A 141,476-nucleotide genomic window follows, 5' to 3' on the forward strand; every position below is an offset into this window, starting at 1 on the left:
GCCTCCTCTAACCGGCCCTCCATACAATTTCCGAAACCCGATGCGGCCCTCAGGCCAAAAAGTTTGCCCGCCCCTGAACTAGACAGTGTGTAACATACAAGCCAGGTAACACTGCTCTACAGCCAAAATGCTTCTGAAATAAATGTAGTCAAACTTTACTAATTCTGGGTCACTGAGAACGAAAATGATGCTTAAAATTGTTGATTGGCTCTAGTTTTCAAGATATGCTATTGGGTCAGTATATACGACCCTTGACTTGGGAATGGCGGAGGATAAGTGAGTTATAAAGGGAAGGGATCTCAATTTAAACCAGAAATGACTAAAATACATCTTTGACTGGATCTATGAATAAATCTATGACTGGGTTTGGACAGTACTTGCTTTTTAGGCAAAACAATGAATGATGCAATCTGAAGCTGGTATTGTGTCATACATGATATGAATTACATCATGTTATTCCTAGAAGTCATGGATGATTCAATCATAACGAAGCTTACATCACTCTGCTGAACAAATTGCCCTATATCAGCTCTAGAAATCATACAGTGTCGTGCTCTCTTATTTGTCAGTGTTCGATTTTGCAAAGGGACACATTTCTGTTTAGCCAAAGTGAGCAGAGATGCCTCGTACTTGTGTGAACAGTGCAGATAACTTCTGCTATGTTTGTGGTGAAGTGACTTTTGCATCACAAAAGCACAGTATAACCACTATGGTTAAGAAAGCCTATCACCTTTCTTTTGGCTGCAAAATTGGAGATCAGCACAAGAGGTGGGCCCCACACATATGCTGCAACACTTGTGCAACAAATCTTCGCCAGTGGTTGAACAGGAAAAGGAAATCTATGCCTTTTGCAGTGCCAATGATTTGGAGAGAGCCAACAGATCATACCAGCAATTGTTACTTCTGCATGGTGCCTCCAGTTGGGAAAGGTGTGTCAAAGAAGAAAAAGTGGACTGTGCATTATCCAAACATTCCATCAGCTATACGCCCAGTACCCCACGGAGAAGGACTGCCGGTTCCTGATGCACCAGAATCATTCTCACTTGAGTCAGACGAGGAAGAGGAAGAGGATGAAACTTCTGGTCCTGAACCATCAATGTCACAGGACCCACATTTTCTCCCATCCTCCTCCTCTGAACCACACCTCATAACACAAGGTGAACTGAATGACCTTGTCAGGGATTTGGAACTACCCAAGAGTAAGGCAGAGCTGTTGGGCTCCAGACTACAGCAGTGGAATCTCCTGGCAGGTGATGTTAGGGTTTCCATGTTCCGTGACCGTCAAAAGGATCTTGTCCCATTCTTCTTCATGGAAGGTGATCTTGTAGCCTGCAACAACATCGATGGTGTGATGGCAGCCCTCAACATCGTTCACGATCCAGATGAGTGGAGACTGTTCATTGATTCATCGAAGACGAGTCTTAAAGCTGTTTTACTGCATAATGGCAATGTTTTGCCATCAATTCCAGTTGGTCATGCAGTCCATATGAAGGAAACCTATGACAACATGAAACAACTTTTGAGGTGCATAAACTATGACCAACATCAGTGGCAGCTTTGTGGCGATTTGAAGGTTGTTGCTCTCTTGCTTGGTCTGCAGACTGGATACACAAAGTACTGCTGTTTTCTCTGCGAATGGGATAGTCGTGCAAGAGATTCCCACTACATCAAGAAAGATTGGCCACTCCGACAGTCATTGGAGCCTGGGAGGAAAAGTGTTCAGCATCCACCACTTGTTGAATCAAGGAAGATTTTGTTACCACCCTTACACATCAAGCTGGGTCTGATGAAGAACTTTGTCAAGGCCATTGACAAAACACAAGCAGCTTTCAAGAACCTCCGTGGAAAATTTCCAAGGTTAAGTGAAGCTAAGATAAAGGAAGGTGTCTTTGCTGGTCCTCAGATTCGTGAACTTCTTCGAGATGATGCATTTGACCATGCACTGTGTGGCAAGGAAAAGACGGCATGGAAAGCCTTCCAGTTAGTGGCAATAAATTTTCTCAGAAACAACAAGGCAGACAACTACAGGTTGTTGGTGGAAAACCTCCTCAAGGCATACAAAAGCCTTGGTTGCAACATGTCACTAAAGATACATTTTTTGCACTCTCATCTAGATTTTTTTCCACCGAACTGCGGAGCAGTGAGCGACGAGCACGGCGAGCGATTTCACCAGGACATTGCAAAAATGGAGAAACGCTATCAGGGCAAATGGAACCCATCAATGCTTGCAGACTATTGCTGGACAGTGACAAGAGATGCTCCATTTAATGAATACAAGAGACAAGCCAAGAAGCGCCGAGTAGACACTGAATAGGACTAAACTATGTACATAATAGTTTTTTGCCTTTTGTTTCATAATAAATTTTATTTATATAACCCTTTTGCTGATTTTTAAAGTGTTACATAAACAGGACAGGTGAAATCTTATCATGTAAAGCAACCATAAACACATGAAAAGACCTAGGTTTACAATTTATGATTAAAACTCTACTATCTACACAATATACATAGACATAAAATGTAAAAACTTAAATATCTTAGAAACAGTAGCCAATCAGTTGTTTTAATTGTCATATTTGAATTCAGCACATCAAAATACATAATAAATAGCACATTTTATCTCTGAAGCAGACGACTTCTCAAAAATTGTAGACCAGTTTAATCAGTGTGATGGTTTGCAAACATCATGTTTGTGTCATCATGCTGTTGTTGGTTGGCTTCATTCTTTTTCTACTTACTTGGATGGAGTTTTGTTGGGGGGAGAGGTGGGATTAGTAACCACACAGGCAAAGGGCAGGAGAGGGGATATTGAAGAAGGGCTAAAGAAATAGGGGAGCAGAAGAGGAACATGGAGGGCAGGGTTGACTGAATAGACTGGGAAGTGAATAGACTGGGAAGGCTAGGACAAGAGGGAGCTCAGGCAAATAGCCAATCAGCAGAAAGGAAAGAATGTCCAGAGTGAAATCTGTAATAAGCAGCTGGGCTTTGGTGACAACATCAGTGTCTGACCAGCCCTACTACAGCTGTTGTTTCTGCTCCTGCTGGCTGTTTCTCTCCCAATTAAACATATACGCAGGCTAGAAAATTGGTGGCAACAGTGTATCACTTTTGACCTTTCCCAGGCTCTTCTGGACCTGGTAAGAAAGTGATGACACCTCCTCATCAATTATTGGGAGTGGACCACATCCACCCTGATTGAATTGGCCTTGTCATCACTGATTCTCCACTTGTAAGGTAACTCCCTTCTCTTCATGTGCTAGTATATTTATGCTTGTATCTGTAATTTTCACTTCATGCATCTGAAGAAGTGGTTTTTACCCACGAAAGCTTATGCCCAAATAAATCTGTTAGTCTTTAAGGTGCCACCGTTTATGTCAGGAGAGTTGTTAAACAGGTCTATCAAAGGAATGTGTATTTGATTTTCTGACAAGCCGATATTCAGACAAAGACAATGAAAGTCCATGTTAACACATAAGCAGTAGACAGAATATCAAGACAGCAGGGGGAGGAGATGACATTTGCATTTCAGCAAACACAAATAGGGGAAAAAAGAGCCTGGAACTTCCTTCACCGTCAGACTCCATTTTGTCTTCCTCACTGGTTGAATAAACTTTACTTTGAGGGGTAACTCTCAGAAGAATCCATTTCAAAGGTTCACTGGTCTATAAAGATAGCGGATCTGAATCTCAAGTGATAAGCAACTGAATCAACTGACTGTATACAATGTTACTGTATTATAAGGGTGTATGGAGTGAGGTCTTTTCTGAAAGCTAATGACACATTGGTGATCAATATAATTGTGAAATGTATGTAATAACACTATGTGAGGAATTATGTATAGCAATGGATATTAGGCTGTACAATCTGCCTGGACAGGTGGGCATGTCAAAGCTATCTACCTGTCTCCTATGTAAATTAAGCATGGTGGAATGAGAAACAATGGAAGCCCCATTTACACAGAAATCATACAGCAGGATGGGAAGCTCACAGTAAGGGAAGAACAGCATGAGTTCATCCTGCCTCTTGAAAGAAAGTCACTGAACTATAAGCAAGGAGAGAAGCCATCTTGGGCATCCATCACTAGACAGACAGAAGAGGCCAGAGCTCTTACAAGCTGAGAAATATGGATCCTTCAAAGAAAGGGGGAGGGGAGAAGCTGAACTCTCTGGAACTGAATATAGGTGAGAAATTTGCTTAGGCAAAGATCTTTCAGCTGCAAAGACAAGGGAAACCAACCCCATTTGCTTTGTGGAAGGTCCTGACTGAGGGAAAGTCAGCCATTGCTGGGAAGAAGAATGACTGGTGAGAGAAACCATCTTGAACAAAGCCTTTATCTTGCTAGAGTAAGTTTTAGACTTTTAGATGTGTGTTTTCATTTTTATTTGCTTGTAACCCTTTCTAACTTTATTCCTTTTATGTAGCAACACTGTCTCCAGCTATGTCTTATTGTTAATAAGTTTGTTTTATTTTACTATAAACCAACTCAGTGCTGTGTTTAAAGGGAAGGGTGTATTTACCCCAGTTAAGTTAATAAGCTGTGATGTGGTTTTGTCTCTTTACAGGAGTAATGAATCTTATTATTTCTTTGAGCTGTTCAGGAGAGGGCTGGGCACTTCAGAACACATGGTTTTGGGGAAATTCATGACTGAGAGCGTGTTGGGGCCATCTTGCTAGTTTTTACCAACAAGACTGGTAGAAGCCAAAGTGAGGCTGTAGACAGGCTGCTGGGGTCAGAATTACTGGACCAGGGCTGTCTAGCACACAGAAACTCAGGGTGTGATCTGCATTCTTGTAGACTCATTGTGAGTGTCCCAGGCTGGGAGCTCCAGCAGCAAAGCACTGTAAAGGCACTCAGCGTTGCCGGACAAGTGGTGACACAACCCCTCACTGCTCTGGATTGCACCCCGGGACCCTGACTGGACAGTGAAAGGAGGTAATCAGGAATAGCTAATAGTTAATTTGCTTTAAATTCACATCCTGCTTTATTCCGGATTAATTTTCATGTATACACTAACCAATGTAATAGGAAGGCAAAGAGCACACTTCTGTAGTGTGAGTAGAATTGAAGGGTAATTTGAAGATGCTGCAGTGCGAGAGGATAATTTTCAGCCAGTGTAGAGTGGGAGAGAAGGGTAGTTTGTAGATGTTTGTAGACATCCCATGGGCGTAAACCCAAGAGGAGCAGACACATGTGCATGCTGAAATGCGAGGGGGAGAAGAGGAGGATACTGTTCAGAGGCTCTCTGGGTATTGTAATGTGAGTGGGGACAGAAGAGAATTGACAGGTGGTACCTGGGTACTGCAGTAAGACTGGGAGGGGTGGGTAAATTGCAGATAATTCCTGAGTGCTGTAGTGTGAGCATAGGGTAATGTGTAGACTCTCTCTAGGAGCTGAAGCAAGAGGGGGGACTTTATAGAGGCTCTCTGGATGCTGGAGTGAGAGTGGAGGGCACTTAGCAGATGCCCCTGAAGTTTAGTGATAAGTGCTGCAAAGAGATACTCCCCTTGTTGTGAGTAGAAGGGTGTTTTCAGGGAGTCCCTGAGTTCTGCAGTGTAAACTGAGATTAGTTTGTGGACACCCGCTGGGTGTTTCAATATGATGTTCCCAGTACTGCAGTGTATGTAGAAAGGACTTCGCAGATGATCCCTATTCATTCTGCAGTATAGGCTGAGGGGAGCTTGTGGCGTGTGTCTGTTCTGCAGTGTGGGCGGAGGGGAAGTTGTGGCGGGTCCCTATTCTGCAGTGTCGCCGGAGCGGAGTTTGCAGACGGTCCCTGCGCTCCGCCGCCTCCCCTCGGGCCCCGCCCGCCGGTGCCGTTCCGCGGGGGGAGCGCAGTCGGCTCCTCATTCATGCGGCGGGGCTGGGAGCTGGCGGCGGCGGATCGGCCGTAGAGCGCGGAGCCGCCCCCTCCCCGCCTGTGAGCGGCCCCGGGCTCGGGCAGGCGGATCGGACCGGGGGCCATGCGGTTGATCCGGGGGCCCCGCGGGGCCTGGCGGCTGCTGCCCCGACGCTCGCTGGTGGCCGTGCTCTTCCTCTTCTCGCTCTCCTCCTCCTTCCTCTACTTCGTCTATGTGGCGCCCGGCATCGGTGAGAGGCCGCGGGGGGCTCCGGGGGATGCGGCAGCTCCGCGCCGGATCCCTCAGCCGCGGGGCGGGCGGGGCCCGGGGCTGGGCGGAGGGGGCCCCTCGACGCGCTGGGCTGGAGGTTCGCCTATGGCCCTGCCCCTCCCCCGCGCCTCTTGCGGGCGGGATCGGGCCCCCCCGGAGCGGGCCGGGGCAGCGGCGGGCGGAACCGGTGCCAGCCCCGCGTGATCCGCGCCAGCCAGAAACTTCCAGAGAGCCCGGCCCGGAGATCTGAGCCCCTGAACCCTCCTTCTTTGGCCAGGTTCTGACACCGCCCGGGGCTGGGCTGGCTGGCACCTGGCATCTCCGGGGGCGTGTGGTGTGAGCCGAGAGCCGGCTGTGTAGGGAGTAGGGCTAAACAGGCAGCTTCAGGAGGGGGGGTTGCCCCCGTAGCTGCTAGACGTCTTAGGGAAAGCCCGCAGAAGGAGGTGGTTTCTGCTCGTACAGTTTTAGTCAGGGTTAGCTAATGGGGTAACAATGCAAGAAGGAGAGCGGGAAATGCTCCGTAATCCACCCTAGAACTTGGCGTGGTTTTTTTCAAAATAGAAAAATGACACAACCTCTATGTCCGGTGTATTCCCTCGTGCCAGGGGGCAGGGGAGAGCATTGGAAGAGGAAGCAAGTTTGTAAAGCCAATGAGCAATGACACCATTTTCCCTTTCAAACGGCAGTCAACCAAACAGCTATTCGCTTCAGAGGCACCTAGGCTGTGCAATTAGACCATTACTAATTCAGTCTGGTGACTAGGGGTCTTACTGCTAACTACTGAGTTATGAAAATGGTAACTGTTTGTTTTTAAAAAATCAAGAATGCTTTATTACCAAATGTTCTCAGGTTGATTAGTTTGACAAGTTTAGTTTCTAATCCAGTACATGGTATACGAGGTATATCTTGTGAAAGAGTTAACTTACTACTTCAGCCACTGCACCGCATCCTGATAAGCCCTTTTCATAGAAAAGGAATCAGGCAGTTTTCTTGTGGTTGTACATAAGCTGGTTCCACTGTCTAGCGCAAACTATTGATCTGAAACTGAAAATTCATGGTATGGTTTGCACCTTAGAAATGAAATGCAACTAGTGTGCTTACCTAGCAGTTCTGAGAGTGTCCTGGGTTGATGATTAAGCTTTCTATAGAGATCAGTTATATAAAGTTAGTATTTTCATCACCTTCAGCATACTTTAGAACACCCGCTGTTTCTAACATGCACAACTGATCCATTTAGGGGTTTAGGTCCTGTTGGTATAATATGAAAACCGGAAGGAGGGAGATATGTTCCCTCTGTGTATTAAATTTAGTAGCTGTAAATTAAGCCTTGGAGACTTCAGGTGCCTAATAGAGCATAGATTAACATGAACATAAATTTGTATTATTAATCCATTATTTTCTTCTTTTTGGTTAACATGCAGTTTGGTTTCAGTGATTTAAAAATATTTCTTCTATTGGCTTATAAGTAGATCATGAACTTTTTGATAACAGAATATGGAAATCAAAAGAAGCCCATGTATATAAAAACCTGTAATGCAAAGTATGTGTCATGCATTATTCCAGCCTTGCAAAATTCTACTTTTCCTCTGATCTAGGACAAATATTTTTTTTGATAATTCAGAATATATTATTCACTTATCAGTCCACCTTACTAAAGGATGGGCTGGTAATTACACAATTTTCCAAGGCTGCATTACTTCTGTTCCAGTTTCTGAACTCTAGTTGAGTTTAGGCTCTCATTTATGGCCTGCTATGGGTTAAATTCTGAGGCCACTGATGATTTCCTGATTATTGGAGAGTTCACTGTAAATGTGTTAAGCATTATCAAAAAAGTGTTAATGATTTAAACTCCTTCCAACAGAAACCTTTTCCTCAGTCTTAGAATGTCTCAGTGTGAAGCATATACTGTCTTTTAAGGAGCTAAAACTTCCCTCTTGCTAGTCAACCATAGTGCACCATACACATGCATGGTGAAATGGGCAACCACACACCAAAATGCTATGGCTAGTAAAGTACACCAAAATGTTGTCTGAGTTCCATCAGAATCCTTTAATCTCCTGTCTTTTTTTTTTAAAACCTTATTCTTACCTGGGGCTTGGGTAGCACTGATGGCCTGTCTCTGTATTGTATCCACTGTAGAAATCTGCACAGCTACCTGGGAGTTTGGTATGCACGTTTATCAGCATGACTTCCTTGACTTGGCAACTAGATCTAATGCTCTTAGGGAGGGGAGTTCTGCAATCCTTGATAAATTATAACATCCCAAAATGACAATGTGGAAGCAATACAGAAGTACTATCTAGCTCTTATTTGAGGAGAGTCTGAAGTGATGAGGAAGGGCTTGAGGAAGGTTAATATTGCTGTGTCTCTAGTTCTTAAGTAACTGTGCTGTAGTTCTTAATAGCTCTTCTGCATGGGGAGTGAAGTAGAACTGTTGTAAACATTTTTATTCTGTAACTCTAACAATATTTGAACTATCTGAGGCTTTCTTAAGCAAAGGAATGAGTCTCTGCCCTAGTTCTAGCCCCTGTTGGATGCCTCAGTCAGGAGAGGTTGAAAGAGATCTTGCAGTCAGTCAGCTAAAGAATATAAAAGGTGGGGCTGATCTGCTGAATGTTTAATTAAATACACCTTTGTATTGTTTTGTATTGTTGTAGTCTGTATTTGAATAAAAATATAGGAGTAGAGTAACCTGCAGTCTTGACCACAAATTCTAGATGGTTGGTGAATTCAGATTCTTTTAGGGAAGGGTTTGGGTTCTTTTCCTATTGTTCTCGCTGTCTTTTCTGAAACGAATAAACTTTTTGTGTAGATGTTTCCAGGTTGCTTATTATGAGTGTTTAGACTTGGATTCCCAGTTTTCAACTAGGGAAAAGGGGAGTTCAGTCCAAAGAGCAGGGTTGCTCTAGGTTCATTTTTATCTTTTCTTCAGAGGAAGTGGAGGAACTCCTGACTTCTAGGGGGTGATTTCTGGGTTCTGCTTAGTGTGTACATGCACTACAAATTAGACTGCATCTATAAACAGGATTTTAAGTGTACGGTGTTGCACATACAGTACTTGTGCTTTCTAAACGCCTTTGTTTGAAGTGCCAGCCATCTGTTTACATTAGACTATAGTTATTTCTCCTAATGAGACCTATTATTGCAACATAGACTAAAACCCCCAAACCTCCAGCCCACCCTGTCCTTAGAGTTGCTTTGATTTGTGGAGGAAAGCATGTTCAGTGGTTCCACTCTAAACACTGCAAGAAAAAATGTTCAGCTCTAACATCCTGTATAGCTGTCTCCCCACTGGCAATTTGTAATTCAACAACACTAACTATGCCAGTGACTGTAGACAGAACTTGAGCTTCTTTACCTGCTCAGAGTAGGTCTGGGTGACACAGTAGTTAAAAAATACCAGCATCCAGTCTACACTGGTGCTTTCACTGTTAAACACCAGAGGACATTTTTTGAAAATTCTGAGGTGTACAAGGCCTTACAGGATTGGGTCCAAACTGCTCACTTCTCTGGGGTGTTGAGAACCAATTCCTCTTGACCTCAAGGAGAGTCATGGGTTCTTAACTCCTCACAAACTAGTCTTCATGTCTGTTCAGGTTTAGTACTGATGTAACTAGTTCAGTTGGGCAGGGTGTGATTTGTTTTGTAACTGAAATTGATTAAATCTGTACAACTGTATGTGTGGATAACTGTACAGGTATAAATGTGTCTTATGCTACTTTAGCTTATTTCCCTAAATTTACAGGAATAAGCTACATCAGTGTAAGGGTACTTATACTGGTATAATTGCATCTCTCCTGGGAGGGGGAGGGGGGGCATGTGTTTACGCTGGTTTCAAGCCAATATAGGTAAACAGTACAAAAACTACAAGGAGTCCAGTGGCACCTTAAAGACTAACAAATTTATTTGGGCATAAGCTTTCGTGGGTAAAAACCTCACTTCTTCAGATGCATGGAGTGAAAGTTACAGATGCAGGCATTATATAATGACACATAATGCCTGCATCTGTAACTTTCACTCCATGCATCTGAAGAAGTGAGGTTTTTTACCCACGAAAGCTTATGCCCAAATAAATCTGTTAGTCTTTAAGGTGCCACTGGACTCCTTGTTGTTTTTGTGGCTACAGACTAACACGGCTAGCCCCCCGATACTTGACACCAGTACAAAAACTATGTAAACTCTGATCTGATCCTGCATCATCATTGTTGACTGGACCTGCTGGCCTCAACTGATCAAAACTGCAAACCTCTTACACTCCTTGAACCTGAGAGTTAAGTTTTAAAATCAAGAATTAACTGTATTAACAAGTATATCACTATCCCTTTGTTGTTTTTTTGGTCTTAATTGCTTTATTGTCTCAAAAATAAGGAGCAATGAAGTTGGTTAATTCTACTTGGTCCTATGCTTCTAGATTAGTGTTTCTCAACTGATGGATCATGACCGCCAAGGGGGTCACAAAAGGCAATTGGGGTCATGAGGCATTGAAAATTGTATTATTTAAAGCAAACAAAATTTTGTTTCCCCTCTCCCCTCATGCACTGACCCTTCAAGATCAAGTACTTTCTGTCAACCTTTCGAAACATGCACACAGATTAATTGTACAGGCTTATCATTATTTGTACATCTTTGACTTGTACAGTAAATGTGGGGGGTCCACAAAAATATTGGACTTTGAATAAAGGGCTGCCAATTCTAGAAAGGGTGAAAAACACTGTTCTAGATTAATTCCAAAATCTTGAGACAAAAAGAATAATTCATTGGCACTAATGAGGCTAATAAATGACTAGCATCCTCAGGTACTGGACCAGGTTTTGTAGAAAATAACAAAATTCTGCAAGTTGCCTACATTAAAGCAACACTTAATAGTTGATCACATTTTAAAACCACTGGTAAGGATACTCCTAATTCTAAAGGAGATGTAAGCCCATGTTTGGGGGGTGATGGGGGGGGTAGTATTGCCAATTCCAGGGTCAAAAACCAGAAAACAGTCTTGAAAGTCCTGTCTTTTGGGTAGGAGAGGTGGTTTTGCCCATCTTGGCAGCAGAGAAGCTGAGTGCCCACCCATATCTTAAGATGTTATTCTGTCATCCATCACCATAGTATCTGAGAACATTCAAGGTAACATCAACAGAAATAGTGAAGTTCCTGAGGTATCTTCTCTTCCCCCTTTCCCCCCTTTTGGAGTGACAATGGGGGAGTCCACCTACCTGTCGTCATCAACACCATATGTGTGCAGGAAAGAGTTTTGAGACTTTCTTCACCAGTTAGTCTGGGTGGGGAGTCCTGCCTGGCAGCAAGATAAAACTGTTAATGTAGTCTCTTGCTTTTTTGTGTAGTATGAGCTGAGGACCCTACTTCTGACAATGTGCGACCTCCTCCCCTCGAAACATCTTAGTGTTTATGGGATCACCCTCATGCGTCTGGGATACTAGGTGAATGGGTGCTTTAGAAATAAAGGTAAACCCACCCCCTTTCCCCTGCAACTAGCTAATCATTGTCTGAGATGCAAGAATTACTTGAGAGAATTTGGTAGGATTTGATCCCTTCTCACCCTCAGCGCAAGGAGACACTATCCAGGAGATGCATTTCTCTCCTTTCTCCAACCCTTCGTCTCTTCCACCCCCGACCATGTTCTTTTCTCACATGTTACCTGGCTTCCTATAACTCTCTCTCCTGGTTGTCCCCTGGGATCTCTCTGGATGCTGCTGCCCTCAGTGCCCATTCCTTAGGCCTCCCCTTTTCCAATTGCCAGAGAATCTTAAGATCTCAGTGTTCTAGCCCCCTTCCGTTAAACAGAATGTTGGGTGATGCCTGTTTATGCTATGGCTAGCAGGAGGGCAGGATTCAACTGTAAATCCTCTAGCTGGCACCAGTGCACATGCAAATTAGGTGCACAGCTGTGCATATGTTAATGCAATAAAGTTATTGAAAATTTCACCATTTAGCCTTGACTGCTCTAAAGAATTCTAATTAAAATTTTCCACCATTGTCACTGGTTCAGCTGCACTGGTGTGAGCCATACTGGGGGACTTTGTGTAGATGGGCTGCTAGTACAATGTCAGTTAGATTTGCTCCGATTACATTTAATTGGGACAATGGTGAAAAAACTAGGGCTGTCGAACTATTAAAAAAGATAATCACAATTAATCATGAGATTAAAGAAATAGTCGCGATTAATCAGTTTTAATCACACAGTTAATAATAGAATACCAATTTCAATTTACTATAAATCTTTTTGAATATTCTCTACATTTTCAAATATTGATTTCAATTACAACACAGAATACAAAGTGTACAGTGCTCACTTCATATTTTTGATTACATATATTTGCACTGTAAAAAAGAGTGCAATCTACAAGTCAAAGCATGAAGGGGCATATGAATTTTTAACATATCTGGCATGTAAATACCTTGCAACTGTGCCATGTGAACATCTGTTCCCCCTTTCAAGTGATATTGTAAATAAGATGGGGCAGGATTATCTCCTGTAAATGTAAACAAATTTGTTTATCTTAGCGATTAGCTGAACAAGAAGTAGGACTGAGTGGACTAAAGTTTTACATTGTTTTGTTTTGAGTGCAGTTATGTAACAAAAAATTCTACATTTGTAAGTTGCACTTTCACGATAGAGATTGCACTATAGTACTTGTATAAGGTGAATTTAAAAAGTCTATTTTTTTTACAGTGTAAATATTTATAATAAAAATATTAAGTGAGCACTATACACTTTGTATTCTGTGTTGTAATTGAAATCAAAATATTTGAAAATGTAGAAAAAAGTCCAAAAATGTTTATAATAAATTTAAATTGGTATTCTATTATTAACAGTGCAATTAAAACTGCAATTTTAAAAATCTAGTTAATTTGTTTTGCATTAATTGCTTGAGGTAACTGTGGCTAATTGCTTGTAAAATTTCCCTGGGCCTAGAGTAGACAAGGCTTCAGTTGGCATGTTCATTGACATTCTCCTGAATTAATAGGACAATTCACATTTCCTTGGTGCTATTTAAGCTTGTTGGTGTGTTTGCATGTTGACCGTTCCCATCACAACTAGAAGAGCTGTCTTTTTAGCATTGTCCTTTCCTTAAGCTATTTTGGAAATATCTCACTGGTACAGCTCAACCAATGAGAGTAATTGTGGGAGTGAACTTCAAGTGGCTGCCACCATTTTAGGCAGTGTCTAACCCTGCTCTGAACAGATCTACACAACCATGGTTGTCTATAGTGATAGACTCCAGGAACTCAATCTATTTAGCTTAATAAAGAGAAGGTTAAAGGGTGATTGATTACAGCCTGATGACATGGGGGAACAAATATTTGATACTGGGCTCTTCAGTCTAGCAGATAAATAACGTTAAATAATGATAAATTTGTTAGTCTCTAAGGTGCCACAAGTACTCCTGTTCTTTTTGCGGATACAGACTAACACGGCTGCTACTCTGAAACCTGTCATTATGCAAGGCACTGCATTTAGCCGTATGGAGTGGAAATCCATCAACTTCATGAAAAAACTCGTACAGATACAGACAGACATAATCTTCCTTTCCAAATGCAAGCAGATGGACATCATACCAAAAGTTTAAATTTGTTAGTCTCTAAGGTGCCACAAGTACTCCTGTTCTTTTTGCAGATAAATAATGTGATCCAGTGGCAAGAAGTTGAAGCCAGACAAATTCAGACTGGAAATAAGGTGTAAATTTGTAACAGCAAGGGTAATTAACCATTGTAACAATTGATGAAGGGTCATGGTGGATTTCTCGATCAGTGAATTTTAAATCAAGGTTGGATGTTTTTCTACAAGGGATGCTCCAGGAATTATTTTGGGGAAGTTCTATGGCCTGTGTTATACAGGAGGTCAGACTAGATTATCACAATGGTCCTTTCTCGCCTTGGAATCTATGAATATGGTTTAAATGCTGACATCTTGGCTAGCACTTACATTTTTGCTGTAATAGTGGGAAATCCTTAAAACAACTTCAAGCCTATATTGTAGGCAAAGCCTAGGGAAATGAAAGGTCAAATTCTGTAGGAAACAGACAAACTTGTCACGTATCTATGGGGAACCTGAAGTTCTTGGGATTTGGGTTTGACCCTGTTTTTTTCCTCTGAACCATGGGTAACCCCACCCTTTCCTGTTCTTGACAAAACATCCTTGCTCCTGAAACTGTCTACCCTCCTTAGCATCCTGCAAGCTACAGCCTGCACAGAATGAAAGAATGAATGTAAACACACCCAACCTCTAATTCTCCTTGGTACTTGAACAAAATACTCCTCTATGCGTGTGCACACGTGTTTAAATAAAATCTGCCTTCCCGGCCCACATAAGAACTATTTACTTCTGCTGATTGCATAAATGCAGTGGATTTTCCCCCCCACCCCAAGAAGCCTGTGAATTTTAATGTTGTTCAGCTCTTCGGTTTCACTGTCTTGTTTCTGGTTGGGAAAGGGTTATTAGAGAGAATACCACATAACCATTAATTGCCATTGTGCATTATGCCTCATGATAAACTGAGCGGCACTATTAACATGGATTGGTTGTTAAAGACAGAGTTTCAAAGGCCCAAAGAGCTGTCATTTCATATCTGGGCTCCTTACTGAAACAGCAGTCTGTTTTTATTGACTTATGCTAAAACTACTCAGGGCAACAAATAGGTTAAAGGGATGCTATTGAGAATCATAGGACACGTTTTTGTTTACTTTCTTAGAACATGTCGTCTTTCAGTGTCTGGCTGATAACTTCAATAAGGGCTATAAAGCAAATGTGGTTTAAATCACAAAATGCAACTGCACTGGCTTTAACTGTGCTATAAACAAAAGAACCACACATCCATATCCTTCAGTCTGTTCCCAAAGTTCTGAAAATAGGGTTTTCCAGCTTTGTTTCCAAGTCTATGCTTGCGTCCTCCAATTAAGAATAGTGCACAGTTTCACTAGGACACATGCCCAGAAGTAAATTTGTGTAAATTGCATACATACACAGAAGCCAACACTGAAGCAGGGAGTTGTAAATCTACACAGACACAACTCAAAAGCACAGATTTAGTTTGAGCTAAACAGTTTCATTTTAAGTTTTAATCTATATTGCACTGTGTGTTCCTTAACTTTCACATTTTTTTGGTTGCTTGTTGAGCCATTGCTGTAGAAATCTGTGTGGTTTTTATGCTATAGTCAAAGTGTGGCTAGTTTAGCTCTCCTAAAAATGTAGTCCTCTCTTGCAAATGTAGTTTTGAAACTTAACAGGAATTAGAAAGTTGGAATGTTATTCCCTATCTCAGTTCAAAGTAATAGCAGTGCTTTCACAAATCAATTGTGGAGTCAGTTACTGTTCATCTTGAGCATTTTCACCTTAAGTTAGGAATCTCTAGCAACTTGTTTTTGGTTCTCTTTCGGGATTGTTGCTACATTGCCCTGAATACTTCGGAAATGGAGGCCTTCACACTGTAATTGTGTACTGCCTTCTGTATTCCAGAAGTGTTTTCCTTCAGCTTTTACCTTTGACAAGAGGCTTTTTCTTTAAACCTGGGCTTGCATTGGGAGTCTCATTTGGCTGAACCTGGAAAATGCAGAGAAGCTAGATCATTGGGTTAAAAAAAGCCTTTTCTGTCTAGTAGAGTTGTAATTCACTTTGGTTTTACTTCTCCAAACTTAGTGGATAACAGATGCCTGCTCCAAACTCATCAGTGGGGGACGCTGGTTATGGTAAAATAACAAAGAACTTGGTTTTGGCATGGTAGCAAAATTCTTGAGTGCATCTTCTTTTTTCTCTCCAGTGCTTAGACATTTTCTCTCAATAAACAGTAGTGCAATAAAAGGGAATCTAAAATTACACAACTGCTACTAATGTGTCATTCTACATATTGCTCTTAACCTGTTGTCCTTCCCTGTAAAATGTCTCACTTAATTGTTGTCAAATGTGATTGATACAGTTTAATTGTATAATGTATCATTTTGACAGATCTCAAATGCTCAGCAGTTAGTGGTGGAAATGTTACAATAAGGTGGTGAGGGAAGCTGGGCATAGCTGACAAGACTTGGAGGGTTGTGATGGTAAGCATTGACATTGGAAACAGCTCAAGAGCTATTAGCAGTGGGCAATGTGGAAAAGGTGGATTGTAAATTGAGCTCTGTTTTACAATGGGAGACACTAAGGTGAGCAGAGTACTATAAAGAGGTGGTCAGGTTCAGCCCCTTCAGAGATAAGTGGAGATGTGAAAGAAGAATACCAGAATTACTGCAGCAGAGAAAGAGGGATGGGCGTCAGAGATGTCAGTGATTATTTCTTACTGGGGCGGGGAGGGGAGGGAAATCTCCAGGAAATGTACACAAGGCAAAATAAGTAATGAGGACACAAGCAACGCTTGAGCATCCTTTGCCCCATGGGTATCTGCCGCTCAGTCAGTAATTTTGTGTTAGTTTATTCTTCTGATTCACCATGGTCACAAATGTAGATCCAGATTAGTTGACCCCCAGGAGGTATAATTGATCACTACCTGCCCCTCTGAAAAGAGTTAAAATAAATAAGACCCCAAGCAAATCAAACAAAAAGCGCTGTACCCCAAACAGTTTTTATACCCTGATAAAGGAACAGAACTAGATTTCCATGAAATCCACTGGGGATCTTACTATTGCCAGATATCACTGTAATGGGCAACAGTACAAAACTCATAGACAGAATGCTTGAGTAGTTTTAAATGCTTCGTTTACCTAAGCATGCTGCTCAGTGGTAGAATTAAGAGTTAACAGATCTACTATGTTAAGCATGGCATGAGACTGACAATAAACATGATGAATAATCCCAGCTTTATGTCTTGGAGATTAATTTTAGGACTAAAGATTCTCTTCTCTTAAAGGAACATGCAACTAAGGAGACCTGCTTCAGCCATCTCTTACTATGGGGTACGAGAATTGTCTACACTACGGCCATGTTTACACACAGTTATTACAAGCATTGCTTCTGCAGCCAGTGTGTCTAATACCCAAGTGACAGAGGATGTCAGGGCTACAGCTCTCTCTCTCTCTTTCTTAACATGCGTTAGTTGGAAGCATTCTTTTTGGCAAGGCTAAAGACTTGCATGTTTGGATACCAGTCTCAATAAAAATGTAAGTTACTGTTTTTTTTTATATGCCTGTTAGGTATCAGTTATGTTGAACAGTGTTATCTGACTTGGTTTGCTGGTTTTAGTTATTTCTGTTGGGTGCTCAGTATTGTAGGGTTAAACATTTTAAAAATAGATATTCATTGTAGACAACTAAATATTGACAAATTTTATAAGTGCTTATGTACAAACGCTAGAAGTCTAAATACTAAGGTGGGTGAACTTGAGTGCCTGGTATTAAATGAAGATATTGATATAATAGGCATCACAGAAACTTGGTGGAACAATGATAATCAATGTGACACTGTGATACCAACATACAGAATATATGGGGATGACAGAGTAGGTCACGCTGGTGTGGGAGTGGCACAATATGTGAAGGAAAGAAGTCAAATATAATAAAAATCTAAATGAATCAAACTGTACCATAGAATCTCTATGGATAGAAATCATATTCTTGAATAAGTGTACAGCAGTAAGAATATACTACCAACCACCTGATCAGGATGGTGACTGACTGTGAAATGCTCAGGGAGATTAGAGGGGCTACAAAAACAGAAACCCTGTAATAATGGGGTCTAAACTAGCTGTCATCACTCAAAAAAGAGATCTTGGAGTCATTGTGGATAGTTCTCAGAAAACATTTGTTCAATGCGCAGTGGCAGCCAAAAAAGCTAACAATGTTAGGAACCATTAGGAAAGGGATAGATGATAAAGCAGAAAATATCATAATGCCACTATATATTTCCATGGTACACCCACATCTTGAATACTATGTGCGGTTCTGCTTACTTTTTTTTTTTTTTTTTTTGGAGATGGGGTATTAGAATTAGAAAAGGTACACAGAAGGGCAACAATAATGATTAGGGGTATGGAACTGCTTCCATATGAGGAGAGATTAGAAATGCAGGGACTGTTCAGTTTGGAAAAGGGATGACTAAAGGGCGAAAAGATAAAGGTCTATACAATCATGAATGATGGAGAGAAAATGAGTAAGGAAGTGTTATTTACCCCCTACAAAAAAACACAAGAGCCAGAGGTCCCCCGACGAAGACCGTAGGATTAAAACAAGCATAAGGAAGTACTTCTTCACACAATGCACAGTCACTCTGTGGAACTCATTGCCAGGGGTTGTTGTGAAGGCCAAAAGTATAACTGGGTTCAAAACAGAATTAGATAAGTTAATGGAGGATAGATCCATCATTGGCTATTAACCTAGATGGTCAGAGGTGCAACCATATACTCCGGGTGTTCCTAAACCTCTTGACTGGAAGAAGCTGGGATTGGAGGACAGAGGATGGATAATTTGATAAATTGCCCTGTTCTGTTCATTCCCTCTGAAGCATCTGGCACTGGCCACTATAGGAAGACAGAATACTGGGCTAGATGGACCATTGGTCTGACCCAGTATGACCATTCTTCTGTTCTTCTTTGCTGTATTCTCTCCATGAGGTGGAATTCATTCAGGCTAACAGAATAAGCCATAGTAGCTTCCTGTTTGGTGGGTTTTCTTGTAAAACAGTTATGTGGATCAAAGCCATATCACAACAATATGTAGTGGCAAAGCCTTATATGGCATTGTTACTGTCCAACCAGTTGTAGTGTTGTGCTTGGCTCTCTGCTATTTGCAAAATGAATGAATAACCTGTAGAAATGTCATGGATTCAAAACAGTGGTTGAATCCATCATAATTACCTCCAGAGATGCATGCCGAAATCAAACGTTGCTCACAATTAGCAACACGCCAAATCGCTCTCCGACCAAACTAAACAAACATGGATTACTTTTCTTCTTGAATGCTGCCAGATTTTGTCTTGAGTGGACTGAGGAATCAACTTTCTGTATCTTCCATGAACAGCCTGCCACAAGTAGTTCAACTCTGGAGATGGATCATAGGCACTGACTCCGTGGGTGCTATGGGGTTTGAGCACCCATGGGGGAAAAAAATAGTGAGTGCTCAGCACCCACCAGCCACACCTGATTGGAGGTGCCACTGAACAGCTGTTTGGCGACTGGGGGAGGGGCTTGGGGGAAGGCTGAGAGCCACGAGGGCCTCGGAGAACTGGGGTGGGAAGAGGTGGAGTGGAGCACTCTCGGGGGGAGAGGGAGGGGGGAAGAAAAACTCAGTGCCTATGAGATTGATGCCCATCTATCTCTACCTGCAAGAGTGCTTTTTCCTAGCTGGATTCACTCAGGGTTTTTCCTCAATAGATTGAGTGGTGTAGCTGTGTTTTTATGGCATCAGTGGATCCCTATGGGAGAACTCCAGCCTCCTGTTTCTGAGGGAAGGAGAGGAATCACAGCTGTGGCCATCAATGCCTGAATAATAAGCTGTCTTGGAGGTTGAAAAACTAGAGCTGACAGCACGGAAGGCTGCAGTGTCAACCAGGGTCCTGGACAACTCAGGTGGCTACAGTTGTGGAGACAAAGGGTCTGGCAGCTGCTGACTTGTTTTCTGAGCCCATTGTCTGTCTTTTCCAGGTGGACTAATTATATTAACTCAAACAGTGTCTGAAGCAAACCCTAGAGACTAGGTCGGAAGGGAAAGGGAGATGAAAATATAGGGATCTATATGTGTATGGCAACTTTTCCCGTATCAGTGCCGTAATGTAGGCAAAGTTTAACTTCCAAACAGAGCATGAATCTTTAAGAGCTAAGCAGTCTGAAATTTCTGAGGGTCTCAGCTGCTGAACGGAAGTGGGTGGGTGGTAACAGTGGGATTTTTGAGGTGGAAAGGCCACCCATGCCTACATATAAATGTGTTACTATTGACGTGCATTTTGATCTAGTTGATGTTTTATGGAATCTCTTATGGATTATTCCTCCAAGCACAGTGCTTACACAGGTATTCAGATAGAGAAAATGCAATAGGGTTGTCTAAGGGCAGGATAAAAATAATTGTCACTGAACAATTTTACTCATAAAAGGCTGCTGTGTGTATAACTAATTTACTGATTAGATGGAGCTCCTTAGAAAGAGAGATGTTTCCATACCAGGTTTTCCATCTGGCTAGCTATACTTTGAACAGTGAAGCATTTGTGTGGTGATAATACTTGAACATCTTCCATATAAAGAGCTCAAAGTATTTTATGAATGGTAAAGTAATTCCTTCCTTAGAGACATCTTGAAACTTATCTTTATTTGTACAGTAGGCTATTGAAACACAAAAAGATAAATTGTTCCCAAAGACACACATGGTGGAGTGGAGAATAAACTCCAGAAGTTCTGACTGGGGTCAAGATGGTGATGTTGTCTATATGGTTCTTTTTTTGGACCTGTTGAACTAGCACACTTTACATTATAGGATTCCTGGATCTTTCTGGAACTATTTTATTTTGTAGGCAAACACAGTCTGCCTCTGCTAGCTTTTGGGTCTGTCTTTTTGGTTTGTTTTCTAGTGCCTAGCACAATGGGCTTCTGGTTTTTTACCGGGACTCTTAGGCACTATGATAATGCAAATAATAATTGAAGTGTGATGTAACTTCCCAAGCAGGGTATCCCTGGAGATACACAAATGATTCATAATCTGTTACTGGAATAGTCCCAGAAGCAATGAAAGGATTGTACATGTAATCAGTCCCCATAAAAAATGCCTCTGGAGTGTGTAGTTACTGCATAACATTCAAAAGGCAGAGAGACTGTGGCCCAACTTCAGTTGTAATGAAGAATTTCCAGTTTTTTCTTTTTGTGGTCATTTACATTTAATCTGAAAACAAACATGTTATCCTCTGTTGGGATGTGTCTTAAAGGTCTAAGTCTCTGTCTAAAAACACCTACAGTCTGTGTGAAATAGAGTCAAATCTTGGCATGATTATCTTAGTTTTCATCTTTCTGAGGTAGATAAGCTGACTGGAACTGATATGACGTTTTTCCAATGGCACTTTAAGCTGAGGCTGTGTGGATGTTAAAGATCTGTCCTTAGCTACAGCCTGTCAGGATTGTTATTTCCTTGAGTTAATTTGGGTAGTGTTGGATCTCTCAGCATTGTGGAAGTGGTAATCAGGTTCATGAAGGTCATGCTGCACTTTAAAACCTTCCATTAGGCAGCCTACAGTTTGGGAAGTTTAACATGATCCTTTCAAAGCTGAGAGAACCACCGTTAGAATCACTCTGAAATGGTGTTCTCTAGATTTTTACCTCATGGCAGCAGCTTCAGTATGCATGGTGCACGTACTTTAGGTTTCTGGGATTGGGTGATGCTGCAGTACACATCATAAGCCTAAGGTGTTGCTATGGACTCCTCAAGCAGGCCTTCCAAAGGTGGTGTCAAATTCCACCTAATAAATCATCTTGCTAAGCTTTTGCTGCACCTGCATGCCCATCCACAAACACTGCTTCTAAAAAAATCCTTAACTTTTTCATCTGGAGAGGATTAAAGATCTGAGAACATCCATCCAGCTCTTGAGTCATTTGATACTATAGTAGTGCAGTAGGTCAAGCAATCTCCAAGAGAATCCCGTTTAAATAGCTAGCTGCTTGCATCTCCTTGGTAGGCCTACAACTCCAAGCTCATGTTAAAGCTCATTGAGTCAGAGGAATGTCAGCTTCCCCAGCTAGCCTTCTGGAAGGGAACAAGTTGGAGGCCAGCAGGGCATCTGTGTAACTTTCAAAACACTATTGCTTGGACTGACCAAATCTACATTTTGCCCATCGCAATCTGTGTTTGGGTTACAAGTTCCCCAGCATTCCCAGCTCTATGAAATCAGTGTGTTCCAATTGTGGTGATGGGGAGTTTGAGATATTTTGTATGTTGTGCTAAGCTGTTCTCACTTTTCACCCCCTTTTTTGATTGTTTATTGAAGTTTGTGGAGGTCACTTTTGTTTCCTACTTGCTTGTGCAGAGTGGTTTTCTCTGGATTTTTGTTAGCTACTAGCTGTGTAAATATGTTAATTTCTGAGCTGTAAACAGTGCTGGGGAATGATTAAATTGATCTCTTTTTTTATTTAAATTTTAAAAATTACAAATTATAGGAATTTGTAAACATCCTCTAAAAACAAAGGCCTAAATTACCAAACAATACAATGGAATGATAGTATGGGACAACTTTAGGATGGCTGAAAATTTAATACTGAATACCTCTCTGGAGATTGTGGTTCCAAACTATAGAATAAATGTCTCTTCTGGGAGGACTATTCTTTCTTCTTCTGGTACAGACTGTGTATGTACGAAGGCCTTGAAGTGTGGCTCTTCCTTGACGTGGGTGGGGAATTTCCTGGCAAGTAGTTGAGCAGTTCTGATTTGGATTACGGAGCCCCAGTATACAACGATAATTTATCATCATTTATCATGTGCTACCGAAACGGATACTGGTGTTGCATTACACCCCCATCTGTTTGCTGTTGCCAGTGTCATGGCTTTGTAGCTTAGGATATGTCTACACTACAAGTGGCTGGCCCATGCCAACTGACTCAGGTGTAGACTTTTGGATTTGGGGACCGTGCGAGGAAGGAGGGTTAAGCGAGCTCAGGCTGCATCCTGAGCCCAAACGTCAACACCGCGATTAAACCTCCCTTTACCCCAAATCCCATGAGCACGAGTCAGCTGGCACAGGCCACCCGCAAGTGTCTAATTATAGTGTAGGCATTCAACAGAAGGGCCAAGAACATACTGTAGATATGTTTTCAACTGCCTATTGACAGATTTATTTCTTTTCTTACAAGAAGAGATCTATAGGTCCCTATGAAAATTGGGAAGACTCAGTGGCTTACATAGACATTGCAATGACAACTTTGTATCAGCATGGAATTAGTTGTCTTCATTGCTTCTTGTGCTAACCTGCTGTAGTGTTGCTGTGTGTCAACATCTGTCATGCTAAATGTCTAGGTGTAGGACGAAGCAAGAAAAGTGTGTGTGTTAACATGCCCAAAGCACTTAAGAAAAAGGTACAAGACCTATAGAAGAACAATAAAAAGCCTAAATGTAGTCACTGGGTAGTCAGGTGGTGATTGTGTCCTGCTTATGCACCCTGTGTGTGAGGGGAGCACCTGTATGTATTTCAGCACCTGCTATTTCATTAGGGCCTTTTGACTGAGATTATCATCCTGTTGCATATGAATAATGTACAAATGATGTATTTTGCTCATCTCTTTGGTAATGTTGATAATCTGCCATCTATTGTGACAAATGCCTGTGGATTTTTAGGATCAGGAGAGAATTGAAAGCAAAATCAAGATTGGTATTCTTTTTGTTTTGTTTTTTTTCTTCCCCAGCTGAAGGTATTGAATTGGCCAATAACAAACCAACTTTCTTGTATTTTTGTCTAATATTTTATTGCCAGTGGTAAATTTGGGGCTGACCTGCATTATTTCTTCCACAAGTTCCTGTAGTCTTCAGTGGCAGTCTTGCATGTGTTGCAGAATCCAGGACTTGGCCTCTAGAGTTGTAGTTTGTCATTCCCAAAAGGGAGCCTATTGCTGATGCATTCAGTGTTTCATGTGTGACCTTGAAGAAGGAAATGTGATTTTCTTCTATAGACTGCTTCTCCCTACGTAAAACTAGTCTGTGTTCAAGACAGAGCTGTCCACAGTGTGGCTAATGCAGTGCCTCAAGCTCATGACATAATGGGCTTCTTGGGAATGACTGGGAGGGAGAGATGGGGATCATGAGCCTGGAAGGGGATTGATTTAGTAGTGGAATAGAAGGCAAATAAAGGAAAATAACTGTATGGTGCCTCATGCTGACATATAATGCAGTTAAAAATAGTCAAAACAGACATAAATCAAAATGGGAAAAGCCCAAATCAAAGCAGCATGACTTGACATGTAAGGAGTGGGCCACACCCAGGGCCAACTCCTCTGTTTTCAGTATTGAGGCGGATGCAGGGGAAATAAAGTCCTGCGGGCCCTCACAGCAAAGGTGCAGTCACCTGCCGATCAGAGGCACTGTGACAGGAACTCTAAAAGCTGGGTGATATCAGTATGTGTCCCATCGCCCCTGGGTGTGACTCCAGACTGAAGTATCTAATATAGCCAGATTCCGAATGGGAAATGTAAACAGGATAGTGTGAAATGCTTAAATGGATGTAGCTTTGTCTTGTTCTGCAGTCATATGTTTCTTCAGTGTTTTTCCAACTCACACCCTGCTGCCAGAGTCCATATTAATAATGCATGACTTTTTTGTGTGTGTGTGTGTGTGTGTGTGTGTGTGTGTGTGTGCTTCCTTCCCAGCATCCCTTTCAGCTGCTGAGTCAGAGAAGTCTGTTACAGCAGCAGTCTCCAAAGCAGTGAAATCCTTCTGCAGTGCTGAAGTGCTGTAATTTATCATGCAGGGTTAGTTTCCAGGAAGCCCTTCCCCTTAGATACTCCAGCTGGAGATACAAATGCCAAAGGAACATTGCTGTTACACCAGCGGATGGTTAGAGAACCCTGCATACTATGTAGGAGAGTTTCTCCAAGAAGAACTGCTTTGTGTATCTGATTAAAAGATACAAGTTATCTCCTTCTTTGTTTTAAAATTGTCCTCTGAAGTTTTTCTTTATGCCTGTCTGTAGGATTGTTCATCAGTTTGTGATGATCTCCCTCCCCCACCTGTGTTTATGGGCTCTTCAAGGTCATTGAGATTATAGAACCCACATAATATGCTAAATTTGTTGTTAAATAAATTTGAATCCTTTCAGTAGCTGTCAGAATGTGTCTGGCTGACAGCAGTAACCAGCATCAGTGCTGCAAATGCTGCATAGAAGCTTGGATTTATTTCCATTTCTGAGCTCACATGATTAGACTCAGGCTAACTGGGCGTGGTTACTGCAAAGTGGGAGCAATATTTATGTAGCTGCAATATTTACACTTCATTGAAAAAGTACCTAGCATGCAGTTACATTCCCGAGGGCAAGTCTACACTACAAAATTAAGTCTATCTAAGTTACTTTGACTTACAGCTACCACACAGTAATTAAACTTGCTTTGCATGTCCACACTACGCTCCTTGTGTCAACTGTTCACGTCCTCACCAGGAGTGCTTGCACCAATTTAACTATCAGTTTGGGAAATTGTGGGATGGCTTTTGAAAGGCAGCAACAGTCAATGTAAGCCAGGGGTAGGCAACCTATGGCATGTGTGCCGAAGGCGGCACGCAAGCTGATTTTCAGTGGCACTCACACTGCCCGGGTCCTGGCCACCGGTCCGGTGGGCTCTGCATTTTAATTTAATTTTAAATGAAGCTTCTTAAACATTTTTAAAACCTTATTTACTTTACATACAACACTAGTTTAGTTATGTATTATAGACGTATAGAAGGAGACCTTCTAAAAACGTTAAAATGTATTACTGGCACGTGAAACCTTAAATTAGAGTGAATAAATGAAGACTTGGCACACCACTTCCGAAAGGTTGCTGACCCCTGATGTAAGCAATGCAGTGTCTACACTGACACTGCATTGACCTTAACTATGTTTACTTAAGCACTACGCCTTTCATGAAAGTGGAGTTAAGTTGGTGTAGTGGGCAAGTTACATCAATGAGAGCTGCATTTTTAGTGTAGACACCTTAGAGTTAGGTTGACATAAGGTAGCTTACAAACTCTGTAGTGTAGACCAGGGCTGAGACCAGATGCCTTATATGCAACATTTTGGTGCAAAAGCAATTTCCTTTTAAATAAGCCTAATCTGAGAATAGATCCTTCTTTTGAATGGGAAATTTACACTTCATTTATCTGAGGCCTCAAAAAGTATACTGTGCTTATTCTGAAAGTATTTCATTCTCTATGTGCCTGTTCAGCTACTTTCAGACTTTAATTATGTACAAATTTGTACCTTTGTCAACAGATCTGTTAATGTATTGATGCATGCATCAATACAGATCTGCTGACTTAATGACTCACAACAATGTTGCACTATCTTTTTATTATTCCTGCTAGTTCTGCTGAGCCAACAGGACTGTGTGAGAACTGGATTCTGCCCCTTCTTATGCATGATCAGTAGAGTTCTTTGTTAATTTCCACTCAGTTACACCTGTGCAGCCCCAATGAAGATATTAACTTTACACCACAGCTAGAGAGGACATAATTTGGCCTGTGGAACCTTTGCTGGTGAAGAGTGAGAAAAGAACCTAGCTTGATTCTTGAAGGCAAACTGAGCTCATTGAGTTCATTGCTGCAGAAATCACTGGAACATGGAGCTTTCTTCAGAGTAGAATTGTACTGTAAGGATAGAGATGGAAAAAAATGTTAAAAGTGAACGCAAGGGTGGAAAAAGAGGGTTTGTGCCTCTTATTTCTTTAGAAGCTTAAAAAGAGAGAGAATTCCTGATTATTTTTACCGGTAGAAACTCATCTTGTCCAGTTTGGAAGACCCTAACTGGTGCACTGTTGAAAGGATAACCTCACAAGAGCCAAAGGAATGAAAGGTAAGCAACTGAGAGGGAAAGGGATTTTTAGTCAGTGCTTAAAATTGACTTTTGTGAGTTTGTTTTATCATCTATTTAATGTCAGTGGCTAACATTGGAATTCCCAGAGTGGACTGTCTCCCTGCTCCCCAGCTTGTATGCCCCTCACAACATGGAAGAGGAGCTAAGAGTCAGCTAGCTGTGCTTGCATAGCAGCATCCCTGGGGTTTCTGGGAGATGTGGTAGCAGAGAAAGACTTACGCGTTGTCCACACTAGAAAGTTGAACTGCTTTAACTGTATCAGGATAGCAGTACAGTTCTCCTACTGTGGACACAGTCCTTGGGATGAAGGTGTTTTACACATCATAGCTATTTATGTACAGGAAGGGGAATGTTGCACTGATATAAAGTACCTTTATACTGGTTCAACTGTGTCCATACTAGGGCTTTTAGTGATATGACAATTTTGATTTAAAAAAAAAAAATCACACCCCTAACCAACATAATTATACCAGCACAACTTTTAAGTGGAGACCAGGCCTTCCTGATGATGATCTTAAAAATGCATCATTTTTGCTTTCAGTTTTCCCCTCCATTAAATACCAGCTGCTTGCAGTATTGATTAGTTTCTCCTTGGGAAGAGAGCAGTACCAAGCTGCAAATGTGACATGCCCATAAAAATCCCATTCTTTATCAATAAAATTGTGGTCCCCCATCCCACCCACATTGTATTCAGTGAAGCTATTGAAAATCCTAACTGAGAGGTAAACAGTGGAATCCCTAATGCTGACCAAGCTAAGATACACCAAAGAGCCGTTGAGACCCCAGTCACTGAAGAAAGTAGTCTGTAGGCAATCTGTTATGTTGCCTGTGCTGAGATGAATCTGCATCTTTTCACTGATTGCTGTCTATTGCAGATATAGATCACATTTTGTAGGATTATAAAAGAAACCCACAATCTCCAGTGCCTTGAATCAATCTAAACCTCCCTGCAGCAGATGCACTGAATTGTGTTGTTTCAGCAAACGTTGAAACCTCTGCTCAGAATTGTTTGCTCAGCACTTCCTCCTTTGCTGTAATATGCAGGTGACTTTCTCAGGTGTAGTTTCAGTTAGTAAGACGGCTTCAGTGCTTTCCTGGCAGCAAAATAAAACACCACCTACGACTAGAAAGACGATTGACTTGCTTCTCAGCTAACAAGATTTAGGTGGATTATGTTATGTATTTAATCAAGGGATAAGCTCATTGCCTTATTTTAAATGGATCAAATCCTTGAAAATGCCAGCTCTGAGACTAGCTATCAAGCTAAAATATTTGACAGCATTTCAGCAAAGGGGGTAACTGGGGACAGCCTTCCTTTATTTTTAAGTATAGTAGTTTATCCAACAACGTAATACTTGAAATTCAGACAGGAATGTACAATGGCAGCAACACCCTTCTATATCTCTAAAATGTTTGAATACTAAAGGGAGGACAAAACAAAAAGATAATGGTGACCATGAGTTGAAAACTATTCCATCCTGTCTTCCATTCAAGGAGCTCACAGTGCATTAGTCTAATGGATTTAGCTTCCTAAACACTACTATAGTAGATAAGTAGTCTAGTCCTCATTTTACGGATGCTGGAGGAGAAGTGCCTTGTAGTTAAGACAATCAGTGTCAGAGATGGGAATGGAAACCCAAGAGACTGAGACTTGGAAGCAAAATATATAGTGTCATTTAAATAAAATCTATTAAATAGAAATTTGCTGCATATGGTGCACAATGCAGCACTCTTTAATTGCAGGGAGCATGGCTTTGGGGGTACTCTCCACCCTGGATGTGAGGCTTAGTCCATGAGGCAGTAAATGTTAGATAAATGTTTTAAGCCCTGACTACTGGAACTAAGGACTCACTATTCCATTTATTTCATCAGAAATTACTCTTTAGGAGACCAGACTTCACTACTGTGTGTGTAGGAGGCTGTTACTGTGAGGAGATCACACTTAGCCCATGTCTACACTACCACTTATGTCAGAAAAATTGACGACACTCAGGAGTGTGAAAAAACACCCCTCCCTGAGCAACATATGTTTTGCCGGTATAAGTGGTAGTGCGCACGGTGCTGTCAGCAGGAAAGCATCTCCCACCAACATCGCTACTGCTGCTTGTTGGGGATGGTTTAATTATGTCGATGGGAGAGCTCTCTCCTGTCGGCATAGAGCAGCTACACGAGAGATCTTACAGCGATGCCAGCTGCATCGGTACGGCAGTGCCGTTGTCAGGTCTCTAGTGTAGACATAGCCTTTGTGAGTGAAGGGTTTTTGTGTTTATCTTTAGAAACCAGAAGTCAAGAATTTTGGCATCACTCTGAATCCCACATCACCCTTTCAGTGGATCACTGAGTGACATGGTGTGAAGGACTCAATTTTGCAGCTGGTACCTTTATTTATTGTGTGACTCCACAGAAGCAGCACATACCCTTACATGCATTAGGTGTGATACACTGCAGTTTTCTCCTGGTACTTATAACTACTCTGACTGTACCTTGTAGGAGGAATAGGAGGTCACCTTTGGCATCCATCTAAGGCCCTCCCCACTTTCCAAAGGTTGTGCTTCATTGTCTGCCTCACTATTGTTACTAACAATAACAAAAAAAGAACAAGACTTTATGGTCTCCACTGGGTTTAGCCTTAGATACTTATGCCTAATTATAAAAAAACCCAAGTTACTTATCTGAGTTATTTTAACTAAAAAAAAAAAAAAAAAAAAACACCATAATGAAGTGAAGCTCTAAAGAATAGTAGTAATTAACATTTTTATTAACGTTGGGTTAGCATTTAAATTTGAAATTTATTTAAGACAAAACCGTTATTAAAAAAGAAAAGAAAATGAAATAAATGCATAGTAACTATAAAAGAAAAGTCATTTTTAAATGCATTTACACTAGGTGGGCAGAAAGCCAATTTTTCATGCAGCTTGATGGCTGTATATCTTTCTCTAGTTAGGGAGGAGGTTTAATGACTGAACTGTTATCTACCTCCCACCACTCCCTTCTGTGTGAATTTCTGTATGTTTGTAGTCAGTTTAGAAGGTAAACTCTTCAGGGCAGGGATTGTTTTTTACCTTGTTGAATGTGTTTTGTAAACCACCATGTACATTGATGACCTAGTGTACAAATAAAGATATACACATATAAATATAGTGTTTGTTCAATAAGGCCTGGTCTACACTGAGGGGGGCTCAATCTAAGATATGCAACTTCAGCTACAAGAATAGCGTAGCTGAAGTCGACGTATCGTAGATCGACTTAGAATCACTTACTTCGCGTCCTCGCGGCATGGGATCGACGGCCGCCGCTCCCGCCTCTCGCTGTGGTGGAGTTCCAGAGTCGACGGCTGAGCGATCGGGGATCGATTTATCGCGTCTACACTAGACACGATAAATCGATCCCCGATAGATCGATCACTACCCGCCGATCCAGCGAGTAGTGTAGATGTACCCTTTGATTCCAGTCAATCAGGATGAGGTTAGTTCACCCTTTTTTCCCAACAGGCGGTGTTAGCATTTAGTCAAGTGAGTGATTGAGACATTTAAGTAGGCTTGCTAACAGGTGGCACTATGATGCAATCAGAAAGGTAGGCCACAATCTACGTTGCTGGAATACTGGACAGTATTTGATCATGGTCGAATAATAGTCAGTTGACATTATTTGACCGATCAATAGGCTTGTCAAACCTAATTGCAGCTTACGCTCTATCGATTTTTGTCCTATTCTCATATCAGTCAATGAAAATTCTGAATCATTCATGAAATAGGAAGAGAAATCTTTTAAAATTTTGACTCCTCCACCCCTATCAGTGTCATGCAATAAGATCTTAAGTTTTAATAGCTCAGATGCAAAAATGTGGATTTAACAGAATTCCAGTAATATAGTAGATTTGAGGAGCCTGAAGTTTTGATAATTTGCAAAAGTGCTAATAATTCTTTGCACTTGTCTAGCACCTTTCATTTGAGATCTCAAAGTGCTCTAAGATCCATTAGCTAAGCAGCTTCATAATATAATGAAGAGGTAATTAAGAGGCTATTGTCCCGTGTCTCCCCCCTCCCCCCCCAAAAAAAGTGTAGGTGGCCTTTGGAGTGGAACATGGCAACAGTTTAATAATTCACATCAACACTATGAAATAGTTGAGAATAGAAAGGGTGGAATACCCTATCCTTGAAGCTGTAGGAGGAATTTAGGGAGGCAGAATGTATTGGAATTTGTCAAGAATGCCAAGGATAGTGCCTTGGCTCTTAAGTTTAGTTTCTAAAATTCCACAATATGGATAAAATGCACCACAAGATTGTTTGTTTATTTTTTTTGACCTCATAGCAGTGGTATAGCATTTTATTGGTTACTTTTTTCTGTTTAGACAAATGACAAAACATACAGTACCACTAGCAGATCCACTGGTTAGAGCTAATTTAGAGTAGTGGATTCTGGTAACTGAATTTTATAGCACACAAGTCTTTGTGCTGTAGAGAAAGCAGCAGGCTGTGGTGGGGACTGCTTAATTGCCCTCAGGGTGCATTCTGAAGTCTGATTATAAGACAGTGCTGATGAGGTACTTATTCCCCTTGATAAACTTAGTCTCCCAGGTTTCAGAGTGGTAGCCGTGTTAGTCTGTATCAGCAGAAACAACGAAGAGTCCTTGTGGCACCTTCGAGACTAACAAATTTATTTGGGCAAATAAATAAGTCTCTACGGTGCCCCAAGGACTCCTCATTGTTTCAGTCTCCCAGGGTAGCCTTGTTAACACTTAATATCAGACTGTAAATTTTATTTTTTTTTAATTCGATTGTAACAGGTTAGACAATGTTTTAAGTATGTTGGTGGTGGTAAAGTCTAGTAGTGCTTTTGCCTCACCTGCTATGCATTTTGTTCCTGCTGTGAAGGAGGGAGCATACCAGTCTTACAGGACCATGTCTGGTCAATTCAGGCAGTAGTTTTGGTAAACATAGCTTTCCATGGCCAAAAGGATGTGGGAACTATAGGGGGGAAATTATGGTGGCTTCTAGAAGCCACCTCCTGTAAACAAAGTAACTGAGCATATGCAGTGGCCACTTCAAAAATAGGGATTTATTAAATAAAGATATGTAAATACGTCTCTGCTTGCCTTCAGATACCAGTTGTCCATTTAGAATTCCAATTGCTTACATTGAATGTATGTTTGGCCTTTAAAAGACTGTCTGTCTGTCGTTGGGGGAGGAGAGAGAGAACCTCATCTCTTTTCCATTCCTCCTCTCCACCTTCCCCAAAGGGGTTGGAAACAAACAAACATTGTTTCAGCCATGAAAGTAAGGCTATCTGTCCAGTAAGCTTTGTAAATTACATTCATGTGGATCTTATTTTGACATTGAAAACCTGCTAATGGATATTGGAAACATTGAACCTAAAATGGAAAGATAACTTTCTCAATACTAAAAGTTGAACTGGAAGTTGATTAAATAAACATTGCCTTCCTGTATAACAATAACAGCTTGTGCTTATACTACCTTTTGCGCTTAAAAAATTCCTGAGAACATGTGCTTCGTACACAGACAACTTTGTATCCCCATAAAATATCCCTTTTTCTGAATGTTCTCACAAAATAGGCAGTTCAGAAATAAGGACCCAGCTATCATTAGTTCTGGTCTAGAGCACAGTCCTCATTCACCTGAAATTAAGCAGCCTAAACTTGGGTCTGGCTGGTCCTGATCTCTGCTTTCCTGCAAATGAACGTCTGGTGCATTTGTTAACCAGAAGGGATAAAGAAATTCGCCATGGGTAGAAGAATAACTTCTTCCTGACCAAATAGCAACTCTGTCCTTTAGCAGTGAGTTGGACCTTCTGAATAATGCCATCTCTATCAGCTGTTTGCCACCCAGTGGAAGAAATATTTTAAAGTTATCCAAAGTCTACATAAATAATTCCTGATAAAGCCTGATATAAACACCTATCACATAACCACATGATTTTTATATGAATCATGTGAAATGGCAGCCTTGATACCAGAGCATCAAGTTTGCATCTTTCTCCTGTTATAGCAGTTGCAGCAGTTTTGTTACAGTGTTGCAGTTTTTAATGTCAGACAATAAGAATCACTGCATAAGATTTCAGAGGATCTGGGTACTTTGTATGATTTTTGTAGCTGCATTGGGACACAATCGTTTGATTTTAAATCTAGAAGTAACTTAGTCTGTTGACCTCAATACATTGTTAAATGCGTTCTTTTGTTTTGAAGCCAAACTTTTTTTTTAAACTTTCCATAAGTATAGTGGACCTTGCTTACTGGAAACTGCTGTAGTGAAGTAGACCAGAAGTCTGAAATTGTTTTGGGCCATAGGTTCACTCTGCAGTTTTAGTTCTGACATTCTGTGGGGAATATCTTCCCAACAGGAAACTTCTACTGTATTGTGAAAAATAAGTGACCCATTTTTTTGACGAGGGGCACCAAGCTGTTGGCACAGTCATCCATGTGATTAAAAAATAAAACAAATCCTTCAAAAAATTGGAAGTGGTGTGAATCCAACAGTGAAACTTAACAAATTTCAAGCCGGAGGACTGAAAAGGTTTAGAAAAAATGCATATTGAAATGTCACTTTTATTTTCCACCATGTTGAACAATGACTAAAGTAAATAATAAGGGGAAGATGAGTCGTTAGGTTCAGTTAAGATAAAAAAGTCCCATTACCATAAAGCAGCCTTGAAGCTATACTAAGTTTTACTAGGTTAATTGCATCTGCCTTGAAATCAGAATCTTATCTGAAATATTGAGCTCCATGCCGCAGTTGTGTCTTGACTCTTTAGCCCCAGTATGAGGGTTTGAAACCTTGGCAGGAGATTTTTTTTGTTTGTTTTAGATTTTTATATTGCTTTTAGGGAATAAACATGTTTCTGTGAAATAGGAATAGTGTTGACACTACATATGAACCACAACATAAGAATGGCCATACTGGGTCAGACCAAAGGTCCATCTAGCCCAGTATCCTGTCTTCTGACAGTGGCCAGTGCCAGGTGCCCCAGAGGGAATGAACAGAATGGGTAATCAAGTGACTCATCCCCTGCCGCCCATTCCCAGGTTCTGGCAAACAGAGGCTAGGGACACCATCCCTGCCCCTTCTGGCTAATACCCATTGATGGACCTATCCTCTATGAATTTATCTAATTCTTTTTTGAACCCTGTCTTGGCCTTCACAACATCCTCTGACAAAGAGTTCTACAGGTTGACTGTGCGTTGTGTGAAGAAATACTTCCTTTTGTTTGTTTTAAACCAGCTGCCTATTGATTTCAGTTGGTGACCCCTAGTTCTTGAGTTATGAGGAGGAGTAAATAACACTTCCTTATTTACTTTCTCCACACCAGTCATGATTTTATAGACCTCTATCATATCCCCCCTTAGTTATCTGTTTTCCAAGCTGAAAAGTTCCAGTCTTATTTATCTCTCCTCATACAGCAGCTGTTCCATACCCCTAATCATTTTTGTTGCCCGTTTCTGAACCTTTTCCAATTCCAGTATATCTTTTTTGAGATGGGGCAACCACATCTGCACACAGTATTCCAGATGTGGCCGTACCATGGATTTATATACAGGTAATATGCTATTTTCTGTCTTATTATCTATCCCTTTCTTAATGATTCCTAACATTCTGTTCACTTTTTTGACTGCTGCTGCACACTGAGTTGATGTTGAAGTTAGAGGCTGAATCTCAAATTTTCTTCAGTTTTGCCACACTGGAGGCAAACAGTGCAACCCTCCAAGCTGTGCACACTGCCTCACAATCCCTTTTGGCTTTGGCACAGAATTTTTCATAAGGAGGAGGGAGAAAACTTGTTCACCTTAGCCTCTAAGGATAGAACAAGAAGCAATGGGCTTAAACTGCAGCAAGGGAGGTCTAGGTTGGACATTAGGAAAAAGTTCCTAACTGTCAGGGTGGTTAAACACTGGAATAAACTGCCTAGGGAGGTTGTGGAATCTCCATCTCTGGAGATATTTAAGAGTAGGTTAGATAAATGTCTATCAGGGATGGTCTAGACAGTATTTGGCCCTGCCATGAGGTTAGGGGACTGGACTCGATGACCTCTCGAGGTCCCTTCCAGTCCTAGAATCTATGAATCTATAAACCCAAGTTTTGGAGATGGAAAGAATATTCAAATATTTTTAGGGCCTGGTTCTACTCGTTAAAATGTCATCGTGTGATCCCATGTGTGTTTCAGTGACTGTAGAGCAGATATGTTCCATTTCCATGTTTTTTTTAAAAAAATATTAATTGCAAGCCTTGCACTTGCACTGGAGAATTTAGGGGGTGTGCTTTCCTTTTGCATTATTAACTTTAACATTCTTGCATGAGACTTGACTGTTAATCAGTCAAGTCTATAGTTTTCTCACTAGGTAAAAGAACTTAATCAGAATTTGAATTAAACCTAGACCCCTGGTAGGGGTGAGACACCTATTATCTGACGACTGACCAGAAACACACACATTTGGCCTCTATAAGAATAGTTCAGTTGCAGCCACAGCTCCTAGTTTGTTGTGTTAACAGCTTAGATTCATTTCATCTTCACCAGTAGTGAATTGAAACTGCACTGCTGAGAAGTATATCAAGTATCTTACTCCTGTCTGAGAAATGTGGAATGTCCCAAATGACTGCATGCCATAAACTGTTTAATTCTTATGGCTGGGGTGCTAAAACTTAATTAGGAAGCTAGGATTGGATTGGATGGCAAGGCTTTATTTAATCCACCAAACCAGATAAACCCATTATTCTGTTTAAAATCTTCCAGGCTAAAAATAATTTGTAATCTCTCCTGAGCATAGATAATCTTTTTCTAATTTAAAGGACTAACCAGTCCAAATGCTATTTTTCTTTAAATTGAATGTGATATAGATAGTGGCTTTAAATTTTTAAGAATTATTTCTATTGTCTATTCTTCCCTGGATGTAGCAGCCTGCTCCAGAGTATCTGAATTTTGGGCCTGCAACGATCAACACAGCTAGAAACACCATGTAAATAAATGTAGTGATTTTATTTTGAAGAAGTGCAGGAAATAGCTCAAATTTAGCCTCCCCTCCTGTATGATTTTCTTGGTATCTGGAACTTGAAGGTGAAACTGAAAGACAGCACCATGTTTTTAGGCATTCTTGTTTTGGGGAGGGGAATGAATGACGTTATACATACACGCTCCCCTGGTCCAGGAGTTCAGGAGACCCCTTCTTAGCTCTAGTTGAGGCTGACTGTGGATTGACCTGAGCATTCCTTTAGTGGCATTTGCTGCTCTCTCTTAAAAGGTTTTTGCCTCTGCGGCATTCTTGCCACCTTCTGGCCCAAGGAATGGGGGTGGGAGTAGGAACTAACTAGTTGGATCTCTTGCATTTAATGGAGAGCGTGGGTCCCTCTCTTTCTCCCCAGAAACTTGTTTGTTGAAAGCAGATGGCTCTGTAAATTAAGTAAAGATCCCACTCTGCCTAAGGATAGTGAGGAATCAGTGCTCAGTGAATGACGGATTTATGAAGGTCTTAAAATAAAAGCAGTTCTGAGGTGGTGGTTGGAACTCTGATGCGGCTCTTGCTGTTGTTTCCTACAGGCTGAACTGTAAGCATTTGCCAGGGTTCAGGTTCTCAACAGTACGTAGGTGGTGCCACGTTAAGAAGAGATAAGGTGTTGGTTACTGATATTGGTACTCAGCTCATTGAAGAGAAAGTCTGTGGCATTATAGACTTAACTGTGTAATGCCCATAAGTCCTAATTGGACACAGTAGCATTACTTTTCTTGGCTTAGTGGAAAATCGGATCCGCAGCTGATGTTTCCCTTCCTCTTAGAGACCGTGTTACCGGCCCTGGGGAAAGAGAGACGCTAGCAAGAAGTTAGTCTGGTCTCTTAACTCTCTCCTTGATTGATTACAGTAAATGGAGAGACAATGACATCTGCATAGTTGTGAAGGGGGAGGGAAGGAATGTAAACAAGAGACAAGCTAATGTGGAATTGCGTCTCTTCATGAGCTCTAATTACCTTAAAATAAGAGAATCCGAATCTTGCTAGGAAGGCATGCATCTGATGAAGTGGGTTTTAGCCCACGAAAGCTTATGCCCACATAAATTTGCTAGTCTCTAAGGTGCCACAAGTACTCCTCGTTCTTTTTGCTAGGAAGGGTAATCATTAATTTAGGTAAATGTTGGTTGATGTGCTCCATATTTTTTTTCCTCCCAGGTGTGTCACTTTTCGTGAGAAAAGGTTTAGTAATTACAGCAGGAGACTGGGAATCAGGACTGGGTTTTATTTCTGACTGGCTTGGTACTGACAGTAGACAAGTAGTTTAAATTATGTGCCTGTTTGCCATTCAGAAAATGACAGTATACACTTAGCTAATAAGATGTTAAAAACAGCACCCCTACACCTTCATAGCACTGTATGACCATACTGATTTATGGCAAGGAGCAGTTATTCCCTCATCTTATAGATGAAAGATCCAGGACATCGTTTACCCTTGGGGGATTACTTACCTGGGGCCACACATCAAGTATGTACCAGAGCTAGGATTAGAATTCTGGCTCCCAGTTTATATGGTTAATCATATAACAAGTCAGCTACCTCAGAGATTGAGATTTAATATATGCAACTTTGAGGTCCGTGGATGAAAGGCATACTCAAATGAATAGTATGTATTTTAGAAGCTAGTTCTCTTGAAGTTAAATCATCCCAATTAACCACTGGAACAACTTACTGTGAGTTGTTGTACATTCTTCATCACTTGAAGATTGTAAACCAAGACTGGAGGTCTTTGGTTTAAAAACAAAATGCTGTAACTCAACCAGAAGGTATGGGCTGGATGCAGGAATTCCTGTGTGACATTCTATGGCTTGTGTTTTGCGGGAGGTCAGTCTACATGATCATAGGTCCCTTCTAGTCTTAAAAAAATCTACAAATCCTCCTCTTCTGAAGCCTCAAAATACTTTCACATTTCTGAGATAGTGTGTATATATAGAGAGAGAAATACTCAATTTCTGGTTAAGCAATACTTTGATGTCTAATCTGTTTCTTCAGTCAATCCATACATGTGCAGTTTGAAAACTTGCCAGTTCTGAGTAAATGTTTTGTGATTACTTGCATGTGGTGCCTCTGCACTGTTAATTTTTAGCCTAGCTAGTGCTATAAATTGTTCAGCAAGGAATAACTTATTAATAAATGGTAGATAAAGGGGTGATACCAATGTTACCACATTTAAGAATAAGCATTTGTTCTCTAAAATTAATATAAATTCAAGACCTATAAAACTGCATGTTTTTGCAGTCTGCATAGTTGGAGAATACTTTTTTCTTCTTATCTAAATTAGATAGAGGGCCAGTAGCATTGCTGGTGTATCTTTGCATGTACAATATGGGGAGGGAAAATTGAAAAAAAAATCCAGCCTCCTAATCGCTCAGTGCCCACTTTGTGCTCTTGGTAGTCTAACAGTCATAGGAATTGCACAGTTATTTAAGGCTTTGTCTGTGCTGAGCTTTGGTAAAAGCTCTCACCGCTGCTACCACCACTGGAGCTGCAGTGGGGGTAGAATGCTGCTGGAAGAGTTTAACAAAAGATTCGCTGTAGAGAAGGCTCTGTTGGTTATTACATCCGTTTGTCTCTTTTAAGCCACATTGCAAGGTCTTTGCAGCAGGGAACATGTCTATCTGTACTAATCAGTGGACAAAAACAATGGTGTCCTGATCATGATTGGAGCTTCTATGCTACTGTAATACACATTAGTATTAATAAAATGAATTATTTAAGAGATCTGTTTTTCAGATTCTTTAGCATATTGCATGTGTACTGCTGAGTGCAATATTTTGTGTAATATTGTCAGCTTTGCATTATTTCCAAAAGCGGAGTTCAATCTATGTACTGCGGTAGTGCCAAGGAGCCGCAATGATTGGTCAGGGTCATGTTGTGCTAGACGCTTGACAAACATGTAAGAAAAAGATGGCCCTTGCCCTGAAGAGCTTATCCTCTTAGGGTCAATAATTTCTGGAGCTTGCTGTCAGACTTGTCCCTAGATGACAGTTGGGATTGGTCACCAGTTACGTTCTGGAATGCAGGTGAATGGCATTCCATAAACCCTAGTTTTCCTGAAAAAGTTAACATAGCTTGATTAGAATATTTTTTGTTAATTCAGAAGTGGTCCATATGCATTAAACAAGGCTTTCAGGCCTACTTACAAATCAGGAAGAATGTCAGATACTGTAGAAACAGAGGTTGATACGAGAGCCCCTAAACCATACTGCATGCTTTTTTGTTGGTCGTGGTTTTGGGGTTTTTTTAAGAGTAGTCTGGGAAGATTGTCTCATCAGGAAACATCGGGCCCCAGTACTCCAAACTGATAACTGTTTCTGTAGTGTGTGAACCCACCCCTTTGATTCTCTCAGGTTGCTGTCTGTTAACTGAATTCCCCCCCTGCACCCTTCCTGGCTGTTGTCTAGCAGTTCCTGCTGTATCTTTATCTTCATACCATCTGCTGCTGAGTGCATTAATTCATTAATAAAACAAACTAGATGTTCTTGCTGTTTCCTCCCAACAATGAAACACTAAAGGAAGCATTTCTTTCCTCTTCCTATTTCAGAAACATGCTAACAGACAGTGACTGTCACTGGACTCTTATCCCTTCTTGCATAGACTGGTTAGCAGGAATAGTTGTTCAGGACCTCTTCCTAATAAGCCTCTGAACTGGAAAGTTTCCCACTGTTGGCGTATCATTATAGTGAAGTTAAATTCATTTCCCATGAGAAGAGGTTATTCTATTTCTTTGTTAGAAGGGCTACTAAAATACCAACTGAAAAGTTATTACAGGCAGCCTGCAGCATTGACTATGTAATTGGGCTTTGTCTCACAGTTAAAGCTATTCCCATCTATCTTTAGTTTCGTAACAAAAACTCGTGTCTGTAGTTCTTGGGCCATGGCCATTCTTTCCTTTGTTATAAGCTTATAAGGCACGCGCTCTCTCTCTCTCTCTCTCTCTCACACACTCTCACACACACACAGACACACACATCTACCATACTGTCACATCTCAAGAGTGGGGATTTCTAGCTGCAGTTGGATGCCTTAAATGACGTTAAGACTAAAGTTTGATAGATCTGGATTCATATTTATAAATCCCAGCCAAGTTGACCTTAACCAGCATCTCTCTCCCTCCATTGTCATGCAACATGCTGTATACCAGTTGTCTGCCACCTTTGGTATAAATATAGCTTGTAAATTACTTCGTGCTGCTATGAGATGAAAAGCACTATGCAAACATAATTTAATAATAATAATCCTGTATGAACCATTAGATCAGGGATAGTCTATTTTTTGTCAAGGTCCAAATTTCTAGGTCAAGGGTATAGTCAAGGTCCAGACTCAAGAAAATAATAAAATAACATCAATAATGATAATAAATAAATAAGATTTCAGAGTCTGTTCAAAAGCATCTAGTGATCTTCATTTGGCCTGTTATCTGCCTGTTTTAGACTAGCCATGCATTAGATCAACAAGATCTCATTCCAAGAAGAATTACTGCATAGCTGAAGCATAGTTCAGCCTGAACAAGCACTGCAACTGCATATGTACATATGCACATTCTTTTGTAGACAAAACAGCAACAGGATATTTGGTAGCTTGAGTTCTTCTGCTGATCATAGCTTTGCCAGTTTTGCATGGAGAGAAGCAGTCTGTAAGTAGAAAAGTCCCAAATTACTCACCGTTTTATAGGTCAAAATCAATAACTTTGAAACTCCACTTGGAAGCTAATAACTTCTATTGGGGAGGTTTGAGTGCAGTTCAGAAATTCCTTATTGAAGACTTAAGCATGGCCATCTATGGGCTTGATCATGACCTGCTGAACAACCATGACTCCCATTGAAGTTGTTTAAGAGCTTTATATGGATAAAGACTGCAGTGCTTAATATGGCTTCCTGTAATCTGAACAAATCGCATGTCCCAGTTATGGATAATTTTAAGGTTCCTAATAATGGCAGCATTTTTTATACTGCGGGAGTTCTGGGGCTGCAGGATAGGCGCCCCTCCCCTGGCCCCAGCAGGGCAGCTGAGGAGGCAATCCTGGAATCTGCATGGGGCATAATGAAGCAAAAACTTTGTCGCCAAACCCCGCAGCCGGGGGTCTGGCTGCCTCAGCAGCGCCGGGGGAGGCAGATTCTCCCCTGGCCTATTATACTCGCTGCCCATGATTTTAGTCATGGGTATTTTTAGTAAAGGTCATGGGCAGTAAACAAAAATTCACGGCTTGTGATCTGTCCATGACTTATACTATATACCCCTGACTAAATCTTTGGGGGGCTGGCCCGGAGGGCACTGTGAGTGCTTGGGGGAGAGGGGGTCACATCCCTGGGGGCACCGCGCCTCCCTGGTAGCGGCAACATCCCTCTCTCTCAGTTCCTAGGCGGAGGTGTGGCCAGGCAGCTCTGCACACTGCCTCCACTACAAGCGTTGGCTCCGCAACTCCCATTGGCCAGGAACCACGGCCAATGGGAGCTGCGGGGGTGGTGCTTGCAGGTGGAGGCAGCATGTATAGCTGCCTGGCCACGCCTCCGCCTAGGAGCTGAGGGAGTGGGATGTCACTGCTTCTGGGGACCCCCCCGCGGTAAGCGCTACCCTGAGCCCCCTCCCATACCCAAACTCCTGCTTCTGCGGGGGGTGGGAGGCGGTGGCCTGAGACTGCCCCAGCAGCGGCCAGTGCGACTCTCTCAAGAGCTGCCTGAGCTGCTCAGGCGACCCCTGGGCCAGGCGTACCGGCCGCTGCAGAAGTCACGGAAAGTCATGGAATCCGTGACCTCTGTGAAAAATTCTCAGCCTTACCTATGCGACATCGTTAGGTCGACCTAACCCCCACTGTAGATGCAGCTAGGTCAATGGAAGATTTCTGCCATCAACATAACTACCACCTTTTGAGGGGTACAGTGGTGTAGTTGCAGTGCTGCAGCTGGGCCATTGTAGTGCTTGTAGTGTAGACATGCCCTCAGTTTAGAACTTTGTACTGGGGAATGTGGATGCAGTGCCCTAGTGCCTGGGAGTACACACAGGTCTTCTGGGGGTGTATCAACTCATCTAGACGTTTGCCTATTTTTATGGCGGGCTATATAAAAAGCACTAGTGAAGTCCATACAAACTAAAATGTTATACAATGACTTGTTTATACTGCTCTGAAATGTATGTACAAATTCCAATCAATTTATTTTATAATTGTATGGTAACATTGAGAAAGTAAGCATTTTTTCAGTAATAATGTGCTGTGACTTTTGTATTTTTGTCTGATTTTGTAAGCTAGTAGTTTGTGAGGTGAAACTTGGGGGTACGCAAGACAAATCAGACTCAGAAAGGGGCACAGTAGAACCACTGTCCTAGAGTAACCTTTCTAACCTGTCAGTGACTGAGTGGGTGCATAATAAGCTTTGGAGCTTCCTGGTATGAGCCAACCTTTGTTTTTCCAAGTTAAGCCTTTGTGCTGTATGTTGCTACAGAAAGCCAGTTGCTTGTTACAAAAATGTATGGTCCTTGTCCTTGGGTTCAGAGGTATTTTGTTGGTTTACTGCTCACCCTTGTGCTGAGGGCCTCCTTTTTAATGAATGATGTCATCTTTGCTTAACTTGTTAGTATTTTCATCTCTCCTTATAGCTTTTCCATCTCACTGCTTCAGGGGGCCTTGGGTCACTTTTAAATACCCTTGTTTAAATCATTTACCTGTGTTGGGTTAATTTAACCTGCATTTTTCCTCTACTTTCAAACAGTCTGTTTTTTCCTCTATTCAAGCCCCAAAAATGAATACAAACATTTTAAATCTCATTAGAATTGTGATGCAAAGTGGCAAAAGGGAACTGAAGATCTGACAATGAAAAGACTAGTGAAAATGAATTCTTCTTGTAGCCAGCAAGAAACCTGATTAAAGGGTTGGGGAATACAATAACAAATACATAAAAAGAACAGGAGTACTTGTGGCACCTTAGAGACTAACAAATTTATTAGAGCATGCTCTAACAAGTACTCCTGTTCTTTTTGCGGATACAGACTAACACGGCTGCTACTCTGAAACAAATACATAGTATTTGCATAATGCTTCACCCTCAAAGTGCTGTACAACATCTTATCTGAGGTTAAAAGGGGTGATTGTCCTCTGGGGTAGAGATAAAATAGAGTAATGATCTTAGATATTGGGAACATTCTAGTCACAGAGGAAGACACTTATCACTGAGGGCTGCTAGGCTATAAGGAAAACAGTCTCTTGAAATAAGGGGGTGACCATCCTCGGAAGTGCTGAGAAACCGATTAGAGACAATGCTGATTAGATAGAATTTTGCTCAAAGCAAAGATGGGACTGCATGGTTTAGAGCAGTGATACTCAGGGCTTGTCTACACTGGCAATTTACAGCACTGCAACTTTCTCGCTCAGGGGTGTGGAAAAACACCCCCTGAGTGCAGCAAGTTTCAGCGCTGTAAAGTGCCAGTGAATAGTGCACCAGCTCTGCATGACTACACAAGCCACGTTAAAGCACTGCCCTGGCATGTACACTGAGGAGAGCTTTTATGTGCCAAGGATGACACCTGAGTCATTGTACCCTCTTCTCTGAGTTGTCCAAAAGAGTTTTTACAAAGCACAGAAAGGAAAAAAGGCATCTCGCTCCATAAACGGTCACTATCCAAATGGCAGAAACTCCTGCTTCTCCTAGGAACTTGCCAAAAACCATGCCTCATCAGCTGAGCCATCAGAAGGTCAGAATATTAAGTTGTATCACATTTTCCTGAGCCACCCCACGGCCTTTTGTGGAATTATTCATTGTAGCATATTAAAATGTAAATGAAAGATAAAACCAGAAGGAGAATGTATGTAGACTTCTTTACCACACTTTTTACAAAACCTATGTAAATTTGTCAGTGAGCCTTATTTGTCTTTTAATTTTGGACCAGGTATAAAATTTCCTCTTTCTACACAATTCTTTTAGCAATTTTCTTTAAAAATAGATAGAAATCCCCTCACAGACTATTACATGCCTGCCCTTTATTCCAGTTTCCCTTATTCCATTCCACATGGCTAACCCCCTCCTTGTGGTAGGGGTTTCTGCTATCAGGCTAGTGGCAGCCTATGGGGTGAGATGTTCTGCTCTTTTCTGTGCTCTACAATGTAACTCGCTTCTAGGATACATCTTCTTTGTCATTAATAATCTGTGGCCTTGGTGCAGTTGTTCAAATAGACTTTATTTAGAAATTGACTATGGCTGTGTATAAACTAGCACTTTTGTTGGTATAACTTATGTTGCTCCAGTGTGTGAAAAAACACCCTACTGAGAGACATAAGTGGCACTTCTGTCGGTGTAAATGTGGACAGCACTATGTCGGCATGAGCCTCCTTGCCAACATACCTGCCGCTGCTTGTTGGGGATGGTTTAATGATGTCGATGGGAGAGCTCTCTCCTTGGGATAGAGCAGCTAAGCAGGAGATCTTACAGCTCTGCTGTAAGTTCTCTATATGTTCCTCGGAAAGCCAGGAAAGGCATATGCCATCTGTATTTATTAGTAATGCTGCCAGTAAGGGTAAATCTATTTTTAAAAAATCCTTTTTTGTCCAAAATGGCTGGTGGCACAAAAATGCATATGTCCAAACATGATAGATAGGGGCCTTGGAAAAGGCAGAAGGGGACCAGACAAAAGGCAGCAGAGGACTTAGCAACATGTAAAAAGATACGTGATGAGTAAAGGTAGAGTTATTACTACTTACTAGTCTAGTTCTAAGCATCCCAACAGACAGGCTTTGCTAGTATACTGACTAAAGGTGAGCTTCAAGGCTAATGAAAATGGAATAAATTCCGTGTTTGTGCTGATTTCTGTTACTAATCAGGCTGTAGTGCACCATCAGCACCAAAACCCTTAATTCACTCTTATTGAAGTCCCCCACTTACAAAGTCCTGTATTTCCTGGTTTACTGAAAACGTCACCCAGTGGTATCAGGGTTTAGTAGGAATGTAGCCTCTAACTATAAAATATAGTCCTGGATTTTAGGACTAAATAGTTTAAATTCCTTTTATTGTTCCAGATATATTTTGAAATATGCCTTAGATGTAGTCTTGTGAAATTGTATGATCTTTCCCATCCCACATCGGGTAACTTGTGCATGTGCCCCCCACAAAGAGCTTCTTGACTCAAGGAAACTGAGGTGAAGCAGAATGGTTCCAAAAAGGGTTAAGTATTTGAGTTTCTCTTACCTATAAAATTTGCTGCTAATTTAATCTCTCTGGTTATTTCTTTCAGTGAACACCTACCTCTTCATGATGCAAGCCCAAGGCATCATGATTCGTGAGAATATGAGAACAATAGGAGCTCAGGTTTATGAGCAGGTGGTCCGCAGTGCCTATGCCAAGAGGAACAGCAGCATGAATGACTCAGGTATATTTTTAGTAATTAAGTCAATTTGATTAGAATTCCCATTACCATTGGAAAGTGACTCAGTCTAAACAGTTTTTCTTAGGGGAATGAATGCATGGGTAGACACGAGAGGAGAGTTTGCTTTTAGGTCACCCTCTATAATATAATATAGAGGGTGATCTAAATATAATAGTCTATATGGCCCTTTCCTCAGATGCCTCTAGTAACTGAGGTATTTACAAAACAAGACAAGAATGGGTTGCATCCTTTTTCTTCCATCTGCTTTCTAGAGATGCAGTGAGTGACATCTGTGAAATCACGTTTTGTTTTCTTGAAGGGGTAACACAGAAATGCATATGCTTATGAGCCTCACTGTTCACATGCAAGAAAGGACCTGAAGTTGCCCTAAATTGTTTGTTTCAGAAGTGGGAGTAGATACAGGGGTTCCGACTACAAGCCCCCGACTTTTTTTTTTTTTTTTTAACTGCTTACACTATATTCCCTCTAATGTAATGCTGGTTCGACAGCTTTGGATATACCACCTTTGTATTTTAGTGATCTATTTGAACCAAATTGCTCTTCATACATGCCCATCTTCCGCCTCCAAAAGTGGCCTATATTTAAATCTCCCCCAAGGAATTTCCCTGCCAGTTCTCTTAATCTGGTCTTCATCCTTTTATCTTTTTTTCTTTAGACAAGTAGTGCAATTTTGTTATGTTCCTAGGACACACACAAAAAAAACTTGCAGCTTAGAAGAGAGGGAATTTAGGTGCCTGTCACCTCTTACACCATCCCAATTGTGTTTTAATTTAGGTAGCCCAAGCCAAACCGATGGCAGTGTCACGTAAAATTGCTGTAGCAGTGTCGGCTGTGCAGAGGTGGATTAAGATTTATGGGGGCCCTGGGCACAAAGAACATTTGGCTTCCCCCAACTCCCCCTCACCATGGGGCCCCCTGCTCTTCCCCTTCCCCCCAAACGCCCCTCTGGCCAGGCCAGAAGCCAGATCCAAGTTGTGGTAAGAGCTGCCTAGGGATCCTGGGCCATTGTGAGGAACCCCAGACCCTCCACCTGCTCTGGGCGGCGTGCCCCAGGGGGCAGGGACCCAGGTTGGGGGCTGCTCTCGGGCACCTGGCACACTGCACAGGGCAGGTGGAGGATCTGGGGCTTCCCATAGCAGCCTGGGCTCTCTGGACAGCTCTTACCATAGCTGAGGGTGATCATATGGCCCATTTTGGCTGGGACCGTCCCCTTTTTAAGCCCTGTCCCAGACATCCCAACTTTTTTTTGATGATCAGTTGGCAAGAGCAAATGGGACAAATACCCAGTTTTGCCAAAAAAGGGCTTGGTGGGATGAGCGATGGGGCTATGGCAGGTAGGAGGGGCTCGGGCCAGCTCTGCGTGGTGGGAGGGAAAGGAGGGTTCAGGTGAGCACCACATGGTGTTCCATTTTCCTTTTAGAAAGTGTGCTCATCCTACCGTAGCAACTACAGACACAAATTAGAGGGTTGCGATCAAATAAGTTTGAGAACCACTGGTCTAGGTCAGTGGTTCTCAACCAGGGGTACACAGAGGTCTTCCAGGGGGTACATCAACTCAAATAGATATTTGCCTAGTTTTACAACAGGCTACATAAAAAGCACTAGCGAAGTCAGTACAAACTAAAATTTCATACAGCCAATGACTTGTTTATACTGCTCTATATACATGCACTGAAATGTAAGTACCATATTTATATTCCAATTGATTCTCATTTTTACCATATAATTATAAAATAAAAGTCAGCAATTTGTCAGTAATAGTGTGCTGTGACACTTGTATTTTTGTCTGATTTTGTAAACAAGTAGTTTGTAAGTGAGGAGAAACTTGGGGCCACTGGTCTAGGTAATATATAGTGTGTCTTGCTCTTCTAGCTACATAAAGAATTCAAATTTAGGACTTTTACCAGCGTAGCTAATTTGGTCACATGCACACCCCCCACCCCTGACCAACCTAGCTGTGCCAGCAAAATCCCTACTATAAATAGACATAGTTATACCGGCAAAAAAACCCTTTGTTTCTATAGCTTATTTTGTTTGGGGGAAATGGTATAAACTATACTAGCAAACCCTTTATAAGTAACTATTTACATTTAGAATGAAGCGCTGAAGGCATTTCTTTCTAAAACTAAGAGTTAGGCAAACTGATGTCCCACTGAAACTGCTCCTTTCAGTGTTAACACAGAACAAGTGAGTCACTGTTGCGAAAGTTTTGACCTACCTTCATGCAGTATCAGGCTGGAATAACAGTGAGTTTCAGATAAGCACCGCACCTCATGAGGGTGAATCCCTGCTGTGTCACTGGGTTTCACTAGTGAGAACAAGTGGGTCAAGAGTGTTACAAGAGAAATGTTACTTTTATGACTAAAATCCAGGATACTCACTCTGCCTCCCCTTTGTAAATAGGGAGTGAGAGTTGCTGTGGTGTTTGATAGGTCACATCCTTTCTTAAGCTTTTCTACGTAAAGTTAGATTGTTAATGCATTCACAAATTACCCAAGCAACAGGTAGTTCACCACGTACTTAGTCTTCACTACCTGATTAAAAGACTAGAATTTCCACTGGATATGGCAACTCAGTTCAGTCTATTTTAATATGTGAAAATTGGAAAAATCTGTTTTAATCTAACTTCTGAAAGCTAAGCCCACACATTAAGGAAAAAGAAACCAATTGAATCCCTTCCTTCCTCTACTGCTCCATGTGGTGGTAAAGTCGTACACATCTTTTATACATCCGTTGTGCCCCTCCCCAGCTAGTTCTTTGGGCCCCTCCTGGTTTGTGAGCCCTGCAGTTTGTGAAAGTCTGGTTTGCCACCCAGTGAAATGAATGGGATTGTTCACACCTCAGCGCTCTAGTGTCAGGGCTAGTCTACACTGGCAACACTAAAGCGCTGCCGCGCTTTAACGTGCCTTGTGTGGTCATGGCGCAGCGCTGGCTATTAAACAGGAGACCTGGTTGGTTTTGTGTTCAGTGGCGTATACCAGTGATTTTTTCAGCCTGTGGTCTGCAGACCCCTGGAGGTCTGGTCTGCAGACCATGTCTAAGGGGTCTGCGAAAGGTGTCTATGAAAATAATCAGAAAAACAATTCCTTTTCTGAAATTTTAATCAAAAGTATGTAAACACCCCCACCTACAGATCAAAACCCAGAACTGTTGTCACCATAGAAGCCCACCGTTTAGTGCCTTTTTTCTCAAAATTCGTCAAATGCCATGCCAAGCATGTGCAGCATTTATAGTTGAATTCTATTCAGTCATATTTCAGTCTAAGGCTTCTATAATAGGGGTCCACAGACCACAGGTTGAATTTCTAAAGGGGTCCGCACCTCTATTCAAAAATTTTTAGGAGTCCGCAAATTAAAAAAGGTTGAAAACTACTGGCATATATGGTATATCATTACTCTTGAGGGCATTCTGCATCCCAAAAAAAACCATTAAAAAATCTGTGCATAATATTTTAAAATTCTGCAAATTTTATTTGTCAAATAAATGTGGAGACTCCAGCATGGCATTGGGGAGCACAGGCCACTGGCTGCACAGAGGTGGGAGATCACTGTGCAGCTCCCACCCCGGGACATGGACTCAGCTATGAGACTGCACCCAACCCTGACACAGTGCAATGACAGGGCCTGCCCCAGAAACACCCCAGGGCCCTGCCCCTCTGTGCAGGCAGGCTGGCTCAACGAGGCAGGATCCAAGTGTGGAGGGGTTAGTGTGGGGGGATCTGGGTGTGGATTGAGAGGGTTCTGTGTGGGGCAGTCTGGGTGCAGGCGGCTCAGTGGGGGATTCTGGTTGCACAAGAGCTTGTTGGGGGGGTTCTGGGTGCAACAGTAATGGGACTCTGCAAGGGGGTCCAGGTGAAAATGGTTGAGGCTCAGCAGGGGAGGTCTGGATGTGTGTGGGGGGGATAGAGCTCGGCAGGGGGGTATGGGTGCAAGGAGCTCAGTGGGAGGGGTTCAGATGCTGGGAGAGTGGGGTTCAGTGGGGTGGGGATCAGGTGCAGCTAGTTGGCGCTCAGTGAGGTGAGGATCCGAGTGGCTCGTCGGGGTGGTCCAGATTCGAGGGAGTGGGGCTCATTGGGGGGGAGGAGAGGTTCTGAGTGCGGGGTGGGATGAGGCTCAGTGGGAGGTTCTGGGTATGAGGGAGTCTGGATGCACAGGGGTTGGGTGGATGGAGAGCAGCTATCTTCCCTCTTGCATTTTGGCAGACACCAAAGGCAATAGCTACACATTCCAGGTATAAAGAAAAGGAGTTGAGTCTCTTCATGCATCAGTACAAGATACTGTCTATAGAAACCTGAGAAAAGTGGTGCAAGATATAGAGCAGGAGTGGCCAAACTTAGTGACCCTCTGAGCCGCATACAATAATCTTCAGAAGTTTGAGAGTCGGGACACACCTGCCGGGGGCCAGGGCTTGGGGCTTCAGCCCTGCTCCTGTGAAGCCCCGAGCCCCGGCAGGTGCACCCCGCTGGGCAGACGCCCCAAGACCATCGGTGCCGACTCTGTGGGTGCTCCAGGTGTGGAGAAAAAAGGATGGATGCTGAGCACCCACCGGCAGCTCCCCCCATCCCCTCAGTGCCTCTCACTCGCCATCAGGCCCCACAGATCAGCGCCTCCCCCCTCCCTCCCTGTGCCTGCCACAATCAGCTGTTTCACAGTGTTCAGTAGGCTCTGGGAGGGAGGAGCGAGGACATGGCGCTCTCGGGGGTGGGGGAGAACTGGGCAGGAAGAGGTCAGGTTGGGCCTTGGGGGAAGGGGTGGAGTGGGGCACAGCCTGGGGGTTGAGCACCCCCAGCAGTTTGGAAAGTCGGTGCCTGTGTCCAAGACCCCCCCTTCCCACTGGGCAGAAGCCCTTACCCCACCACCCCGCTGCAAGGTAGAGGCCCGAGCTTCTTCCCCACCCCTAGTCTGATAGGTGCAGAATGGGAGGGCTGTGGGGGGCTCAGCAAGCTGCACTTTAACAGTAAAAGAGCCGCATGTGGCTCACGAGCCACAGTTTGGCCACCCCTGATATAGAGGGTGTACTACCAGTGTAATTTTAATGGGAATTTGTTTTGTCATAGCAATAACAAGTGTCCAAGATAAATTGGCTCATCTAGACTCTAATAATATGCCCTGGGCTGTCAGTGTTTATTTGCAATTCCATCTTGGCCTCTTTCACTTTCTAGTTTTGAATAAGACTGTGCAATTACTACTCGCTCTGATAAACTGAGCTAATTGCACGGGAATGCCATACAGTAGTGAGAGGAAGGAACCTGAAATATTGAAACAGTGAATTGTAGTTAATTTAGTGCAGGATGGATTGATTTTATTCCAAGTTATTTTAATCACCCATTTTAAGCATGATCTAAATCAGCAAGCAGGAAACTTTGATTTAAATAATTGATTTTTAATCTTGTTTTGCATTTGTACTTTACTTTTCTAAATAAAAGTTTGTTTTCTTTGTTTGGTGTAACCATTAAAACGTGTTGATTTGAAACCAAATATATATTTTACAATTAAGTAGGTACTTTTGTTTTGCTAGAAGGAGGTTAGACTACATCTATAGGTATTTAAGCAATTATATAGCTTAAACACTTATTCAGGTTCTTAGTGAACAAGGTACGTAAAAATTATTTTCTAACAAAAAATTTATTCTTTACATTTTTTCCCCTCTGGATTTGTGTCAAGTTGCATTTGGGTAGAAATTGAAATTCAAGTAAATGTACAAAAAGAGAATTTTAAAACTGTTTTTAGTTAAATAAACTACCTTAAATATACAGTATACAGAAAGGAAAAAGTGCATCAAAGCACATTTTGTATTTAAAGCGGATTTAATAAATGTTTCTGGTCACCATGGGCCAGATTTTCAAAGTATTTAGGTGCCTAAAGATACAGATAGAGGCCTCATGGGATTTTCAAAAGCACTTAAGCAGATGAGGTACCTAACTCTCATTTAAATCAATAAAGTTGAAACCAATGGGAGTTAAGCACCTAACCTTATTTTCTTTTGAAAATTCAAGTTTGCATCTATCTGCATTTTTACATGCTTAAATATCTTCAAAAATCTGGCCCCATCACCTTCTAATTCTAAAAAATGGTAGATTTCATCCTTGCCCACCTGGTTTTTATTCATGGATTGGGAGAAGAAAATAAGCTTTCCTGCTTTTTCAATTCCCAGTTGGTTTTTCAACTTTAAATGAAATAGTCCAAATGAAGAAAATAGTCTCGCTACACTTGCTAGCTTGACTGAACCAAAAGTAATTAAGGCAACAGCTTTTTCCACAAAGCACTTGCTTTGGAAAAATGTAAATACCAGTGTTTGCTCCATTATAATGACTGAAAAGAATATAGGTACTTAATGTGGTGCATAGCACGAAGATGTTACTTAAGGCCTGAGTTGACATAAAAAATTAATGTTTTCCCCTTGATTTTTGTATATAATTTTTTTTTAAAAAGCAGCTCCCTTTAATTCATAAAAATGTGAGGGTTCATTGACTCAGCATGATAATCATTTATTTAATTTTAATAGATTATAATTTAGGTATTAACACAGGTTGTTAATTTCAATTGGGGTTTATTTTAAAAAACAAATTAAATTAAAACCCCCCTGATTTATAAAAGTTATCCAGACTGATTCAGTGTCCAGCAAGAATATCAGTTCTGGCCATGTGATGTTAACAGATCATACAATGTACTTGTATGTGCAATATATTGTATGGCCTCTGTTTAAACTGTAAACTCTTTGGGACAGGAACTGTCCTTTTGTTCTGTTTGCACAGCACTTAACACAATTTGGGAACTGTTTCCTCAGAGTTAGGCAAAGAGGTGTTAAATGACTTGTCCATAACTCTAAGTGGGGAACTCTCTTCAGGGTAAGAAGCTCACATGGCTTCCACCTTCCTGGGTCTGACCTTGGAGCATTCAGCATCCTCTGCCCCTCCATGCGCTTCCCACAGCGAGTCCGCCCAGGCGGGGTCCTGGGGAAGCCAGAGGGTCCTGCACCCCAACTTCGCAGTCAGACGTGACTCTTAGCCAGCCAGTAAAACAGAGGTTTATTAGATGACAGGAACACGGTCTAAAACAGAGCTTGTAGGTACAGAGAACAGGACCCCTCAGCCAGGTCCATTTTGGGGGGCAGGGAGCCAGACACCCACGTCTGCACTCACTCCTCGTCCCCAGCCAGCTCCAAGGAGGCAGGCATAAAACCCAGTCCCCTGGCTTTTTCCCCTTTTGTAAAGTGAGATGACATTTGACTCAAAAGGCAGATTCTGCAGAGAATGTCTTGATCCTCAAACCCTTAATTTATGAGAGGTACAGTATTGTGATTTAGGGGTCTTGTTTGGTACAGCTAATTTAGAAGTTTCTCCTAATTTAGAAGTTTCTCCTAATGTTTGAAAGCAATTATAACTTCCCCTTTGATCTCAGCAGTTGCCTAAAGTGGCTATTTGTGAAACACTTACTTTGGAAAAGAATGGAGCATACATTGTCTGTAGAAAACAGAAATACACTTCCTGGAGGCCCAGAACCTTTTTAAAATAAATGAAACTCACAAAGTGATAAATGTGTTTACACTTAACTGAGAAATAAGAGAGCTGCTTTGGAGAAACATGCTCTTCAGATACAGTCATGGCCTGCTGAAGTGTCAGCCTCACTTGCTCTTTATTTTTAGTTAACTGAATAAAAGGCTGCACCTAACGTTGGATTTTTTTTTTAAGCGGTACATTAAGAGAATGAAAAGTAGAATTATGCAAGATATGCAACCTTTCATTCATGAAAGAAGTTGCCAGGCTTGGAGGATAGATCTGGAGATGGAGTTGGCATGTGTGCCCTTAGGAAAGGCATGATCCAAGCAGTGCTTGCTTCTCCTTCACCCAACCTTCTACAACTCAAATAATTCATAGGTTGCAAAACCGGAAGGGATCGTTATGATAGTCTAATCTAACCTTCTGCATAACTTGGCCCATATGCCTCTCTTGTGGTCCTTTCAGCCTCAGCTGTGCTGCCTAGCAGAAATGTTGGGACAGTTCCTAAATGTCCACCTGTTGCCATGTGCACGCTGTCTGTTGAAATGGCTAGGCCGAGAAACTGTAGTCTGATCATGACATATCAAGGAATAAAGCTGTGTGGAAATGCCTGCAGTTCATTGTAGCTGAAGTTCCATCAATACACTGTAGTTGTGAAATAGTCAGCTAAATGGCTTTGTAAAAAGCAACAGAGAGTCCTGTGGCACCTTTAAGACTAACAGATGTATTGGAGCATAAGCTTTCGTGGGTGAATGCCCACTTCGTCGGATGCATGGCATTCACCCACGAAAGCTTATGCTCCAATACATCTGTTAGTCTTAAAGGTGCCACAGGACTCTCTGTTGCTTTTTACAGATCCAGACTAACACGGCTACCCCTCTGATACTAAATGGCTTTGTTAGTAATAGAATATTGGAGAATGGAAAAACCTATAGCTCAAGTAGCTTTTTCTTTTCCCCTCCCTAGATTATCCTCTTGATTTGAACCACAGTGAAACCTTTCTGCAAACCACAACTTTTCTTCCTGAAGATTTTACCTACTTTCCAAACCATACCTGTCCCGAGAGACTCCCTTCTATGAGTGAGTAGTGCTGTGACTCGTTATCTTCCTCCCCTCCCTATCCTCCATCTCCATGCTGCCCCCTCCTTCCAGGTTACAACCTATAAAACCTGTTTCCTGTGGGAGTGGGAGGAGGTAGGAAAAGCGTACTGTTTTATTACAAGTACTGCACCATCCCAGTGTGGTGTACACTGCAGTCTTTGGGAGTTCGGCAGCTATGCTGATAACAACTAGAATATCCTCATACCCCCCACATGTGGGTTTCTGGGAGATCTTCACCGCTTTACCTAACTGCTCCAGAGTCCTTGTTGTTTGTTCCTGCATGTTTTTGGATGGTGTGTTCTAGTACCATTTTTCTACCTCCTGACTTATGTACTGCACCTTCTTTTATTTATCTATGTTAGGAGGGTGGGGAATGAGCAGAAATGTTGTTCTGCAAGCACAAATGCTGTAAATCACTTTTACCAGACTCCCAAAGCTAATCAATCTTTGTCTGAGACCCTTTTTTTTTTTTTTTTTTTTTTTTTTTAAGGGAACGATAGAAGTGCTTGCTCCTTACCTCTTCACAGGGGTTACTGCAATATTTGCCAACCTGGACTAGTCCCAGAAACCGAGCAATGGAATACGATGATTTGGACCACCAAACTATCCTCTAAAAATCCTATTTTGAATTTAATTGGGAAAGTGTCTCTTCCTTGAACTATGGTCAGAAAATAGTGACTAAGGTGGAGTGTTGGGAATCCAAATGCTAGTGAGGAAAGAAGAAACTAGAAAAATTTTGTCAACTGTTTTAAATTGAAAATTTGGCTTTTGATGAAACAAAACTTTCCTGTGAGAAGACTTTCTGCTGAAGATTGATTTTTTTTTTTCTTCATTGAATCTCATTATTTTGATTTGGAAATGCCGCAGTGCCTTATCCTCCCATTCTCTTCTAAAGGCTGGGCTCCCTGGCCAGACAATAACTCTTATTATGCATCACAACCAAAGTCTCCCATGATGCACTGCCTCTCTACAAGAGGGAAGACCCTGATGCATCATGGGAGATGTAGTCTGACCAGGGAGCCCAACCTATAAAGGAGAATGAGATCATGAGGTACTGTGGCAGTTTTTTGATACTTGACAGGAAAAGACCCATTTTGCAATCAGCCCTAGTAATAAAAGTGTATGAAAAGTGAAGTGGGCAGAAGCATGCACACTGATGATGTAGGACCATGAGACCGAAGTATGTGAGAAGCCTGAGATGCACCTTCTCTTGCTGGGACTGGAATGTTGACCTCTTCTTTCCATTGTGTACACAGAGGGCCCAATTGATGTAAATATGAGTGAAATCAGAATGGAGGATATCCATCAATTATTCTCTAAAGACCCGGGCATCAAGCTAGGAGGCCATTGGAAACCTGATGACTGCCTGCCTCGCTGGAAGGTAAACTGTAGCCTCAAAACAGCCACAGGCTACATTAAAATGGGATGCCTTTGTTCAGTACAAAGGAGTACAAACAATGGTATTGGCAAGAACTGGGCTATGGTTACATTTTGCCATTCTAAAGAAAAGTATCTTTAGTTGCATCACAGATAATGTAGGGCTGCCTGTAACATAGGTATTTCTTGTCTGGCTACAGCAGTCCTCTATAAACCCGTAGCTTCAGGAACCTGTTACCTAGTGACAGATGGGTCAACACTTCATTTTTTTTTTTATAAGAAAGTTTTGGAGAGGGGTGTATGTTGCTAATGGGATGTGGAGCCTGTCAGCTCTGTAACTGTTCAAATCCAGATCAGCTGATAGGTCTGAAATGTGTTGCGTGCAGATGGCTGTTTAGTGGTTTGTGTAATGAATTAGTTTCTAACTGATAGGTATCCAGATCACCAAAATTACCTCTGGTTTTGAGCAAGAATTAGCCCAGAAAGACCAAGGGTAACATGGACCTTGGAGACCATGAATTTCTTTGCTAGAGGGGTTCCCTGCTTGTGAGGGTGGAGACACATTAACAGCATGGTGTAAGAGAATCGTGCTCTACCTATTCAGTTGGTAGAGGATTTAAGTCTCCAGTGCAGTCAGTCTCTCTCCCCTGACCCAGCATGAAATTTAATTAATATTTGAAAGAAACTTAATCTCTCCAAAGCAGTATCTATTTTAAAAAGCTAGAGTACTGAAATGCACAAAATAAAGGAGGCATGAGAGTGAATGGCCAACACACAATTGTGTGCTCCATGTTGTATGTTGCACTATAAAATAATCCTTCATGGCAGCCCCAGGAAATGGGTTAGATCTGTTAGTCCTTTTCCATCAACACTGTCTATGGTCCTGTGATTATAAACACCCATACACATGGCTTCAGGCACACCCAATGCCCTGAGCTGTAGGTTTGTGGGCTGCCAAAGTGAAAGCTGGTTTCCAGATATAATAATAACTACCTGATGTCTTCTATCTCTTAGGTGGCAATCTTGATACCATTCCGCAATCGTTATGAGCATCTTCCAGTTCTCTTTAGGCACCTTATTCCAATGCTGCAGCGCCAACGTTTACAGTTCGCGTTTTATGTCATTGAGCAAGTGAGTCACTTCCCATGTATATGCAATGTATTTTTCCAGGCTAAGCCATCACCAGTGGGAATAACCACTGGAACATGAAACTTGCTATTGCGTGACTGATTTGCTGCCCAATGCATCCCACATATAAAAGGCTATTTACTGCCTTCTGCCCCCAGTTATTGCACAATAAATTTCACTCTCCAAAGTGTGTCCTGTGTGTTTTTGTTATCAGGCAGAGTAGATATCATAAGCTTTCAAAGGTTACTGCCTAACGTTGATGTGTGTACAATACCTAGCTTCTCATAATATGCCATTCACCTGAATGCTATGTTGGACACAGGCACTTTCTGAAAGCTTCTGGGAAATTAAAGTGTATTAGAATAAATGAGGTTTGTTTAGCACATATATCTATTGTTAAACCAGGGCAAGAGGGTTACAAAAGCAGGAATTTAAGGGTTTTTTTTCCCCCTCTTGAGTTTGTGTAGGAGGCCATGAAAAGAATGACTGACTTCCAAACATGTACTTACAGTGTACATAGAGAGTGTGTGTGTGTGTGTGTGTGTGTGTGTAATAAATTGTATATTGAGCTTCTTCTGAGAAATAACTCTATTTCCTAGGCTGGTAACCAACCATTTAACCGTGCCATGCTCTTCAATATTGGCTTTCGGGAAGCAATGAAGGACTTGGACTGGGATTGTCTGATCTTTCATGATGTGGACCATATACCAGAAAATGACCGTAACTATTATGGATGTGGACAGATGCCAAGACACTTTGCAGCCAAGCTGGATAAATATATGTATCTGTAAGGACCTATATTCCCCCTTCATGCAATAATGGATAAAAAGCCAATAGCTAGATTTTAAAAAGATTAATTTCAGTTTGGTTTCCAGGTTTTGTGCAAGTAAACATAGCAGAAATAGAGGCAAACCTCCCAATAGCTCAAGGCTTAATTCAGCTGCATCCAGGAGAATGACTGCTCTGACAGTCTGTGAGCAGGCAATTGCATCAGCCCTGACCTGAGACACTGTTCACACCTGTTGTGACTAATGCACTCTCTTTTATTTAGGCTCCCTTATAATGAGTTCTTTGGTGGAGTGAGTGGCTTAACAGTGGAACAGTTTCGGAAAATCAATGGCTTTCCTAATGCGTTCTGGGGCTGGGGCGGAGAGGATGACGATCTTTGGAACAGGTACTGATGTGGTGTCTTGGCTTGAGTCCACTTCCCAAAGGCTAGGGGGATGGACAGACTTCCATGCAGACTTTCCTATGGCGTGACTCTTCTGTTCATTGAGTTCTTGTAACAGCATCTAACTCGTAACACCTGATGCATGTTGTACAAACTGCCATCATTGATAATACAGTAGTGGCTGGCCTGGTACAGGAATGTGCTGCCACACAGGTTGGGGATATATTTCTTCAGGCATACAGTGCATGCACCCAGCTTCTTGGCAGTGGACACTCCTCAGGGCTCTGCCTGCCGTGTTCTGAGTGAAATAAAGCATGGGTATTTTATCTGCTGCTGTGACTGGCTCTAAGCCTGCCCCCTGAAAGCCTTAATTTGGTTGAGCAGCTTTGCAATCACCTGGAGAGGGGTTTTACACAACATGTGACGGGAAGCTGCCCCTCCCCACCCCAGGCAGTGTGGATTGGCTGTGGAGCTATTCCATGCCCTCTTCACATGGGGGAAGGGGGAGAGATGATCACGCCCTCTAGGGTATCCTGATAAATGGATAGATTGAGGTTTGATTGCATTCTACTAAAGCAAATTGGATTGGAAGCTCGTAACTAACAGAAAATGAGGAAGTATAGTTCTTGCCATAGGTAACTTTGTGAAATTGTTGGCCTTGGGCATTATTTCTCATGTTGATGTTCATCTGAGGATCAGTTTGACTACTCAATTAAAATTTAATGTACTGAAAGCAGCTTAGTTTGTCCAAAGCCTGAACTGGTTGAAATCTTCTCCCTTTATTTAGCTAGCTAATGGAAACTTGTACTTACTACAGACGACGAGTCTGTGGAGGCTCATGATTGTTCAGCCTTGGCGAGTATTGAATTTGGAGCAAATGCAACAGTCAGTCTTATCTTTATAATACAGGGTGCAGTATGCAGGCTACTCAGTAACCCGACCAAGAGGAGTCACAGGGAAATACAAGTCAATTCCGCACCATCATCGAGGCGAAGTGCAGTTCCTGGGAAGGCAAGTGAGATTTCTGTTATTGAAGATTTATGTTTAATTCGAAAGGATCCCCAAATCATCATGCCACTATATAAATCCATGATGTGCCCACACCTTGAATACTGAGTCCAGTTCTGGTTACCACATCTCAAAAAGGGTATAGTGAAACTGGAAAAAATTAAGAAAGGTGGCAAAAATGATCAAGGGTATGGAACAGCTTCCATACGAGATGAGACTAAGACGACTGGGGCTGTTCAGCTTAGAAAAGAGATGACTAAGGGGGGATATGACAGAGCTATAAAATCTTAACTGGTGTGGAGAAAGTGAATTGAGAAGTGTTATTTACCTTTTCACACAATAGAAAAACCAGGGGTCACCTGATTAAATTAATAGGTTGCAGGTTTAATACAAACAAGAGGAGGTACTTTTTCACACAATGCACCACTAACCTGTAGAACTCATTGCCACGGGATGTTGTGAGGGCCAAAAGTTTAATTGGGTTCAAAAAAGAACTGGGTAGTAAGTTTATGGAGGATAGATCCATCAATAACTGTTAGCCAAGATGGTCAGGGGGACAACCCTATGCTTGGGGTGACCCTAAGCCTCTGACTACCAGAAGCTGGGTTTGGTAGACAGGGCTGCATCACTCCAAAATTGCCCTGTTTGGTACACTCCCTGTGAAGCTTTGGTATGGGCCACTGTCAGAGACAGGATGCTGGGCAAGATGGACCATGGTCTGACCCCATATGGCAGCTCATATGTTCTAATGTTGTATACTAAAGCACTTCACAAATTAGCATTCATACTGTATAAGAGACTCACTGCATTTACCTCCAGGGTGATATGTGGCAGCTGTCAAGCAATGCACAGAATTTGTTCACAACAGTCTTAGGACAGGAAGGGAATAATCAGAACTGCAGGGAGGCAGGATGTAATAACCCAAACTGGCATGGTTAATACCCTGGACTCTTTATTCTAAGGTCCTCTTTAGTGGTTGTTGCTTTTCCAAAAGAGTTTCAGCAGCATAGAACCTTTTGATAACAAGCTGCAGCCCTGGCTCTGTACTCTGTAGAAAGTGAGCCTCTCATGGAGTAGTCAGCACCACATACTGAAGCAATCTGTGTTTTCCTTGAAGGTTCTCTTCCAAACATAGAACCAGGCCAGCCATGCTTATGAGGGATTTCAAACTCTCTTATATTTGCATCATGCAGGTAGCTTCCATTGCAAAAGCAATATGTCTGTGTCACGTGCTTCATAGCAGTTTTGCTCCATTTTTGTTTGAGGTGAAATAACACCTCAGTCGGCTTCCTTTTTCATTTTTCTAGAGTAAAACCCAGCTGCAATAGGAGAAAATATATTTTGCCATACTTTTAAAGTGAGCAAGATTTTACATCCAGCTAACTCTGATTTTTATTTTTATTTTACAGTAGTGTCTAGGAATGCCAATCAGGGCTCCATTATACTAGGACTGTAAAGATAAGTAACAAAACAGTGCCTTGCTCCACAAAGCTTATAGTCTAGGTGATACAGTATGCCGAGTCACCGGGAAAAGCTCCATATCATTAGGTTTTGTTCCTGTTCAAGAGGATGTAAAGAGTTAGATTGTGTATCAGGATTGGCATTCAACAGGGCCCAGAGAGCTGTTTCTGGAAGCATAAATGCACACGTGCTGTCCCCTGTTTTCCAGAGGGGCCCCTGGAGGCGTATGAGCGAGCAGTATGCAGTGGTACGAAAGAGCTTGTTTAACAGAACCCGTGGGAATGTTTTATTTGTGAACAATTACATGACTTAACACCTCACAAGCTACAACTGTTTGTTTAGAATGGCAATTAGCTATATATTGTATTATCACTACTAATACCAGAACAGGAACTGCTAGGAGAGCTCTAAAAAAAACTCACAAAGCTCACCCTGCTAATACTTTTTGAATTAACTGCAAATTCAAGCAGGGAATGAACCAGCAGTTCATTAAGCTCTGGGCCTCTTTCCAGCATCAACTTTCCTGTTCTCCGAGCTTCCATTTGATAGAGATAAAAATCTTCTTCCTCTCTATATCTAGCTTTCATTTTGCTACCAAACAGATTATGGTGAGGAAAATAAGTTTCTACCATTTCAGTTCTCTGTAGCTGAACCAAGGACGTCAGTTTCAGGGGGAAATGTCACAATTGTTCAGTTTCTCTGAAGCATCAAAGGGCTTTACAGTGCAGTGGAAATGAGAGCTTTAGATTTGCCTCCTTTGTTTCATCAGATCTGGAATTTTGTAGGCTGATGGTCAGCGTGCATCCAGTGAACTGCTGTCACTTATTTGGCAACAGTCGCTTGAGGAGCGTTGCTACCTGATAGTATGTTTCAGAGGGTTTTGAAGCAGTCTGATTATTTTTTTAAGCCATTCAGCTTGCTAGTTGGAGGTATTACACATCAGAGCATAATATCGTAGCCCACTGCTGACTGTAAAGCTTACAGTGACAGGCCTACCTGACTCAGTTCAAAGGCTTTGAGCTAACACTTTATTCCCCTTTTTTCTGTAGACTAGGGCTTTGTCCAGTATGGGGTCTGGTTACAGCCACCAGTGTATTTACTCGAGGGTGCTGCCTAGTGTAGATGGGCCAAAGCTGGTATTTGCCCCGGTGCAACTTAGCCTTGCTTTACATTGATGTCACTGGTGTAAACAGCTTTGCCTGACTGCTCCTGTAATGTCAGAGCCCTGTGCTGATGAACCTCCAGCCTCCCCACATTTCCTCCTGGATCCCACTATTTCTCAGACTTTTAATTGATCAAATGGAACTTCACTTCCCCGTACATTGTCCTTACTGACGCACTCCTAGTCTGTTCACTCAAACCTTGAGCTGATTGTCAATTTCCCCACACCCAATCTCTTGCCAGATCTTCGCTGCTACTTCTCCCTCTGCTGTGTCCTTTCCATCCCCACTGCTAAAACTGTATCTTATGCCACAGTTTTTCTCCTGCTTGGGCTACTGTAATCGCCTCCATTCTGGACTCACTCCTTCCCCCTCTTCAATCTATCCAGTGTGCTCCAGATAAAGCTCTTCCTGCTGCTCCTGTAACATTAACTACTTCACCTCCATGTTCCTTTACTGATTTAATATTTCACTGAACCGAGTTCAAAGTCTTCATGCTCTACTTTAACCCCCCCTTTGGAAAAGCATTAAAAGATTGTGAAACACGTAGCTACTACAGTAATGAGGGCTGTGCAAGTACCAAAGAACCTACCCTGCCTGTATGTTTCCATCTGTTTCTTCTCACACCCTATGCTGTCTCTTGTACCTTTGTGACTCTCTTCCATGCTGCCCCAACCCTGAAATGAGGTGTCAAGAACCTTTGCTTTCCCCCTCCTCAAATTCAGTTCTTCTGGCTTCTGCCCGCCACTAGTCCAATGCCGTTTGCTCCTGCTCTTGTGAGTGGCTTTATTTTGTCATCTCTTCTCTCTCTCCCCTTCCCCCCCCCCCGCCCCCCCCCCCCCCCGTTTGCTCTGTCTCACTTAGATGGTAAGTTCTGTGGGATGAAGGCCATGTCTTATTTTTGTATAGGGGCATGCAGAAAACACCTGGAGTCATTCAGCTGCTTTGTGTCCTCATGATCTACCGTTTTTTGGGAAGGAAGTTACCAATTCTTATTTCTGTGCATATTGACAGTTTGACAAAACTGTGCCAGCTGGACACAGAAAACATCCTAGCCTAGAAAAATAACACTGATCTGATTCTGGTCTGTGCTATGCATCACTCCAGACGGTGGATCAAAATTTTATTTCTGCAAAGTGTATTAAATATTTACGTGTCTAAATGCTGGAGTTGTCTCTTATACATCTATTTTAAGGGGTCTGTGTTCAGGAGGATTTTCTCATGTTAGTTTGTTCTTGTTGGGACTGCGTGTAGTAGCTCTTAGCCTAAATTTCTGCAGCCTTGAGCAGTGTGGGAGTGGATACATCCATCTTTTGTTCTCTTTAAACAGGTATGCGTTGCTGAGGAAGTCAAAAGAGAGGCAAGTCCTGGACGGTCTCAGTAACTTGAACTACTTTCCAAACATTACATATGACGCCTTGTATAAAAACATAACTGTTAACCTGACACCAGAGCTGGCTCTGGTAAACGAATACTGAGAGGAGAAAATAAGTTTGCTTTGCCCTTCACCAAGAAAGCAACACATTAGACATTCTTTTATAGAGTTACCAAGGACAAGAAACACATTGTCTAATGAAGGATCACAGTATTTCGAAGAATAAAATTGAAAGTGCACGCACAAATCGTCTGGCCCAGTCCAATTGTTTGTGCAACAAGCTCGGGGACTTCGCTCGCTTTCTGGTTTTATGAACGATGGTGTGACCTGCTGCTCTCATCTCTGCATTCCGTCTCCTCCAACAATCTCAATATCACAACAGTGATCTGACGTGCTTTCTTCTCACGGAACCAGTTTGGCTGAATGACTCTGTTGGCTTCTTGAGTTTGGATGCCAGAAGGAACCCAGTAGGCAACTGCCCTAATAGGAGATCAAATGAAACTTAAGATGATACCATTCTTCTACATTTGTGTGGTTTTTTTAATGACCTGCTTGAAGTATATACCACAGAATCGCTTCTTAAAGAAGTGTAAGTGTAAATAAGCTGTGTAAAATGCCTTTTTATTTTCTTTTACAATTAAAACTCAAGCTAAAGGTTTACATATTAAGGTCACTCATTTAGGCCCCAATCCTGCAAACGCGTACATAACTTTACTCCTGAGCAAGTCCCTCTACTCATGTGAGTAGTCCCAGTGATGTAAAGTTAAGCGTAGGTGTTTACAGGATAGGGGCCTTAGTTGGTAGGATGCCGGGGTTCAGAAATATGGAGCCACATCATTGCATACTACGGAAATGGCGGGGGCTTTTTGGGAGAAGGGAGGGATAAGGGAAACTTCATGAAAGAACAAATATCCAGCTCATATCGTTGTGTGGTAGAAAATGTGTAAATTATAGTTCATATGGAGTTTTCCCATTTTATTCCTGTTGGGTTTTCATTGCCCATTACCCTCTATTCCACAGTGGTGGCAAGTGCAAGCTTAGATTCTAGACTTATTCAAACACATCCCTCCTCCTCTTCTCTCTCCCCCTCTCCCCCCCAAAATTCACCAGTAGGCCTGTGTGGTTTCCATGCAAAAATCTTACCTTCCCTCCTCAGTCACTGTCTTTAGTTTTGGGCAGTCAGCTGCAGTTTATTAAATCTGCCCCTGAATTAACAACGTTCTACAGCGATTCCTCTAATGTTACATTTTTGTTTCATGAAATAATATTTTGATATATTTATTGTGTAAATTGAACAGAACACTGAACTAATGTACGTTCTAACTGTAGGTAGAACCCTTGGTTATAATCCTTAGCCAGGGAATGCATTCCACAAGTACAAATAGTGAGCTAGATTTATCCACAGATGTAAAATCATAATGAGAAAAAAATGAAGGTCATTCTAATTGGTTCAGGAAAACATGAGTATCCAGAACTGAAGTGCTTGGTTGTTGTCCCCATCCAGTTTTACAGATTTAGGTTTTTTTCTGAACTGTTCTCCTTGGGTTGTGCCTGTTTTAGGGTTGTTTTTTTCTGGTTTAAAACCAATCCATCACTTATACAGTATGTACAAACTCACTTTTACTCGACTTCTATATGGTAAAAGTGCTGTGGGTTGCTTTTTTATATATCTACATAAAGAGATTGTGAGTATTTAAGCTCAGAAGTACTTTAACTTTCTTTTATTGAATTGTTTGCCTTCTGTTTCCTTAACTCTTATGGTTTACATTATTTTCTTGGTTCCATGGACATATGATCCCCATACACATCTGCTGTGGGTGTGATTGACCAGGGCTCTTTTTTGTCTCTCGAGAATAACTTTGGTTTAGAAAACATGGAGTTCTTGTTGTGTAGATCTTATCAGCCTGCATGAAAGGACAGTTCATCTGCCCTTGAAAGTGCTGGTAAGTTTGTAATTTAGGTTTAAAGTCTTGGAATACATGTGCTTTAAAATTGTTTCTTGAAGGTTATTTATAGTTTGTTTTTTATGGCACATATAGCAATAAAGACTCTCTTGCTTCTGATTCTTGATCTCTGTAATTCTTGTGGATCCTTTTCAAATGCTGAACCTTTACTCTCCCCCTCATTTCTTTAATCTTGAAATGTTGCTAGCAACTGATGTCTTTAATGGTGCTTCAAACAAGGAATGTATTTCAAATGGTCTAAATTCACCACCACAGGAATTGTGAATGCATGTGTGAGTAGATGTTACTGTATTTTAGTTTGAATCCTCAGTCTTTAATGTATATTTACCATCTCTTGCACCCTATGTTTTGAACAAAAAAGGCATTACCTCTACTCAGAAATGTACTCATTTAAGGTTGGCCTGAAAGTGCCCGTTTCACAGCTAATCAATGTCACTCTTTGCATTTTTTTTTGTCAATCAGGTTGAGTTTTTCCCTCTCTCTAAAATGTGGAATATCTTAAAATGTGCACTGTTAATCTTATCAGCTAAGTCAATATTGTGTAGAAATGTAATTGTTAAAACACTTTGTCAAGCGCATGTGCTGTTATGGTGTAAAAATTCTCATAGTAAAAAGAACTGTACATATTCTGGCAGCTGAAATTCAACAAGGCCACTTGTGCACCCCTTGTATGTCAACATTGTCTACTAACCTTGCTGGGAGTCAGGGCATGTTCAATGCTGATGTTTTTTTTTTTAACAAGCCATGTGGAGTTTTATTTGCTAAAATATTTATTTAAAGTTCATTATTTTTTTAAAGATCCTCTTCTTCTATAACGAATTTACCAACTGAGCAAGAGTCACATACTTCTAGTCACCCACCGTCTGAGGTGGAGTTAAACCATAGGTAGTATCCGTCCACCATCATGGCTTTTGAACGTACTCTTATGTTTTTAAGAGGTGCCAGGGTACATGTTTGCACTGAAATGTAGTGTTTTAAAAGACACACACACACACACACACACACACACACACACACACACACACACACACTTTTTTCAGCAGAGCAATCCTTTGTATCATTACATTTATTTACCCATGTGTTTGTACATTTTTGTATTTAATTTATGAATGATTTTTCAGTAAAAAATACATATTCAAGAACCAAGAAATTGCAGTGGAGTCTCTTATGTTGTGCCCTCTTTTGGGGAGGAAGGGGAGGCTTGTGGCTTGTATCTGTTGAGGATGGGAAGAGGAGGTCTCTGTACCTTGAATGGTAAGTCTTCAGAACAGAGCAAAATGTCGTCAAACAGAAAAGAGTGAGGGTCCACCCAGTCTTCTGCTCTTGGGTATGGAGTCAAACATGGTTTATTTTTATTGCAGCAGCATGTAGCGGCATTCTGAGATCAGGGCCTGATTGTGCTAGGCACTGTGCAAACATAATCAAGATGGTCATTGCCCTGGAGAGCTTGAATACAAGTGCCAGATAAGACAGCAGGTGGATGCAACAAACATGGGGGAAGCACATGTGGAGGTGAAATAACTAGTAGTCCTGCACCTCAGCCGCTTAACATTCCCACAGGCATTCTCTCCTTTCCTAAGCAGCTACAGCCCTTCTCTTGAGCACCTGTGCAAAGGGAAGGGAAAACCACGCTGCTCAGGCCCCAAAGAAAAAGAATAGGAGATTCTTTGCCTTTTTGTGATTCAAATGCAGCAATTGCACGTGGGAAAGACTTGTGCATGCCAGGTTGCCAGTCAGAAGGTTAGCCGTCTGGATTAGACTTGGTTGATGTTGCCACCACCAATTTATGATTGGCTGATGACCTGGTGAAATGAGTTGAGTATTTAGTGATTTGTGGGCAGGTACCTACGTCTACTGCAGGGGTCTCAAACACGCAGCCCGGGGGCCGCATGCGGCCCGGGGGGTTATTTTCTGCGGCCCGCGAGTTCCTCACGGGGGGCCCCCCCCCCACGTTTACCTAGAGTGGCTCGGGCCTGACGCGCAGCGGGGGCAGGGCAGGCTCCCTGCCTGCCCTGAGCCCCATGCCACTCCTTGCACTCTGACCCCCTGCCCTGAACCCCCTGCTCCCCCCCGCACAGCTCCCCCCACTGCCCTGAGCCCCCTCCTGCACCCTGACCCCCTGCCGCACCCCTCACCCCTCCTCGGGCCAATGTACTAGTTCTCATGTGGCCCTCGTCGTCATTTGAGTTTGAGACCCCTGGTCTACTGCCTACCACCACCCAAATTGGCACAGGTCCAAGGCAACTGACTGAACACCCCGCCTCCTTAAGAGAGGTAGCTGTGATTAGAATAGGACTGAATTGGTGCGGGACACTATGGGGCAGCTTCTCATGTCGTCGTCTGTGTATGGAAGAGATCCTTCAAAGCCTCATGAGCATCCAGTTTTCTCTAATATTAAAGAAGCTCCTCAAGATGGATTTTGCCCACCCCACGTTAGAGCTGGATTCACCAAGATCTTTTTCTACTGCTGCAAAATGTCCCAGAGATTGCCCATCTGAACCTTTTTGTTTACTCACTCCCATAGTGGTCAGCTGTCTGTAATCTCTGGGGAAAGAGCAGAGTATGTTTGACAGATGGCACCTTTGTAATGTATCTTCCCAAAAAGCTTATATTAAACGCTAATTATGCGTCTCATGCACTCTTGGAGGGAACTTTGAAGGCAGAGTTGAAGTGACATGGCAAAAGCTACAGATGGAGTGTCCCAGAGCTGGGGGTCATACTTGCAGTTCCTAGCACTGTCCTGTGCTTGCTTTATGCTCTGATGCAGAGTGTGTTCAGATGGTCTGGGCAGGTCCTTGGGTGTGTAATACATAAGGAGTTTGCCTAATCAGATTATCTAGTGATAAGAGGTGTTATAAAGATTGTGGGTGTTATGAAGATTGGAACTGTATGGTGTTTGATTGCCCTTCTCACAAGCTGCCGTTGTCTGCATCCGCTCAGGGGGAGGTGGCCTTCAACTTTAGCAGAGTTTATTAAACATTATCCTTTGACATGCACACGTGAGTCTGATGCTCTTGGGTTGTAACTGAAGTTGACCTCTGACTGCTTTGGACGAGAACAGCTTTGCTCTGGATGGGTTCTTGCCATAGTGTCCTAATTTTGCTGTTGGATTTTAGTGCAGTTTGAAATTAAAATAAAAAGTATTGTTGGGTTTTAGCCACACCAGAGCACTCATCATTCTCTAAACTGGCTTTAGTCATCTGTTTTCAGAGGGAAGGGAGAGATCAGTTTCAATTAGCAAACCAGGACAAATTTATCTACTGCAGCTTTAACGTTTCTTTCTTTCAGGCCTAAAGTGCCAACACACTGGAATAAACAGCTGACATTCTAGTTTCAAGACAGAATCCTGCCTTCTCCTTTGAGAGATTTTGTGAAGGCACATTCTGCTACAGGTATATGTGTCCAATGCACTCGATAATCTCAACTATGCCAGAAAGCTACCCTCCTATGGAATCTATGCATATGTCACAACGTTTTCTCGGAGGCCTTCCACTTTCCAGGAGTGAGGGGCACAATTGTGGATTCTCTCAGCAGGGTTTTCTTAGACCAACACAAGTTGTCAATCAGAAAGGACATTCTCCTTCAGTTTTTCCACTGCTAGGGGTTTCCAGCAATAGACTTGTTCACAACCAACCTGAACAAGTGCATGAGACTTTGCTTCAGGGTGGGCTGCCGCTTGGGTTCCATCACATTCTCCCTTGATCCAGTCATCTTCTTATATGCATTCCCTCCAGTTCCTTGCATTCCAAGGGTACTCAGGAAATGGAAAAGAGAGAAAACAACATTAATCCTTACTGCACTGGTGTGGCCTAAACAGTATTGGTTCACACACATGCATCAATTCTCCCATCTGGTCGCCGATAACTTTACCACTAGTCAAGGATCTCCTGTGTCAAAAACAAGGCAAGTCTCAACATCCCAGCTGCCAGTATCTCCACCTCACAGCATGGATGGTCTCTTGTGCTCCCAAGAAGTTCAGAAATGAAATCCACTAGAGCCACATACACAGCAAAGTGGAAGAGATTTTCAGTTTAAGCAGAATGTTTATCACCCCATCAGGCCGAGGTTACAGATGTGCTAGACTATCTGTTGCACCTGAAATCCCCAGGCCTTTTGATTAGTTCAGTGAGAGTCCACCTGGCTTCCATTTTTTGCATTATATCCACAAGTAGATGGGTTTTTCCATTTTCTCTCACCCTCTTTTGTTGAGTAGCCCTTACAAGAACCCTAAAACATTTACCCTTCTGTGTCTGTACCTGTATGGGATCTCAAATCTAGTCCTCTCCAAACTCAAGACCCGTCTTTGAACCTATGGCTACATCATCATTACCTTTATTGTCTAATGAAGATGGCATTTCTGGTTTGAAGGAGGGTTTCAGAACTTCAGGCTCTCCTGGATGGACCCTCCTTTCATGGTCTTCCAAGAAGACCAGATTTCCCTTAGGCCAGTGGTTCTCAACCAGGTGTCAGTGACGTAGCCAGGTGTAGCAAACAGGGGGAGCGATCACAAAAAAAGGCGCCACTTGCTGCGGCACTTTTACTCACCCGGGGGCACTTTTACTGACGGGGCAGCGCTCCAGGTCTTCGGCAGTTCGGCGGCACGTCCTTCACTCGCTCTGCGGGTCATCGGCAGCGGGTCCTTTGGTGCCGCCGAACACACCCGGAGCAAGTGAAGGATATGCCGCCGAAGACCCGGAGCTCTGCCCCGTCAGTAAAAGCGCCGCCGGGTGAGTAAAAATTAAAAAGGCGCCGAGAAATTGAAAATGCGCCGCTTGTGCTCGGCGGGAGAGCGGCGGCTGCCCCACTCCCCCCAGCTACGCTACTGCCAGGTGTACACATACCCCTTGGGGGTATGCAGAGGTCTTCCAGGGGGTACATCAAATCATCTAGATATTTGCCTAGTTTTACAACAGGCTACATAAAAAGCGCTAGCAAAGTCAGTACAAACTAAAATTTCATACAGCCAATGACTTGTTTATGCTGCTCTATCTACTATACACTGAAATGTAATTATAATATTTATATTCCAATTGATTTATTTTATAATTCTATGGTAAAAAGGAGAAAGTAAGCAAATTTTCAGTAATAATGGCTGTGACACTTCTGTATTTCTGTCTGATTTTGTAAGCAAGTAGTTTTTAAGTGAGGTGAAACTTGGGGTATGCAAGACAAAACAGACCCCGGAAAGAGGTACAGTAGTCTGGAAAGGTTGAGAGCCACTGCCTTAGGCCTCATCCTAAACTTATGCTTAAGGCAGTGTCAGCTTTCTACCTGAACCAAATTATTCATTTGTTTGTGGGGTTTTTTTCCCTGAAACCCATTCTCCTAAAGCTGAAGAAGCACTTCATATCTTGGGCATTTGTCGAGCTTTGGCATTCTACCTGGATTGCACAAGGCCGTTCAGGACTTCTCCCAGGCTTTTGGTAGAGAGAGTAGACCGTCAACCAGTTTCAGCTCGGGAAATCTCACATTGGATTATGGCTGTATTATGCTCTGCTACAAGTTTCTCCTCCACCAAGGATAACGGCTCAGTCCACTTCTTCAACCTTTCTGAGCAGTGTTCCAGTAGCTGATATCTGCAAGGCAGCTGGTTACTTTTTCCTGTTGTGCCATTGCTCGAGCCCTGTGACACTGCCAACTTTTACAAGCTGGTGTTAGGATCATCTGAACAGAGATTGTAAGTCCCTCCATCTGTAAGGGCTGTGCTGATGAGCCTCCTGCCATGGAATGTGTATGTGCCTAATCACTCGGAGGACAAAACGGTTGTTTTACCTGCACAGTAACTGTTGTTCGAGGTGTCGTGGAATGAATATGTGCACAATCCTCCCACCTTCCCTGCTACTTCAGATGTTAGTCAGTGGTGGATTACTGCACGGACCGACAGGGACTGTGCCCTGGGGCCCCGGCCAATTTGGGGCCCCCCGCAGGAGCACCAGCACTCTGTCCCCAACCCCTGCTCCTCCCCCCCACCCCCCCATCAGCCCTGCTCCTCCACTCTGCTTCTCCTCTTCCCCCTGAGGCCCCGGCCAGGTCAGAAGACCAAACCTGTCTAGCTTGAGTATGTTCCCCCCCCGCACTCTCTCACACACAGAGCTGGCCGAGCTCCCTCTCCCTTTATTCCCCTGCCCCACACATGGAGCTGGCTCAAGCCTCCCTTTCCCTTCTGCCCCCTGCTCAGAGCTGGCCCAAGACCCCTCCCTGGGTGGCGGACCGGGGTGCCCGAGAGCAACCCCTGCCTGTGTCCCTGCCCTAGGATGCTGCTGCCCAGGGCAGATGGGGGGGGGGGGAGAGGGGGAGGAGGTCCAGGGTTCCCCATAGTGGCCCAGGTTCCCTGGGCAGTTCTTATGATGGCCCCGGCTTTGGGGGAGGGGCTTGGGGGAAGGGAAGGAGCAGGGGACAGGGCTCCATGGTTGGGAGCGATGTGGGGGGCCCAAATGTTTTGTGCCCAGGGCCCCAGTAAATCTTAATCTGCCTCTGGTTACAGTGATGAGAAGTTAGAGAGGGAGGAAGCAAACATACCCCACTTACCCCACACCTGAGAGCAAAAGGAGCAGGGGCTTGTGCGCCACCTAGAGGTACTGCTGGCAAAAGTCTCCGACTCAAGTGTACTGGGCACATGCACCTAGAGGGGAAGGTATGTGTGCACAACATCTCCTGGAAAACAGTTACTGTACAGATAATTAACTGGCTTTTTTCTTTCATTCCCTTTCCTTCACTGCGGTTTCCTCCCACTCATTGTGCACGTAACTCTTGACTATGCAGTAATGTGCTTCTTCAAGCTTACAATAACTTTAATCCTGTTATCGAAAGTGATGCTTTTAAAGTTACTGAGTCAGATTAGGAGTATGTTTTGTTATCCACCCACTTCATGTTGTTGCTCGCCTGCTCTGGGGAACCAGTCTCTCAAGGGTTTTGTTCAGTTTTAAATATCTGATTAAGGGTAGTTTTGAAACTACATTCTCTGTTCTCCACTGAGCTTCTGACCGTGATCCCGTGGGACTGGTGTAGTAATGGAAATGTTCTCCCTTTGTGCCTTAATCTCTCGGTATCAGTTTCTACATATTTCAAGTGGAATTGAGCAGGTGAGGTAATTGATCATTCCTAGGCACTGACTAGTCTGGTTGTGGTGAAAGCTTTTGACTGGCATAACATCAGAGAAGGGAGAAAGTTAGTTGCAAGAGACAGAATAGTGATGCAAGGATGCAGTCTATCACCCTCCATCACCTCTTCCAACCAGGGCCGAAGTTAGGAAGGTGACAGTTACTGCCAGCTGGCTGAGCGTGTGGGTCTCAGTCCAGTTCTCAGTGGATAAGTGTCCATATCCCAAGAACTATACCAACAGGTGTCACTCATCAGCCGCTTGGTTAGCAGTCTCAGGGAAACCAAGGCTTGGATTGGGCCATGGAGCTAGAGGGCAGGGTGGAAGAAGAGCATATATAAGGAAGCTGCTGCTGCCCGGGGTTTATATGCTCTGTCGCTAAAGAGGGTCCAGGGTTGGCTATCCAGCACCTTTCATGTGCACAAAATACAACTTTAAACCTATGGGAGGATACACAATAGAGAAGCCATTCCGGCCTCTCTCAGAATAGGGGCTGTCCTATTGATTCATCACTGAATCATGAATAACTATTTGTTCACTGGCCTAGCAAACTGCTCCACCAAAGGAAACATGATCTCCTGGGGAAACTCAAGAGGTTTCATTGATCCTACAGAAGACAAACCAGCTTAGTAGTGAAGCCTTGGGCCCACATCCTGCCTACCCCCTTGGAGTCAATAGCCAGAGTATCAGAAGAAAGGTACAGTGCCCTGCGGCTGGTTATGCCACTCAGTGCGGCATTTGTATCTGGCAGTATCTTTCTCCTCCTTGTCATTAGGATTGGACATGAGGAAATCCAAGAAGGTGTGAGGTAGATTGAAATGTGATTCGGTGCCTGCCCAACTCAGGTGGCAAAGTTCCACAAGAGATGTTGCCTTCTGGCTGATTATATCTTTATTTATCAGATCACCTGGGAAGTCATGGAGCAGTGCGCTCTGCGTATGTGCTTCTCTGTCTGCCAGTCGCAAAGTCCAGGAAGCATTCCATTCAGATGCTGCTGACAGATCAGCCAGATAATCTGGACTAAATAACAACTGCCTTTCTGTTAGGGACAGGGTTATTGCCTCTGATTAGCTGCAATGTGATTCTTCCATTTACATCTTCAAAGGGTTTTGCATGGAAGGGGGGGAAAAGGTATCTTGGTGCTGATTAACCTTCGAGCAGGACAAGCATATGAATAGCTCTCTTCTGGACAGAGGGACCCACGCAGTGAATTTCAGTCCTGATTTCCCTGTGCTTTGGGAGTGGAGGGGGTAAAGTTTAATCTCTGAGGCTGTCTTATGTCTATCTCTGAAACAAGAGAGATGCAGAATCTCTCAAGTCCGCTTCCTGTTAGTGACACCAGGCTCGTTTGGGTGAGTTTTTTGCATCCTGACACATCTTCTATAAATGTTGGGTTATTTTTCCTTCTACAAAATGTCTAAAATTGTCCAACTTTCCCCTGAATGGCCCTAAATAAAATGCCCTTGAAGCCTGCAGCGTCTGAGTTAGTTGTATTTCATCAAGTTTGGGGTACCTTGCTTTTTCTAGGCACAATAAATCATACTATAATGGCCTTGTCTTGCTATGCCTGATTCATTACCTGTGCAGACTAGCCCTGGGAGCAGTTTTCTGAGATGAGCCTTGATTAACTGCATAGAGCTACTTTGAAAATATTCGCAAATGGGGGACTTGTAATGAAAATATTGTAAAGAAAATGCAGAAATTGTTTTTCTGGTTCTTTACCCATATTTTCATGGTGTATCTGCTTTTGCAGGAGGGAGAAATCACTACTGTTTTTTAAAGTCTTAGCAAAGAATTGTTAGGCTGGGTTTTACCACAAACACAGACACAAGAACGGTCCAGGGTAGGACGACGTCTGGCCGTACAGTCAGAGCAGCTGTAATAATCAAGTGACAGTAATGCTTAGTGAATAATCTCTGGCTCCTGCCCTTTGCAATGTGTGGGCTAGAAATTAGACTCCCCTAACAACTGGTATCACGCTAAATTGTAATGACTTTCTCCTCCAAGACAGCTGGAGCTTAACTACTTCCTGCCATGGGTGGCTCACCATGGATTTCATGATTCAGCGGGTGGATGCTCCCTTTGTAACCTGGGAAAAATTGGGACATTTCTGTGCCTTAAAGAGCATAGGGAAACTGAAAAGAAACATGCAGCTCCTACCAGTAAAGGAGAAGAGATTAGAAATACCCCAGGCTCTGTAATCCAGAAGGCGGAGAGAGATGGCATGTGAATTCTCCCCTATCTATCACATCCTACAGCTGATGGTGTTTCTTGTATTGCTGCCTACAGTAGCACCTTCAACAGTATAGAAGTGATGCTTCCCAAAGGAGATACCATCCCAAATCATTGGAGTTAGACAAGGGCTTTGCACCTACTAGTCCTCATCCCCATCCCCACCCCGTTCCCCCAGAAGAAGGGGAGTAGCATCCTCATTGTTCAGACTAGGACATTTGGGTATGGAGGAATTAAGTGATTTGCCTGGGCTCACGCTGAGTCAGCCAGCACAGCTGGGCAGAGTGATGGAAGGCTGATGTCACAAATCAAAGTGCTAAGGAATCTTAGTGCAATCCAGTTGCTTGCTGTGTTCCAGCTGCACACAACCCAGTTGGAGCCACACGCTTTCCTTTGTAGGATCTGGCTATTTATCTTAGGGTTTTATACTGCTGCCCATTGTGATAGTATCAGCTCCTCTGACATCCAATCAATAGCAATTGTGAAGTCCCTAGTGGACTTCTTGAATTCTCTGGCACTTCACCCTCTTTGAGATAAAATCTCTGCCTGGGGCCAGGGCTTGTTTGATTTATTTTTTTATTATTATTGTTAATTTCCTCTATTTTGGAGGGGGTGCGATTTCCTGGGCTGAAGCGGATGTCCGTGCTGAGAGTGTCATTCTTATGGTGGCAAGGGCTTTATGCAGGGGAAGATTTTGCAGCATTTCCTAAAGATGCTCAGACTCTGGATTTGTCTGAATTCCTCTGTATGTTTGTTCCATAGCCAGATCCCCTTTACCAACCATGCTTTGTCACCAGCTCTCACACACTGAGTCCTGGGCTTTATCTGTATTGTTCCAGAGGAGCTGGAGCTGTGGCAGTGGTTCATAGATCGAAATTCAATCTTCAGGGTAGCTGGGGCTTGATCCAGCCAGGGTGGTGTTCATAATGAGCTGCTGTATTAGAAAGATGTGGCCTGGCTTTCCTTTCAACCCCAGTAGCATACTTCTTAGCTTGAGCCCTCCATTCAGCATCCTCTGTGAGATGGATTACTGTAAGGACATCAGGGCAAAAAGGATGAAAGGTAATTAGCAACTTCCAGTTGAGAGGAGTTTAGTACAGCTAATGGCAGGGGCTGGTCTTTTTGGTTCACCTTCTAGAGATGCTGCAAACGATACTGGTCCTTGTTAGAGTCCCAGTGTTGGCAATCGAGCTACAGAGTTAGGGCCTGGCTATCCCACAACCCTTTCAGGGAACCTGATGTCTCCTAGCCTGGTTACATGCCTGGCTGCAATGTGTAATGCAGACTGGACTGACCTTAACCAGACCAAAGGTAGGGGACAACAGCCTAGCTAAGCAGTGCTATGTTCATTGTGTGCATTGAGAGAGTGAAGAGCCTTTTCTGGGTGCTTACTGCTGCTGGAAACTGGGATTGCTTGGGGAGTGGAGGGTGGTTTTGTTCCCATGTATTTATTCCTCCTCCTGGGCTGGCACTGCTCATTGGCATCGACTGTTATTTAAGGGAAGGCACTTGTGAGTCAAGAGGCAACACGAGGCACCCATGGCAAAGGGAAAGGAGAGGTCTGGTTCTCTGCGATGTCTCCTTGCAACTCCTGTCCTGGGGAGGTGTCCAAAGAAATCCTTTCTCTTGTTGCTTTTACAGTTTAAACAAACACTCAGCCTGCCCCAGCTTGTGTTCTCTAGTCTTTGCTCCTTCCTCCATGCTCAGCAAACAGCCCAGCTCCATGGTTTGGAGCTGAGCTGGCACCTGCCTGTGCTCTGACAGCAGCAAAGTGGCAAAGTCTCAGAGAAGCCACGTCTCAGTCCTGTGGAGTGGGGGCAGGACGCTTTTATGGTCTCTCTCTCAGCTTCTGGCAGGAGACCTTGCCCTGGGTTCTGAGGAGGCTTTGAAACCCTCCCCATGCCTCTCCCCCCTTCAGCTTGTCCCTGATGTTTGAACGGCCCTGGCCCTTTGCTTATCTCAGCTATTAATTGCTTTCACAGATGCCCTTTAAAAATAATGTGTAGCTGAATTCTCTGGGGCCGTATGGGGCACATGGTAGAAAGGGGAAAAGGCCTACAACTGTAAGAGAGTCTTGTGCTCTAACCTCTAGGCCATACTCACTTTTAAGGAAGCCAGATCTGGTGCTGTTTACTAATTGTCTGCAAGTTCCAATACAGTTTCCTATATCTTGATCTCTACACAGTGGCCACATTACAAAAACCAACAATGCAAGTGGTGTCCATCTTGGCAGGCTCGATGGAAAGTTGTCTGTCTTGACTGTGAGCTCTGCAAGACGGGGCTGTCTTTTCCTGGAGGGGGAAGGGGGTGAGCAGCACCTAACACAGTGGTGCTGGGAGCTCTGGTGGAAGGGAATCTCTGAGTACTGTCACCATACAAACTCATGCAACAAATGCCTCTAGTGCCTTTCAGTCCAAAGCTCCCAAAGCACTTCACGAGCTGTATGGGCCAGATTTTCAAAGACTTCAGGTGTGCTGCTACCATGACTGGATGTGCCAGGGGTCAGTTCTCATCACTGGCACACAATTACCCGATTTGTACGTGCAAGCTCTGTAACTCTGTATGCCAAAAAATGTAAAGCCTACAATCTATGACTATCTGAATATGAAAGAATCCATTCTTCCCTCCACCACTGAAATGCAACCAAGTTGGGGGTGAATTGAAGCAGCTATTTCACCGCAGTGCTAGGGAATAGTTTAGGACACAAAGCTGAGGACACGGGACTAGATCCTTGGCAGCAGCTCAAAGGGGATAGAGAGCAGCCCACATGTAACTGGTGGGGTTTCCTGTTGCATTGGGAGAACCCTGGGTGATGTAAAGCTTGTACAGATGGCTCTATACCCCCTGCTCCTGGCCCTCCAATATAGCTGTGAGTGTGCCAAGGTGGGGCTGGAGTGTGTTGTGCTCTAACAATTCTGGCCTTTTAGGAGAGCCCTTAAGGAACTGGAGTACTTGTGGCACCTTAGTGACTAACAAATTTATTTGAGCATAAGCTTTCGTGGGCTACAGCCCACTTCATGGGATGCATAGAATGGAACATATAACAAGAGTGTGTGTGTGTGTGTATATATGTGTGTGTGTATATATGTGTGTGTGTATGTGTATATATATATATATATATATATATATATATATATATATATATATATATATATATATATATATATATATATATATATATATATATATATACATACACACACACAGAGAAGATGCCATACCAACTCTAAGAGGCTAATTAATTAAGATGACCTATTATCAGCAGGAAAAAAACTTTTGTAGTGATAATCAAGATGGTCAATTACAGACAGTTGACAAGAGGTGTAAGGATAGTTATCATAAGGATAGTGTAAGTAGTGTAATGACTCCGCCATTCCCAGTCTCTATTCAAGCCAGAGTTAATGGTATCTAATTTGCAAATCAATTCAAGCTCAGCAGTTTCTCGTTGGAGTCTGTTTTTGAAGTCTTTCTGTTGCAAAATTTCCACCTTCAGGTCTGTTACTGAGTGGCCGGAGAGGTTGAAGTGTTCTCCTACTGGTTTTTGATTATGATTCCTGATGTCAGATTTGTGTCCGTTTATTCTTTTGCGTAGAGACTGTCTGGTTTGGCCAATGTACATGGCAGAGGGGCATTCCTGGCACATGATGGCATATATCATATTGGTAGATGTGCAGGTGAAAGAGCCCCTGATGGCGTGGCTGATGTGATTAAGTCCAGTGATGATGTCACTTGAATAGATACGTGGACAGAGTTGGCATCGGGCTTTGTTGCAAGGATAGGTTCCTGGGTTAGTGTTTTTGGTGTGTGGTGTGTGGTTGCTGGTGAATCGGGCTTTGTTGCAAGGATAGGTTCCTGGGTTAGTGTTTTTGGTGTGTGGTTGCTGGTGAATCGGGTTTTGTTGCAAGGATAGGTTCCTGGGTTAGTGTTTTTGTTGTGTGGTGTGTGGTTGCTGGAACTGTTCAAGATGGTGTCAGTCAGAGCAGCCTTGAGGCTATTCTAATTTGAGCTGAGGACAAACTGCCCCCAGGATGGGGAAGGAATAGGGAAGTAATGGAAAGTCTCCTTCTATTCAAGCTTTCTCCAGGTGGCCCTCCTCCCCAACACAGCTTAGGTGCACCTGACACTCTGACTCAGAGATTGATAAAATGTATCTGGGTTTTAAAGCTGTACTATTTAAGAAGCAATAACTGGGCTCACAAACTGTAGGCATCTTTGTTCCCAAGCTTTCAGACAATAGCAGAAGGTTTGCACTCATGCTTAATTGCTTTTGGCTTAGGGAAAAAAAAAAAAAAAAAAAGAGCAAAACCAATAACCCTCCCCAGCTCAGCTTGGTGAAGTGAGAACAAATGATACTCAGCAGCTCATGGAGAACAGAGCTATTCATTTACCAATATTGACATTCCTAGTGCGATTTCCTCAGATCTGCAATGCCACATCAATTTCACTATACTTGAAATTTAGGAAAACAATGCATCCTTGATGTGTGGGTGGATTGTGTGTGCAGAGGTAGCTCTGGCAAACACACATATCCGGCCTGCCTCTGATTACTGAAGGACGCATTGAAATATGGTTGGGAAATAAACCCTTTCAAATCCCCAGGGCTGGCCAGAGGGGCAAGTGAGATAATTTGCCCCGAGTCCCGCAGGGCCCCCCATGAGAATATAGTATTCTATAGTATTGCAACTTTTTTTTATGGAAGGGGCACCCGAAATTGCTTTGCCCCAGGCCCCCTGAATCCTCAGGGAGTATCGGTGTAGCTTCAAAGGAGATGAATTTCAAAAGGTTGGACATTAACTGCACCCCCCAAGATGCATGCCCATTTAGTGTGGCTGCATGCCCAAAAGTGACTATTTGCTTGTAAAAATGACAATGCAAAACTGCTCCTTTGTGCATGGAAATGCAAATGTCATTGTGGTAACTGCACAGCTATGCCAGTTACATGTGCGATTGCACACCTCCTCAGACGGTAAAGTGATACGTAGCAATATAAAACCACTGGAAGATTGACTTGTGGTGTTTTATGCACTGTTGCTCTCTGAATCTTAGGCACAATCTGTTCCCAAATGGTTTTAGTAATAACATATAGGCCACATCCTGGCTCCCATTATGGTGTGTGCTGGAATACTGGCTTAAATAGCTGGCTAAAGTCAAACTGGTACAAACTGGTAGTTCTCAGTATAGGGGATGCGCTTGGGGGGTAGGAGTGGGGGCATAGCCAGCTGTCCCTGTGCTCTGATGATTCTAAGCTGATGTAACAGCCCCTTGGGGGCTGGTTACCTGCCAATGCAAATTAGAACAGCCTTGAAGCTGGTCGCAGTACTGTGTGTGTGTGTGTGTGTGTGTGTGTGTGTGTGTGTGTGTGTGTGTGTGTGTGTGTAAAGGAGAAATAAAGCCATGTATACTTGTGCTGAGCCGAGCTCAGCTCCCCCAAACATTGGGCCCTCAAACCAGATGTCTTCAGATTGTCCCTGACAGCTGAGTAGGCACTGGCTCTTTGCCTATATTACGTATTTTTAAATGGTTTCATGGGAAAGTACAGAGAAGAAAGTGCACTTGAATCATCAGGGGGAAAAGGCCATGCGTGGTGTGAATTAATGTTTGCTGAATTGATTGATTGGCCATAAGCACATCAAGTAATTTGCAGCCACTCTTTCCAGTAGCAGCCCTGACCTGCAGATGACAGGCTGCAAGGGAAGCATGAAAATAACCCTAACATGTGGCCAGCTTCCTTTGTTTTGCACTAGAAGTCACTGCTGATGCTGGGTGTGCCAGATGCATGTGTAACCCACACACCTCCTGGGTGTGGTGTTCTGTCCCATCTAGTGGCACCAAGACCACTTAGAAAAATGAGTCTGCTTTACAGCCTTAGCATGTGGTAGAGGCTCACGCACTAAACTCTGTTCAATCCTGCCTGCTGACGACCGGGGTCTCTCACATTATACATGCTTTGCCTTTATTGTAATCCAGTGCTCTTCTCTCACTCTGATTGAATTAAGCAGCTAATCTTGTTAGCTGTGTGATCACCAGGGGACCAGTCCCAGAGGGCATGCACATGGGAGGGCTCTGTTGTCAATAACAGTGTCTCAGTTCCAACTGAGTCCTAATCCTCTGCTATTAGCTGAGATTCATTGCATCCTTCTTTTCTCTCTGCCATTCACAACTTGGAACTTCCTCATTAGTTAGATGGCCACTTTCTATAGCCAGTGATTGAAGGATCCAATAATACCTGTGTCCAAAGCAATCAGTGCAAAGAAAGGCAGGTGATGGAGGCGATGTTTAATAGAAAGCATTTCTGTTCCGAAGGTTTTGATCAGATTTAAAGGATGGGCAGACTAACCGGTGATTGAATTCATGGAAGTCCCGCTAATCCAAAAGAAGCGCTGAACCATCAGTAACTCCTCTGTTCACTTGCCATGACTGGAGTGCAAGAGCCTGTCTCTCTTCGGCTGCAATTTGGAAGGAGTGTTCAGATAAGCGGGAGCTAAATCCAAACCAGCTTTGCTTTCGCAAAAACTGATTCCCCCTCCTAAAGTCCTCCCTCTGCTTTAGAGCCTGAGCATGTTGTTCCCAATGAAATCAGTAACAACGTTCCCCACTCCTCCCACTGACTTCAGTGGATGCAGGATTGGGCCTTTAACTATTATGCCAGTGAGGGACCAGCACATATAGCGCTTGCAGGCTCAGGCTCAAGCCAATGCTGGAGAGATGCAGACCCCTGGAAGTTGTTCTGGCCAGGTCAGCTCAGTTCACCAGCAAATGTACAGTTTTTTCAGGTGCAAGAGGGCTGTGCCCCCACAACCATGTGACTCCCCAGAGCACCTACCTTTAAACATGTGGCCCCCAACTCTTTGTGCAAATCCATACGAATACTGAGCTCTTCTACAGCAGCACCTGCCATGGGAGGCGGATTTACAAAGGGAGGCCAGCTTGTTCTCTCCATTTTACACTCTGGGGAGCTAAGGCAGGAAGACTTTAGGGGGCAGGGCCGCACAGCGAGTCAGTGTCTCAGTCCCCTTTGCAACCCCCCCACCCCACCCCGTCACATTACATTGGAAATCAAACACCGTTCCCAGTGTTTATTACAGTCTGCTCCGTGCTGTTTTGGAGACAGGCGAGAGAGCTCATGCACAGTAGTACCATGTGTTAGGGAAAGAACTGCTGAGAGATGGGTTCCCTCCAAATAAACCTTCTGGGTCATTCTCCCCCTTCCCCATGGCCCAGTGGCAGCCTCACTTACAGGGAGCTTCTGCGTATTGTCAGGAAGCTTTAGTTAAACAGCAAGAGCTTTAACACTCAAGGAGGGCTCTGAAGAGATGCCTTTTGAAGCTCCTGGGGCATGCAATAGGGGGAAAGGCTTAGTGCCTGATGAGGGACTTGAACCCTGGACCCTCAGATTAAAAGTCTGATGCTTTACTGGCTTCTTCTTCAACGCTTAGCTAGACAGTTGGGCGTAGCGACCGTTCGCCATTTGGTCCGTTCCTGCACAACTGCAAAGGCTTGACAGCCTGAGAGTCCAACATCGGAACAGACTTGATGAACCCATGTAATAGGGGTTCTGCCTCTGGGCCACCTCCACCCCTCATTTGGTGGAATTTTATTCCGGATGTTACAAGCCACTCAGAGAACGGCGTTCGCTGGAACGTCTGGTGGCATCCTTGCAACATGTCCAAAAAGCGTAAGGCGCCGCCTGCGGACAATGGCCCCAGTAGTCTGTAGACCCAAGTGACCATAAACATCTGCATTACAGATGAAGTCACTCCACTTTATGCCCAATATACAACGTTGACATTTTGTGTGGAAAGCCTCCAGCTTTGTCCAGTCTGTGCGGCATAGTGTCCATGTTTCGCAGCTGTACAACAGTATGGGAAGGATGCAGCTCGAATAAATCCTGAACTTGGTTGTCATACTAAGATGATGTTGATTCCGTATCCGTTGTAAACGGCCTGTTGCAGATGCTGTAATGCCAATCCGATGGAGCACCTCTGTGTGAGAATTGAAGGAGCTGGTAAGTATAGAACTCAGATAGCAAAAGCTGGAAACTGATTCGATGGTTTCGTTGTACAAAGAGATTGGAGATTGGTCCTAGATTTTGGAATTTTTGTCTTTGACCATGAAATATGGAGACCAATCTTAGCTGACTCCTCCTCCATACACTGGAGTGCCTCACAAAACCTGTCGGGGCTGTGTACTAAAAGAACAACGTCATCAGCATAGTCAAGGTCTGTGAGCGAGAGATCACCGATCTCAGTGCCTATGGACCTGACGGAATGCTGCATTATGAAATCCATTGCCCGACAAAGGAGTGCAGGGGCCAGAGCCCAGCCCTGCCTAACATCAGATACTGATTTAAAAGGCGCTGACATCCGGTTCCCCAGCCGAACACAGGCAGTGGTTCCATTATGCAGCTCTCTAATCAAGTCCAGCAGAGTGGTAGGGACACTTACGCCCTTTAAGGCCTTCCAGAACGCGACACCGTCTACTGAATCAAATGCAGCCTTAAGATCAACAAACGCTACGTGCAGGGGCTTCCTGAACTCGATGTATCTCTGACAACAAGGGAAGGGCCAAAATGGCGTCTAATGTGGACCTGTTCCTCGTAAAGCCTGACTGTTGGGGACAACGCTTCTGGTGCAGCAAAGGCTCCAGGCGTGCCAGCAAAACATGCGCAAACGCCTTCCCTGGAACGGAGAGCTACCTTTAGCACTGACGGAAAAATAGGCCTGCCTGGGCTTAAACCAAACCAGTCTCCCCGGCTGCCTTCTCCCAGGATCCTATTAGCCAGATCCCTGCTAATCTCTGATCTCCTACCCGTCACTGCTTTTAGCTCCTGCCTTAGCTAGTGAGGACCCCTGCCCAGTATCACAGCCACAGCCTATGGGGACGTGTACACTGTAGCTGGGAGCAGGCCTCCCAGCCCACGTAAGCAGACTCATGAGCTCTGCTACGGGAGCTAGCATGCTACAGAAGTGTAGACATTGCAACATGGGGGTGGCTCAGGACAAGTCCACGGCTGCCTGGCTGGCCAGGTCCCCGTTCAGGTGGCTAGCCTCCGCAGCCACAGCCACCCCTGCTATTTTTAGCACATTAGTTCAAGCTGAGCTAGCGAGTGTCTGTCTCCAGGCTGGGAGGCCCACTCTCAGTTGCAGTATTGACATCTCCTAAGCCTTTCTACCTGCTTGTGTGTGAAGTGGGAACTCACTGCTGGTGCTAATCACTGGATTACAAAGCTCTTCAGGCCGGACCATGGACAGCGAGCCCTTCCAATAGCCAGCTGCAAGTGGGCAACATCCAAGGCCTGTCAAATGGCCACTGGGACCTACATGTTGTTTGAGCCTCTCAGCCGAAGAAATGGCTAGAACCCTCCACAATAAGGATTTGTAGGGTTTTTATCAGCTTTTAATTGTGCTACAAGAGTTTCTCACCCACACAGGAGTAAATCTTTTGAACACCTACACACACATTCCTCCTATGCAACTAGGTGTGGTCCCCTGTCTGGATAAAAGTGGAAATTAGAGATAATAGAAGTTACGCTCTGGGGAGTGCCTGCTACAATAAAATCTCACCAGAGCCTCTTTCTTGAAAAGGCTATTCCTCCCTCCCCCTCCCCGGCTATGGCACAAGAGAGAAATTAGGCTATCAAACATAAGAATACCTAGCTCTAATACAGTGCTTTACAACCCACATCATATCCCTACAGTAAGGAGGAGGTGCTGGCTAGTATTTAGAGCTGGAAATTGGCAGGCAGGACTTCTGGGTTCTATTCCTGCCTCCAGCACCAACCCACTCTCTGACCTTGCACAATTCACATCACCTGGCCATGTGTCAGTTTCCCTAGTGGTTAAAGAGGGTTAATGATGCTTCCCTATTGTGCAGGGTGTTGTCAGGTGTAATTAATTATTTATTGCTGGCAAGGCCTTTTAAACCATCAAATGGAAGTATTAGCCCTACAGAAAAGGATCAGTGGGGGTTTCCTGTTCTTGAGGTACCTTATGCTGTTATCAGGTGCCATTGAGCACTGTCGGGGTACATAGATGGCCTGCTCCTGTGGGATACAAGTGTCCCCAACTCCCATTGGAGTTAGGGGGGATTGAGAATGGCCAAGGCTGTGATGTCTTTGGGGCAGCCCTGCTACGGTTTGGCCTATTGGAGTGGCACAACGGGACCTGAAACCAGCTCTAAGAGGCCGCAGAGGCTTCCTGTTGTTTGGCAGAATCTCTACCTTGCAGAAAGCTGTTTTTGTCACCTACTTCCCCACCTGGCATAGGGGACATGTAGGGTGCAGGAAGTAGCTGGGTAGATATATTGCAGGTTGTAGAGCAAGCTAGGAAGGGGTGCACTATATATTCCAGTCAATCCTCAAGTGATAGTGTGTTTCTTATGGGACCACTCTCGCCAACGTAATTTAGAGCAGCCTTTAGGCTGCTTTAAATTATGCAGGGGCTTTTTATGCCCCCCCACCCAGTCCCAGGATTAGAGCAGCAGAAAGATAGTTTAAAGCCACCTCTCTTCTAGCTGTACCAAGTGTAAGCAACAACCATCCCAGGCATTTTACAAGCACTGGTTGTGCCAATTAGTTGCAATACCTGGGTCAAGGTCTCTGGCTCTGATGCAGACTGTAGTAAAGGCATCTCTCATTATGAACAGGAAGCGGAAAGCACTGCAGATGCAACCATTTCAGCCAGTCGCTCTAAATCCATCCCAGCATGCAGGGCTGTGTCTGTGGAAATAATCCCAAACTCACTGCTCCCAGTGAAAATGCTGGGCGGTACCTGGGATGGGGCTTCTGGTGTTCCAGAATGCACTGGTCCAATGATTGTAAGGCACCTGGGGTGTGGATGCAACACACTGGTGCTATGGCAAACTGTGTTGCTCGGTGGATGCACTAAACTGGAGCTCATTATTTCATGCAATCAGTGTTCGTGAAATGGTCTCGTCACTAAGTATAGGTGTAGCCCAGGAAATTTCCAGAACTGCTGTGAGGTTGACCAATGTACGGTGCAGTCTGTGCACCATGAAACTGTCCTCCACAGCAGCCAGGCTCCATAACCACAAATCAGCCTGACAGCTAAGCTTGCGGAGGGATGTGCCTTCTGACAATGTGAGTCTATTGGGAACAGAAAACAAATTCTGCTGGAATTCCCTAAGCACAAGTGACTCGTTCTCAGGTACTGAAAAGCATCTAGTATTTCACTGAGAAATCTACAGGTATGTAACCACACTGAGCTGTCCTGTTCTGAAATAATCCGCACAGCTGGGAACAGGAACCATTAATTCAAAGGGTCCTGTTTTTCAAACGAGTCAGGTGTGCAGCTGTGTGAGCCAAATTTGTGTCTAATTGATGCTCATTGTTATCATGATGAGTGCACAACCAATTCAGGCAACTGAGTGTGTGAGGGGTTCATTGGGCAGATTTACACAACTATCTGCCTTGCACTCTCAAACACACAATATACATATGTGAATTTAGCTATTTTGAAAATCTGGTCCAAAGTCTATAATAAAACTAGGCAGTGATAAAGATAAAGAGATTTTGGTGGGGAGCAGAGATTTGAAGTATGCCTAATGTAGATAGCTATATAGATTCCCATGTTAAAAAGAGAGAGGATCCTGATGAGAACCCGGAGGCCAGAAACCCACACATGGGGGCATATTCCCAATCTTACTTAGGGTGACCAGATGTCCCAATTTTATAGGGACAGTCCCGATTTTGGGGGCTTTTTCTTATATAGGCTCCTATTACCCCCCACCCCCTGTCCCGATTTTTTACAGTTGCTATCTGGTCACCCTAATCTTACTGCACAGAGAGGTAGCAAGTACCGAGACAAGACTGTCTCCTTCATAATCAACAACACACTGAGTCCAAATAACAGGGATTCACATTCAGTGATGCATCAGAATTTAAAATGTTACCTCTTCCCAATATCTCTTAGACTGTACGCTCACTGGGGCAGGGGAGTCCTATGGCTGCAGCGCCCGTAGCACTAAGAGGCCCCCATAGGTCGGTGCTGCTCGCTGGAACTACTAAATGATTGTGTCTTTTCAGCTGAAGAGACACTGAGATTCTAAGAGCGGTAAATGAATTGGAATGCCATTCACGATCTCTGATATCGGTCTTCAAAGGGGACTGACCGGTTCCTGTCCATCCAAACCATTTCAAAAATGGGCAATTCAGCATCTATTAGAACAGTGGTTCCCAAACTTTAACAGCCCGCGAACCCCTTTCACTAAATTGTGAAATCTCGTGAACCCGCTCCTAAAAATGAATATTTCCAGGGATTTAAGTTTAAATTTCCTCAGTGTGATGGATGCGCTTGCTTTGCTCTGCATAGCTCTTGGAAGTCCGGAACCACTGGAGAAAGATAAAATCTCAGGTCTGGTTCAGCATCCGGCCCCGCTCTCCCTGGGGTTCGGGCTGTCGGCTCCCCCACTGACAGGGGCAGGGCTCGGGCTGCCAGCCCAAATTGCCCGGCCCCGCTCTTCCTGGGGCTCGGGCTGCCAGCCCCGCGTGGAGCGCTGGGGTTCGGGCTGCCGGCTCCCCCGCTGACAGGGGCAGGGCTCAGGCTGCCGGCCCAAACTGCCCTGCCCCACTATCCCTGGGGCTCGGAAGACTGTTTACCCTGCAACCAGGTCCCACCTGCTGCCTCCAATGCCTGGAGTCTTCTGGCCGCCATTAGTGAAATTTTTCTGGCGAGCCCCCTGTAACATTCTGCGAACCCCACTTTGGGAACCACTGTATTAGAACAATCATTGCAGCCATTAAAGTGCAGGGGGCAGTGCTGCACACAAATGGAGGGGAGCCTGCTGCTAAGGAAGCCCAGGGAGTGGGGACAGGAGCACAGGACATGAGGTCTCTGCAGAATGAGCCCCTGGAAGGCCTTGAAAACGGAGTCATTTGGAAGTGGATCCCCAAGTGAGCAGGGAGGGAGAAGTGTTTGCAGATGAGGGTGAGGTGACCATGCTGCTTTGCTCAGGTGCGGGTGCCAGGTGGTATTGGAGTTACATGAAATCTGGTCAGGAGCTGGATCAGGTGGGAGACTGCGCTGTCAGGACAGGGAAGGACTATCGATTAGATATCCCCATAGTGCATAAAGGCACTATGCAAAGGCCAGATGCTCTGTTCAGCACAGGAATGGAGAAGGGCTGGGCAAAGGCGCCTAAGCCACCTCTGTGCCTCCTCTCATACTTTGGGGCCATCTGGGAGCCACTTTGGCCACTGGTGCTTCTTAGAGCAGCATCCGGGCTGCTCTTTGTTGAGCCAGCTACGCACAACTCCCCAGGGGGCTCTCATGTAGGCCGAGAATAGCTGGAGGGCAGCATGCTTTGCCCATGCCCTCTTCCTCAGCATGCCCCTTATGCTAGGAACAAAGGGGGCAGGGGCTAGAGAGCCATTCCCAGAGCTCTGTGCTGCCCTGGGAACCCTCTTAGGCTGAGATTATTCCCTGGAGGCTGGTTTCTCTAGCAATATGGCTGCTGTGCTGTATGCTGTCAGAGTGGCTAAAGGCACCGCAGCGAAGCCTAGACTCTGGCCCCTAGTGCTCAGCTGTTTCCTTTTCGGAGCCTTGAGGCGGTGAAGGGGACAGCTGGCAGGAAGGGCTCAGTTTCCTCGTTCGCACCACAAGGGGAATAGAAACAACCAGCACAGAGTCTGGCACAAAGGAGGGAAGTAGCTGGAGATTTTCACTTTTGCCAGATTAACGGGACTGAGTAGGCCTTTGAGAACAGCGGAATTGCCTGCCTCACCTCCCATGATGAATGAGCCAGGGATAGTTTCTAGGAGAGTGGTGGGGGTGGCGTGGGGCAGTTAAACAGGGCAGAAGATCAGGGCCGACGCTCTGTGCTGCATGCATCCACGAAGTTATGCTGACGTGTGCCAGCTGAGGATGTGGCCCTGAATAGCTTTACAGCGCTGGCAACCTGTCAGCGTGATCCATGCCCTCCAGAAGAATGTGGAGTATGCCTCCCAGAGGGCTTCCTCGGTGAGTAATGGATGATTCAACACCACCGAAATGGCTGGCTGGCTTGCTCACTGATAACCATGTGGGGCCAGGAAGGAATTTCCCCCCATGGCCCATTGGCAGTGACCTGGGTTGTTTTTTTTCACCATCCTGATTGCCTTCTATGACGAGATAACTGGCTCTGTGGATATGGGGAAAGCGGTGGATGTGAGATATCTTGATTTAGCAAAGCTTTTGATACCGTCTCCCACAGTATTCTTGCCAGCAAGTTAAAGAAGTATGGATTGGATGAATGGACTATAAGGTGGATAGAAAGCTGGCTAGATTGTTGGTCTCAACAGGTAGTGATCAATGGCTCGATGTCTAGTTGGCAGCCGGTATCAAGCGGAGTGCCCCAGGGGTCGGTCCTGGGTCCAATTTTGTTCAACATCTTTATTAATGATCTGGATGATGGGATGAATTGCACCCTCAGCAAGTGCGCAGATGACACTAAGCTGGGGGGAGAGGTAGATACGCTGGACGGTAGGGATAGGGTCCAGACTGACTTAGACAAATTGGAGGATTGGGCCAAAAGAAATGTGATGAGGTTCAACAAGGACAAGTGCAGAGTCCTGCACTTAGGAAGGAAAAATCCCATGTGCTGCTACAGGCTGGGGACTGACTGGCTAAGCAGCAATTCTGCAGAAAAGGACCTAGGGATTACAGTGGACGAGAAGCTGGTTATGAGTCAGCACTGTGCCCTTGTTGCCAAGAAGGCCAATGACATATTGGGCTGTATTAGTAGGAGCATTGCCAGCAGATCGAGGGAAGTGATTATTCCCCTCTCTTTGGCACTGGTGAAGCCACACCTGGAGTATTGTGTTCAGTTTTGGTCCCCCCACTACAGAAGGGATGTGGACAAATTGGAGAGAGTGCAGCGAAGGGCAACGAAAATGATTAGGGGGCTGGGGCACATAACTTACGAGGAGAGGCTGAGGGAACTGGGGTTATTTAGTCTGCAGAAGAGAAGAGTGAGGGGGGATTTGATAGCAGCCTTCAACTACCTGAAGGGGGGTTCCAAAGGGGATGGAGCTCGGCTGTTCTCAGTGGTGGCAGATGACAGAACAAGAAGCAATGGTCTTAAGTTGCAGTGGGGGAGGTCTAGGTTGGATATTAGGAAACGCTATTTCACTAGGAGGGTGGTGAAGCACTGGAATGGGTTACCTAGGGAGGTGGTGGAATCTCCATCCTTAGAGGTTTTTAAGGCCCGGCTTGACAAAGCCCTGGCTGGGTTGATTTAGTTGGGGTTGGTCCTGCTTTGAGCAGGGGGTTGGACTAGATCACTTCCTGAGGTCTCTTCCAACCCTAATCTTCTATGATTCTATGATCCTCTGCAGCGTGTGGGTGTGGGACACTTGCCAGGATTAGCTGGGTGTATCCTATCTAATCATTTCCCAGCCATTCCTGGGGCACCTGGGTGGCACATAACAGTCTAGTCTCCTTTGGGCTGTAATGTTTGGTCTCCTTTGGGTTGCTGGGTTTAGTAGGGGGATACTGTGCCGTGTTGGTGGCCCTTGCTATACAGCAAGTCAGACTAGATGATCTGGTGTTCCCTTCTGGCCTCAATCTCTATGAACATCAGCCTGCCGGTGGGTTTGAATTCAGAGAGCTGGGAAGTTCACACTTGTCAGGCTGCTATAAAGCAAGCAAGCAGCAGCAGGGCAGGTGGGAGGCTGAGCAGAGCGGTGTTGGCAGAGGTTAAGGAGTAGTGGATTGGCAGCAGGTTCCCTGCCATTCTGAGCATCTGGAGAGTAGCAAGAGGCAAATCGGACAGTTGCAGTCAGACAAACAACCACAAGTTAGGGGGCCTGATTCTCCTCCTTCATGTGGGATCCAGCCCCCTCTGGTCACTCACCACATGCGGGAAAGTGTCTACCCAGCACAGTTATGGGAGGACTGGATTTACCACATACAATGGTCTGGTTTGAGTGCCCATCCACATAGCAAATGAGCTGCCTAATTGCTTATGGGAAACGATCCATGTGGGCAACCTAGGCCTATGGCAAGGGCAGTGCATGGCTCGTTTTCACTGGTTCCTAACTGTGGGCCATGACCTGTGTTCATAGCTAAACAAGCCCCACACAGGAGAGCTAGCAAAGCTGGAATCTTTATTTTTCATCATGCAACACAAGCTTTGTAAAAACAGTCTGAAAGCACCACCTGCTGGCAAAGCAGTGCTATGGCAGCCTAGTAAAAACTGCACTGGAGAAGGAACAAAAACCTGCCAATATTACCCCTTGTACAAAGCATAGAGTGGGACAGATCCTTGGCCCTGGCTCCAGGAGGCTTGTTTTACTAGCTACCTGGGGATTCCCCCAGCATGTGGGAATCCCTGGGGAGTGTAGAACTAGAATGACTTGCTTCTGCTTCTCTTAAGATCAAAAGAATGGCCATACTGAGTCAGAACAATGCCCAGTACCCTGTCTTGCCTAGTACGCAGGGCCGGCTCCAGGTTTTTTGCCGCCCCAAGCAAAAAAAAAAAAAGGGGGGAGGGGGGGACTGGAATGCCTCCCCTTGAAAAGTGCCACCCCAAGCACATGCTTGGGACGCTGGTGCCTAGAGCCGTCCCTGCTAGTACGCTGTCTTGCCCAGTACCCTGTCTTCTGACACTGGTTGGTGCCAGATGCCTCAGAGGGAATGAACAGAACAAGGCAATCATCACATGATCCATCTCCTGTCGTCCACTCCCATTTTCTGGCACTCAGAGGTTCAGGGATACCCAGAGCATGGGTGTCCCTGAGCATCTTGGCTAGCAGCCACTGATGGACCTATCCTCCATGAACTTATCTGATTCTTTTTTTAACCCATTTACACTTTTGACCTATTATGTGAAGGGATAAATACCACTTCCCTAGTCACCTTTTCCACACCATTCATGATTTTATACACGTCTATCATATCCCTCCTTAGTTGTCTCTTTGTTTAAGCTGAACACTGCCAGTCTTTTTAATCTCTGTTTGTATGGAAGCTGTTCCATCCCCCTCAGCATTTTCATTGCCTTTCTCTGTATCTTTTCCCATTCTAATAACTTTTTTTGAGATGGGGCAACCAGAACTGCATGCAGAGCTACACCCGCCTTCCTTGCCCTTTGTGTGAGGAGTGGGTCCAGGACAAATGTGGCCAGAGCACCCGTACACTTTAGTGATCTTCACTGGTTGCATAGGGGCGATAGCCAGCCAGCATAGTTTAGTGCAGCCCAAAGGCTATTCTAAAGCTATTCCAGGAACCAGTGCATACTGACGCAGCTAAGACTCTGGGCCAGAAACTTTACAGAAAGAATCCAAATGCTTGCATGGTGTAGCCCTGCAGTATTTGGGACCCCCATTGTGATGCCCATCATTGCCAACACTCATGATTTTACTGAAAGTCTTACAATAGCTGGGATGAAAAGTGCCTAAGTCACTTATTCTCCAAGTCTCCAAAAGTCAATGGTCCTAAATCACTAAAATTTAAGGTCCTAAATCACTTTTGACTATGGTCTTAGACTCTGAAGTCACCGAGGTGGTTTTGAAAATGTTACCCATGGTGTTTTTCTTCAAGCCCCAGCTCCTGGAGTCTTGTGATGACAGGACACTTTCATTTTTTTTAAAAAGTAAGTTTCTAGCCCTCCTGACTGTGGAGGAAAAAATTCGAAACGATGCCATGTGCCATAGGGCAGACCAAGAAATGGTCCAATTACAAGCAGCTGGTGTTATTGGGCTTGCCAAGTTCTCGGACTGGGCTGCTCCTGTTCTATTGTTGAAATCAGACAGTGGAGTGAGCATATGCAGGGACTATAAGGTCAGGGTCAACCATGTAGCATACTGATCTTCTATCTGCTCCCCAGGATCAAAGACCTGTATGTATGCTACCATATCTGGGGGACAACTTTCACAAACATTGATTTAAGTAGTGCATTATTCTGAGTTTCAGATCCAATGGCAGTAATTTCATGTTAACTGTACATCTAATTATGTGGGGGTTTTTTTTCTGAAAACGTAGCTCCTATCCCTTATATTTTGGCCCCTGGATTTTCAGAATTGCACAGTCAAAAAGGTTCACACTGAATTTGTAAGCACAGCTACTTTGGTAGATGTAATTGCAGTAACTGTATGTGCAATGGCTAGCTATCCATTTTACCATAATTGATGATAGTTTGAAATCTGGCCCATAATTATGCTGTTTGTAGTACACAATGCCTGAGTTGTCAGAGAAGCATACCCACAGTTACCAGAACTCCACATACACATTGTATATCAGTGCTGGCCATTCTGACTAACTGGTCAATTGCATGCACAGTTACCAGTTTGCAAATGTAATCCTGGAATTGGTAAGTGAGCAATTGCACCCACATTTAGGTCATAATAAAAACGATATCTATCAATCAAAGATGACCAAAACATTCTACATTTATGCCTTAAGAATACTGAGATAATCAACACTGCTGCTCAGCCTTTAATGGGGGGTTAAAAAGCACTCCTGAAAAGCATTTGGCGCTTATAAATTCCAAGCTGTTATTGAATAAACCCAACAGAAGATGGAGACATTAGATAGCCCTGGAGCTAGGAGAAATAATTAGCAGCTGTAAAGGCCAGCGTGTTGGTTCTGTTTCTCCATCCAGTTTCTCTGACAAAATCCTGCCCTTCTTTTAAAAAGGGGGAAGAATAAGAAGCTAGAAATCAATGCGAATTAGGTGCCTAAATACCTCTGAATAGCTGGGTCTTCCTCACACGTTGTCAATGACTTGCACATAGGGATATCTCCCAAAGTACTGTGCAGGTTAGACTATGCCGCTCTAATTGGTTTGTCCTGTTGGCCTAGATTGATTTGCTATACAGTAACTCCGCGCTTAACATTGTAGTTATGTTCCTGAAAAATGCAACTTTAAGCAAAATGATGTTAAGCGAATCCAATTTCCCCATAAGAATTAATGTCAATGGGGGGGTTAGGTTCCAGGGAAATTTTTTTCACCAGACAAAAGACTATATATCTATATATACACAGTATAAGTTTTAAACAAACAATGTAATACTGTACACAGCAATGATTATTGTGAAGCTTGGTTGAGGTGGTGGAGTCAGAGGGTGGGATATTTCCCGGGGAATGCCTTGCTGCTAAATGATGAACTAGAACAGCTGAGCCCTCAAGGGTTAACACATGGTTGTTAATGTAGCCTCACACTCTACAAGGCAGCACAAATGGAGGGAGGGGAGACAGCATGGTAGACAGAGAGACACACCCTGTGTGTGAGAGAGAGAGATGCGCATTGCCCCTTTAAGTACGCTGACCCCAGTCTAAGTACATTGCCTTTTTAAGTAGATCAGCAAGTTGAGACAGCAGCTTCTGCCAGCAAGCTCCCTCTGTCCTGAGCCCTGTCGTGTCCCCCCTGCCCCACTCTATGGAGATTGGGTAAGCGGGGGGGCAGGGGGAGGGGGGACAACCTGACAGACCCTCACTTCCCTCCTTTGCACAGCAAGCAAGAGGCTCCCGGGAGCAGCTCCAAGGCAGAGGGCAGGAGCAGCACATGGCAGTGGGGGGAGGCACAGCTGAACTGCCAGACAATTGATAGCCTGCTGGGTGGCTGCCGCACAGGGAACTTAGGGGAGCGGGCAGCTGATAGGGGGGCTGCCAGTCCACCCTGGTTCCAAGCCCCCACCAGCTGGCTCCAACGGGCTGCTCTTTCTGCAAGTAGTGGACAAAGCAGGCAGCTGCCAAACAACGTTATAAGGGAGCATTGCACAACTTTAAACAAGCATGTTCTCTAATTGATCAGCAATGTAACAACGAAACAACGTTAACCAGGACGACTTTAAGTGAGGAGTTACAGTACACAGAAAGTTAGAAGTTAGTGCATTCTGTGAAAATGCTGCTGCTGCCGTATGATGTCAGCCAAACTGCCTGTGTAGTAGCAAAGGAAAACTCTGATCATTCCCTGGGGGAGGGATTCCAGGGGAGCCTGGAGGAAATAATACAAAATATTGAGGACTATTTGTTTGAATTTGTAAATGAATTCCCTTCTCTTGAGTTCAGGGCCCTTTGGGGCCTTGACAAACATCTTGAGATCGATGGGTCCCAGAGGTGAGTGCAATTGCTGGCAAGAATGTTTTGCAGAAACAGTGAATTTAAAGTGACCCTGGCAGAATCTGTGGAGAAAGTGACCGATGAATTTGTAATCATGAGGATTCACTCTGGGAACCTAATTCTAAGAGTTACGGCTCATCCAATCAGGGAGTAGAAACAAAACCATTGACTTGTGTCCAATCAAAATGGCTCAGTTTTTGAGTACTGACAATAATCGGTTTGTGAATGAGCAACAGGGATTGGTCCTCATGTACCATGGATCACGTTTTTAATGGGCTGGGAATTTCACGTATGTTTCTAAGTCTGGCCACTTTTTTTTTTCCCCAACAGAGGCTCTGTTTGTGAATAGGGAATCCCTTTTCTCTCCACACAATGAGGAAGTCTCCAGAAATAGTGAGTTGGGTCCAAGACCCTCCTAAAGAAGAGGGCGCCCTAACGTTGCAGTCTCCTTTCTCCGCTGAGGTGGGGTTAGAGCTGATGCTGTAGTACGAAGGAGGGACAGTGCATGGATTGCTTTACGGGATTTGGAATGGGAAGACAGGGCTGGCGATTGCTTAGTGCTAGAGACTGGCCTGTGTGGACACACCGGAGCTTTGAAGAAGTTTGCCTCTCTCCAAGGTTTGAAGCTGGACATTATCCATGTTGAACCAAAACCCATTTGGAAGTTCAAGACTGTTTGCAACTTGGGGCTTGGCCCAGTCTCTGATTCCATGTCTCCAAAGTGAGACCTTGGGTGTGTCTACACTGCAGTCCTGGGAGGTTGCTGCCGCGTGTGTAGACGCACTCAAGCGAGTTTTAGCGTGGCCATGGATAGCAGTGACGCTGCGGCAGCATCAGCACAAGGCATACGCAGCCTGTGCTGAGGCCCGTGTGGTTGCGGCTTCACTGCTCTTGTTGCCCAAGCCAGGTAGTTTGCAGCTAGCTGGAGTGTGGCAGTCACATGCCGCCATTGCAGCGTAGACGTACCAGAAGATTTACAGCAGAAAAATAATGTGAACTCAAGTAACAATGCACAGCACAGAGGTACTGAGCAGAGACATGAGCCTGAGCATCTGGAATTCCTATCCAGTCTGCAAGCTTCATCTCCATGAGGTTTGTATCCTGGGTATGATTAGACACCGATACCACAAGTCTCCAGTGGCAGGAGAATTCTAGGGCTTTACAGCATGACCAGGACTGGAAATGGCAACAGAGCAATGAAATCTGAAGAGAGTGTGTTAATAGCAACCAGCCACATTCCTCTGCATGGGCATAAAAGAGTAGAAGGCCAAAACTCTATCCAGCTTCCTCCTGTTCACTGCAGTGTCTGGTACAGGCTGAGCCATGAGAGTTTGGACCAGAGCGTGATTCGGGACTGCTCCCTTTCATAACTGTATAGGAAATAGGAAGCTGAGCTGAGCAAGCAACAGAAAACAGCTTTTTGTGGGTTCTTTTTTCCACTCTAAGTGGCTTCCCCAGTGCCAAAAGCACATGCCTGGGAGAGATCGTTCAGCATGCAAACCTCCACGATCCCTGCACCGTGTGCCAGGATAGCATGCCCAGTTCTGGGCGCAGGCAGGCACATTCCATGAGCTGGTAAACACCATCAATCACTTATCTAGCGAGAGGCTGTGGAAGGATTTTAAAACATCCCTCATGTCAAGCCCACAGGTCCGAGCCCGACTGAAATGGGCTTGAACCAAACTTCATCCTCCCGGGCTTTGGGGAATTCAGAATCTGACCCTAGATCCAGACCTCAGCTTGACAGCTGGCTCCTAGCTCTAGAATGGGCCAAACCATTATCTGGATCCAGATACCTCCAAAGTGGGGCTTGAAAATTGGATCTGAATTCAGCAGCTGGGCCCCATCACTAGCTTAAAGGCAAAATGTAAAGGGGGGAAAAAAGTGCAGCCAGGCTGACCCTGATCCTGGCACAAAAAATGCACCTGCTAATGAAATGTAGGTGCTAATTTTAATATCTGCATATCTAATGACCTGAACTGAGCCCATAATCAGACAGTTAGATACCAAGGGCCTGACTGACACATGGGCTGAGACCCACAATTATTAGCAAGGTCAGTGGGAACCGGGAGCACTCAGCAGCTCTGAAAACCAGACTTCTAATTGCCACAGCTTGTGCCAGCAGGAGGGAAGATGAGCCATGGAAAATCTGTCCCAAAGGGAGGAAGTGACTCCCAGGGAAGAAGGGGGAGGGTGTTCCAGACACAAATGCAGAGGTGTAAGGTGCTGGGAAGTGGAGAAGGGCCAGGACTAGAAGAATACCATGAGTGGGCGGAGAGGCGGTCCTGGGGAAAGTAGATTTGAAAACCAGGCCACAATGGGGGTGGAGAGGAAGCCAGTGACGGTGCCTGGGGAAGTGAGTGATATGCTTCATTTTCAGCTTTGAACTGTGAAAGCTGAGGCTGGCCAGGGGATTTTGAACTCCCTGGCAGTTACAGACGAGGAGATGGTGAAAGGAGGAGATGGGAAGTGATTGAAGCGTGAATAAGGAGTTCAGCAGACGCTTGTTTGGGATTAACTGTGGCAAGTGCCCAGAGACAGAGAGAAAGGTCCAGAGTTTCAAAGATATATAGGTGCCTAGTGGGATTTTCAAAACAGCCTAAGCAAGGCAGACACCGAACTCCCATTGAAATCAATAAAAATTGGGGGCCCATCTGCATCTTTAGGTGCCTAAAAATCTTTTAAAATCTGGCCCAAGGACCCCAGTCAGACTTGCCAGGCCAGGAGGAAGAGGTAGGAGAAAGAGAGACATTGTTACTATGTTTTCCCTAGACGATGCTGTCCCCTTTCCCACTAACAATTCTTTTCTTGTTTCTTGGTGCTCCTGAAAGGGAAAGTATTGACACCTAGAAAGGGCACCTAGTAAGGGTGCCCATGTCATGATCTCAGAAATTTGGAGGCGGGGGGCTTGAGCAGTTGGCGTTTTAGTTTTCAGAGAGACCCCTAGCTACTTGAACCTGCCCCTTGTAGCTGCCATGAACCCCCTTGCAGAAAGGTTACAACAGTAAGGTGTTCTTATACCGCAAAACGGGGCCAGGTCCCCAAGAAGGACAAGGCGATTTAGGAGAAGAGTTGGGCAAATCTGGCTAGTTTCTACCTACCGGTCCTGCATACTGCCCCAGGACCAGGGCCGGCTCCAGGCACCAGCTTAACAAGCAGGTGCTTGGGGCGGCCAAGGGAGAGGGGCGGCACCTGCGGCAATTTGGGGGCGGCAGGTCCCTCACTCCCTCTAGGAGCGAAGGACCTGCCGCCGCCAATCGCGTCTTTTTTTTTTTTTTTTTTTTTTTGCTTGGGGCGGCAGAAATGCTGGAGCCGGCCCTGCCCAGGACCTGACTGCCAAGCTGGGCTCAGGTGCAATCCTCTCAGGGAATAGTCTATGTTTAGAATTTAGTTACAAATTCAGAACAGAATCCAGCTGCCTCCCCAGAGCGATGGTGGTTCTGTAAAGCTAGCAGGAGAGGACAACGATAAAAGTGTCTTTGTCAGGAAAATAAGATGATCTGACCCTATGTGCACAGGGAGAAGGTCTGCTAACGGGGAGGTGCCACGTTTGCAGTTTCTTTTCTGTCCAACCAGAAGAATAATAATTCTGCTCTCAGTGAAATGGGTGTATGACCCATTGTTTTCATCCGAGTTACTCTGGCCTGAGCTTCCAAAATAATTAGTGATTTTTGGTTTCCTCGATTTCTGAGTGCCTAACTTGAGACACTCTAATGAGGCCTGTTTTTTTGGAAAAATCTGAGCCCCCTCCCTCACGAAATCCAGGTCCCTCTACGGTGTTTAAGATGGCACCTAAAATGTGATGCACCCAAAACCACTAGTTACTTTTGAAAAGATAGGTCTCTGTATTTGAACCACTGCACCATTATGTCAGACATGGGCTTGGGCAGGAGACCACATGCTGCAGATGATGGTCCCAACATCTTTCCTCGTACGTTATTTTCATTGCGGTTTTAGAAGCCCATGGACTCGAGGCAGGAAAGCACATAGGCTGCATTCAGATGGTACTATGAAACTCGCGGCCTGAGTTCTGAAAAGCATCAAAAGCTGTGGGAAGGAAGCAGGAGACTGATCCTAATGAGCTGGTAGCTAATGATCTTTGTTTACTTGCACGGTGATGTGGTCTTGCTCTTGAGCCATTTCCTGAACTACTTTGGTTTCTTGAACATTTTGTTGGCCGGCTTGTTTCTGCTCTTGAGGACATTGCTTGATACCAAGAAGGAACAGTGAGGGTTGGTTGGTTTGTTTGCTTTAAAAAAATAATGTATTTGCTTTCCGATGGATGGTGTTCTGTAATGGAAAGCTCCATTTGGGCAGAATTCCTCTTCCATTCTGACATGACCGTGAAAGGTGCTGAACGCCTATTCCCAAGAATACAATGAGCTCCCACATCTCTCAAGAGGAGAGTCCTACTCAAGCCCCTATCCTCGATCTCTGGTGTATTCCTGTGCAGACTGCAGGACTGTTTATAGAACAGAAACCTGTTCGTGAAGGGGCATGAGATGACACAATGGAAATGATCCGGCATTAGGAATTCACATGAGCGCTGTCAGTGCTGTTTTTGTGGTATCCCATGCCCCTAAATACCCGTGAGCTCTCAGTGCTACATATGCTTTTTTAAAACTTCCTGACTAGATAATCTTGTGCATATCAGAGAGCACACCATTGGAATGGCCATATTATGGAAATTCAGGGCCACATTCCCAGCAGGTTTAAATGGGTCCATTGACTTCAGTGTCAGCTTACTCCAGTTAAGGATCTGATTCTGTCATTCCTTCTTCAAGATGGTGCCAACTGATTCATTACAAATTCCCTGCAGAGTTACATCCTGCATCTGATTTCATCCCACACTTCCTGTGCTGGGTCTGTCACCTCAACTGAAGTTTTGTAAAATGCTAGTTTTTCAAGAGATGGAGTTTCAGAAATTCTAGTTTGAGAAACTGGAGCAATAAGCATTTCAAGAGGCTTTAATATGGTGTTTTATTGGCTTAAAATGATATTTTACGGTCTTAAAAAGTAATTCACTTCAAATATCTAAAGCATGGTACTTTGTAATCTGAAACTTTGTTGATAATCCATAGCAGAAGTAGTTATTTAAGAGCATGGAACCTTTTCTGCTCTCTTTTGGCAAAGAGGTAGCCCATTGCCTCCAGCGCTGTATAGTTTTTAATAATGGCACTTGGCACTTTTCATCTGAGGATTTCCAGACACTTTGGAAACTTTAAATCAGCTCTCTCAATAGTTCACTAAGGTAGGTATTGTGATGTCCACGTTTTACAGCTGGATAACCTGAGGCACAGAGCAGTGAAGTTACTTTCCCACCTGGTAGAGCTGGGATTAGAACCTAGGACTACGTCTACACTTCAGTAAGAGACCCGCAGCTGGCCTGAGTCAGGCTGCACGGCTATAAAATTGCCATAGAGATGTTTGGGCTCAGGTTGCAGCCTGGGCTCTGAGACCCCTGCCCCAAATTGCTATTTGTAGCCCTACAACCTGAGCCCTGCTAGCCCGAGTCAGCTGACCCAGACTCGGGGCCGTGGGTTTTTTATTGCAATGTAGACATACCCTAGAAGTCCTGACTCCTAGGTCCTAGTCTAGGCACAATCCCTCCCTCCATGTACTGATTCCTTCTGCATAGCTAGTTCAAGCCAGACCTGTGGCAGTGAACAACAGTGTCTCCATTGAACAGAACCTTTGGCTGATGGCATTGTCTGTGCAACTGAAATAAATGAGCAAACAAACCCAAAGTGTAGTGTGAGCACGGATCTAGCAAGGAGTGCACCGTATTTATCATTCGGCAAGCTACAGTGGCTTTTTTCCCTTCCTCCACTTAAGTCTAATGCGACAGAAAGGAAAAATACTCAGAGTGGGAGGAATAGAGCCTACCTGCTACACAGAATACACACCCAGTGTTGTTTGTTACTGATGCCCACGGAAAAGACTGAAAAAAAATCCTTTCTTTGGATTTCGTAGCCTGCTGTGATCCGCAAGATGCATTTGCATTGTCTAACTGACAACTGAAGTCTGTGCAATTCAAATTGAATGACATCTACTGAAGTGTTGCCCTAAAAGGGTCAACGTGAAATAGACTAATAGATTTAATGAGTAGGGAACTTCTTAGGACTGGGGCCTTTTCTTTTTATTTTATTAAAATCATTGTAGGTTTCAGTGTCCACTCTAGGATGCTCAAAAGATTGCCTATAACCATCTGGATTGGCTAATGCTGGCTCTGTGATGTTTACATTGGCTTCTGTGCATGTATAGGCATACATATGTCTATCCATCTGTGCAGTGTCATTGCATTACATCTGGCTGCTGGGTATCATACTTACTCCACCTAAAGCATGCTGTGCCTCTTATGCTGGATGGGATTTTTGTAGTAATATAGAGTAGTTCCCATATTTGTGGTGTTAAAAGCACCCCTGTTTAGATGGAGCAAGCCCCCTTTATAGATTCCTTGGAGGCAATCTGATGTTGTACATAGGCTGCAGAAAACCTTATTTGGACATTCAAAGCATCTGCATAAATCACATTTCTGTACTGTTCCTTGTCATTTTGTGTGCTTTCTTAATCTGCCTACCACTGTGATGGGACAGTTTTGCCCTTAAATAAACTGGCTTGTCCTGGAAGTTCCTGTAGTGGGTTCAGTTTGGGGCATTCTTACTTTCTGTATGCAAGTAAATTGTACCAGCCAGTTTGAATTTGATAAGGCCTGGGCTAAATTAGGCCTCATCAAGTGAATCAAAAGGCTTTTTCTTTAAACTTCCCTGCAATTGCTAGTGGCTGTATATATATATATATATATATATATATATATATATATATATATATATATATATATATATATATATATATATATATAGTAGCAAGTTAAGTTGTTAATGGTGTCTTTGATGTTCATTGCAACCCCTTCAAAGATGATAAACGATTGGACTCAGTAGTGATACAATCAGCAAGCACATTGCCATGTTATATCTATGAATGTACATGCACTTCGGTTAAACAGCCCATCCCTTCCTTAGCTTTCTGATGGAGACTTTCGCAGGGTGAAGTGGAAGCAGATGTACTCTGACCCATATCAAGTTGGCCATAACTTGCCCTCATACAGAATCACATTGAATAGCACACTTAAGCAGTGGAAGCAATGCCATAAACAATTCTTTAGGTAACTGCAGAGTGGGAGACATGATGCAATGGTGGTTATAATGACAAATGGGTCAGAAAAAAGATCAGAAGTTCAGGAACAGAAAGAACACCCTGATCTGGAGAAGTTCTTTAATAAACTGCTTTCTTCGGGGAGTTAGGGAGTGCCTGTGAGTCAGTGTCATATTCTGTGCTCTTTTATATTAAGTGGTGGATTGTTTTCATGTCACATACCCAAATATTTATAATCTGGTGATAACATTATTCCCTAATGTTGTTTATATTAGGTCATTAATGTTTCTGGTGCTGCCAAAAGATTAATAGTGCAATACAATAGAAAATGTTTTTTGTTTTTTTTTTTAAATGCAGGAAAAAATGTGAAACGGCCATTTCTGTGTTTATAAATATTGAAAGAGAAAATATAACTCCAAAAAAGACTTAGATGGGGTAGTGTAGCCTCTTCTTCATTGATGTGTGAAATAAAGTAGAGTTTGCTGCCCAAATTAAAATAATTTGTAATATTTATATAGACTGTAAGCTCTATGAGTCAGGGCTCACCTCTTTGTTCTGTGTTTGTACAGCACCCAGCACAATGAGGTCCTGATCCCTGATGGGGGCCTGTAGATGTTACTGCAATATGAATATGATAAATATAGAATCACAATTTAAAATATATTACTATATGGAAGGAAAAAAACTTATTTTTGTCATAATTCATCTTTCAAATTATATTGCCACTAGTGGGAGAAGATGTTTATCTTTATTGAGCTGTCTACACATACTCATAAACATTATATTATATACATGGTTGTGTGTGTGTATGTATGTATGTCTAAAGTTAGTCAATAAGCCTATTGACTGAATAGGAACCTCATGATTTCCCCCTCTTTATATAAGTATGGCAGGTGATGCTATTACACAGCCTTCCTAGTTCTTTTTTATTAGTGTACAAGCAATTGTTAAGTCTTGGGATGACATGCTGTGTGTTTTGTTTTGAAAAGTTGTGGTGGAGGGAGCTGTGGGATCAGCAGGAGAGATTGGTCTCTGACTGGAATTACTTCTTGGGGCCTGGACATTGATGTTGCATTGAGATCCCGGAAAGCGGGGATTGCCTGCATTCTGTTTGTGACCACCTCTGTTCAAGGACTGGTGTATTTGTATAAATAAAATAAGTTACATTTAAATATACCAAGACTCCAGGTCACTGATTTCTCTTCCACTGGGAAGATGATCTGCAAGACACCACTTGTTAGCAAGTTGACACTTGTGTCAGAATGGCACACTTGTGTTGGAAGTGAGGATGACAACATTATTACACTACTGTACTGATCTCAACCCAAACCCTATTTGGAGTATAATGCTACACTAGAATCACAGCACCTTTCAGCTCAGGAAAACTACACCTCATAGGAGAAGAGGGCAAACTGAGGCCCAGAGATGTTAAGTGACTTGCTCAAGGTCCCACAGAAACTCTAGGTCTGTCTCCTAGAGTGGTTCTTTTCATGTATAATAACAGCATGATTTGGAGAAAACTGTCAGAACTTTTATGCTTTTGAAGCTGCAACATTTCTGGATTTCTGTGTCCTGGTAGCTGCCTTTGCAGGACAAACAGTGACCATCTTTTTATTGAATTGAGTCCATGAGATGCTTTCGTTCAGACAAGATCTAAATTCAAGTTTGAGTAAGAAACAGTCATTTCCTTGGCATGTGGGGATAGACAAGTATTTGGACATTAATAGCAATAATAGATCTCCTTTTCATAGGACCTGATCCTGCTCTCATTAAAGTCACTGGCAAAACTCTGTGACTTCATTAGACGCAAGATCAAGACTTGAAAAGCAAAATAGCAGACACGTCCATTGTGCCACACGGAGGAGAAAAATGACTCTGGTTTGTTTTCTGTAGTCTAATCTGCCCCACTGCTATAAATGATCACCATGGCAGTATTTCTTAAGATGTGTGCACTTAGCAAAACTTCTCCCTTCATTACCATTGTTTGGATTTTGTAAACGCTGACTCATGAACGATGCATTTTCCATGGATTCTCTCCTATTTCCTGTTAACTTGACCCCCTCCAACGCAGGAAAAAGAAATCCAAGTTTTGTTATTTTTTGATTATCATATTACACCAGACATGGGGCCAGGTCCTTCCCTGGTATGTGACCCTACTGACCTCTTCCAGCAGGGCTCACTGGACTCAGGGTGACTAATAGACTAGGATTCTGTGGAGCTCTTCCGTAGGGATGTGGTGACACCCAGGATCAAATCTTTCCTTTTCAATGAAGACACTGGGTCACACAGCCCCGCCATGCTTCACCACCACCGAGGGCTTCAGCTTTTGCATTCACATTCTCTGCTGACCCTCTTTTGTGCCATAGAGTCAGAGGAAATGAAAGAGCCTGCGGTAAATCAGAAAGGATCCCCATTGGCCTTCAAGACTGGATGGGAAGGTTGTTCTAGTTCATCCTAGCTGAGTTCTAACCCCACTCACAGAGTGGGAGCCAGCTCTTTCCTTCCCTCGTGTTACATAGGAAGCTAACAGGCTGCTGCTTTTTTGATACATTTTCGACCTTTAAGGGGCCCGATCCTGGTCTCCCTGAAGTCACTGCCAAAGTTCTCATAAACTTGAGTGGGAGGCAGGATTGGGCCCTCCAGTTGGCATCTCCAGATAAACCATATAAATAGGGCCCTACCAAAGTCACGCCCATGAAAAATGCGGCACAGACTGTGAAATCTGGTCTCCCCCCATGAAATCTGGTCTTTTGTGTGCTTTTACCCTATCCTATACAGATTTCATGGGGGAGACCAGTGTTTCTCAAACTGGGGGTCCTGACCCAAAAGAGAGGTGCAGGGGGGTTGCAAGGTTATTTTAGGGGGGTTGTCATATTGCCACCCTTACTTCTGCACTGCCATCAGAGCTGGGCAGCCAGACAGCAGCAGCTGTTGGCTGTGCGCCCAGCTCTGAACGCAGCGCCCGCCAGCAGCAGTGTGAAATAAGGGTGGCAATACCACACCATGCCACCTTTACTTCTGCGCTGCTGCTGCCTTCAGAGCTGGGCGGCTGGACAGTGGCGGCTGCTTCCTGAGGGCCCAGCTCTGCAGGCAGCATCGCAGAAGTAAAGGTTGCAATACCATACCATGTCATCCTTACTTCTGCGCTGCTAGTGGCGGTGGTTCTGCCTTCAGAGCTGGGCTCCCGGCCAGCAGCTGCCGCTCTCCAGCTGCCCAGCTCTGAAGGCAGCGCCGCCGCCAGCAGCACTGCAGAAGTAGCAGTACTGCAACCCCCCTACAATAACCTTGCAACCCCCCACCCCACAACTCCTTTTTGGGTCAGGACCCCTACAATTACAACAGTGACATTTCAGGATTTAAATAGCTGAAATAATGAAATTTATTATTTTTAAAACCCTGAGACTGGGAAATTGACCAAAATGGACCGTGAATTTGGTAGGGCCCTACATATAAAACTAACAGCATTACGAGAGCTCCCTGGAATATCCTGTGGGCTTTAATGAACCAAATAAACAGCTCAAGGTTTTAAGAGCATCTAGATGTGACACCAGAGCTGTCAAATAACCATGCTACAAAGTGACTTGTCCTGCCAAGACTGATGGAGGGGGAAGGGGGGAGAGGAAAGAAAGCGGAGTTAAGATGGGAATGGGAGGGAAGTGAACTTACATATCCTGCACCTACCCCTTCAGTTGGAATAGACCCATTTGGTAGCAATTCTGGTTCAATGAGGATTCCTTCCTAATATGGGGTCATGTTTTTAAAGGGCCAGCTTCTGCTATCCTCACTTGTGTGGAGTAGTACCTTCAGCCACAAACAATACCACTGATTTCAGTACAGGTTCTTATGGACTGAGGTGCTCCTTAATGTGAGTAAGGGGATCAGGATTTCACCCAAAGAGTTTGAGTGTGCAAAGCCTGTCTCATTTGTACTTGCCATTACTATGGTTGTGCTCACAAATCAGGTGTGTGCACGTGAAGAGCTGGCTATTTGCCTGTGCAATTTCTTAATTTGCATGTGTACCTGCAGTAACTGTGTGCACATGTTTGTGTAATTTAACTCTTTAAAAATCTGGCCCTTTAATTCTTGTTGGGATCTGGAAGGGAGATATAACCTCTTTCAAGAGCCCATTGCAAACAAACCCCAGATCCAAGACTGCCAGTGCAACTATACATAGAATTTGACATTAGTTAATAAGCATATCTTGTCTATGAATATATCTGTGGATCAACATTGAAAATCCCCTAGACATAAATAAGAGAGAGAATGGTAATGAGACCTTTCAATAGCATGCAAGTCCCATTTTCAAAAGTGACTTAAGCACTTAGGAGTCTAAGTCTCATTGAAAGTCGGTTAGGCCCAGTTCCTCAAAGGCATTTAGGTACCTGAACTTCCAATGAGTTAGACAGCAGCCAAGCAGGGGTTTTGTGGCTCACAGTAGCATCTATATCTGGCACTTAGGCCCAGATCCACAAAGGACCACTTAAGCATCCAAGTGACTTGCCCAAGGTCACACAGGTAGTCTGTGGCAGAGCAGGGAAATGAACCCAGGTTTCCTGAGTTGCAGGCTAGTGCCTTAACTACTGAATTAATAAGACTGGGACTTTTCCACTTGGAAAAGAGATGACTAAGGGGGGATATGATTGAGGTCTATAGAATCATGACTGGTGTGGAGGAGAAAGTAAATAAGGAAGTGTTATTTACTCCTCATAACATAAGAACTAGAGTACAACAAATGAAATTAATAAGCAGCAGGTTTAAAACAAACAAAAGGAAGTATTTTTTCACACAATACTGAGACAGGTTGAGTCACAGAAACCCCATTGGGACTGCCACCTGATGTGCTGGGACTACCTCTGAGCCTGTTTTCCCTGGCAGCTTGGGACTTCAGTACTTTGCCTTGTTGAGCCAGACACACTAGCCTGCTACAAACACAGGCCCAGGTCCGAACCACGTCCCCCAAAAGCTGTAGGCTTAACTGAAAAGAACTTAAGAAGTGCTCCTGTCTCCAACACTCAGATACCCAGCTCCCAGTGGGGTCCAAACCCCAAATAAATCCGTTTTACTCTGTATAAAGTTTATACAGGGTAAATTCATAAATTGTTCACCCTATCTAACACTGATAGAGACTGAGAGAGAGATATGCACAGCTGTTTGCTCCCCCAGGAATTAATTACTTGCTCTAGGTTAATTAATAAGTAAAAGTTATTTTGTTAAATATAAAAAGTAGGATGTAAGTGGTTCCAAGTAATAACAGACAGAACAAAGTAAGTTACCAAGCAAAATAAAATATGCAAGTCTAAGCCTAATACAGTAAGAAACTAAATACAGATAACTCTCACCCTTAGAGATGTTCCAATAAACTTCTTTTACAGACTAGACTTCCTCTTAGTCTGGGTCCAGCAATCACTCACACCCCTGTAGTTAGTGTCCTTTGTTCCAGTTTCTTTCAGGCATCTCTTGAGCAAGCTGAAGACAAAATGGAGGGGTTTCCCAGGGCCTTATATAGTCTTTCTTGTGGGTGTAAACCCCTTGTGTTCTCCTATGCAGAATCCCAGCTACAATATGGAGTTTTGGAGTCACATGGGCAAGTCACATGTCTATGCATGACTCAGTTCTTTACAGGCCAACGCCATTGTTTACATGTTAGTTTGAACGTTCCCAGGAAAGCTCAGATATGGATTGGCATCTTTCAATGTTCATTGTTAGTTAAGTACTCTCAATTACTTGAATAACCCCTTCATGCTATGTTGACCAAATCTGTCTTATGTGCTTCCTACAGCAAACACTTTAAATACAAGCATAGAGCCAACACTCATAACTTCAGATATAAAAATGATACATGCCTACAAATAGGATGAATACATTCAGTAGAACATAACCTTTGCAAAGATATGTTACATGGCATATGTAGCATAAAACATATTCCAGTTATGTCATATTTATATTCATAAGCATATTTCTATAAAGCATTATGGGGTACAGCATCACAACACAATGCACAGTCAATCTGTGGAACTCTTTGCCAGAGGATGTTGTGAAGGCCAAGACTATAACAGGGTTCAAAAAAGAACTAGATAAGTTCATGGAAGATAGATCCCTCAATGGCTATTAGCCAGGATGGACAAGGATGGTGTCCCTAGCCTCCGTCTGCCAGAAACTGGGAATGGGTGACAGGGGATGGATCACTTGATGATTTCCTGTTCTGTTCATTCCCTCTGAAGCACCTGGCATTGGCCACAGTCAGAAGACAGGACACTGGGTTAGATGGACCTTTGGTCTGACCCAATATGGCCGTTCTTACGTTTATGTTGTTCTTATGAACATCCTTCTGCCCCATTCTGGGAGAATAGCAGGTGCTCAGCCCCTCTCAGGATCTGGTTATTAAAAGATGATGAACTAGCACAACTCATTCCCTAGATCATTACAAATGCTGTCATTGTTTCAGTTCTGCTCTATGTCCGTTCAGAAGGACCCAGTATGAAAGGCCCACAAGTGGATGTTTATTCAGTGAGAATACATGGTGAAGATTTCCAAAACAAGTATCTGCGCCAACAGCTCATTCTCTTTGGAACTGGGGAGGGAGTAATACTGGTCTGGGTAATATCAAATTTGGACTCCATGCAGAGCCAGAGGATCCCACCGCTTTCTCGAAAGAAAGACGCATTTTGTTTGTTTCAACTAAAGATTAGCACATTGTCCACACAGAAATCTGCTGTGATATAACAATTGTGTTTATGAAGGAAACCAGAACTGGTTTTTTAGGTAAAGGAGGAAAAGCAGCCAAAATAAATTCTCTGAAATAGATTAAAACCTCAATCTTTGCAAATGCTTTTAAACAAGTTTAAAGCTCCCAACCAAAGCAGGATGTAGGAGGCGTTTGATAAAACCGAACTGCACATTTATTTTTGGGGTTGCTGTGGCCCAACGAGTTGGAGTTTAAAACAAAGGCTCTGAAATGAAAACCGACTCTGGCTAAGGTCAAGACCTTGTCCTTTAGGAAAGCCGAGTGTGTGTAACTTCATTGTGGGGCTGTTTATAATGAAGGAGCTTTGTTCCTGGTGGTCTTCCAAAGACTGCAGGCTTCATCCATTTCCAAGAGTTTATTTTGGCTGATGCTTTTCCTTTAGCAAAGAACTCACTCCCAGTTTGTGTCAGTCACAAAAGGCTTTTTCAAAACAATCCCCAGTACATGGTGTGGCAGAGCTCCGACCTTGTCCCCGTGGGTCCCATGCTTCCAGGCGGTTTATGCTAGCTTCAGAGGCTCACTACAACCCTCCATGTAGCCCTTCTCTCTCTAGGGCCAGGGATACAGTTTACTGAGCCCTTTTCATCATAAGCCAGCAAGGAGGTTGATGAGAGAACTCTCACAGTCTCTGTTGCTCCTACGGCCTCATACCAAAACAGTTTAGCCTTCTGTCCTGACAGGGGCCTGTCTTCCCCTCCCAGGAGGTGTTCCTCTAGTGGTGGGTTGGGGGGAACCCGGGCCCGCCCTCTACTCCGGGTTCTGGCCCAGGAACCCTAATGGTAGCATCTGTTGGCAGCCAACCTTTCATTGCCAGAGTTTCTACATTTCCCTGGGCCACTTCCCCACAGCTCTCCTGCTTCTCCCTTCTTCACCCTTACCTTAGGGCTCCCTTACCAATGACTTGAGGGTGTCTTCATTAACCAGCCCTTCAGCTGCACTTCCTCTCCCCTGGCTCTCTTTGGCCTGACTGGAGTGAGCCCTTTTATAGCATCAGAGGGGCCTTAATTAGAGTCAGGTGCTTAACAGCCTCACCTGACTCTTAGCAGTTTAATTGGAGTCAGGTGTTCTCATTAGCCTGGAGCAGCCCCTGCTCTGGTCAATCAGGGAATAGAAAACTGCTTATCCAGTGGCCAGTATATCTGTCTTCTACTACTCTGCTGTTCCCAACTGGTCTGGGTCTATCACATATCCCTCCCCCCTGCTTAACACCAAGGGGCTGGGCAGCTTGGGATGCCAGACAGTGTACACGTGATAAGCCATCAGCGTTGCCATGGCGACTGCCCACTCTGTGCTGTATCCGGAACTGGAAAGGTTGGAGGGATAAGAACCACCTGGTTACCCTTGTGTTCTTTTCCTTGTTCCGTTGCATCCATTGAAGAGGGGCACGGTCAGTCACAAGGACAAATCTGCGCCCCAGCAGGTAGTAACGCAACGTTTCCATGGCCCATTTTACGGCGAGGCACTCTCTCTCTACCACTGGGTATTTTTCTTCCCTCGGAAGGAGTTTCCTGCTGAGGTAGAGAATTGGGTGTTCTTCTTCCCCAACCATCTGTGACAGGACAGCCCCTAACCCCACCTCGGATGCATCTGTCTGAAGGATGAATTCCTTGGTGAAATCCGGGGCTATCAATAGGTAGGTCCGCAAATGCCCTCTCTGCTGCGTCGGACCATCTGACTGGATCCGGACCACGGGCCTTCACTAAGTCCGTTAGGGGACTTGCCCTTGTGGCAAAATGGGGATGAAACGCTGGTAATACCCCACCACCCCTAGGAATGCTCAGACCTGCTTCTTACGACTTGGTTGTGGCCAATTTTGGATGGCCTCTAACTTATTCAGTTGAGGTTTTACCAGACCTTTTTCTACCACATAGCCAAGATATTTGGCCTCCATGAACCCCACAGCACACAGCTCAGTTCAGCCATCCTCCTCGTAGTCATGCATACATAGAACAAGCATTCATTATTAGAACTGCCTCAAAAATGGAATTTCCATAACGTGGGAAAGTCTGACAGTTTGCAATTTGTTTTTGTCCCAAATCAAGATGAAACGTGGAAATCTCAAAATTTTCACAGAATATTCCAAAATATTTCCTGTTGGAACAATTGGAATGACCTTATTGAAACGTTTCATTTCGACTTTCTCACTTCAACTTTTATATTCTAAGTTGAAATGGGAAAGTCAAAAGGAAACATTTCAGAACTTTTCCGTTAAAAAATTCATTGACAGCGACATGTTCCTGCGAAACATTTCAGTCTCAGCAAAACAGCATCTTCTGATGGAAAACGGTTCTACTGAAAATGTTTTGACCAGCTCTCTTCATTACCCCATTCTCCTTTGCTTATGGTCATGGGTGAGGCTTGGCAATTAGGAGGATCAAAACTCAAGTTCTGTCCTTGGATCTGTTGTTCTACACCTTGCTGGATAAATTGCCATCAGACTCAGATTAGAAGACAAAGGCCTAATCTGCTGTCAGCAGAACTTTCCCAGACTGGTTGCTAAAGGGAGGTGATCTACCTGGTAACAGGCAGGGCCATCCTTACCCATACGCAAAGTATGCAGCTGTGTAGGGCACCGGGGAATTTGGGGCACCACATTTCCTGGTGCCCTGCACAGCTGTGTAATGCTCCGGCCTCTGCTCCGCCTCGTTCCCATGGCCCCCACCCCTGCTCCACCCTAGCCCCGCTTCTTCCCGCCCCTGCTCTGCCCCAGCCCCACCCCCACTCCCCTGAGGACTGCTGCAGGGGATGGGCCTGCTCTCACCGCATGGTAAGTGAAGCGACCTGGCTCCAGCCTGCTCCGCTTCCCTGGCTCCCAGCTGCGCTGCTGGCGAGTGCTGGGGCGCAGTTCCCCCCTGCCCCCCAAGGCTGGGAGCCAGGGGAGCGGAGCAGGCTGACGCCGGGGGGCAGTTCCTCTCTACCCACCCCCGCAGAGGCCTGGGGCCCCCCACAGCCCCCCCACGGGGGGGCTGCATAGGCACCAAAATGTCTAGGGACGGTCCTGGTAACAGGCACTTGATCTGGATGGAGATAATATGGTAGTGAAGCAGGTTTGGCTTTTTTTCTGTAGCTACAACAGGAGAATGTCTTCCTGGAGAAAGTTCCTCCTCCTCCTACAGAATGGTGCAGGGCTTCTCTTGCACTTGCAAGCAGCATTGTCAGCAGTGAAGGGTCTAAGGAAGGTCATAGCTTGACTCCCAGTGGGGAACAGCTGTCAACAGATTAACCTGGCTCTTCTTCACTCTCTCTGGTAGGAGCAGCTGGTCAAGGTGGTGGTGGCAACCTGACTTCTCCATCCTCCTCTAAAAAGAGGTAGTGGAGGAGGAGGAGGTGAGCCTGTTGGAATGTAACAGTTCATGTCTTTCTAGTAGACCTCTGACTGGTTATTCACAGATGTGTTTAGTGTGACTGCAGCCCTGGCTGTAGTAACCATGCAGGCAAATCCAGTGGGCAGATTTGTGTGGTCTCGTACATACATAGCCCTAAAGTGCTCTGTGCCTCGGTATCTTTATCTGTAAAAAGGATGATAATATTTATCTGGCAGCATGGTGTTGTGGGGGGTTAATTAATGTTTGTAAAGGGCTTTGACATCCATGAATGGAAGGTAATTTGGCAGGGCAAAGAACTATTACCAAGCTACAAAACACTAGTTTTCTCCAAGTGGGCTTTGCTTATTTAGTGTCCAGATTGTCTCTAAATTTCTTGTTCGTACTTCCTGGTACTATACTTAATTTTCCTTTAGCTACTCGTGATTCACATAGATCACTGGAATATTCCTGCTCCGTCCACTTCGAAATAATGATGAACTCTTGACATTTACTCAGATGAATTTAGCAGACTTTTAAGAAGCTTTGTAACTTACATTGATTTCCAGCACACCACTGCTGTCAAAGAGTATTAAAAAAGGGGAAGGCCAAAGGGCTAACTGTCTGGTCTGCATACCTACAGCTTTGAAAAGATGAATATCAGGTGTGTCTAGACGAAATGATGATCTGAACAATAGTAGGGAAATATTTTTTTTCAAAGACATAGGTTATGGCAGATGAATGTATCGGCTGTGGAAGGTCATAGGGCCCTTTCAGATCTGACACATTCATTCACCAGTCATTTTGCCCATGGGATCTTTTCTGGTTCGGCTTGATGAATCCAATTGGGACAAAGTGATTCAGGCAAGGAGTGAAGGTTTAGCCGAAGGAATTTTGTTTGGTCAGTAAAACATGGGGTGAGATCCTCAGCTCCTGTTAAGGTCCCTTAGTACCCCCAGAGCACTAAAGGGGCTGCTGAGAATCCCCTTGGCATAGGACTCATTCCTGGAGGCAGAAAAGTCACGTTGAGGAGTGGATGCAGTGCACAGTGCAGTGTGACAACCTCTCCCAGTTTTCTGATGTGCCTCGTGATATTTGGTGGGGGGTTTTAAAGCCCCAGCTCCAGGAGTCATGTGATTACAGAAGAATCTCAGTTTTCATTTATATAACAACAAAAAGGTTCTAGCTCTAATAGTTGCAGAAAAAGCTTGAAAACATAAGCTAAGTGAACCCCAAGTGTTCAAAAAGCAGAAGGCAAATAAAAAGAACCTCAAAATCATTATTTTTGGCTTAAAATCATGAGATGTTTTTAATCTTGTGACTTTTGGAGGCCTAACTCGTGACTTTTGACCACGTGGGGGGGCTGTGCTGATATTGTTCCTGCTGTTCCTTGGCCAGTTGCATGGTGCCTAGTGGACTGGTCCAGCCAGCATCATTTAAAACACCCTGTAGCTCTAAAATCACAAATGTGGAAAGGTACAGTTGAGGATCCAGTCCACATGGCCTGATTCTCCTCTCATTTACACTAGTGCAAATCAGAATTAACTTCCCGGAAGCCAATGGAAATACCGTGGTACAAAACTGGTGCAAATGAGATCAGACTTGAGGCCTGGATTTATAATCTGTGTGTGTCTCTTTAAAAGATCTGGTTTTGATTTTTGTCTTTGAATAGCAATGCATGTGATGGGGAAAGTTTTGTTATGAAACTAATTTTACAATTCTGGCAAGTACAGCAAAAGGCTGAGGCAGCCCTTGTGGAGAGCAGCTGCTAAAACAAACCCAGAAGATGTTTTCCCATGATTCCTAAAAGACTCTTTAGAATGTCCTTGAACAAATAAAGATTAGACAATATCAGTAGGGTTACAAGGTTATTGTTTCATCTCTGTGCAACGAGATCGAGAATTGCTGAGTGCTGCAACAAGCAACAAGAAATACCCCTGGCAAATTTAGGTGATTACCGATTATTAATTATTATTATTTATTTAATAATATCAGGAGGAGGGTGGGGTGTGGGTGCTAAGAAAACGGTCCCTTATTTTTGAAATACAATGTTGGCAACCCTAGGTACGGGAAGGGCCCAGAACTGTAATCTGCAAAACAACATGGGTGTTCAGGAGGCGAACTGTGTTAATATTAGAAAGCATCACGCCTTTTCCTTCCCTTTTGGTTTAAATAGCCATTAGAGGAGGAAATTGGGGAAAAAACAACGTGTTGTATTGAACAGATCCTTAAAGAGAACCCCAGGGGATCATTTGTCCTCCTTCCCCTGAATTTGGACTTGAGATCTTGGGGGGAAGAGTCAAAATAATGACTAAAAATAATACATATCTTTAAAGATTTAGGGTCAAAGCTTGCACCCACTGATGACAACGGCAAAGCTCCCATTGATTGGAATAGGAGCAGGATTAGGTCCATTGCCTGTGTTAATGTTTCTACCTAATCCTGAAGGACTTTCGATTTTACTATAGATTCCATTACCATAACTACTATATTACAAATTATATGGGTCTTAATCACATGGGAGTGTTTATGGGCCGAATCCTGTCGTCTTTACTGAGAGAAATTGTCCATTAGTTTCAAAAGGCCTTTAGCCTGGCAGATAACTCCGTAAGGGGTGCAGAATTTGTCCTGGGGGCGGGGGAGTGGTTAGGCCCCTCTCCCCAGGGATTTCCCTACACCCCCCCAAATTTCCCCAACACCCTCCCCCCACAATTTTGTGAACTAGTTATATGCAGTGTTGCCAATTTAGTGATTGTTTGGAAATTTGAATTGAAATTGAAACATTAATACACACTTTAAATGCATATAAAGTGTATGATAAAATACGTGTATCTGAAAAAGTATAATAGATTTGAAAAGTATGAACATAGACTAGCTTCCTTATACAGCTGTTGTTTTTATGACAATGTCAGTGCATTCATTTCGGTGATGTTGGCCAACCTAATAATTTCAGATTATGATTTGTACGCAGTCTTCACTGTGCTCTCCCTGACAGCTAGTGATGAGCTGGGGGCTAGGGGGAAAGGCTTCAGGACCAGATTGTATTTACATTCACACCTAATCTACTAGGTATCCAGCAACCAGAGCTGTGTTGCCCAAGTGATAGGTTTTGGCTGGGGTTGGGTTACAAATCACTTGAATGTGGGGGGTAATGAAATGTTGTTATTCTTATTGTATGAGTAAAGGGCAGTAGAACTGTACTTAGCCTGTGCTGATTGAGGGCATCAAGAGAGAGGGTGGGGACAGGTGTTTTGCTTGATGGTCTGCCTGAGTCACACGTATTATTTGACCTGCCCCTCTCCACTGTTTAAAGACAGAGCTGATTAGGCTCCATAGACAGTCTTTTGTTTTGTTAAGTGACCACTATAGCTGAAATCACTGATAATCAGGTCTAAGTGCTTAGACCTGCTGTGGGACAGTGTTTCTGTGGAAGAGACGGCCCAGTCTGCACTAGCAGTGAGGTTCCCCCACTGAGAGCTCAGCTGAAATCACTGAGAGCTGGGTGGAACCTCAAGATACCAACTCGCAGAGGTCACAGTGGCAGGTGGCAGCAGAAGGTGACAGCGCAGGGCCATTGGCAATAGAGCGATGGAGTGAATGGTGGCACAACGAACAACAGTGGCCAGAGCAAACCGTGAGCAGCTGGAGGAACGAGTAAGGTGCCTTCTTGCCCCCCACCTGGGAGGTGAACTCATGTGAAAGCACCTCTGAATTCTGAGTCTCTACTGACCAAGGACAACACCGGTGAGTGTTAATGAGGCTGTTAAGAATGCTGGAGACAAAAAACAGTTCATGCGAACAAACATGGCTGTGGCATCATACTTCCTATTTAAGCAAGAGATACCACACACTACAAACTGGAGGCCAATGTTAAGTGCATTGTCACTTGTTCATCCTGAAGTTGAACACTGGTTCCGAACAAGACCAGCAAATGCTCACTATCTTTCTGCAAGAAACTCAACTGACTGGCTAGAAGCATGTGGTGCAACAGTGAAAGACTCAACAGTTGAAAACGTGAGGAACTCTCTCACCACATTCAAAAAATTTGCATACATGGCTGATGAATACACCAATGCAAATGACAGGTTTCAGAGTGGTAGCCGTGTTAGTCTGTATCAGCAAAAAGAACTAGGAGTACTTGTGGCACCTTAGAGACTAACAAATTTATTTGGGCATAAGCTTTCGTGGGCTAAAACCCACTTCATCTCTAAGGTGCCACAAGTACTCCTCATTCCAATGCAAATGGGCATCAAGTATTAAGTCATTGTGTACGTTATCTTGATGTCAGTGGTAGGCCAGTAGATGCATTTCTAGATGTTCAAGTTATAGAAGACACATCGGCTGCATCTGTGACAACCCACAAAGAGTTAAATGCTTTTCAATTGGACCCCAAACAGATGGCTCCTTGTGCATTTGATGGAGCTGCAAACTTCTCTGGAAGACATGGTGGAGTACAAGCTTTGCTCAGAGAAAAGTGTAACTCTAATCCCTCCTATACACACTGCAGAGGCCATCTACTCCAATTAGCACTAGTACAAGCTGCAGACTCTTCAAAAGACATTTAAAAAGCTATAAATTTAATGTCTTCGTTATATTCTTTTTTCAGCAAGAGTTAAAAAAGACTGAATACCTTGGAAAATATAGAAGATACACTGGGACTGAAGTTCAAATTAGTCCAACCTGGGAAAACCCTCTGGCTTTCTTATGAGCGATCCTTGGCTGTTGTCTTAAAATTACTCCAACGTTATTACTGGCTTTGGAAAATATCTGCCAAGATGGGATGGATCTAAGGCCTGGTCTACACTACGAGTTTAGGTCGACTTTAGCAGCGTTAAATCGAATTAAGCCTGGACACGTTCACACGACGAAGCCCTTTCTTTCGACTTAAAGGGCACTTTAAACTGGTTTCTTTACTCCACCTCCGATGAGGGGATTAGCGATAAAATCGGCCTTAGCGGGTCGGAATTGGGGTAGTGTGGACGGAATTCGACGTTATTGGCCTCCGGGAGCTATCCCACAGTGCTTCATTGTGACCGCTCTGGACAGCACTCTCAACTCAGATGCATTGACCAGGTAGACAGGAAAAGGCCCGCGAACGTTTGAATTTCATTTCCTGTTTGCTCAGCGTGGAGAGCACAGGTGACCACGCAGAGCTCATCAGCACAGGTAACCATGATGGAGTCCCAGGATCGCAAAAGAGCTCCAGCATGGACAGAACAGGAGGTACGGGATCTGCTCGCCATATGGGGAGATGAATCAGTGCTAGCTGAACTCCGAAGCAGTAAACGAAATGGCAAAATATTAGAAAAGATCTCCAAGGCCATGAAGGACAGAGGCCATAACAGGGACGCACAGCAGTGCCGCGTGAAAATTAAGGAGCTACGGCAAGCCTACCACAAAGCCAGAGAAGCAAATGGAAGGTCCGGGGCAGAGCCGCAAACATGCCGCTTCTACGCGGAGCTGCATGCCATTCTAGGGGGTGCAGCTACCACTACCCCAACCGTGTGCTATGACTCCCTCACTGGAGAAACACACAGGGAAGCGGGTTCAGGGTACGAGGAAGATGAGGATGGAGATAATGTAGATAGCTCACAGCAGCAAGGAAGCGGAGAAACCGGTTTCCCCAACAGCCAGGATATGTTTATCACCCTGGACCTGGAACCAGTAACCCCCGAACTCACCCAAGGCGTGCTCCCAGACCCTGAGGGCACACAGGGGACCTCTGGTGAGTGTACCTTTGTAAATATTACACATGGTTTAAAAGAAAGCATGTTTAATGATTAATGATTAATTTGCCCTGGCAATCGCGGCCAGTACAGCTACTGGAAAAGTCTATTAACATGTATGGGGATGGAGCGGAAATCCTCCAGGGACATCTCCAGAAAGCTCTCCTTCATGTACTCCCAAAGCCTTTGCAAAAGGTTTCTGGGGAGGGCTGCCTTATCCCGTCCGCCATGGTAGGACACTTTACCACGCCAGGCCAGTAGCACGTAGTCTGGAATCATTGCATAACAAAGCATTGTAGCATATGGTCCCGGTGTTTGCTGGCATGCAGACAACATCCATTCCTTATCGCTCTTTGTTATCCTCAGGAGAGTGATATCATTCACGGTCACCTGGTTGAAATGGGGCAATTTTATTAAGGGGACATTCAGAGGTGCCCGTTCCTGCTCTGCTGAACAGAAATGTTCCCCGCTGTTAGCCACGCGGTGGGGGGAGGGGTGAAGTGATCATCCCAGAGAATTGGGTGTGGGGGGGAGGGGGGTTAGTTGGGTTTGTGCTGCATGTTAACCCGGAAACCGCAGCCCCTCCTTTTACATTGCAAACCCATTTTAAATGGCCAACCCAATGGGTGCTTGATATGGGAAATGAGGGCGCTGCTGTTTGAAACCATTCCCACATGTTAAGAAGGTTAAAAAAGCCAAAAGACTGTGGCTTACCATGGCTGCCTGCAAGCCGAAATCTGTTGCCTGGCACTGCGTGAGTGATCTCTCACACCAAACCGGCAGGCCCTCAATATAAGAGGAAAAATGCGACCTTGTAACGAAAGCACATGTGCTGTGTAATGTGAACAGCAAAATTTAACGTGAAAGAGTGTACCCATTGTTCTCTAAAATGTGTCTTTTTTAACCACCTCTCCCTTCTCCTCCACCAGCTGCAAATGTTTCTCCTTCACAGAGGCTAGTGAAGATTAGAAAGAGAAAACGGAGGACGCGGGATGATATGTTCACAGAGCTCCAGATGTCCTCCCACGCTGACAGAGCACAGCAGAATGCGTGGAGGCAGTCAATGTCAGACTACAGAAAAGCCCAATATGAACGAGAGGAGAGGTGGCGGGCTGAATCGCGGGATGAACAGAGCAAGTTGCGGGCTGAAGATGATAGGTGGCGTCAGCTTGCAGACAGAAGGCAAGAGTCGATGCTCCGGCTGCTGGAGCATCAAACTGATGTGCTCCAGCGTATGGTTGAGCTGCAGGAAAGGCAGCAGGAGCAGAGACCGCCGCTACAGCCCCTGTGTAACCAACAGCCCTCCTCCCCAAGTTCCATAGCCTCCTCACCCAGACGCCCAAGAACACGGTGGGGGGGCCTCCGGCCACCCAGTCAGTCCACCCCAGATGATTGCCCGAGCATCAGAAGGCTGGCCTTCAATAAGAGTTAAAGTTTTAAACTGCAGTGTGTCCTTTTCCTTCCCTCCTCCCCCACCCATCCCGGGCTACCTTGGCAATTATCCCCCTAGTTGTGTGATGAATTAATAAAGAATGCATGAATGTGAAGTAACAATGACTTTATTGCCTCTGCAAGCGGTGCTCGAAGGGGGGAGGGGAGGGTGGGTTGGTTGGTTGGTTGGTTTACAGGGAAGTAGAGTGAACCGGGTGGGGGGGGGCGGAGGGTTCATCAAGGAGAAACAAACAGAAGTTTCACACCGTAGCCTGGCCAGTCACAAAACTCGTTTTCAAAGCTTCTCTGATGCGCACCGCGCCCTGCTGTGCTCCTCTAACCACCCTGGTGTCTGGCTGCGCGTAATCAGCGGCCAGGCGATTTGCCTCAACCTCCCACCCCGCCATAAATGTCTCCCCCTTACTCTCACAGATATTGTGGAGCGCACAGCAAGCAGCAATAACAATGGGGATATTCTTTTCGCTGAGATCTGAGCAAGTCAGTAAGCTGCACCAGCGCGCTTTTAAACGTCCAAATGCACATTCCACCGCCATTCGGCACTTGCTCAGCCTGTAGTTGAACAGGTCCTGACTCCTGTCCAGGCTGCCTGTGTACGGCTTCATGAGCCATGGCATTAAGGGGTAGGCTGGGTCCCCAAGGATCACGATAGGCATTTCAACATCCCCAACGGTTACTTTCTGGTCCGGGAAGAAAGTCCCTTCCTCCAGCTTTCGAAACAGAGCAGAGTTCCTGAAGACGCGAGCATCATGTACCTTTCCCGGCCATCCCACGTTGATGTTGGTGAAACGTCCCTTGTGATCCACCAGGGCTTGCAGCAGCATTGAAAAGTACCCCTTGCGGTTTATGTACTTGGTGGCTTGGTGCTCCGGTGCTAAGATAGGGATATGGGTTCCATCTATGGCCCCACCACAGTGTGGGAATCCCATTGCAGCAAAGCCATCCACTATGGCCTGCACATTTCCCAGAGTCACTACCCTTGATATCACCAGGTCTTTCATTGCCCTGGCAACTTGGATCACAGCAGCCCCCACAGTAGATTTGCCCACTCCAAATTGATTCCCGACTGACCGGTAGCTGTCTGGCGTTGCAAGCTTCCACAGTGCTATTGCCACTCACTTCTCAACTGTGAGGGCTGCTCTCATCCTGGTATTCTGGCGCTTCAGGGCAGGGGAAAGCAAGTCACAAAGTTCCATGAAAGTGCCCTTACGCATGCGAAAGTTTCGCAGCCACTGGGAATCGTTCCACAACTGCAGCACGATGCGGTCCCACCAGTCTGTGCTTGTTTCCCGGGCCCAGAATCGGCGTTCCACGGCATGAACCTGCCCCAGTAACACCATGATTTCCACATTGCTGGGGCCTGTGCCTTGTGAGAGGTATATGTCCATGTCAATTTCCTCATCACTCTCGTCGCCGCGCTGCAATTGCCTCCTCGGCTGGTCCTGGTTTTGCTTTGGCATGTCCTGGCTCTGCATATACTCCAGGACAATGCGCGTGGTGTTCATAGTGCTCATAATTGCCGCGGTGATCTTGCGGGCTCCATGATCCCAGTGCTAGCTATGGCGCCTGGTCTGAAAAAAGGCGCGAAACTAGTATCTGACGGACCAGGGGAAGGAAGGAGGGAGGGAGGGGCGAGTGACGACATGGCGTACAGGTACAGGGAATTAAAATCAACAAAGGTGGCTGTGCATCAGGGAGAAACACAAACAACTGTCACACAGAATGGCCCCCCCCAAAGATTGAACTCAAAACCCTGGGTTTAGCAGGCCGTTGATTTCACGGAGGGAAGGGGAAGCTAATGAATACAGAACAAATCTATTTTTTACATCTTAAGTTGGCAGCCGACGGTGCAGCATGACTGATAGCCACTGCAGTACGATGACGATGGATACCAATCATAATATACCATCTTCTACCAAAAGGCAAGGGGCTGCTGCTGTGTAGCAATGCAGCCCCACGTCTGCCAGCCCCACGTCTGCCAGCACCCAGATCGCCCTCGGCCTCTTCTGGGTGCTTAGCAGAAAATACTGGGCGCTTGGCAGAAAATAGCATACTACGACTGATAGCCATCATCGTCAAGACAGTTCAATAGGACTGAGCATGTCTGCCCAGGTGTCGCTGATCGAACCGCAATATGACGACGATGGATACCGGTCGTAATATACCATCTACTGCCAAAAGGCAAAAGGCAAGGGGCTGGTGCAATGCAGCCCTACAGCTGCCAGCCCCACAGCTACCAGTCATGCTGCACCGTCTACCGCCAAAAGGCAGTTAGCTGCTGCTGCTGCTGTGTAGCAATGCAGTACCATGTCTGCCGGCACCCAGATGACATATGGTGACGGTGAGCTGAGCTGAGCGGGCTCCATGCTTGCCATGGTATGTTGTCTGCACGGGTAACCCAGGTAAAAAGGCGCGAATCTATTGTCTGCCGTTGCTGTGACGGAGGGGGAGGGGCCTGACGACATGTACCCAGAACCCCCCGCGACACTGTTTTGCATCATTCAGGCATTGGGATCTCAACCCAGAATTCCAATGGGCGGCGGAGACTGTGGGAACTGTGGGATAGCTACCCATAGTGCAATGCTCCGGAAGTCGACGCTAGCCTCGGTACTGTGGACGCGGTCCGCCGACTAGAGCACTTAGAGCATTTTATGTGGGGACACACACAATCGGCTGTATACAACCGATTTCTATAAAACCGGCTTCTATAAATTCGACCTAATTTCGTAGTGTAGACATACCCTAAGTAGTGAGACTGGTGGATTACTTTTGCTACTATGTTCAGAGAAGACTATTGCCATTCTCTCTCTTGTAAGTCTACCGTTGAAACCACTTGAGTCATTAAACAATGCCATCCAGGCATCTGCTACAACAGTAGTAGATCTTTGTCCAGCAATAGAAGCTACATTTGGATCAATCAGAGAGCTATCCATTGAAAAAGTACTGGAAGAAGCAAAGACTTCAGTCCAGAAGTTGACTAATGAAGGCATTTATATTGAATCCTTAAGTGAAGAGGACAAGCAGTGTTTGTTAAGACAACTGAAAAAGTACACAGACTTGATTCTTAAAAATCTACAACAGCGACTTCTAGATTCTACTCAACTTCTACGTAGCTTTTACAGATCCCTGTCCTATAAAACACTGACAGTTGGGTGAAGTGAGGCACTACCAGCAATGGAGCTGCCATGTGTTCAGGACAGAATAGAGAATTTGAACACAGAGTGGAATATCATACGATGAATGAATGAAGATTTGACTTCAACTTCTTTTTTATCATCATTAGTGGCTCGAACCGATCTTTATGCTATGTTTCCTGGGATGAAAGAAATAGGAATTCATCTCTTGCTACTCCCAGTCACTACAGCTACAGTTGAGTGTTCTTTTTCATCATTGAATAGAATTTTGTGTTCTGAAAGAAGTCGCCTTCTGCCTGATCATGTGAATGAACTAATGAGCATATCAATTGAAGGAATGGAAGTACCGGACACACGAGAAGCCACCAAAGATGAACACATTGCATTCAAGAAGTTCATTAACAGAATTGTGCAAAATTATAACAAGGAACCAAGAAGGATGTAGATGTAGTGCTTCATAGAAGGCTTGAGTAGCCAACTTTTTTAACTTGTGTGATGATTTTAAAACATGAGTTAAATCTAATAAAATGGTCATGAAACATTTTTCAGTTGTTACTATGGTGCCATACAGCCCACCTTCACCCTCACGGTCTCACCCCTCATCAGCCATGACTCTCCCGCCCCCCCACCCCCGTAAATTCGAACACCCCCCCCCCAAATTTCAATTCCTGGGGAAAACACTGCCTCTCCCTCTCCCTCCTGTAGTATATAGGGGCTGTAGACAGGTGACAAGTGACTCTGGGAGAACTCCTCTGGTGCTGGGACACTGTTGGGCTGTTGTAGATTCAAGGGGAAAACTGGGGTTGGGGCCAGAAGTGGAAGAAGTCATGTCAGGAGTGGGAGGGGTCAGGGCCATCATGCAAGCTGCAGAGGGGGCACCAGGGAGGCTGCTGTAATTTAGAGCAGCCCCTATGGCTGCTTAAGTAACCTTGAGGCTATTTGGGCTCCTGAGCAGCCCAAAATTGGGAGGGTGAAAAGGTACCAGAAAGCCACCTTAGTTTCCTCCCTGCCCCTGGCCTGCACCTTCTTTCTTGTGCCTCCTGGATGTTCAACACAGAATCTCAGCCAACGGGATTCTTTCCCATTGACTTCGGTCATCTTTGCCCGGACATATGTACAATGTAGTGTAACTTCAATGGGTTCTGGCTGGTCAATTAAATCCACATCCTGCCTAGTCAGAGCATCATTGTACATTTGATTTTAAAACAAAAATGAGGCCTCAGGCTGTGCCCATGATGGTGAGATGCCGGCAATAGGGCAGGAGAAATACTTGGCAGAGGCTGAGGCTGGCTCTATGGTAGAAAAGGTTTGCCTGTATAGCTATACTGGCAAACGCTCCTAGTGCAGACACAGCTTCCACTGCTTTTCCCCGGTATGCCTTATATCCAGTCCCTGAACGAGATAAGCTGCAAGCTAGAAGCTGTGTCTACACTAGGTAGGGTGACCATATTTCCCAAAGGGAAAATGGGACACCGTGTGGGGCTAACTCAAGCCCCCTCTCTCCCACCGAGATGCTCATCCAAGCCCCCCACCCCGCGGGGTTGACATTGCTGCTTGTCCGAGCCCTGCCCGCCTTCCCCCCTGCACGGGGCTGGCATTGCTGCATGCCCCCCCCACACACACACATTCCCCTGCACCCCACCTTTTTGACCAAAGTGAGTCTTTGTCCCATTTGCTCTTGCCAACTGATCAAGCTGGCAAGAGCAAATGGGACGAATGCCCACTTTTGCCAAAAAAGTCAGGACGGCCGGGTTAGGGCTTAAAAAAGGGACTGTCCCGGCCAGAACGGAACGTATGGTCACCCTAACACTAGGGCTTTTGCCAGTATAAAGACGTTGTAAAAAATCCTCCTCCCCAACTGACGTCACTATATCAGCAAAGTTTCCGGAGTAGACTTGGCCGAAGAAAAAAAAGTTGACATTTGGCTTCCCACAACCCGACGAATGAGAAACAAGTGGCCCTATTTAAAACTGGCCCTATTTATACCCAAACCACATCCAGCTGAACACACAATTACACCTCCCAGGGCAATGGGAGCTAAGGCCTCACGCTCCACTAAACCGCACTGAAAAAACCGTCACCCCTAAGATAGAATAGCTGGGTGCAGGAGAAATCCTGGGACAAATCACACTGGTACAGCAAAATAGGAACTAATAGACTAGCATCATAGTCTGAGGGGCTGCGCATTTGCAGCTCCCATTGAACTCTCAGGATCTGGCACATAAAATATACTGGAGTGTAAATCGCAGAGCCCTATTTTGTATCATCCCCTGTGTAACCCACACCCACTCACCATAGCATGCTATTTCCCTTCGAGCAGAGGCTGGGCCATAGGTAGATCTTGATGAGTCTGCTACAACCTCAGCTAGTAGAACTGAACTTTTTGCACGTGAGTAGTCTTCTTGGCACTACTGGGATGAATAAAGTTATTCATATGCATAAATGTTTGCAGGATAGGGGCCTGCCTAGATCAACAAAATACAGCAGGAATCATTTTTTCCTCTCAGTTCCACAGCGTCATGATGAAGGCTGCAAAGCAAAACCCATTCCTTTTTCTGCTGTTTTGAGTGTACCTGGCACACTGACATCACAGTGTGCAGCATTCCAAAGCAATTCCTTCAGTGTGGTTACGGTATGACTATTTAAACTGAATCCAGATGCTTTTCAGAGGCAAAAATAAGGACTTTCACTCCAAAGAAAGAAAGAGACCACAGAGGTCTACAGAAAGCAAATCTGGGTCTGTGGAAATACCCACTTATTTTGCTTGCAGAAGGATTAATTACATCAGCCGGAATTTACATGGCATTTGGTTAATATTTTATCAATAGTTGATGTTTTGTTCCATAAGAACAGGAGCAGCAAAGTATTTGAAAATTGAAGAAAAGTAGTGTCTCTCATGTATAATATGAATGCACATTTCATCTAGCAAGCTGTTCATGCAGATGGGAGAAATCAGAAACGTTTGCCTGCCAAATTTGCCTTAGAATTTTGCAAAATATTGGGGTGCTAATTAACCTTTTCATTTTCTTTTCAGCAACCATGGACATGATTTTTTTGGGGGGGGGAATCCCCTCCCCAAGCTCTAATGTTAAGAATCAGGCACTGAATAAAAAACAATGTGGAAAGGAGGAAAATAACAAAATATGCTATTGTTAGGTCTGGGAATGGGACTAGTCAGATTCAAGGGTTAGAGAGATGAGAATAACAACAGGGAAAGTCGAGTTAAAACAAGCCAGGGAACAAATCAAACAATAGGATCTAAAGAGTGATCAGGACTGGAAAATGTGAAGCTGTGGAAAAACAGGGAGTGGTAGCTCAATGAATAACCGTACATAGAGTGCAAAAACTGTGTATAGGGGAAAGCACTGTAATGCACTGGCTTATGTATATATGTATCATTGCCCTTTGCTGGATGGAATCAGAACGGTTCTACCTCATGTCTTAGGCCCTATAATGCTCATGGAGATTTTCTTATATAGCTCAAGTGGTAGGGGCCTCAATCTCAAATGTTCAAAAAGCATGAGATTGGCTTAAAAAGCATGAGATTTTTAATAAGTAAATATACATTTATTTGTATTTATCTTCTGATTTTTGATCTTTTAGGGTACACAGGGCCCACATTTTCATTCTTTTCTCTGCAACCATAAGGCCTAGAAACATAATTTTTTAATGAAACTGAAATTTTCTCATGGCTCCAGGAGCTGGGGCTTTAAGAAAACCACCAATTGTCACAAAATTAATGATAACCTCATTAGATTTGGCCTGAGTTCTCTTCCAGTTGTCACTGTAAGTTTGATTGGCAGAGGGCATAGTGCTGATTATAATTGTCGAGAAAACGTTGGTGAAAATTCAATTTTGATGGCAAAGTAGGTATGAAAAACATGACCAAAATGTCATGAACATTTTCACGATTTCCCCCCCTCTATTTTCCATTCAGCTCTAATACTGAAGGTAAAGCCCTGGACATCCTGTGTTTGAAATGTTATACGAGAGAGATCAGTCAGGAGAACATAAGGCTGAGTGGTTTTTTTGAGGGATGGTGGTGGTGTTGTGGATACCAATTTACCTAGATTAAGATCTGAAATGTAGAGGAACTGCTCAGCACCTGCAACTCCCCTTGACTTTGACACAGGATCAGACGCAGGCCCTTTAATAACATTTGATCAGCCTGCTTTAATAACTGAGCGGAGAGTTGCTAATATGAATACACTTGCTATATGCTTGGGTTTCTTTTCCTAATCTAAATGAGTGTTTATGCCTTCTCGTGCAGTGCTTTGTACTAAGTAAAACCCCTGTATTCACCTTTCCAGCAGCCGTTCTTGTTGTTCTGATGGATACTGGATGTCTCATCCGTTGCTATTCTTGGTCTCATGTCGCTACTGCCTCATAATGAAGCGCATTTTGAAATTCCAGAATTGCTTTGTGACTGGTTTGGTACCCGATTAACAATAAAAAGGCTGGAGCCACATGAAAGAGGCATGAGTTTCCTGTGTGCTCACAGGCCAACCCCTTCATGTCACATCTGCAGAAATAAAAACAAACAAAAATCCTAAATGACTAATTCAGGGCAAGAAAGGATTAACAGCGCCAGTCAACGTGTCAGATTCTCAGGCGGTATAAATTGGCATCGCTCAAATTATACCATTTGAGGTTCTTGCCCAAGGGATCTGAGGCTAATGTCCCTACATTGAAGCACTTTAACCAGGTGTTACTTAACTAGTCTTCTTCTTCTTCAACGCTTAGCCAGACAGTCGACTGTAGCGATCGTTCGCCATTTGGTCCGTTCCTGCGTAACCGCAAAGGCTTGACAGCCCGAGTCCAACATCGAAACAGACTTGATAACCCCATGTAATAGGGTTTCTGCCTCTGGGCTGCCTCTACCCCTGGGTCAGTGGAATTTTATCCCGGATGTTACAAGCCACCCAGAGAACGGCGTTCGCTGGAACGTCTTGTGGCATCCTTGCAACATGTCCGAAAAGCGTAAGGCGCCGCCTGCGGACAATGGCCCCAGTAGTCTGTAGACCTGAGTGACCATAAACATCTGCATTACAGATGAAGTCACTCCACTTCATGCCCAATATACGACATTGACATTTTGTGTGGAAAGCCTCCAGCTTTGTCCAGTCTGTGCGGCATAGTGTCCATGTTTTGTAGCTGTACAACAGTATGGGAAGGATGCAGCTTGAATAAATCCTGAACTTGGTTGTCATACTAAGATGATGTTGATTCCATATCCATTGTAAACAGCCCATGGCAGATGCTGCAATGCCAATCCAATGGAGCACCTCTGTGTGAGAATTGTAGAAGCTGGTAAGTATAGAACCCAGGTAGCAAAAGCTGGAAACTGATTCAACGGTTTCTTTGTACGAAGAGATTGGAGTCGTAGGTGGACCTGGTTCTAAATTTTGCAGTTTTGTCTTTGACCATGAAACATAGAGACCAATCTTAGCTGACTCCTCCTCCATACACTGGAGTACCTCACAAAACCTGTCGGGGCTGTGTACTAAAAGAACAACGTCATTAGCATAGTCACAGTCTGTGAGCGAGAGATCACCGATCTCAGTGCCTATGGACCTGTCGGAATGTGCATTATGAAATCCATTGCCCGACAAAGGAGTGCAGGGGCTTAACTAGGCTAATTAACGAGAGGGGGGATATTAAAAAAGGAGCATCAGGGCTCTGTTGTGGGGTTTCTGTGGTAAAAGAGGACTAGATGGCTGGGCTCTAGTGGGTACACAGTGAAGTCAAGCCATTGCCTCTGGGCTGTGGTCCTTGTGCCTTAGCCCAGGGGAGCCCAACTGTAATGTGCAAGCACCCGGGGACAGACAATTTTAGAGAAGGGTTCTTCTTGTTAAACGTAGTAATTTGATCTGAATAAACGATATTGATGAGAGCTCTGGAACCTGCCCCTTTAAAAATAGGCAGAACTTGGAGTGGTTCTTTGCAGAGGCCTGTGAGCAGTATGTGTGTACTGCTCTGCGAGGAAATTGGCATGTAGCCGAGCACTGGGGAAGACTTGGAGCCAGATTTTTAAAGTTGTGTAGGCATCCGTAGCTGCAGATAAGCATATAGTGGGATTTTCAAAATGACCTAGGTATCTAACGTCCATTGTTGGGTGTGTAAGTGCTTTTGAAAATCCCACTGGGCATCTATTTGCAACTTAAGATGTCTAAATCCCTTTGGAAACCTGGCTCTTTCCCTGTAAGAAGCTTCCAAGAAAGTAGATTCCAAGAATAAATAAAGTTCTCTTTTGTAAACTGAGCTTTGGGTGCGCAAGTGTAACCCACACATTCCTGGGGAGTTTTCAAACCCGCCTGGACACAGAGAAAACAGAGCACACCCTTTACAAAAATCCCCTTTCCTGTTCCAAAATTATTTTCTCTCTGGCTAAGTGCAGTTTGGGATTCAGTGAGCCCTTTATCAAATCAGTGCTGGGACATTTATCCACAAGGCAGCTGTCTTGTTGAGAGACTGCTGCTCATGTGTTCTGTATAGTGTCAGATCGTCAGGTGGTGTGAATTGGCATTGACCCACTGCCTTCAATAGAGCTGTGATGATTTACATCACCTGACTCAGGATCGAGCCCACGGTTTGTTTTGTTGGTTGCTTTGTTTTAATTCTCATCTGGGAAATTGTCTCTAATGTTTTGGCTCAATCTATTTCCATCACGGGCTGGTGAGAGGCAGGGAGCAGATGCTGTAGGCCAGCAAGGACATTGTGCCCAGCAAATACCGTGGATGTGAGGGATGTTGTTTTTGTAGACGATCCGAGACACATTTTTGTGTCAGTATCTGCCCCTCATGGCCACTTTCCTCTAACAGCAGCTCGTAATGATTTTGAAGTAACCACTGCTCCTGGATGGCAGGAGGAGTAACTGAACAGCCTAAAAATGTCTGTTGAATGAATCATCCGCAACTGCATCTCAGCCCCTATGCCAGGGGTAGGCAACCTATGGCACAGGTGCCGAAGGTGGCACTCGAGTTGATTTTCAGTGGCACTCACACTGCCCGGGTCCTAGCCATCGGTTCGGGGGGCTCTGCATTTTAATTTAATTTTTAATGAAGCTTCTTAAACATTTTAAAAACCTTATTTACTTTACATACAACAACAGTTTAGTTATATATTATAGACTTATAGAAAGAGACCTTCTATAAACATTAAAATCTATTACTGGCACGCGAAACCTTAAATGAGAGTGAATAAATGAAGACTCGGCACCCCACTTCTGAAAGGTTGCCGACCCCTGCCCTATGCCTTGGTCATGCTCTGACTCTGCCCTGTCATGCACACATTCTTCCCCTAGAGCTTGATCCTACCTCATTCTAGTCAATGGTGTTTGAATTCATTGGGGGCAGAATCAAGCACCCACTCACTGGAATTCTGTTGAGAGAAAGCAGTTTTCCTTGCAAGCTGAGTAGCTGGCTGTGCTCCTCTTTCTCATATTTAAACTCCCTTGCCATCTCAGATGGTGAGACCACAAAGGTCAGTGAAATACGACCATTGCCTGATTGTTGCATGAGAGCCAAAAGGTCTCCTGACAGGAAGTAGGGCATTGTATATTGGTTTAATTGCAGAAATGACTGACTCAGACTCCAGTAATAGGTCAAATGTTTTCTAATGCACTGTTAGAAAAACACATCAGCACAAATGTCAAGTGGCAGGCCCGGTGGCCTGAATGCTTTTAATTTGTCCATTGAGAAGTACGATGGTTAAACACCTTTCAAACACTAAGTGGCTGCGGGATGGATTGATTGTCTCATAGAGTGAAGTACGGAATTCCTTCCCCATCTAACTTGTAGCTTGCTCACGGAAATGTGTCCGAGGGTTTTTCTAAAAGAACAATGTCCTTCACATAGTTTGGAGTAAGTGTCCTCCAGGAAATGAGAACTCAGGTTCCAAACCTAGGCAAGCTCATTGGAGAGCCCAAGCTGTATTGTTTGTATAGGATTTTTCAAGCCTGGGCTAAAGATTTTGAATATGGATCCAAACTCTTTCTAAATTTGAGGGGGTTTGAATCTGATACTATAGATCAGATCTGGATCAAAACTGTTTCAAATTTCAGAAAAGTGCTGATCTAAGTATTGTGGTTCATAAAATCCATTTTCTGCTTCTCAAATTGGCATAAAATAGCTACATGGTAGAGCAAGTGCTGGATGAATAGTATTTGCAGATAGTTCAGTGAAATTTTTCAATATATGTCTGATAAATTGTATAACTGTTTTCTGTTATTTGACAATTTCTAGAGATGGCTCAACGATATTCATCATATTATTCACTTTTTGGCTGTTGATTGGGGATTACTTTTATTTATGAAGAATTTTTTCCTGCTCTGTGACCAGATCTAGTGTTTGAACACCTAAGTGCTAATATGAATGGGAGAGCTGGATCTTCTGTTAAGGTGTCTGTCCTGTTTGAAAACTGGGCCTAGACTCTGAACTCTTAAACGTTGTGATTTGGAAGCTCTGCCTTTACCCTGGTGTTTGATGCACACATCACTTCCAGGTTGGATACACTTGGTTCTCTATGCCAGCTAGCAATGTCCACTGGGATCTGAAGTGTCCATGGTATAGGAGATTCATCCTAACTAAATGCAGCCTCTGTGTCTGATGATTTGCTCTTCCCTCCTCTATCTGAATTCTAGGCAGTATTATTTCTGCACCGGAAGGAAGATTCTTGTACTTTCTGTATTGTGGTTCTTACTATCCTAGCTCTATGCCTATAGCTGGGAGTGGAAAAGATTTTAAATCACTTCTGGTGCAGCTTTTTTAAGAGTTAACGTCTCAAACCTCTTGTGGGCTAACTAGATAGAGCAGATGGCAGCTTCCTTCTGTTAGCCTGGGAAAGAGAGAGGAAAGAAAAAATAGCATGAGATACTAGTCTAATTTTCTTCCTCTCTTCCCCTAAAACAGTCTGGATTGTGTGTGAGGGATTTTTTAAAATGTTTAATTATTTAGTTAAGGTTTAGCAAGCTTACAGACTTAACTGGAAGTTGTAGTTTAAAAAAAAAACAGTGTGTCAAACAACCCCAGGAGTGTTGCATGAATGAGATTGAACTTTTGGTAGACTTTGCCTTATCCAGTGCACACTGGAAGAGTCACCTACAAAGAGATTTGTCAGTAGGAAACGACAGAACCAATTTTTTTCTTACTCTTTGTAGCGTACTGTTCTAAACCCAGACTGTAACAAAGAAAGGAAAGAAAGGAAGTAGCATTAAAGGAGCTGCTGGAGGGATGAAAGCTGTAACTGGGGAAGGCTTGTGGCCATGTTAACTTTCTTCCCAGCCACAGCTGTTTTTTCGTGTTTTAAGAATTTTGAAAACCATGCTGTGATTCATGACCGCCGCACAGTTCAGCAGCTGGTTGTTACAAGCTTGTCACAGTGTGAACAGAAGCCTCCCACATGCAGTGAATGCAATAGCAGCGTGACAAGGTGATTTTTCCTGGCTGTTGTTTAACGATGCTGCTTTGCTGTAGGGAAGATGCTGTGAACATCAGTGTCAACACATCTTAGTCAAATAAACACTATCTAACTAGCGTAGTGTTTTCTATCCCCAGAATAGGTTGGTGCTTGTTTCCACATAAAGAGCAAAGCATTTCCCCTCTTATAGTATCCTCCTCTCCAAATTGTGGCCCCGCTGACGTTAGTGAGAGTCTTGCTGGTGATTTAGGGCTGGGATTTGCCCTGTGTCCATTAAGATTTCCCAACCAGTGTTTTGCCTGTCCAAATTAACACACAGCTTGGTTGCTGGAGCACCTCCTTTGAGGCACCTTTCCCTCCTTGCAGGTAAAGGATGGGGCACAGAATGGGGCAGGGCCAGCTCTAGGCACCAGCGTTCCAGGCATGTGCTTAGGGCAGCACTATTCAAGGGGCGGCATTCCAGCCCTTTGGGGGCAGCACTTTGCTTCGGCGGCGGTACTCTGTTTTTGTTGGGGCGGCAAAAAATCCTGGAGCCGGCCCTGGAATGGGGACTGAGGAGACATTGGTTCTATTCCTGCTTCTGTCACCTTTGGCAAGTTACTTCTCTGCACTTTTATTTCCAATGTCACCCCTTGTCTATTTAGAGTGTAAACTCTTTGGGACCCTTACGGGGTGTGTACTTGCTGATCAAAATGGGGCCTCAATCTTGGTTGATGCCTTAAGTTTCTACTGTAGCACAAATATTTAATAATAAGCATATTTCCCCTGGGATATGAGTAGGGCCCTACCAAATTCGTGGCCCATTTTGGTCAATTTCACGGTCATAGGATTTTAAAAATAGCAAATGTCATGATTTCAGCTATTTAAATCTGAAATTTCATGGTGGTGTAATTGTAGGGATTCTGACCCAAAAAGGAGTTGTGTGTGTGGGGGGGGGGGTCACAAGGTTATTGTGGGGGGGTGCAGTACTGCTACCCTTCCTTCTGCGCTGCTGCTGGCAGTGCCGCTGCCTTCAGAGTTGGGCAGCTGGAAAGCGGCAGCTGCTGGTTGGGAGCCCAGCTCTGAAGGCAGAGCCGCCACCAGCACAGCGCAGAAGGAAGGATGGCAGGGTATGGTATTGCCACCCTTATTTCTGCGCTGCTGCCTGCAGAGCAGGGCCCTCAGTCAGCAGCCACCACTCTCCTCCCACCCAGCTCTGAAGGCAGCAGTGCAGAAGTAAGAGTGGCATGGTATGGTATTGCCACCCTTACTTATGTGCTGTTGCTGTCTGGGCACTGCCTTCAGAGCTGCGCTCCTGGCCAACAGCCACCACTCTCTGGTCTCCCGGCTCTGAAGGCAGTGCAGAAGTAAGGGTGGCAATACCGCAACCCTCCTAAAATAACCTTGTGACCCCCCCCTGCGACTCCCTTTTGAGTCAGGACCCCCAATTTGAGAAACACTGATCTCCCCCGTGAAATATGTATAGTATAGGGTAAAAGCACACAAAAGATTTCATGGGGGGAAACCAGATTTCACGGTCCGTGACACATTTTTCATGGCTGTGAATTTGGTAGGGCCCTAGATATGTAATCTAACTATTTTCTGTCCTGTAAACTTTCAGGTACAACTGCATTGGCAAACCATTTCAAATATAATAATCCCCATCACTCTTCATCAGTAGATCTCCAATCACTTAACAAAGGAGGTGAGTACCATTATCCTTGCTTTACAATTGGGGAAACTGAGGCATACAGCAGGGCAGTGACTTGTCCAAGGTCACCCAGCAGGCCAGTAGCAGATCTGGGAGTAGAACTGAGGGTTCCTGAGTGCCAGTCCAGTGCTCTAGATACTAGGCCACACTGCCTCCTGCAAAGCGGTTGATTTCTGTCTAGTAGTGGAAATGAAAGAGTAAGGAAACATCAATTATTCCCAAAGAAAGGTAGGACAAATCGATTTTATCTAACTGTTTGCTCGTTAAAGAATTTTTTGTGATGCTCTTGGCCATGACTTCCCCCCCACAGGTATGACTGGGGAGATCACTGGTGAAATAATGGGTAACACATTAGTTTCCATCTGCCAGATTTAGTTCTAGCAGGGACTTTTCCTAGACTGGTCAAAGGGATGAATTATGCACAGGTCATCCAAGGCATATAGAGATAAATTATTCAGGGTTTAATGCATGGTGATTCCTGGTTACATATTCCATTGATAATCTTTGAGTCCTTGCATTATACATGCACGCTTCCTGGTATGGGCTTGGGGTTGATTTTCAGAACAACTCAGTGAGCATTCCATACAGAATTCCCATCAGTGGAGTGGACTGGACTTAATAGCCCATAGCAAAGAAATGCAACATTAAATGTTTTATTAAAGCAGCAAACTGAAATTCACACTCATCCCTTGTATTCTAAAAGAGTTCAGTTTGCATTGAAAAGGTGGGTGAAGAGAAGCTGGCTCAGATTCCTTCCACGGAAAGACAAGGGTGAAATTTAATGTTGATGACTTTGCTAATACTCTAAACTTACCAGCAGCTGAGGACAGCAGATCACAGTTAAGATGGCACAAAGTAATAGGGCCAGGATGGACTCATTACTACCCCTAGACATGCAAATTGCCACATTGTAAAGAAAGCCTTTGTTCTCCTTTGCATGGCTAGAAGGCTGTGTCTGTTTCCTTCAGATGATGATGTAGCCCCAAGTGATCCAAATGAATACAGGTCTGTCGCATCTTACGCTGGGGTTACGTTCCGCAGTCAGCGCGTAAAGCGAAAATCGCGTATAGTCAAAATTACATTGAGTGTAATGGCGGGCGGAATCGCCCGCACTACAGGTACAGTATTAAAATTGTTATTTTTCTCTTTTTTTTGGTTTTGTTTTGCCGACCACATAAAGCTGAAATAGCGCATGTTAAATGCGCGTAAGATGCGACAGACCTGTATGTACAAGTTCTCTCTGCACTGTAAAATTACAGTCTGGAGTTATCCTAGATGCATGTACACTTAAAATAATTGACCCAACCAGTTTATTGTCTGTGTGTGATTCCCACACAGGTTCTGCTAACTTTGAACCGGGGGCAAAGACAATGCTACTTTGGTTTTCCTACCGAATCCACAAATCTCAAGCTGATGCAGATTTGTGGAATCCCAAGGAAGGCCAAAGTCAGCTGCTGCGATCAAGTATGACCATCCTCCTGGGATTCAGCATGTTAATGATGGACCCACACCAAAACTCTGGATCTGAACCCTGAATTCACAGCTACATTTTATATCTTTATAATGGTCTTCACCAAGACCTGCATTCAAACACTCAATAATCCGGGATTCAAACACCAGAATCAAATCTCTACTTTTTCAAATGTCAGGATGTTCAGGTTTTAGTGTTTGGGTTTGACCCATTATAGAGAAACTTACACTGTTTCAGCTGAGACCTCAGCCCAGGCATTGCATCCAAGCTGCCTTGGATACCTATTGTATAAAGATGCATGGTATTGTACGGGCACTGCAAGCACAAGATTCTCCAAAGCCTAATGGTTGGTTGTCCACCCTTTCCACTTAGTGCAGACCAAGAGAGCGGGTTCCCCATAAGTATGTAGTTCTCTCTGGAATACCAGCTGGGGCCAATTTTTGTTTTCTTTTAATCTCCAAATTTCACCAGAATTTAGCAAAAATAGATTTGGAGGGGGAGGGGAGGGGAACCAGTATATTGCAGCTTCCTATGGTAGAAGACTAGAGAGTCAATAATCTTGTTGCAAAACTCAGCTGATCATAAAGTGAAGGAAGTAGGACCAATGACACAAACAGGAAGAAAGTGTGATTGGGGGGGTAAACAGTGGAGGCCACTGAATGTAAATGTTTAGCTCTGTTAGGAGCCAGCAGTGAGAGTGGCTGGAAGACTTATTGCTCCCATGCAGAGGTGGGTAACAAAGGATTTGCTGCACAGGGCATCCGTAGGATGTTAGGAATTGAAATTGACACAATCACCTGAATCCAAATCACAGCACTGGCAGGACCTGGGCAACACAGGCAAAGCTAAACTTCATCCCCTTGTGACTAAAGGGCTTAAAAGCGGAAGCAGGAGAGGCAACTGTCGGCATCTGGCTAGTTATATGGAGAAAAGGTAACCAGGAGGATGAAGGTCAGTGTCACATTATTTCAGGAAAGGAGCTGTTTTGTGGTATTTTCTGTACAATGCCTGTACTCTGTATATGGGGCTGTGTGCACCAATAAGGCTGATGAAGAATGGCAGCAAGACTTCTTGTCAGCTATACCATCTTTGCCTACTCAGGCATCTCTTACTTGAATCAGGGGAACCCAAATGACACACAATTTATTGGGGGCAGTTTTTCCAGGTGAACTTTTAAAATTTTGTTCGGCTAAAAATAACAAATGTGTTGATAAATATTTACACGGCTTGATACTGAACCCTAACATGCCTTAATTCATTATATATACACTGTAACGGCATGTAACGTGGGCTGCTTTATGTGGGATGCAGTTGAATAAATCCAGCCAAACAGCTGAAAAATACCAATTTCCTTTGAACAAAATTCTGTACGTACATTTGTCAGCATATTGTTTGGAAGTTTACAGAATTTCTGCTTCATGAGTGTCCCTGAGGCGGCCTCGGGTTTAATATTCAGATCAATCTCTCAATTTTAAGAGATTAGCAAAACTAACACAGACGATTTCTGCATATAGCGACTAGAATTCTTTCTTAAGTAGCTAAATCCCTTTCTCTGAGGTCCAAGATTATTTTATTTGCAAGGATTTCTCTCTTGTTTGACGTCTGTAAAAACAACATTGCAGTCAAAGCCTTGCTCTGGTACATCTGTTCGCCATTTACTTCTTTTATGTTAAGTTTTAAAAACATTTCTGATTAACTAGGTTATACGATCTCTAGATTTTATGGGACTGGTTTCCAATTAGGTGTTTTGACTATCCAGATATCTGTTTAGAGCATTGATTATTCCAGTGTAATTTTTTATATGGGTACGTCACATAGGAAATAAAAAAAGATACGTAAACAGAAGAAGAATTAACTTTCCCCTTTCCACACAATCCACAGCAATAAAACTTTACTAGAGTTTCATAGTGTGCATCCAGGAGTGGCCATAATAGTTGGGCAGGGCAGTATATACTCTGTAAATGAACATGATTAAGTTTCCAGTGTCATTTTTTCCATTCCAAGTGTCCTAAACATTTTCTCATCCAGGAAGCCCTTCTTGTTATGCCAGAAAGAATACACGGCGCTGATAGTGTGCAAACAGCCTGAAGTTTTTAAAGGGGGGTGGTAAATATTTGTGGTACTTGTTTGTTTGTTTCTGGTCATAGGAAGAACCTCTCAACCAAAAAAAAAAAAAAAGCTTCTCAATATAAAAACACAAGGCAAGTGGTTTTGGCAAGCTATTCTAGTCCTGCAAAAATATATCCATGTCCACAGATCTAGCACTGAGTCTGGCTTTATTACTAAAACTGGCTTTAACTTAGAATATTGAAATATTACTAGGATTTAAGAGTTATTAGCAGTTTCTCCTGTTAAGCCCTGAATTGTTGGATGTTTTGTATCTGAAGAGGAGTTAGGTAAAACCGTGAGAGATTGTGGTGATTTTAACTTGAAATGTATAATATTGATTTCCATTGGAGATCCTAAACCACTCTTTAAGGGCTTCATCCAAAGACTGTTGAATAGGCTTTCAATCAGACCCTGGTTGATAGCTACAGACATACTGAATTCTCAAGTGGATACTCTTTGAGCAGCTTCCTCAGATAACTGAATTAAAACTCTTGAAAGGGATCCAGAAGTTATCTAAGCATAGGACTATGATAATGTTTGGAACAAAACTTCCATTGACCATCTACAGATTCTGGATTCCGTATCCCAGGTAGGCAGGATCCATGTTGAATTTTGGGTCACCAACAGTGTTTCCACTTGCTCAAGTGAAAAGGGCCCTACTCCATGACACACATGTGCTTCCAGAACATGTCATTTCTTTTGGCCACTATCCACCTGTGAGAAGACAGATAATGTATTCGAATCCAATTGACACTGTTTCATTGCTTATACCTTATTATGTTTGATGTAAACTAGATAACCAATGATTAATAATTCTGAAGTTCTTTTGCTCATTTAAATTATAGCATGCCTGCAAGTTTTATAAGAAAAGTTGTGTAACAAATATTGAGCTCACACATGTGGACTTAATTCACAAGAAATAATAACTACAATAACTATGTTTTTCCAGACTGTGTGCCAGACCTTCAGCTAGTGTGAAGCAGTTTAGTTGTATTGACTTCCTAGACTTTTAGCAATGTTTAGATATCATTGTGAGCACTCAATAAACTAAACTCTGGCATAAAAATACCCTATTCCTGCCCACACTGTCTTGGTTAGTTACATAAGTACCATTGTATTGTTTCTGTACCCTGATTAGATTACTGATGTAACTAACCAGTGCAGCCCAAACAATGACTGTTACAATATAAAAATCATATTCCATGCCATAACTTCATAAGTAATTTATAAAAGGCACCTAAGTTAGTTGCACAAATTGCAATATTTGCACTCTGAGAATTAAAAATTGTGAATAATTTTGCCTATTAAATATATTTGAAATTATTTGTGCAGCTCAGGAGAGCACCCTGACTGTCATCTAGAATTCTCCTGGCAGTGAATGGAGCACCAGTATGAGATGATCTTACCCTCCTACCTCACTCTGGAGGGAAACAATACTTTGCGCTAACCGTAGCTTCTGAGGTTCATTTGGGGTTAGATCCAGATGGAGCTCATTGCCATAAACTTCAGAAGGTGTTTGTGACAGCCACTGATGTAATCTGGGAACTGACGGGCAGGGATGCCTCTAGTAAGGCCCCAGCACAGCTCTTCACTTCGACAGTGGTTCGGCAGATGCCTTCAATTGCTGGAGCAGTCGTACCTTTTGTCATCTCTTCTGAAAGCTTTTCCGCTGCAGAGCAGCTCCACCTCTGTTATTATCCAGGTGGAACTTTAGCCAACTGGCTTTCATCCAGGTCTTTGTTCTTGCCAAATCTGGGAGTCTGGCACTGGTTATGACTGGGGCTAATGAAAAGGAATTGCAGACCTGAGTATCATCAACATACTGATGTGATACCAAAGCCTGTATCGTGTTACGATCTACTGATAGCAAGGGAATCCTGTTGCCCATTCAAACAGATGAAAGCCTACAATTCAAAGCTGAAAAGGTCCAGAATGACACTTATTTGTACACAGACACTGGCACATGTGCCAAAATATTTTGCAAGATTAATCATTCTGTTTCTATTTATCCTGGAGCTACTTGCCTGAGGCTGATATTTTTGAGATAACCTGTTTTGATGCTTCTTATCTGCCTTTGTAAAATCGTTCACGTTACACTTTCACAGCTAAATTTCATTTTCCAAAAGTCATACATGTATAGGCCATTCTGGAAGACCGTAACATGGCAGTGAACATCACTTCCAAAGCATGAAATGATACCGTGGGAAGAGCACCAGGGAACCATCCTTTACCTCACTTGTTAAGTTTCAAATTATTATTGACACTGTTAGTGATTTTTTTTTCTACTGTGTTGTTCTCTGTTATCCCTAGTATAGCACTTAAAATGACTGACCACCAGCTGATACATTTGGGAAACGTGGGCACAAGATCTGTATTAACTTATTGGGCCAGATCAGCTGGTGTAAATCAGAGTATCTCTGGTGAAGTAAGTGTAACCATGCTAATGCACACAAGCTGATATCTGTCCCATTATTCAAATTCCAAGTTAAGAAATCTTCCAGCTCTCGAGTTTGTGTCTCGGTACTGTTCTCTCCCCTACTAGGTACATATGGAAAGAGTTGGAATAAATGTAAACACACATGGTGCTGTTTGCAAGCATGCTAACAAAATACATTCAGCATTGTTCATACAGATAGTGTAATCCACCCATTCCATTTCTCTACAGTGTACTCACATCAAATGCTTTGTACAGCAACCAGTTGAGAAAACACATTTGTTGCATGGAACAGCTTACAGTAATTACAAGCAGTGGCTAACATACGGCTGGATCCTCAGCTGGTGTAAAATGATGTCGCTCCACTGAAGTCAATGGCACTTCCCCAATTTACTCCATAACAATCTTTATATAGGTAAATATGTTGGTTCTTTGGCTAAAAATGCCGTGAAAGTCAGACAAAAGTAAAGAGATAATAGAGTTCAGTGGAGTTAGGCCCAGGATGAATTTGTTCCATATTTTGTATCATTGTTTCTTTTCAAAGATGCCAGTAAAGTTGACTTTATTTCAGATTTGGCTTCTATATTTGCTGTGGTTCAGTTTTCTTTGTAGAAAATAAGTGTATGTGGGTTGCTGCCAGCAAAACAGGATCCTCTCCTGATATAAAGCATCAAACCGGTATCCTGCCTTTCTTTTATTTTCCAAAGCATTTTTTAGACTTTCTCCAACCGTCAGTGGAGTTAAACCTGGGATGAGTTTGGGACATAGTGTTCACTATGTTTTAGTGCAGCATTCAGCACAGAAGGAAAACATTAACTTCTTCAGTGTTTGCATAGAATCTTAGGGGCTGGGGACCCAACTTTCAGGGGTCTCCCAAAATGTATCCAAAATATTTACAAGTGCATCCATATACACAAACCTGACTCCTTGTTTGCATGGGTGGGTATTCTGTATAGTAGTGCCTAGGAGCCCAGTCATGGACAAGATCCCTATTATCCTAGGTGCTGTACAAGCACAGAACAAAAAGACAGTCCCTGAACCCAAAGAGCCAGGTGACTGCTCACCTGATTACAACCTATTTGCATGTAAAACCCAGTTTGGGGGGGGGTCTATTTAGCCTTAAGGTTAAACTCAGTCATCATCATAGGACATAAAAACAACAAGGAGTCCGGTGGCACCTTAAAGACTAACAGATTTATTTGGGCATAAGCTCAAATAAAGCTGATAGTCTTTAAGGTGCCACCGGACTCCTTGTTGTTTTTGTGGATACAGACTAACACAGCTACCTCCTGATACTTGACGTCATAGGACATAATGCACAGCCATGCTGGAAATGTGTTGGGAAATAATTTAGTTGAATATGCTCTTTCTTTAGTACATTTTTTATTAATATTCACTCAGCTTGAGCAGATTCTGCAAATCACTGGTTCTTTTTGTGTTTTGCTTCCCAGTTAATTAATTGGACAACCCCTTTTACAAGCAATAGGTAACGTTGTTGCCATTCTCCCCCTCCTAAAAAGCACCATATTCTGATATTTAGAAGGTTTTATTCTAAAAGTCTTTCTTTAACAACTTGGGAAGATCCCCGTGTGTATCCAATCCACATTGAAGCTCAGTTCAACTGGAGCTCTTTTACTGTCTCAGAGATGCTTTCCAAAAACCATTTAGTAACTACCAAAATTAACTGTCATGTACTCCTTTCATTTATTTGTTAGAAACAAGCCTCTAGTGCTGTTGTCAACATACATTTATTCTATATTGACCATTTTGAAATAGAACATTTTTGATTATGATATCATTCGGCAGATAAAAATACAGGCAATCTTTCACAACAGATGAAGAAAACACAATAATATATATAAACCCAGTTCTTTGATTAGCTTTTCTCCCTGTTGAAAAAAATGTGTTTTTAAATAGTTGTATCCCTTCCTGTGGGTCATAATTGCTTCTGCTATGGTTACTGTAGGAATTGTTGTTCTTCCTTTGCCTTTTTAGTAAACCTCTATAATAACAACATACATATATGCATTTATATAGTTCTGGTTAGGAACAAAGTTGATTATCTGCAGCTAGGTAAGGGTGGAATGATGGGGAGAAATAGATCTTTCTCTCCACCCCAGGCAATAGGCTCATAGTCATTTAAATAATAAATAATAATTATATATATATATAATTTTTAATTGTTTCCCATGTCTTGGGACCTATTTCTTACAGAAAAAAAGAACCTTTCACACCAGACACACACAGAAGTATTAATTCCAAAGAAAAAGAACATGGACAAGATTCTTCCTTTTTTCCATGTGTGTAAATGCAAAGCAAGACAACTGATGTCAGCGGTCACACTGTATGGGGTCAGAATTGGACTCCAGTTCTCTCAGATTATAAAATAACTCATCAGGGTGTAAATTACACTAAAAAGAACTTGTCTCTGCCAGGCAGGTAGCTGGTTGGGAAACCATCTTTCTATTTTAACAGCTCAGCAAAGCATATTTCAGACAATGACAAACCACCTATTTCTATAGACTGTGACAGGGTCAGGCCAGATGGCTACAGAAGAGTGAGAGAAAGTAGATACATTAGCACCAGATTAAGCAGGTCCCTTTTCCCTGAGTAAGATAATAGGCTGTTCCAGAACAATCAAGAAGCTACTAGAATCAATTAAGACAGGCAGGCTAATCAGGGCACCTGGTTTAAAAAGGACCTTACTTCAGTTAGTGAGGGGCGTGCGAGGAGCCGGGAGCAAGAGGCACGCAAGGAGCTGAGAGTGGAAAGACGTACTGCTGGAGGACTGAGGAGTACAAGCGTTATCAGGCATCAGGAGGAAGGTCGTGCGGTGAGGATAAAGAAGGTGTTGGGAGGAGGCCATGGGGAAGTAGCCCAGGGAGTTATAGCTGTCACGCAGCTGTTACAGGAGACACTATAGATAGCTGCAATCCACAGGGCCCTGGGCTGGAACCTGGAGTAGTGGGCGGGCCCAGGTTTCTCCCATCCCCCCCAACTCCCTATTTGATACAAAAGGAGTTGACGTGGACTGTGGGTCCCACCAGAGGGGAAGGTCTCTTGCCTGTCCCCCGACCCACTAGGTGGGTCAGCAGAGACTGTAGGGATTGTTCTCCTCCCTTTCCCCATGCTGGCCAGTGATGGGGTTAGCTGAGTGAATGGCAGGTTTGGGCCACTAGCAAAAGTGGCCAAACTGAGGGCTGCCGTGAATCTCTGAGGCGAGCAAATCCGCCAATAAGTGCAGGACCCACCAAGGCAGAGGAGGAACT

At 44.0% G+C, this 141,476-nt stretch overlaps 1 protein-coding gene across 1 annotated transcript; it reads left to right on the top strand.

Moving 5' to 3' along the window:
• Nucleotides 1-5,961: 5,961 nt before the first annotated feature.
• B4GALT5 (beta-1,4-galactosyltransferase 5) lies at nt 5,962-62,329 on the top strand. Its single transcript, XM_065414577.1, has 9 exons — nt 5,962-6,088; nt 44,795-44,929; nt 53,412-53,525; nt 54,803-54,927; nt 55,938-56,054; nt 56,651-56,838; nt 57,103-57,225; nt 58,132-58,233; nt 62,182-62,329. Exons 1-9 carry the CDS (start codon nt 5,962-5,964, stop codon nt 62,327-62,329), a joined length of 1,179 nt encoding a protein of 392 aa, XP_065270649.1.
• The last annotated feature ends 79,147 nt before the right edge of the window (nt 62,330-141,476 follow it).

This window comes from Emys orbicularis, chromosome 12, assembly GCF_028017835.1.
Source record: "Emys orbicularis isolate rEmyOrb1 chromosome 12, rEmyOrb1.hap1, whole genome shotgun sequence".
Classification (NCBI taxonomy): Eukaryota; Metazoa; Chordata; order Testudines; family Emydidae; genus Emys; species Emys orbicularis.

What these genes read in the sequence shown, in the direction of transcription:
- B4GALT5 (XM_065414577.1), top strand. Translation starts at nt 5,962, where the DNA reads ATGCGGTTGATCCGGGGGCCCCGCGGGGCCTGGCGGCTGCTGCCCCGA. An exon ending in CGAGAGACTCCCTTCTATGA is followed by an intron (nt 53,526 to 54,802) that starts GTGAGTAGTGCT and finishes TTGTGTACACAG; the next exon opens with AGGGCCCAATTGATGTAAAT. An exon ending in GAAGTGCAGTTCCTGGGAAG is followed by an intron (nt 58,234 to 62,181) that starts GCAAGTGAGATT and finishes CTCTTTAAACAG; the next exon opens with GTATGCGTTGCTGAGGAAGT.